The sequence below is a fragment of the Macrotis lagotis genome, chromosome 5 (genome assembly GCF_037893015.1).
Source record: "Macrotis lagotis isolate mMagLag1 chromosome 5, bilby.v1.9.chrom.fasta, whole genome shotgun sequence".
Taxonomy (NCBI): Eukaryota; Metazoa; Chordata; class Mammalia; order Peramelemorphia; family Peramelidae; genus Macrotis; species Macrotis lagotis.
In genome coordinates, this window is record NC_133662.1 from 227889178 (window position 1) to 228030238 (window position 141061).

The 141061-nt window shown below is 40.5% G+C and overlaps 15 protein-coding genes, 2 long non-coding RNA genes and 10 other non-coding genes across 30 annotated transcripts; 11 read left to right on the plus strand and 16 right to left on the minus strand.

The window, feature by feature from the left end:
* Positions 1-3648: 3648 nt before the first annotated feature.
* Positions 3649-14898, minus strand: LOC141488532 (uncharacterized). Of its 3 annotated transcripts, none has more exons than XR_012468721.1 (3): positions 14767-14898; positions 13233-13331; positions 3649-8812 (listed from the first exon to the last, which is right to left on the minus strand). It is a non-coding gene; the product is annotated as an uncharacterized LOC141488532 (long non-coding RNA). The 3 variants fall into 3 exon arrangements; XR_012468722.1 differs by having other exon boundaries at positions 3649-11065; XR_012468723.1 differs by having other exon boundaries at positions 10899-13331.
* A 342-nt stretch (positions 14899-15240) lies between these two features.
* Positions 15241-15312, plus strand: TRNAQ-UUG (transfer RNA glutamine (anticodon UUG)). The gene has a single exon. It is a non-coding gene; the product is annotated as a tRNA-Gln (tRNA).
* A 182-nt stretch (positions 15313-15494) lies between these two features.
* On the plus strand, positions 15495-15576 carry TRNAS-GCU (transfer RNA serine (anticodon GCU)). Its single transcript has one exon. It is a non-coding gene; the product is annotated as a tRNA-Ser (tRNA).
* Positions 15577-16318: 742 nt separating this feature from the next.
* Positions 16319-16400, minus strand: TRNAS-UGA (transfer RNA serine (anticodon UGA)). The gene has a single exon. It is a non-coding gene; the product is annotated as a tRNA-Ser (tRNA).
* Positions 16401-17612: 1212 nt separating this feature from the next.
* On the minus strand, positions 17613-17684 carry TRNAM-CAU (transfer RNA methionine (anticodon CAU)). Its single transcript has one exon. It is a non-coding gene; the product is annotated as a tRNA-Met (tRNA).
* Positions 17685-18245: 561 nt separating this feature from the next.
* On the plus strand, positions 18246-18646 carry LOC141488535 (histone H4). The gene has a single exon (XM_074188656.1). The coding sequence runs from the start codon at positions 18287-18289 to the stop codon at positions 18596-18598; it is 312 nt and encodes a 103-aa protein (XP_074044757.1). The 5' UTR covers positions 18246-18286; the 3' UTR covers positions 18599-18646.
* Positions 18647-23778: 5132 nt separating this feature from the next.
* Positions 23779-24190, plus strand: LOC141488534 (histone H4). The gene has a single exon (XM_074188655.1). The coding sequence runs from the start codon at positions 23824-23826 to the stop codon at positions 24133-24135; it is 312 nt and encodes a 103-aa protein (XP_074044756.1). The 5' UTR covers positions 23779-23823; the 3' UTR covers positions 24136-24190.
* An 18139-nt stretch (positions 24191-42329) lies between these two features.
* Positions 42330-42411, minus strand: TRNAS-AGA (transfer RNA serine (anticodon AGA)). The gene has a single exon. It is a non-coding gene; the product is annotated as a tRNA-Ser (tRNA).
* Positions 42412-44708: 2297 nt separating this feature from the next.
* On the minus strand, positions 44709-44780 carry TRNAQ-UUG (transfer RNA glutamine (anticodon UUG)). The gene has a single exon. It is a non-coding gene; the product is annotated as a tRNA-Gln (tRNA).
* Positions 44781-50373: 5593 nt separating this feature from the next.
* On the minus strand, positions 50374-50445 carry TRNAQ-CUG (transfer RNA glutamine (anticodon CUG)). Its single transcript has one exon. It is a non-coding gene; the product is annotated as a tRNA-Gln (tRNA).
* Positions 50446-53675: 3230 nt separating this feature from the next.
* Positions 53676-53747, minus strand: TRNAQ-CUG (transfer RNA glutamine (anticodon CUG)). Its single transcript has one exon. It is a non-coding gene; the product is annotated as a tRNA-Gln (tRNA).
* Positions 53748-61021: 7274 nt separating this feature from the next.
* Positions 61022-61093, minus strand: TRNAG-UCC (transfer RNA glycine (anticodon UCC)). Its single transcript has one exon. It is a non-coding gene; the product is annotated as a tRNA-Gly (tRNA).
* A 5400-nt stretch (positions 61094-66493) lies between these two features.
* Positions 66494-66575, minus strand: TRNAS-AGA (transfer RNA serine (anticodon AGA)). The gene has a single exon. It is a non-coding gene; the product is annotated as a tRNA-Ser (tRNA).
* Positions 66576-77066: 10491 nt separating this feature from the next.
* Positions 77067-83036, plus strand: LOC141490094 (histone H4-like). The gene is made up of 2 exons (XM_074190355.1): positions 77067-77099; positions 81797-83036. The coding sequence occupies exons 1-2, from the start codon at positions 77082-77084 to the stop codon at positions 82253-82255; spliced, it is 477 nt and encodes a 158-aa protein (XP_074046456.1). The 5' UTR covers positions 77067-77081; the 3' UTR covers positions 82256-83036.
* A 14476-nt stretch (positions 83037-97512) lies between these two features.
* LOC141488536 (histone H1.5-like) lies at positions 97513-98299 on the plus strand. Its single transcript, XM_074188657.1, has one exon. It carries the CDS (start codon positions 97550-97552, stop codon positions 98210-98212), a length of 663 nt encoding a protein of 220 aa, XP_074044758.1. The 5' UTR covers positions 97513-97549; the 3' UTR covers positions 98213-98299.
* An 857-nt stretch (positions 98300-99156) lies between these two features.
* On the minus strand, positions 99157-99712 carry LOC141488537 (histone H3). The gene has a single exon (XM_074188658.1). It carries the CDS (start codon positions 99658-99660, stop codon positions 99250-99252), a length of 411 nt encoding a protein of 136 aa, XP_074044759.1. The 5' UTR covers positions 99661-99712; the 3' UTR covers positions 99157-99249.
* Positions 99713-100379: 667 nt separating this feature from the next.
* Positions 100380-101094, minus strand: LOC141488538 (histone H2A type 2-A). The gene has a single exon (XM_074188659.1). It carries the CDS (start codon positions 101009-101011, stop codon positions 100619-100621), a length of 393 nt encoding a protein of 130 aa, XP_074044760.1. The 5' UTR covers positions 101012-101094; the 3' UTR covers positions 100380-100618.
* LOC141488539 (histone H2B type 2-E) lies at positions 101070-101844 on the plus strand. Its single transcript, XM_074188660.1, has one exon. It carries the CDS (start codon positions 101365-101367, stop codon positions 101743-101745), a length of 381 nt encoding a protein of 126 aa, XP_074044761.1. The 5' UTR covers positions 101070-101364; the 3' UTR covers positions 101746-101844.
* A 15356-nt stretch (positions 101845-117200) lies between these two features.
* LOC141488541 (histone H2B type 2-E) lies at positions 117201-118638 on the minus strand. The gene is made up of 2 exons (XM_074188662.1): positions 118020-118638; positions 117201-117320 (listed from the first exon to the last, which is right to left on the minus strand). Exons 1-2 carry the CDS (start codon positions 118394-118396, stop codon positions 117317-117319), a joined length of 381 nt encoding a protein of 126 aa, XP_074044763.1. The 5' UTR covers positions 118397-118638; the 3' UTR covers positions 117201-117316.
* LOC141488540 (histone H2A type 2-A-like) lies at positions 118624-119280 on the plus strand. The gene has a single exon (XM_074188661.1). It carries the CDS (start codon positions 118639-118641, stop codon positions 119140-119142), a length of 504 nt encoding a protein of 167 aa, XP_074044762.1. The 5' UTR covers positions 118624-118638; the 3' UTR covers positions 119143-119280.
* A 728-nt stretch (positions 119281-120008) lies between these two features.
* On the plus strand, positions 120009-120559 carry LOC141488543 (histone H3). Its single transcript, XM_074188664.1, has one exon. It carries the CDS (start codon positions 120059-120061, stop codon positions 120467-120469), a length of 411 nt encoding a protein of 136 aa, XP_074044765.1. The 5' UTR covers positions 120009-120058; the 3' UTR covers positions 120470-120559.
* Positions 120560-121417: 858 nt separating this feature from the next.
* Positions 121418-122201, minus strand: LOC141488542 (histone H1.5-like). The gene has a single exon (XM_074188663.1). The coding sequence runs from the start codon at positions 122164-122166 to the stop codon at positions 121504-121506; it is 663 nt and encodes a 220-aa protein (XP_074044764.1). The 5' UTR covers positions 122167-122201; the 3' UTR covers positions 121418-121503.
* A 7090-nt stretch (positions 122202-129291) lies between these two features.
* LOC141488549 (uncharacterized) lies at positions 129292-135798 on the minus strand. 2 transcript variants are annotated; one of them, XR_012468725.1, is made up of 4 exons: positions 135694-135798; positions 132263-132379; positions 131456-131600; positions 129292-130672 (listed from the first exon to the last, which is right to left on the minus strand). It is a non-coding gene; the product is annotated as an uncharacterized LOC141488549 (long non-coding RNA). The 2 variants fall into 2 exon arrangements; XR_012468726.1 differs by lacking the exon at positions 135694-135798 and adding an exon at positions 132596-132653.
* Positions 135799-137001: 1203 nt separating this feature from the next.
* Positions 137002-137502, minus strand: LOC141488547 (histone H2B type 2-E). Its single transcript, XM_074188667.1, has one exon. The coding sequence runs from the start codon at positions 137431-137433 to the stop codon at positions 137053-137055; it is 381 nt and encodes a 126-aa protein (XP_074044768.1). The 5' UTR covers positions 137434-137502; the 3' UTR covers positions 137002-137052.
* A 222-nt stretch (positions 137503-137724) lies between these two features.
* On the plus strand, positions 137725-138473 carry LOC141488546 (histone H2A type 1-F-like). Its single transcript, XM_074188666.1, has one exon. It carries the CDS (start codon positions 137752-137754, stop codon positions 138139-138141), a length of 390 nt encoding a protein of 129 aa, XP_074044767.1. The 5' UTR covers positions 137725-137751; the 3' UTR covers positions 138142-138473.
* On the minus strand, positions 138294-138803 carry LOC141488545 (histone H2A type 2-B). Its single transcript, XM_074188665.1, has one exon. It carries the CDS (start codon positions 138755-138757, stop codon positions 138365-138367), a length of 393 nt encoding a protein of 130 aa, XP_074044766.1. The 5' UTR covers positions 138758-138803; the 3' UTR covers positions 138294-138364.
* Positions 138804-139034: 231 nt separating this feature from the next.
* On the plus strand, positions 139035-139536 carry LOC141488548 (histone H2B type 1-F/J/L). The gene has a single exon (XM_074188668.1). It carries the CDS (start codon positions 139097-139099, stop codon positions 139475-139477), a length of 381 nt encoding a protein of 126 aa, XP_074044769.1. The 5' UTR covers positions 139035-139096; the 3' UTR covers positions 139478-139536.
* Positions 139537-141061: the final 1525 nt, after the last annotated feature.

The following is a 141061-nucleotide window of genomic DNA, read 5'->3' on the forward strand; positions in this document are numbered from 1 at the left end:
ACACTCTGACTATGAGGGCAGGGAAGACAAGGTCAGACCTTTGTTTTAGGAAAATCACCTTGGGAGCTCTATAGAGAATAGATTACAACAGGAAGAAATAAATCACAAAAGACCCATAAGGAGATCATGGCAATAATCTAGGAAAGAAAAATGAAAATGGTCTAGTGAAAAAAGGTCTTTGTGAGGTATTCTCAATTCTGGCTAAGCAACTAATTGAAAAAGGCTTGTCCTAATGACATGCTCAGCAGTAACAGACTAGGCATGTTCCAAAGCCATTCCAAAGCACTCTAATTATACATTCTCTCATTCTCCATTTCCTCTCTCTCTGAGAAGAAAATAGACCATTGCTTCAATTAGAGTTACATTGTCTAGAGCTTTTATAGCGTGTTATGTATTTTAAATGTTGTATTAATAGTCTTTTATTTTTATGTTGGTCATTTCGAAGGACACAGTTACTTACCCCACCCTTGATCCCTAAATCCCATCTAGACAAAATAATTAGGCTTTTCCAATGAAAGGAGGAAGGTGAATTTCTCATCTCTTGCTGGGGGTCAAAACAGGACATTATAATTATACAATATACTTTATTTTAGCTCTTTTCACTGACATTATTGTAATTAGCTCATAAGATGTTTTCCCGAGTTTACTCACTTCATTATGTATTATAATCATAGATTCAAGATCATAAATATGTCTCCAAATTCCTATGGATTTCTCAAACAGGATATAGCTTAATATATACCACATATATAGCTTAATATAAGCTTAATATAAGCCATCACATTCATAGCTCAGTTTGTTCAGTCTTTCTTTAGCAGCTTAGAAACAATTTTACTTTTAGCACTTTGTTGACACAAAGAATACTGAAGGAAATATTTTAGCATATATGATATCTGCATGGGATTTATTGTTCAAAGTAACAATCTCTAATCCCCATTAAGGGTTACTAAGTGTGCCGACATTCTGGAGAGGTAAGATTCACATTTCTGGAGGTCTTTACCTAACTGATAAGACATAGATCCTGGGTCTGAGAGGGGCCATAGATATCCAACTCCATCCTAAATTGAAGGTTGCTTGCTTCCTAGACAGAGAAGTAGCTTTTCAGATCCCACCTTCTGTTAGTGGGATGTATAAGGACCCAGTTCTGAGCTGTATCTTTGGTGATCTGGCTCTCTATCCAGACCCCTGTCTCCAGCATATGCCACATAATCATCAAACTTAGAGAAATAATAATAAATGTGTATTACCCTAATTCTGTTTTGGTCTTTCTTGACACCAAATTTATCCCTCACTAGGACAAACTCTGAAGGTTAACACTTTTCTAATTATTTTTGAGGACAATCTCATGGAGATTCTCAAAAGTAACTCATCAGTTTAGTTTAGTTTAGTTGGGTTTTTTTTTTTGCACAATTCCAAACAAATAATCAGATTCATGTAATAAAGTAAAAGAAATAGAACAGCATCCCTCTGGGAGAAGACTGACCAGATCTATTCCAGATTACTTTTATTTGGAAAATATAATAAGCTGAGACAAATCTAAATACAGATGAGTCTTTCCTTTAAGGAAATAAAATCATATTAAAATAGTACCTTTTCCTATTTGTACAAAAATATTTATAGCAGTTCTTTTTTTAAAGAAAGATTTTATTTCTTTTGAGTTTTGTAATTTTTCCCCTATTCTTGCTCCACCCTCCCCCCCCCAACAGAAGGCATTCTGTTAGTCTTTACATTGTTTCCATGGTAAACATTGATCTCAGTTGAATGTGATGAGAGAGAAATCATGTATAAGGAAGAAAAAGAAAGTATAAGAGATAGCAAAATTACATAATAAGATAACGGGGTTCTCCCCTAAATTGTTCAGGTATAGTCTTTGTTCAAACTCCACAATTCTTTCTCTGGATACAGATCGTATTTTCCATCACAGATAGATAGCTCAAAATTGTCCCTGACTGTAGCTTCCCTGAATTCCATCCCTCCTGGTTTCTAATAGAACAATAGTGTCCCATGACATACATATACCACAGTTTGTTAAGTCATTCCCCAAATGAAGGACATTCATTTAATTTCCAATTCTTCATCACCACAAACAAGGCTCTAACAGCTCTTTTTGTGGTGGCTAAGAACTGGAAATTTAAGGATGCCCATCAACTGGGTAATGGCTAAACAAGCTGTGGTAGATGATTGTAATGAAATATTATTGTGCTATAAGAAATGTCAAGCAGGATAATTTCAGAAAAACCTGAAGAGACTTTCATAAACTGATGCATAGTAAAGTGAACAGAACCAGGAGAACATGGTACCCAGTAATAGCAATATTGTTTAATGAAAAATTATGAATGACTTAGTCATTCTCACCAATATAATGATCCAAGACAATCCCAAAAGGACTAATGAATCATATTATCTGCCTCCAGAGAAAGAATTGATATTGTTTGAATATAGTTTGAAACACTTTTCACTCTCATTTTTTCCTTTTGTCTTCTCATATAAAATTACTAATATGGAAATATTTTACAAAATTGCACATATATAACCTATATCTGATTGCTTACCATTTTAGGGAGGAGCAAGAGGGAGGTAAGAAGGAATAAAATTTGGAACTTAAAACTTTAGATAAAAATGTTTTTTAAAAAAATTTAAATAAAAAAAAGAAATAGCATCTTTCATCCTTCCTGGGTCTTTAGGGTTTTCTTCTTTATGATCCTTAAAGGCAAAGAAAAATAAAGTTTAGGCTAAACATAAGACATTAAGAAGTGTTAAATATCAAGAAGATTGAAGACTTCTGGAACTATATAAACATGAGATATTGTTGAGAGAATCAAATGTAAAAGCAAGTAAGACGTGATATTTTGGTTCCCTAACTCTTCCTTTCCTGTTTCTTCCTTCCTCCCCTAGGCTATTTGAGCTCTCCTTTAGATTATCCTTGTCTAAATTCTTAAGTTTCATAACTCCAAGGATGCTTTAAAAACTGTCAGAAGAGTAGGTGGGGAAAAAGAAATACTTATTCCAAGACCTGCTTGTTCTTGGAAGATGGTGAATCTTGGCAATAGGAAGACATACATTGTTCTTTATGAGTTTCTTGCAGTTGGAAAATAACAAAACCTTAAATAAAATTGTACTGACAGAATTAAATTGGGTCTCATATAGACACAGGGGAAGAATCCTACCACCAATTTGCCAATTCAGACCATCCACTGATTTTGATCTAGAATCCTTTAGACACCAAGGTTTCTATCATTTGCTTATATTCAACGTTCTCCTCATCATGCTCTTCAAAATGAATATGAAGAGAAGGGGAAGATGTCAAGTATAGATGGAATTATTCTCGCTGCTCTCATTTTTTTTGCTTGTTCTCACAATATTTATTAGTCTCAACTTTCTCCTGTAGGCAACTTTACATACCATAGATCTGCATGATTGGAATGTCCCTTGGGGATCCTAGGAAGCAGTTTGTGGATTCCAAGTCAATCATTTCTCACAAACATCCACTTCTTCCATACAATAGGAGTCAGGGAAATAGAGAGCCAGTCTTGAAGCCAGGAAAACCTGAGCTCAGGTCTCACTTAACAAATTCTAGTCATGTGATCCTGGGCAAATTACTTAATCTCTCAGTGCCTCAAGCAATTCTCATAAGGTTCACACCTGTAGAAATAAATTACATTGCAGAAAAAGATTCACACTTGTATTGGTAGAAGGAAATAACTCAATCAGGGAATCTTTATTCCAATGAATCACAAGTCAAGACCTGATCCCCTATATAGAAATCCTATTCAGATGTCCATTTTAAAGAAGCTATGGAATGCATTACTGTCTTTTTAAGATTGTGGAAGCCAGATGGAATTTGAGTTTTTGTACTGGCAGATTTGAAAATGACAGATGACAAGACTATGAAGTACTTCTTCCTAGGAGGAAAATGTGGGTTTATCCGTGGTCTGGGAATCACAATGAAGAATCCGCAAGCAATGGAGAAGCTGGTAGTAGCCTTGGACACATGGTCCCTATATGTGTACTTTGGTTATATTGTTCTCTACATTTGGGCTCTCTTTTCCTGTTGTCACACATTTGTATAAAAATACACCTAGGTTTTTGGAGAAAAATGTTTTGTGGCAACTTTTTTGATATGCAAATGAAAAATTTTTTAAAAATGTAAAATTAGCTTACTTTGCTAAGAGATATTTGTGTCTGCTGACTACAAGGTAAGCACCTCAGTAAGGGGCTCATGAGATACAGTTTTGAAAAGGTGGTCTCACTAGGTGTATCCTGGATCTATAGGATAGTGGTTTCTTTTTTGAGGAGATATCCCAAAGGAGTATGAAGAACAATATTTTCAAGGACATGAATAATTTCATTGCTAATCTGTTGCTGTTGGGAGCTAGGGTCTCTAAGCTGTTTGACACAGTCGCAGCAAGAACACTCAAGGCAGTCACACTGCCTGATGGAACATTTCCTTCTTCAATATATACAGGGATTTCATGCATACCAATATTTATAGGTTTATTATTGATTGCAATATTTACTCACCCTAATAGTGGAATGACTATAAAGGATTTCAGAAAAATTCCTTGAATAAAGCATATTGTAAACTCTGTCCAAATTTAACAGGACTGCCTCTCCCTGAGGCCACAAAAGGCTTCAACATTATGAAATCTCTGGAAAACTCAACACTGGGAATTCCAAGGAGATGTCAGAATATATAAAGGGAAAACAGATACAAGATGGGTCAGATAGAATTCCAAGGAAATTAATAGTTTTGCCCCCCCACCTTACCACATGGAGGAATATATGAAAAAGTTGGTGAGAAAATAGTATAGGTGACCCATATGTGAACTCCAGCAGTCTTAGTTTCAAGGGAAAGAATAAAAAAAGTCACAGAAACTATGGTTTCTACCAACAAGGCCTGAAAGAAAAATTGGTTATTGTAAGAGTTAATGGATGGGTGGACAAGCATAAAGACCTTCACTATAGATTGTTAAGGAAGTGTATTGAAAAACAAAAAAATATAAAAAACTTTCCATTAAAAGAATTGAGTAATAACTTTAAATGAATTAACAATTATACAATGTAGTAATAAATAAGGTAACAGATAAGTTGAGGTCATCATGGTCTGAGTAGGGATAAGAAATCAATTAACTACATGATTATTAATTAAACTTGTAATCACATGATTAAAACTTGTAACCATATGGACTATATGATTGATGATGAAAATTGTACACTTTTGTAACCAAGGAAATGATCTTAGCTTGTTTGAAACATATGATTCTGAGACTATAAAAAATAAATCCAAGCAGCTGACAGTCAGTCAACCTGCTCCTGCCTTTACCCCCTTGTTGACTCATCTCATTTCACTGATTCTATCCCTCCTGTCAGGTTCCAAGGACCCCATGGAGGCTGGACCCCTGCATGTTGCCTTATGGTCCCAGAAGCTTTTGGTAACTTATTTTTTTTTCCCCATTCATCTCCTTCACTTTAATTCACTTGCTCTTTAAAATGCTTGTCTTTCATCATTTCCCTAATTCAAAGACCCCCAAATAACTATTTTTACCTTATCCTTATTTTTAAGAATGCTTTGTTTTCATATCACTTATATTTCTCCCTACATCCCTCAAACCTTTCTGTCCCAGAGAGTCATCTCTATAAAAAGAATATTATTGAAAGAAATAAAAGAAAACGTGATTAATTGAAAACATTTGACAATATATGTAATCTTCCATACCTGAGGACGCTCTCCTTCCAAAAAGGAGACATTCTTCTTTGGAGACATACTTGTTCTTTGTAGTTTTGTAATATTATTATTGTTTTGTGGTTACTTTGTTGCAATAATTGTGTTTAGTTTTGCCTCTGATTCCTTCCATGAATTCATTATAGAAATCTTTCAACATTTCTCAGTAGTCATCATATTTCCCTTTCTTATAGACAGTAATATTCAACTACATTCGAGTTCCACAATTTGTATAGCCATTCTCAAGTCCATAGCAACTACTTTGTTTCCAGTTTTTGGTAGCACAAAAAATTCTGCCATAAATATTTCAGTATATAAGGACTTTGATGACTTCCTTAGGTTTTATACCTAGTAGTAGAATCTCTGGGTCAAAGGTATGCACATTTTGTGACTTTATATAATTCCAAATTGTTTGCCAAAAGTCTTTACTATCTAAGCTGCATAAACAATACACGTGCCCCTATCTTCCCTTGGCTTCTCCAACATTCCCAACTATAGACATTATTCATTTGCTTGCTGTGAGGTGAAACTTCAAAAGTATTTTGATTTTCAATTCTTTCATTAATTGTGATCTGGAACATTTTTCACATGTTATTAATAGTTTATGATACATTTGAAAGGAAATGTATATTTTTAGATAGTTTGCATTATTCTGATTCATTGCCTTGACAACATTGGAGGGAAAAAACTTTCTGTACTGATTGGTTCTTGTCCTTTCTTATCAAGGAGATGAAATGACATCACTATATGATAGACCAGTTATGGTGTGGTCGATCAGACTGATATTAGCTTGGAATGCTCTACCACAGGTCAGGTTCAAACTTGGACATCTCACACTTCCTGTGAGCAGCCTCAGTTCCCTCACCTCCTTCTCCTCCTCCACCACCTCCCCCACCGCCAATCAAGTTTTCCTTTGAAGTCAGTGGAGTTTTTATTTGTTTTTCTTAGTTACTAAAACTATGCACTGATCCTCCCAACATAAGCAAGATCCCGGATTCAAGTCTCTCACAGAAGAGATTTCACATATTAGGAGCGAATCTTTACTTTCAAAGCATATTGATTTCCCAGTTTCAGAAAAAATTGAGGTACTAAGAGCAGAAAAGCACTGATTAGTCACATAATTAGTATATTTTCCTTAGGGTAAAAACTATCAGTCACCTTGGTAAACATTTAGAACACTGTTAGATTCCAAAGAAGAAAAGGGAAGAAAGAACTCTTAAAATCAGGAGACTAGGGATTGGGGTTCTCAACTCTGCCAACTCTGATCCAATGCATGAACCTTGATCAAAGTCTTTTCCTCCTTAGACTTTTGTCCTCTAACACCTCCTTGTGGCAAAATCTGAAAACAGTTTGCTGATAAACTATTAACATTAAATATAAAATCAATTAAATGTCAACTATTGAGGCTATTAATTTTTATAACTTAAAAATTACATATTCCCACCTTCTCCTTCAATTGCCTTTGTCCACATACCACTCAATTGTGCACCTATTACCTTTGTTTATATTCATAATCAGTGTACAGGGAGAAGGGAATATTGAGTTTGAGAGGCAAAAAGGCTAGGGATCAAACATTGCCTCTGCCATATACTAGGTGCTTGATCTTAAACAAGTCATGTAAGTTCTCAACGCTCTGGGAAATACTCTAAACCACAGGGGTTCTAATTTTTTTTTTAATCTTGGACCCCACTGAAAATTGGAGAAACTATATGGCCCTTTTTCAGAACAAGGTCTTAAATGTACAAAAGAAAATATATAGGATTGCAAAGAAAATGAATTGAATTGAAATAGTTATCAAAATATTTTAAAAAGAACTACAAGTTCACAGATCCCATCTCTGTACAATTAAGCAGAAGGAGCTTCTGGGCTTTTTAAATTTATCATTATTTTATTTTATGGCAATCTTTTAATACCAGTGTATTCTGCACAGATCTAGTTTTAAATTGTATTTTAGGATTAGATTATATCTGCATAACAACCATTCTCCACCTGTTGGGGCATTTTCTTTTTTGACAATGCTTTTAAGGCATGTTTCTTATAATAGGGATTATTAGATCAAAAATATTTAATGTTAACTCAGAGTGATGCAGAGAATTATGAATGTAGAAAAAATTAGAAGCAGAAACAAGTTCTGTAATCTTTTAATGCTGTTAAAACCTGGGAATCTTGATAAGGGTGTGGAAGGATCTTTTGTGATCTATTGTTTCGTTGTTTCAGGTAAAATTTGTATCCTTTCTCCTCATTGCCAAGCCCCAGTCTTCAAGCCTCTATCTTGTTCCAGTCAGGCAAAGTAGGAGGGATTTCCCCTTTTGCCCTCAGATAAGGGGCAAAGCTGGACCTTGGGCTGGACCCCCACTGGGCCAGTCCACTCTCTGTTTTTATCCTTACCTCTCCTTATCTCCCTCTCTCTGACTTAGTCTCTAACAAGCAACTGTGTCTAAGTGCCTGTTGACCCTTTGGGAGGAAAAGGTTTTTTTAACCAGTTTAGTTTGCTATAGTTTATAATAAAATCATGAGCAATGTTAAAATTCCAGAGAGCACATGAATTCTTTTGTCTTTCTGTGGCCCCCAAATACTATCTTTAATTGGTGATCCCAAAAATCCCAGTGGCAACAATAGCCTGTGAACAATTTATACAGGGAACACCAATTTTCAATTTCAACAGTAATCTATGAGTATGCCTATTTCTGCACACCTTCACTAGTATCACATTTTGTTGGCTTTGTTTATTTTTGTCACCATGCTCTAGGGAAATTAGAATTTAGATTTAGACATAATTTGTTTTAGTTGTCCAAACTTTTTTTTATCATATTTACTTAAACTTCTAGTAAAAGTAAATGTGTTCTCCAGGGGCTCAACTCCATACCATATAAACAAAAAATAAGGGCACAGCAACTGAGGTAATGCTTTGGGTGTTAAAATCATCACCTCACTGATTGCCTCTGTCTGTACTGATGTTCCCCACCCAGCTTCAGTGTGGAATTCTCAATCATTGCTGGGTTCACTCTGTCACCACTAGGATGATCTTCTGTGGTGCTCAGTTAAAGTCCAGGGTAAGTCTCTAGTCAGAAACATCCTTTTCTTGTGTTTCTAGAAAGAAAGATAAAGTTCAGTGAGATATCCTTCACTAGGTCTTACTTATTCTTTGAAGTTTGGATAGACTTGTGGCAGTCAACAAGTAAGGCTTTACTACATTCTAGGCACTGGACTTCTTTTATATAAAGATGCAAGGGAAACTATGCACCTGACTTCAAAAAGATCACATTTAAATGAGAAAGACCAGTAAATTGCCACGTACCTGGGAGAGTAAAACAGAATAGACAGAAAGTAGTCTCTGAAGAAGGGACACTGTAGGGAATGGGAGGGGATCATGGTGTTCAGCAACTTTTTATGGAAAGTAGGATTTGTGTTGTGTCTTAAAGCTAGGAAATTTAAGTGAAGGTTTGAGTTGGGGGAGGGCAGTCTGGATGGAGAGGAGACACAGAAGAGATGTATATTTGGCAATGGAAAGGATATATGGGGTAAGAATAAGGAATAGACGGTAACCCTGAGGTTTAGAGCTTGGATGATTGGGAGAATAATGATGATTTCCATAGTCAAGGTAAAAATTGAGATTTTAGTGGAAAAAATAAGTTGTTTTGAACATGCAGAATGTGAGATGCCTATGGACATCCAGTTAGAGACATCCAAAAAACTAATGGTCATGTGGTGTACAGATGACTGGAGACAAAAAAGAAGCATCTGCATAGGGGTGGCAATTGAACCCATGGGAGTGGATAGGATCACAAAATGAAATAATATAGAGGGAGGGAAGAAGGCCTTCAGTTATCAGGGAAGGATTCTTTACACAGGTAAAGTTTGAAGACCCGAGATTGTGGGGATGATGGCACTAGGAATCTGCTTTGGGGGCTAGGAAGTATAGACGAGGAAGATATTGATATAGGCAACAAAAAGGCCCACCTCTTCATTAGAGATAGGAGTGAAGGAGATGGTAAAGAAATAAGTAAGATGGGAAGTGAGGAAGAGTAAGCTCTTGGTGGATAACCTGGGTTTTCTGGAAGTATGAGTCACAAGATCCTTACTACAGAGAGTAGAGCCAGGATTTAATGGAGAAATCTGAGAAGGCATGAAGTTTTGGAGTAGTCATTGTGATGATAGGAATAGCAAATTAATCACTGGTAGGTAGGTGAAGGTGGATTGTGTTTCTGCAATGAAGGCCCAGCTGAGATCACATTAAAAATTAATTTGTAGGGTTACATGCAGTGAGGTCTTGTGATTTTCTCCAGCAAAGAATGCAGGTTTGACAAATTCATCCCTGGATCTGGGGAAGCAGTTATTTTCTTTCCAAGTATATATTCTATTAATGATTTTTTCATATCCTATAACCATGCCAAAATATTAATAAAAAGTTGGAAGACTACACCAAAGCTTGGATCTCTTGGCTTCTGTTCATACTCTGAATCACTTTTTCTACGTTCTATAACCCACGCTCCTTGAAGGGGTTGGTTAACTTCTCTTCCAATATATCCAAGATAGTGTAACTAGTCACTTTTGTCTCATGTACTTTGGGCCAGGAAATGTCCAAAGCAGGGGGTCCCCAAAGTATATTCTGATCAGCAGACACATGTCATTGCTAGATCACCAAGGCAGATTGGGAGAGAACTGCGACTCCTAGTATACACTCCAATGTCCATGTGATTTTACTACCATATAGTTTTTCTAATTCAGAACTTCTTAACATCTAGGTTCATTTTTTTAAACATTCTTTTACCTTTCTTTCTAGCATTTCTGACCCAACTATTCTACCATTAACCTATTGTCCAAAGGGAATAAATTCTTGGAGTGAATCCTGAGTCAGATTACCAAAGTTAAGGAATGGACCATGAGTCTGATCTTTGAACCTCTGTACTGTCCAAGGAATTGTGTTTCCAAATGTAAGACTAGCTATTTGAAAATATTGTACTAGTGGCTTTGATATATTTGAGTGACAAATCAGTTAAGGTGGTAGGAAATGAAAATACCATACTGTTTGAATCTGTACTCTTTATAGCCTTCACATGGAGGAGGCTGAGCCTCAAAACCTTATTGAGTTCCCCATGTTCATTCACCATTTTTTTGTTCCCTCCCCAGTCCTGTCCCCATGCTCAAGTCCTCAGATGATGAAACAACCTCTTACCTTGGAACAAATTAATAATTGACTTTTAAGTCAGCTGTGAGTTCCGATCATTTGCATGAGAAATAACCTCTCTCACAAGGATAAAGGAAGACAACCCAGGACTTTGAGATGAATTTGAAGGGGTAAGGATGTACACAGCCAGTCTCATCATCCCATTTGATATGTTGCTGAATTAAAGATTTAGAATATGTGTGTTACTTTATTTTCATTCTAAGGAGAAGAAAGCATAGAAAGAATACCTGGTGTGGCTATTAAGGTTGTCTTCATCACTTAGTGCTACAGTCCAAGTTCCCCTTGACTCAGTCAAGAGTCAAAAGAAATACTGAGGTCTAAAATATGAATTCTGTAAAAATATTGTAGGTAGATTGTGAAGTCATTTTACATACAAATCTTCATAAAATTGATCAAATTTCCTCCTTCACCTCAACCTAGAGAACTTTAAGAAAAATCTGAACAGCTTGTACTATGTTTCCTTTTACAATTCTTACCTCCTTCCCAACTTAATTCTTAAAGTAAACTTATGGCATGAACTTAGAATTCAAAAGAATTGTCCCTAAGTAGTTAGGGACCCAGTGTCTACATCTCAAGCAACGAATATGTCTTATCTGAAAATAGGTCACATACTGATCAATCACTTATTGTTTCCATGTTCTTTTGATGTGAGGGGAGTTTCTACTTCAGCTCAAAACCTTACTTTTGGAAAGTAATAGCCCTCAGACCCTTGGCAGAGGGAAAGCTTTCATTGATTCTCTTCATTCTTCCTCTAGTCCCCCAGGCAGCCTGTATTGAAATTCCAGGTGTCTCAAAAGTCTTGTTGAAGTTTTAAGCTATTAGTGTTTTAGACTGAACTAATGTGTTGTTGTTTTTGCAGGGTGGGGGTGGAGGGAACACCTTTTCTAAAGCTTATTATACTAATTGCTTTCAAAAGAATAATCCCTCTCTGGTTTTCTGAAGTTGAATCCATAGAAGGCAGGGAGGTCAGTGCCTACGTCAGGGCCCTGCTTCACAACTTTTCCTGTGTGCTTTCTAACAACTCATTAGAGTCCATTCGGCAATGACAGAGATCACTGAGTGTGGTAATGACATGCAATATTGAGCAGTGAATCTCAAGATAAGTATCTTCACTCATTTTATAAGGAACATCTATGTATCTCTCTGATCTAAAAAAGGGCTGTTCACATTTGAATTTTTATGATGCAGTTTTAGTAGATTATACTGAGTTCTGCTGTCTTTTCTAAAGGAGAAGAGTCCTCTGTGTGTATAGCTTTTAGTAGTTTAGAGACCTCTGCCCAGTCCTCTGTGTGTATAGCTTTTAGTAGTTTCCAGACCAGCTTCTCTCCAGAAGCAGCAAAGAATGGGGTGAGGGGTCACAATTTCAGTGAGCATGCATAGAAGGGAGGGGCAGCAGCACAACCATGCAGAACAGCACCAAGTATTGATCTTTTTTCTCCTGTACTTATGATATTGGGTTCAAATTATGTCTCAGTGTTTATAACTCAAGTCATATTCTAAATCATTCTCTTTGATCTTTATATTTCTGCTTCTTTGGTGCTTTAAAATAAGCAGGGAGAGAAAGGTTGCCTTCAAAGCTGGAACTGGAATTGCTTATTATTCTGGTCACTTTAGTCCCAATTGAGCACTTGATGTGTCCCCAGCATTTGGAAATGCTTTGTCTTACTGGGCCAGATGCATCTAATATACATAAGTATATTTAAATGCACACATCATACATGGTATATAGACCTATCTCATACTTCATAGTTACACAAATATAGATTTTATGCATGTAAATATATACACATAGCAATATGCATATAAATAGCAATATAGCATATGTAGAGATATAAATTTATATATATTATGCAATACACAAATTTCATATGTATACACACATATAAACAAGTCACACAGATACATATCTATATGTGAACATACATATGCACAAGTATGCATATCTATAAGTACACACATATATTTACAGGTGAGGAAAGTTTCAAGAAAATATTTACTAGGTCTTCCTAAAGAGAGAAAAGCAAGAAAAAAATGGTAGCTAGCTCTGTTCCTGATTACCAGATTCCATAAATTCACACCATATAAAGTTCAAAAAAAGGAATAAAGAAGCAAGGCCAGTCATGCACATAGACAGTTTCTTTATAAGGCACATGGGTTGACTTGAAATACCTATCAAGATTTTCTTTACATACCTGTGCAGTAATATCTACAGGGGTAGTAGGATTGTCAAGATCAAGAGTAAACCCTCAGGTTAACAGATCCAGAAGCCTACAGAAGGACACCTGAGATTAGGATTTCCCAAACTGAAACTGGAGGTTTTACCTTCTTGCTGTCAGAAAGTCATCTTCTGTGGCTTCTGGATCTGGCTTCTGTGGCATTGAACTTACTTTCCCTTCCCTTGATTGTCCTTGTTTGCTCCATCTAGAGAGAGCAAATAGATTTACATATTGTATTTACAAATAGATCATTTCATGTATGTTCCTCATGTGATGCATATAAAATATATATCCTGTCTACAAATATGCATATATGTATGATTATAATACTCCATCAGGATATCCATGTATTACATCCTATTATTGTTGTTTGTTCAGTTGTGTTTGACTCTTTGTAATCCCCTAGTGGAATATTCTTGGCAAATACTGAAGTGTTTTGCTATTTCCTTCTCCAATGTATTCCCATTTTTACAGATGAGTTCTAAGGTAAATGGGGGTGAAGTGACTTGCCCAAGGTCATATAGCTAGTCAGTGTTTGAACCTATGTTTTCCTAACTCCAGGCCCAGTGCTCTATCCTCTACAACATCTAGCTATCTCTATATAGTATATACAAAATGTAAGACAAAATTAAAAAACCTATAAGATATCAAATTATATATGTACATAGATGAATACCTAGATAATTGTTTATAATTTGTATTCCAGTATAACTAAATATATCTACTATTGATATTTTAAATATGAAAATAAAACCTATGTATTAATTTATATATCTATATAGAAAATGTATGTATTACTTACATAATACATAAATATCAAGAGGTATCTAGATTATCTTGATATGTTTATATATATGTAAATATATCTACTGAAATATATCTATGTACAAACGTACTTATACAATCCAGATATAACTACATGTATATGCCTGCATATATATATTTATATTTTTATATCTATATAGAAATAAACATATTTATATACACTGACATAATCAGATGTCATGATTTATGAGATCCTATTTACAATTAATACAATTTTCAGTCAGGATCCTTTGTTTCTGCACTTAACTCAGAAATTTAATTGGTTTGTGATAAGTTTAGAAATCCAGTTCTCCTGTTAACCTCTCCTATTCTTGTGTTACCTTGCAGGATGCAGGTGGACACCGGGGAGTCTGGGCTAGCATCCGGACACCACCGAGAAGTCTTTCTTCCTGGGTCTGCTGTCCCTGTCCTTGCAACAACTAACACTACTCAGCCCCGGGAGGAAAGGAGGGGGTGGTCGCTAGGTCTCACCCTCAATTTCCAAACAGCTGTATTTTTTTCTATCCATGACTCCAGCTTTCCCATTCTCTGTACACGCTAAAACTATGAAGAGTATAAACAGAGTGATTAACTTCCTACGAATGTTGAGATTCTTAATCTCTCGTAATCGGGGTCCTGCCCCTGTCGACCTTGTCTTTTTAGCGGTTACAACGCTGCAGATTTGTCTATCTTTATATTTTTATATATACTGCAGATTTATACGTGTGTGCACGTGTATAGTGTCTGGGGAGAAGCGACAACCCAAGACACCGCGGGCAGTGGGGAGCACCCCAGAAGCCGGGGCAGGATGGGGTTATGGGATAGCGTGGTCTCACCCCACCCGAGAAAGCCGGCCACATCGCCCCCATCCCGGGGCGCGCGTGATGGTGGTCGCCGGGCCCTCCATGGAACTTCTTGCGGAAGAGACAGCGGCGCCGCCTTCCAAAGAGAAGGCCGCACCAGCCCCTACTTCCTCGTTCCGGGAAATCGATCCGAGCCAATGACAGCCCGAGGCAGACGCACGCGCAGTGCCCGCAGCCTCGCCCCTCCCCCACCCTGTGCGGAGCTTCCTGGTCATCTGAGCCTCCGGGCCTCCCAGCCGCCGTGTAACCCGGATGCTTCGCGGGTGACTTTTTCCAGAGCGTTCCTCTGAGCCGGCTGGGCTTCCGGCCCCCCCGCCCCCCCCCCCCCCCCGCAGCCGGGGCCGAAGTTCAGTAATTGATCAGATAGACGGGAAACAGCAGCGCGGGAAGAAACACGAGCGACCACGTCAGACAAGAAGCAATTTTGCGAAGTCACTTCCGCGCAGAGGCCCCATGGTGTAATGGTTAGCACTCTGGACTTTGAATCCAGCGATCTGAGTTCGAATCTCGGTGGGACCTACCCGTTGCTTTTTTTTTTTTTTGCTGGCTCATTTTTGACAGGGTTAGAGCGTTCATAGGATACATTTTGCAGAATGGGTCTGATGGAAGAAGGGGATAGAGGGGAATTCCTCTAATTCCGGTTCTATGTTAGGGGGAAACAGCAACCACTATAGAAACTAATCCGAGAAACCGGGTAAACAGACGAGGTGGCCGAGTGGTTAAGGCGATGGACTGCTAATCCATTGTGCTCTGCACGCGTGGGTTCGAATCCCATCCTCGTCGGATTCTCTTGCTCACTAAAACTGTGGCTTTTAATCCTTTATCCCTAAGGGGCACTGCAAAAACCCCCTGAGGCCGCTTGCTTTCTAAAAAGAAACCCAAACACTCATTTCAGGTTAACGATTTCCTAATAACTCGTTAAGAATAAAAAAACATTCCCCACTCACTTACCCTTACCTTTCCCTCTCCATCCCGGAATTTTGTATAACAACAATATTTTTTTATCCGAGTGACAAATTCTTCGATCTGTGAAACAACCAATTTTTATTAAGCACTTGCTGTGCCAAGAGCCGGAGGAGATAAAACGTGAATGAGTCGAACCTGAACCCTGCTCTCATGAAACCACCGCTGACTGCATCCCTTTCTCCCGCAAGTTTCCCAGAATTTGCCCCGGGGTTCGCTCCCAACTCTGAGATGGTTTCTGGATAAAGCCCGTGCCCGTCCTCTGTTCAGAAGCCACTGCGGCACCCCGTCCTCTCCAGCACCCCTTCTTCCTTATTTGCGGACATCTTGTAACAAACCTGAGGGAGCTCTAAAGCTGGGAGGTAATTTAGAAACAGATTCTTCCTTTCAGAAAAAAAATATAAATTAAATCACAGGGAGGATCCCGGAAAAACTGGCTAGTCCTACCTCGTTCTTTGCGGGAGACAGGAAGCAAGCTATTTAGATTAAGTAAAGAAGCAGCATCGCGGTGGGAGGAAATAAAGCTCACTTTTTTTTAAATACTATGCCCAAAATAATGAGCCGTAGTCGGCAGGATTCGAACCTGCGCGGGGAAACCCCAATGGATTTCAAGTCCATCGCCTTAACCACTCGGCCACGACTACTGCGCGGTCCAAACTATCTCATGAATCTTTCATTTCTTCATTTCCTTTCAGGTTCTGGTTCCGTATTTTGTTCCTAGGTGGACTAAGTGTAGCATCGTGCGCGTCTGGTTTTTTAACAAAAAAATACAGCGAATTAACAACTGAATGTTTGATTTGATTATTCTAAAATTATAATAGGAGCAGGTAGTGTGGCTGAATGGTTAAGGTGAAGAATTCCCAAAGCCTGTGTGTTTCAGTTCTGCCAACTGCCAAGGCTCTTTTCTGAATGAATATACACCCCCCACACACACACACCTATATACATATTAATGCACCCACCTCGGTTTATTTTATACATATCTTTAAATAAATTTATATTATATATACATATAAATATATTTATATATTCACACATGTGTATGTCTAGCTCATATATTTGTGTAAAGTTTTGCGGGGAAAAGTGTGATTTTTTGAGTCCTGAAAAGTTAGATGACAAACTATAACCCACTCAAGATTATCTTGAAAAACTGATTTCTACAAAAATACAGAAAGATAATTCGGGACCCAAAGTCTTGAGTTAGGAGATCCATTACCACCAGAGAAAGATAAAGATAAAGATAGAATCATCTCTAATCTAGCCTAAAAGGATTTCTTGCTTTCTCCAGGGGTCATCCTTTTTTCTGGAACTTTACACTCCCAACTTTTCTTTACCTATTTTTCTCTTTCTCACTCATCATTTTAAACATATAGGCTTATTCACCTCACTGACAAAATGAGAATTATGATCACTGAGAACATATCGGGAATCAGTGATGATAACTGACATTTTAAGGGTCATATTTCAATGATAAAATAGCTGATGATTTTCTTTTTAAAAATTCAGCAAAATTTTATTTCAAGGTCAGAATTCTCTGACTGGAATTCAACTTCTCATCCACTGGAAAAAGAAGAAAAGCAGAACTTGTAACAGAGATATTAACCGAGTCAAAAAAATACAGAAAAGGAAGAAACGAAAGCTTCGATTCAATCTGCATCTGAATCTATCACTTCTCTATCTGGAAGGTAGTAGAATGTTTAATTGATGACACATTTCAGGAGGAAAACCTGTAGAGATCGAAAAGTTCACACTCGTTTGTTAGTTTATCTGTTATATTTCCTTTAAATCGCTTCCTTTTTCGCTGGAGTGTGGAAAATATGAAAAATAATTTTATTAGAGAAAAGTTGAGTCCAGTCTAGCAGAGGATGGTTTCGATCCATCGACCTCTGGGTTATGGGCCCAGCACGCTTCCGCTGCGCCACTCTGCTGACGACGAGCGTGGGCCTTTTTTCCCCCTACAAATGTCTGTGTCATCTCCACGAGGGTGGTGCTGGCTCTCCCGGAGAATTCTTTTCAAACGGAAAGGGGACCCGCCCGCCGCGGCCCTCCTGCTCCCGCAGCTACGCTGAAAGCCAAGTCTGGCCCCGAGGGTGAATCCGCTTAATGGAAAGAAGCCGAGTAACAAGTTAAATGGAGTCCTGGAGCTCCCGCGCCCGGTGCACTGGTGGGAGGCCGGGCGAAGTAAACGTTCAAAGCATTTCTATTTGTTTCTAGCGTGTTTTCTGTCCGCTGCACCCCAAGGAGGAGCCCTGGGGCTTTGGGGGCTCCCGCCCCAAGCTCCGCGGGCAAAACAAGGAAGCACAGAGCCAGGCCCTTTTCCCTGAACACGAGCTCGGAGAAAGCCAAAGGACAACCGGGGCCGGGGAGCCCCGAGGCTCGGCGCCGGGCAAGGGGCGGGCAGAGCCCGGGGAGCGCCAAGTCTGGTTCCCGCCCGCGCGCTTTCAGTTCCCAACCAGGTCGGCTCCGGGTCTATATAAGGCGGCGCAGCTCGCATCGGAGCACTGTCTGCAGCTGTTAGCTCCTAGTCACCATGTCTGGTCGCGGCAAGGGAGGCAAGGGTCTGGGCAAAGGGGGCGCCAAGCGGCACCGCAAGGTGCTGCGCGACAACATCCAGGGCATCACCAAGCCCGCCATCCGCCGCCTGGCCCGGCGCGGCGGCGTCAAGCGCATCTCGGGGCTCATCTACGAGGAGACCCGCGGCGTGCTGAAGGTGTTCCTGGAGAACGTGATCCGGGACGCCGTGACCTACACGGAGCACGCCAAGAGGAAGACGGTCACGGCCATGGACGTGGTGTACGCGCTCAAGCGCCAGGGCCGCACCCTCTACGGCTTCGGCGGCTGAGCCCGCGCCCGCGCCGCCCCCCACAACCAAAGGCCCTTTTCAGGGCCCCTCACCTCCTCCGGCAAAGGAGCGGTAATGTGGCATTCTGACAAACTGCAAACCTTTTTTGTTTGGGGCGGGCTCCCAGCAAAACAATGCTTTTTCTTACGGCTAGTATTCCAAAAGTGCAGTTTCTGCAGATTTCAGCAAAACAATGCTTTTTCTTATGGCTAGTATTCCAAAAGTGCAGTTTTTGAGCAGCAACGGGTGAGCCGATTATAACTTCATATGCTATAACATTTTTTTTCTAGTCCTCAACTCTTCCCCTCTTTTGCATAGCTATTCTACCTAAACACAGACTTAGACAAGTGAACAATTAATTAGAGGGAATATACTGAAACACGAGGGTAAATTCGACTTATGTAAATTGCTATCAACAATTTAAAAGTTCCTGTTTCTCCACCTCTATAAATGTGGTTCTTTGTGGGTTTTTATTATACAGATCAGCACTAGATAACGTTGAAGTCATTAATATTACTCAATTGTGGGCAGTTTTTCAGGAATATGGTTGCCTCTGAAAATATTACTCTTCTATTAAAAGGATTTTTTTTTAAGGACACATTCCTCCCCTTGCCTGCTTTAGAATTTGTATTCAGAAAGAAGCAAGCTATATTGTCTATAGATCTCAATATTGCGCACACAACGTACAGCAGAGAAAAGTCATATATGTATCACAGTATATGAAATACTATTGACTTGAAAACGATGGTTCCTTAAGATTTGTAATTTCAGAATTAGTCCTGGATTTCTTCACCATTTGGTGAACTGTGGGAATTTAACAACTGAATTCAATTCAGTAAGAATTCCTTTACTTTGTTCCAGTCTCTTCAAGGACTGGATTAAGATTTTCCAATTTTCTTAAGAAAATCATATGATCGTAGATTTAAAGCAGGAAGGAATCTTAAGTGGTTATCCACTTCAAACTTCTCGGTTTAGAGATGAGGAAAGTGAGGGCCAAAATGTTCAAAAAGGTAGAAAGTTGGGAGATCAGGTTTTTAATGAAAGTTTTCTAATTCCAAAGCCAGTAGATTCTATTCCATAAGTTAGTGTCTCTTGCAAGATACTGTTCCCTCATCCCCCAAATAAAAAAGAATACAGGATAGATACAAAATAAAGGCAAAGTGAAAAAGCCTAGGCACCACTAATTTAAAAGTTCTTTTGAAGGAGATTTATCTTCTGAAGAAAATTCCAAGTCTCAAGAGGTGAAGGTGAGGAGGGGAAGTTTTAACGGATATATAGAACAGTCAACTGAAATGGAAAAAATCAGCCTAGTATAGAAGATAAAAAGTGTCAGTTTGCTGAGTTTTTTTTTTTAATAAATATCTCATTTAATCTGACTGAAATTAGAGTTTGAAGTGGGGAATAATTTCTAGAAAACTTGGAAAGAATGTCTGGATCTATTCTAGACTGTGAAAATCTTTAAATCCCATATAATAAGGGTGACTAGGTGGTGTAGTTGATAAAATCTTGGGACCTGAAGTCTGGAGGACCAGAGTTCAAATTCAGTTTTCTTTGCTGTGTATGATTCTGGAGAAGTCACTTAATTCCCAAATGTTTAAAAAAATATTCCATACAGCCCACTTTGTATTTCAGTACCAATAGGTAGCCAAATTTCTCAAACATAGGAAAGGCATGAATAGAGTCCCAATGAAAGGAATCTAGGAATTGTTATTGGTTCAGATTATTTGATTCCTGAAATCTCCATTACACAAATTGGATGAAACCCTTTTTATCTGATTTTTTTCCCCCTGCTTTAATTTCTCTTCTCAGCATGGTGGGAGGAGAGGCCTAGTCCTCCTTCTGAACTTCTAGCTCAGGGCTTTAAAAAAAAGAGACAAAGCAGTGTTTAGTACCCTCTGCCTTATAGTGATCTCTCTCAAGGCCAACTGGTGACCAAATTATCAAGAATGTCTAGCTTCTCTTGCTACTTCTGAGTTTAGAGTTTCTATAGTCATACCACTTGTGTCTCTGTCTCTCCCTCTCCAGTCATATTTATGGCTTGCTTCCTATTCTCATGGCCTTTTGATCCTTCTGTACTTGCCTTATGAGCCATTTTTCTGATCCAAGATATCCTAATATGTGAAGTTAAATAAAAGCAATGAATGAAGGTTAACCTCAGTATTGTGCCCATATAGAGAATATGCTTTAGCATTTGGAGGCTGGCTTGAGAGAGTTAAGTTTCAAACAGTGGACAAACTTAAGGACATCTCAGTTCCTTTCTTTGTTGCTATTTCAGTACACTCAGCTCTGGGACTATACAGATAAGAAATGGCAAAAAATTCTATCTCTTTGCAATGAATAATAATGTTTCAAGGTCAGTCATGGAATAAGTCACACTCCCTTCTTTTAGTTTCCTCTTCTTTCTCTCCTCAATCAGTTGGAATACTCAAAGACCCTTTTTTTAAAAAAAAAATAGATTTGGGAATATACTCCTCCTGAACATTGTCTTAGAATCCCTCTGAAGTCAGGAAAAATCAACAACACTTGGAAGCTAGGACTCTTTCTACATACAAGTGGATGACTGTTATCATCCAATCAACTGAATGTAGCTGTTATTCTTCATGGGCCTAGGATCACTAGTTAGTCTAGGACTTGGGAACTCAAACATTCAGAAAATACATTTAAGCAAACACTAAGTCATTCAGTCAAGTGCCAAAGGCAGATACTTATTCTAAACGCTGATGGAGCAAAAAAAAAAAAAAGCAAAAGTTTCTGTCCTCTAGGAACTGCTGTTCTGCTGGAACAGATAACATACAAGTGTGTGGAATGAGTTTACCCACTTAAATAAAACTTGGAGATTTCTCAAGGTATGAAGAGAAAATTTTTATTCACTTCTCAAGAATTGAACCCCTTGCTTAGCCTTAAACATGGAGAGAGAAAAAGGGGTACAAGAGCAAGAAATCCAAGATCTATGTATCCTAAAGCAACCCCCACCCCCCCACTGACCCATCCTTGTTAGTGAGCAATGTGGTCTTCACAATCTAGACTACTCTAAAGAAAAAGCCTATAATTCAAACAGAGACAAGTTCTCCCCGTCCAGGACAAGGAATATAGAACCATCTGGACTTTAGTCCAGATAAGACAAGGTCAGTTTACTTTTTACAATCTGGTCAAGGTAACATTAAATTGCTTGTCTCAGGAGGAGGGGCAGAAGGGATATAACACACAGCTTAACTTTCTAATCTATAATATTCTACTGAAGAAATCTCAGACTTTATCCCATTCATAAAAACAAACAAACAAAACCACTATGCACAAAGTTCTATGTGCCTCCGTGTGTTGTCTGTGTGTGTGTGTGTGTGTGTGTGTGTGTGTGTGTGTGTGTGTGTGTGTTTGTAAATGGGAAGTAATGTTAGAGAAAGGCACTAATATTGGAGGGGTTGGTGGAAGGATGGAAAAGGATGGAAAGGAAGGGGTTGGTGGACGGATGGAAAAAGCCTCTTGCAGGAGAAAGGATTTGAGTATTTAAGAAATCCATGAGGACCATGAGCTAGAAATAAGAGAGGACAATATCCCAAACATGGATTACAACTGATGAAAAAGATGAGTCAGGAGATAGAGGTTATTTTCCAAGAAACCCCCCAAAAAGCCAGGCCAGTACCATTGTATCAAGTATACAGGAAAGGTAATAAATTGTAGGAAGAATGGAAAGTAAGGAAATGACCAGACTCTGAAGTACTTTAAAAATCAGAGAATGTATATATGATTCTGGAGGTAAAAGGAAGTCACTGCAGTTTACAGATTAGGGAGATGATTTATTTTGGGAAACTGAATGGAGAATGGACAAGTGTGAGGAGAGATTAGGTAGAGCAAGCAAAAACCTGGTTGATAAAACAAGCTGGAAGGAAATATTGTGAAGGTAGAAATCACAAGAACCAAATATTAGTTTCACCATCTATGGCCCTGTTGGTTGTAACCCCAGACAACCTTCAATAAATTTGTCTCTAGATGCACAAATTATGTGCAAGGACCTTTTTATTTCTCATATATGGTAGATGATTTATCATCACCCACACCCATACACAAAATCATCTGATTTAGAAAAGTTGCTGCTAAATGATCAAGATAATATAATTTTCCTGACTTCTGTGAACTTGTAAGAAAAATTATTTATCTCTTATAAACTACATATGCCTATGATTTTAGTCTTTCCCCCTCTCAGAAGCCTTGCCAACCAGTGAGAAAGATACACAAATATACAGGGCCTTTTAATCAATTATTTTCATCTAACATCCCCCAAATTCTATCCTCAATATATAAAGCCCAGTCCTCAAATTTGCCCTCATTTAGGTAGACCATATTAAATGTTACTCTACATCTACTTTCCCTTGAAACAAATTCACTGTGTTAGTTTCACTTTTGTTGACTTGAAATTTTACTTTCTGTTCACTGAAAAAAAATAGAAATATTTGAAAATGTTAAAATAGATATAGTTGTTAGACTTGAAAATATCCAATAATCTTTCCATTACTTTACATCCTCCCTAATCAGATCTTGTTTTATAGTGAGGAAACTCAGTCTTAAACTTTTTTGAAATGAAGAATAATGCTTTTGTAATATTGTTTTTATACAAGAGAAATCCAGTTGAATTTAGGTTAATCTAAGTCAACTAGATTCCCCCAAAGCCAACTTCAACAACACAGCTTCTTGGGTAGGAAACTAGACCTCAGTATTTAAGAAGCTATCTATTTACTTCTATATTCATAGGCAGCAGAGTCATACCGTTATCAAGAAATTTATGGTTTTTATATTGATCAATCTGTGTAACGATCCTTTTCACAGGCGGACAAAGAAGAGAACAAAGTAATTGGAGCGATTTTTCAGTGTCCGAAGTTTACGACAAATAAAGCTACCCTTAGTGTCTCCATTTTGCCCTGAACTCCTCAGGCAGGGTATGGAAGACAGTTTTAAATAAAGAATGTTTCTGGGAATTTTACTTGAAAAGATTTAAATTTACCTTTTATAAACGGAAATCAAATATCAGAAAAGGTTGGTTTGTCTTTTTTCCAATTCGAAAGGAATCTATTCTAAGTTAGATATTTTAAAATGACGTATTGAATAAATTGAGCGGGAAACCATCGCTCCGCCCACGCGCCTTCAGTTCCCAACCAGGTCGGCTCCGGGACTATATAAGGCGGCGCAGCCCGCATCGGAGCACTGTCTGCAGCTGTTAGCTCCTAGTCACCATGTCTGGTCGCGGCAAGGGAGGCAAGGGTCTGGGCAAAGGGGGCGCCAAGCGGCACCGCAAGGTGCTGCGCGACAACATCCAGGGCATCACCAAGCCCGCCATCCGCCGCCTGGCCCGGCGCGGCGGCGTCAAGCGCATCTCGGGGCTCATCTACGAGGAGACCCGCGGCGTGCTGAAGGTGTTCCTGGAGAACGTGATCCGGGACGCCGTGACCTACACGGAGCACGCCAAGAGGAAGACGGTCACGGCCATGGACGTGGTGTACGCGCTCAAGCGCCAGGGCCGCACCCTCTACGGCTTCGGCGGCTGAGCCAGCCATTGCTAGCCCGCCCAAGAAAACCAAAGGCCCTTTTCAGGGCCCCCCATTGTCTCAGCGAAGGAGCTGGTTGCGCTAAGTGCTTACGAAGTCTATCCGCGAGCACCAAAGCTGGAGGCAGGATGCTTGCCCCGAGTTGGCTCCGTCCTGCGCGGTCTGAGGTGCTACGAAAGACCAGGGTTTCTCCTAATAGGTCGAAAGCCTCCCAAAATGGGGCTCCCGCCATGCTGTTCCTCTACGACCTGGCGGGCGGGAGCGTCAGCTATCGCGAGAACAGCTCGGGAAGCCAATGGTAAGCGTCCTTGAATGCCGGAGCCGCTTGTCCAATCAAAAAGCGAGCTTCTAATCCGGCTTGCTCGGACATGCGGGAGTCTTCCAAGTTCTGCCTTCCTTTTCTTGGGAGCTGCATCGGCTCCTAGCGATTGAGCTATTGTGCTCCTCAAAAACCTGCCCCTTTTGATGTCCACATTTCTGTCAACTGTACCTCAATTATGATTTAGCTTTAATTCCCTAACAATTCCATTTTCTCCTATTGATTCTGCCTCTATGATCTCTTCTTTCTAATCTTGACTTCTTACTCTTATATTTTTGTACCCATCCAGCAGATCACAACCAAAATTCTAATAGTTTCCCCTTTTCACATTCATTTTCTGTCTAATCCATCTTTTTCAATAATTGTAGAATATTCCTTACAGACATGTCTGATCTGGTGATTTCTTTGCTCAAAACTTTTCAGTTTATCTCTTGCTAACAAATAAGATTGAGCTCTTTAGCCTGGAATTCAGGTTGAGCACTACTTTGCACTTGCACTTGTTTCTCAAAACATCCTCTTTACATTCTAACTCAACTGCACTGCTCACAATTTCATTGACATCATATTTTATAGCCTCCCTTGTATGTCTATACCTACTGTTTACCTGCAAAAATTATACGCATTCTTAAAGACCCAGATCAATTGCCATTTCTAAGAAATCTTACCTATGATCCTTAAGCTCAAATAATCTTTCCCTAGTGCTACTAACCCCTTAGTCTTTTGTTTACATTCCATTCTTACCTGAAATCCTGCAGATCTTTTCCCCCAAGAAGATAGTTTAAAAAAAAAAAGAACTTCTAATCTTCAAAGTGTAACTAACAGAACCATATACACCCCAAAGACCACATGAACTAATAGGGCATTTTATTTTTAATAATCTGTTAGTGCTCCAAATACTTGCTATTTACTTTTCTCCTTCTGATTAGTGACCAACCCAGTCTAGAAATTAACCCCATATTTCCCACTTTGTTTCCTTGCGGCCATTGAGGTTCTTGTATTTTTTTATAGTTCTCTAACAGAAGATTCTTTGCCACTTTGGTACTGCACTGAACAAGTAAAATGATTTAGGTATAGTCTTATTTTTTGTAATGTTGAAGTCAATTTATCCAAAAGCAATGATTCTTTCCTCAATTATTAAGATCTTTATTGTTTCTACAATTGTATTCATATAGATCCTGCATGTATTTTATAAATATACTCTCAAATATTTTGTAGTTTCTATATTGATTTTGGATAGCTTTCTCTTTTTAGCTCTTCCTACTTGTTTTTGTTGGTAATATGTTGGAATGCTGATGATTTGCATGATTTCATTTTATCCTGCAATTTTGCTGAATTGTTTCAATGATTTTTTATTTGATTCTTTAGCATTTTTTGAGGAAATCATTATGTCCCCTGCAAAAAAGCCATAATATTGTATCTTCTTTGCCTTTGCTTAGTCCTGTTACTTCTCTTTCTTATTGCTTGCATTGAGTATTTTTAGGACTACATCAAAAAGTAGCATTATAATAAAATCTTTCTTTTGCCCATATCCTATTGAAAAGTCCTCTAACTTTCTCCATTTTATATATAGAATGTTTGTTTTAGGTATTTGCATTGCCTTCATCAAGAATTGAACAGATTGGGGTGGGGAGATACCTATCATTGTCCCAGTCATGATGAGTAAGGAAAGTGAAACCCTGGCCTTCATGTTCCATATAGAATATGATTCTGGATTGGTGGAGAGAATGCAAACTTGACCAAGGAAGGATGGAGTTAGTTGGCATCCTTCATTCTCAAACAGGACCAGAATGACATCACTGTGTTGGACTCAAGTACAGTGTGTTTGACTATGACTGGCCAGACCAATATGAGCTCAATCACTGGTCAGATGTGAATTGTCCATATGGTAGGTTCTCTAAAATTGTACATCTTGTGTTTCTTTTTCAACTACTACAATTCTGCTTTGGTCATAGAGCACAGTTATCCTGTGCCGGTGTCTTCCATGTTGCACAATCAATTCAAAATTTTTTAGAGAGCTTTTGAATCTTTGTATTGCTTTTTCTGACCACCATGTGAACACTTTCCCTCTTTGAGTTCTTCATAAAATTAGCTTTTTGAAAAGTATATGTTTGACATTCAAACAACATGGACAACCCATTAGAGTTGTTCTCTCTATGGTAAAGTTTGAATCCCCAGCAAGTTAGTTTGAGAAAGAACCTTGGTGTACAGGACCCTATCCTGCCAGGGGATCTTCAGAATCTTCCTTAGACAATTCAAATGGAAGTGATTCAGCTTCCTAGCTAGTTTTCTGTCCAGGTTTCACAGGTATATAACAATAAGGTAAGCACAACTGTTCTGTACACCTTCAGTGTGAGAGTTAATCTAATAAGCTTTTCTACCAAACTTTCCTTTAAGAGCCTCCCAAACATTGAGCTAGCTTTGGCAATGTGTGTGTCAGCCTCATCATCAATGTGTAATCTCTGGAAAATATGCAGTCAAGGTATAACATTAATGGTTTTCAAAACTTTTCCATTTCCTATAACAGATAGCTCCATGTATAGATGGCCTGGAAATGGTTGGTGAAGCACTTGTGTTTTTTGTTGTTAATTGTTAGGCCAGAACTCAGACAAGCATCAAATAATTGATCCATACTTTGTTGCATCTCAGCTTCAGAGATTGCATTGAGTGCACAATCATCTTTGAACAAAAAAAAATAATACCAATTCTCTCTCCACTTTAGTCTTTGCTTGCATCCCTTTCAAACTAAATAATTTGTCACCAGATGGGAGTTGGTACAAGAACTTTGGAGAGGAGAGATATTCTTCATTCCTTTTTGAAGAGAGGTCATCCGTAATTCCAGATTCTTTTGGTGACACGTGGAAAGAGAGAAATAAATTATGGAAGATCTACAGGAATTCTTCAAAAGGTCCCTGATTTCCAGCTTGCCTCACTATTGATAGAAGGTATATCCCCTGGGTTAGTAGGGGGGCTTCTCCATTGATTGTGCTAAGACACAACTCAGTCCTATTTAAAAAGTTAATTCTCTTTTACAGATTTCCTGGTATATTTTACTCTGTATAACTTTTTAGATTTCTGTTTGCTATTTATTTGATTAAATTGATTTTTTCCATTTATGATGGCCTTTTGTATAAGTAGAATTGGTGAAAAGTGGATATAAGTTGAGGTACGCTACTCATTAAAAAATTTTTTTAATTTATTCTTTGCTTTTTAAATATAGAGATGCAAATTCCCTCCATCCTGTCTCCTCCCTCTTTTTTTTTTTTTTTAAAAAACAAGGCAGTAGACTTAACTGACTTGCCTAAGGTCACAGAGCCAGGTATCCAAGACTAGATTTGAACTTAGGTCACACAGCCAGGTATCCGAGACTAGATTTGAACTTAGGTTCACCTGACTCCAGGGCCAGTGCTCTATCCACTGCACCACTTAGTTGCCCCTATCGCTATCCTTTCTGAGAGAAGCAATAGGTAAGTAATAGGTTCTATATTGATTTCTAATAGTTTTCCCTTCTAACATTCATTTTCTGTCTAATCCATCTTTCAATTTCCACTAGACCTCTTTTTGTGGAGGTGGATAGTATTTTTTTTCAATGTGAATCCTTTGGAATTGTCTTAGATCTCTGAACGGATCAGAAAAGTCAAGTCTTTCACAGTGGATCATCACAACATTGCTGTTACTGTGTACAGTGATCTCCTAGTTCTTTTCATTTCACTTTACCTCAGTTCAATTTTAGGAAATTGTTCCCTTCATCATTTCCCACAGCACAATAGTACTCCAGCATAATCCCTATGCTACAACTTGTTCAGCCATTCCTATTTGATGAGCATCCCCTCAATTTCCAAATCTTTGTCATTTTTCTTTTTCTTTGATTTCTTTAGGATATAGATATAGTAGGGGTATTGCTGGATCAACAGGTATGCAGTTTTATAACCCTTTGGATCTGATTCCAAATTTTCTCCAGAGTGGTTGGACCAGTTCAGTATTCCACCAACAATTCATTAATACAGCTATTTTTCTGTCATCCCCTCCAGCATTTGACATTTCTGATGGGTGTGAGGTGGTAACTCAGAATTGTTTTAATTTGCTTGTTTCTAAGTAGTTTAGAGTATTTTTTTCATGATAGCTTTCACTTCTTATATTTTGAGTGAGGTTCAAGCATTGTCCACTACCCTATTTTATACTCCAATATAAAAAAGCTCTTTTATGTCAGAAAAATTTCTCCTTCTCTCTCTTTTCTCCCACTTCCCCAACCCTTCATTTTTGTTTGGGGGGGGGGTGAGATCACTCCAACATAATCAACTCAAATCCTTGCTCTCTATATAAACTTCCTTAGTTAAAAGGAATTAGCCCTTTAGAGCTATGAAGGCAGTTAGCCCTAATAATGATAAAAGTCTTAAAAATTACATGTATCATCTTCACATATGACAGTGTAATTAGTTTACTTGATGTTTTTTCTTTCATGGTGATCTTTTAATACTACTCTTGAGGTTTGTGTTAGAATGTCATATTCTCTATTCAACTCTATCTAATCTTTTCATCAGAAATGCTTGAAAATCCTTTATTTCATTAATATATATTTTTCCCTCCTGAAGAATTATAGTCAGTTTTTTTAAAGTAGGTTATTCTTTGTTGTACTACTTTGCCTTCTGGAATATCATATTCCAAGTCCTCCATTCCTTTAATTTGAAACCACTGTGGTGGTGATCCTGACTGTGGCTACAATTTGTCTATAATATTCCTGGGTGTTTTCATTTTGGCATCTCTTTCAGGAGGGATCAGTGAATTCTTTAAATTTATATTTTACCTTCTGTATCTAATATATTGGTAGTTTTTCTGTACCAATATTTTTTTGAAATATGACATATAGGCATTTTTAAAAATCATGACTTTCAGGTAATTCCAATAATTCTCAAATTTTCTCACCTTGATTAATTTTATGACCATACTGTTCTTTCTGTGAGAGATTTCACATTTTCTTCTGTTTTCCATTCTTTTAATCTTGTTTAATTGTATCTTGATGCCTAATGAGGTCATTAGCTTCTATTTGTCCAAAGCTATTTTTAAAGAATTATTTTCTTCATTGAAGCTTTTTCCATTTAGACTTTTTTGATTTTTAAGGAGTTCTTTTCTTTAGTGAATTTTTGTGTCTTTTCCCCCATTAGATCAATTCTGGATTTCTTCCATGTTTTTCTGAATTTCTTTTACCAAGTTCATAATTTTCTGGAATCACTCATTTCTTTTCCCTATTTTTTTCTCTTTTTCTCTTTTTCTCTTTTTACTCTACTACCCATCTCTTTCTTCAACTCCTCCAGGAATTTTTGTTGGGTTTAGGTCCAACTAACATTTTTCTTTGAGGATTTGTTTGTAACTATTGTTTTCTTTGGAGTTTATATCTTGGTCTTTCCTGGTCTTATGGTAGTTTTTTTTTTTTAGTCTGATTCTTTTTTTAGGGTCTTTTTTGCTCATTTTTCCAACCTATTTCTTGACTTGGAACTTTAAGTTAAAAGCTGGATTCTTCTGACTATGGGGATGGACTGTTCCAAACTTCAGACCTTTTGTGGTGCTGTTTTCAAGTTAGTTCTGGGTCAAGTTTTTGGTTCTCCTTTGTGCATTTTAAGGAGGTGGCTGTTCTTGCTCATTAGTGTAATGAGCAGGACAGGAAAAACATATGGGGAGGAATGTTAAAATTAGATTTATGACCCCAGCCAATGATTGGTACTAAGGTGTAGGAACAAAGCCTTTCAAAGTACATATAAAATCTAATATTTCTGGGATTTGGTGCCCCTCTCCCCTTGAGAAACATTTTAATCACTCTGGACTAAGTATTCATGAACCATTTATAACAATTTGGGGGCTCATTCAGGATATAATGTAAATCTCTTCAATATTTTTCCAGAAGAACCCAAGAAAATAGTGCACATCAGCTTGATTTCAAGTACACTTTCTTGGTGCTCTCTGCAGTGGAAATATCTCAGAGATTCATGTGAAGACTGACCTGGGTGATTAAAATATCTGGGGCTAAGAACTGAGGTAAGGGGTGATCTCCCAGGTGGTGAGGTGGTGGCCAGACCTGCCCTGGCTAGCTGAGAAGTCCTCCAGGTGAGCAATCTATCCCAAAATAGAGGCCAGAGGATAATAAAGTGCCCCAAAGGAGAGAGGGGGATTTAGGGTTCCCTCTCCAGGAATTTCCCCAAAATCTAAAAGTCCACCATGAGGAAGGGTGCTGGCAGACTTGGGAGGTCAGTAGCTAGAAGGAAGCCTATTGGATCAGTATGATGGTGTATTAGTTGGGTGTGCTCAGTATGGTTGAGTTTGAATGTTCCCATGGAGGTGTGTGTGTGTGTGTGTGTGTGTGTGTGTGTGTGTGTGTGTGTGTGTGTGTGTGTTTGTTCTGTATTATGCAAATGGTCCAGGTTAATTAGTTCTAGGTCTGGGGACTCAGCTTAAATTTTAAACTGTGAGGGAGATGGGAGTTGGGAGTTGGGCTGAGGAGTTTCAGAAGGTAGTGAGGAGGAGGTAATAGGTCTGCAGCATCCCATCTGTGGTGCTCAGCCCCTACCTAGCTGTGCCAGCACAGCACTGGTGTGTGGGGTTAGAGAGAGAAGGGGGGTGGTCTCCTAAAAGAAAAAGTTGTGATTTGGGGAGAGTTGAAGAGAGAAAAAAACTTTTAAGGGAAAGATTGAGAAGTTATAGGAGGGAAGATTTATTATTCTTATGACTATCTGCAAAAGATTCCATGTTTTCTCCCTGGGTTGGGGGAAAGGGGTGGTGGGTTGGACATGCAGTAGTCTTGATCCCATGCACCATCTTGTTAAGACTTGAACTCTCAGGGACAGCTAGGTAGCATAGTGGATAGAGCACCAGCCCTGGAGTCAGGAGGACCTGAGTTCAAATGTGACCTCAGACACTTAATAATTACCTAGCTGTGTGACCTTGAGCAAGCCACTTGACCCCATTACCTTATAATAAAAAGTAAAAGAAAGAAAAAAGACTTGAACTCTAAACTGAGTTCAGCTGAGCAGTGCCCTGCCTGTGGGGGGCAGGGGGGGAAGGGGAGGAGGGAAGAGACACTTCAAGTTCCTAAGCCTTAAAAGGAAAGACCCAGTTACAGGTAGGGTAGTATCTGGTTGAGAAAGGAAGAAAATATAAGAACCAGGGGTTGGGAGACACCTTTATCGAAAGGAAATCAAGTTTAATGAATGTCTCTGCTCTGCTCATATGGACTATGAGTCTCACTCTATTTTTCAGGTTGACTCATTTTTTGAACTAGAATTTTGGGAATCACTCTGAGGCTTTAAAAAGTGGGGAATTAGTGTTGTTACATTCTGACAAACTTTGTACAGTATGGGAGGAATTAAAGAATTTATATTGTTTGGGATTTTAAACTCTATTGTAATACTTTTGAGTTAAAGGAAAGTGGTATCATGTTACCAAGAAGAAAAATGCATAATTCCGTTATCAGAGATATTTACTGATTCCTTTTTTTTTTTTTTTTTTTTTTTAGGTTTTTTGCAAGGCAAATGGGGTTAAGTGGCTTACCTGAGGTCACACAGCTAGGTAATTATTAAGTGTCTGAGACCAGATTTGAACCCAGGTATTCCTGATTCCAGGGCTGGTGCTTTATCCACTGTGCCACCTAGCCACCCCACATTTACTGATTTCTTATGGGAAAAACTCTAATTCCTTTTAATGTTAAGCCAAATAATGATAACAATTGTATGTTTATTTTGGATGGAGTTTTTGGAATGTGAAAGCTACATTCTCTGTAAATGTATTTTGTGTGTGTGTGTGTGTGTGTGTGTGTGTGTGTGTGTATACACATGAGTTTGATTCTTGAAGGATCTGGGTTTAACTGATGTGAGGGACTCTGATGGATGGTTCTACTGTAAAGGTAACATATTGATGAGTAAGATGTCATTATCAGTTATGTGATATTCTTTTGTAACTGCAGAGAAATTGTATTATCTCTTGTGAACATACAAGCTATTTGAATACTATAATATTAAAGCCTGGAATAAACATGTAATTGCTTTGAAGAAGTAATAAAGGAAATATCAAAAATTATGACCCCTTCTGGGATAGATTTGTGGGATCATGCATCATGTAATAATGGAAAGATTGTTTTGTACTATCTAGTAATTCATGTGGTATTCTTACTGCTGTTTTGTTATATTAGAACTAATAGCACATGTTGGGAAATCTAAAGTCACCTTATTCTAATGATTCAAAAGAACTTTGAAAATAACAATTTGTATGTTAAGGATGGCTAGTAGTTAAACATTTATATATAGAAATATTCCAGTTATATATGTAAATTAAATATATATATAAAGAAAGATAAACACAGGAAAGATAAATTGAGATTTTTTTCTGTAACAATATTTAATTGATTGTTATATGAGAATTTAGGAGATGATAGACAATCTCCTAGCTAAAGGAGATTTTATTTGTTGTAAAACAGAACAGGCTAGGAGGGTTTTCTCTCCAAGAGGAATCTGTTACACCATCTTTATATAGAGATGAAGTAGATATGATTTCAGACAAAGGGATGTAGCTCTGGAGATCTGAGGTCTCTAGTAATAAATAGGAGATGAGGCATGGAGGGCCAGCCATAGTTAGAACTCCTGATTTTAGCAAGGACCCAGGAAGGACACTTAGAGATTTTGGTAGGGGATTCATTAATTGGGACCCCAATAAGACTATAATTGGAATTTAGTGAACTGGACTCACTTGAAGTTCTAATAAGGTAAAATTACTATGTTAGATCATGGGACTTTTCATCAATTTTCCCTTTTTTTGTCTGATAGCAGGAGGTCAGCAAAAGGGAAATGTTAATAAACTAATGTGTACTTGGAGCCAAGGAAGCCAATGAGCTGAAGATTTCAGGTGAAGGGGTAGCTTTTTAGTGAGGTCTGAGGTTGCACCCTTTTGACTTGATTTCCCCAAAAGTGATAATGTTTCTCCTTGTAGAATAAATCTGGTGTAAGACATTTGAATACCCATTTGATCTCTGCCCAAAACTGTCATTCAAAAATTATATCTATAAGGGAATTTTCCTTTGATGAGCTGGATCTTTATAGTAACTAAGCAAACCAGATAAAGAAATTTAGGTCAATTGGATTTCATAACTAGATAGGTTAGATATACAGCTCTGATAACTGCTGTCAGCTATATGTTTACATAGGAATTAAGATTCCTTAATTTTTATGTTAGAGGGGATATTTAGGTAAGAAGAATGGGAATTTTTAAGATAATTACAATTTCCAGGTCTAATTTAAGGAAAGGAAACCTGAGTTAGATAAGTACATCAGAAAAAGGAAAATCAATGGCATATCTAGGAATGTTTTGGAAAAAACATCATTTAGTTAAGGATGTTTGAGTCATTATTGTAATAAGAGAAAAAGGTTAGGAAATGTATATGTTACAATTTTAAGTTAATGTCATAATTCTCAGAGAAGTTTACTCATGTAGTGAAGCAGTTATGGAAGTTTATTGTGTTAAAATGAAGTATGTATGCCAATATGACAGTGAGTAAGGAAAATGTAAATTGTAATAAGCTCTAGAATCTTATTGTCTTGTGAAGAAAACATGTGTTTTGGTCTGAGTAAAATATTAAACAGTTTCTTCACCAGAAGAGAAGGTCTCAACAAGTCATCTGAGCTGGAGAGAACTTTTTGAAACAGATTCAGAAGATGCAGAAGGACATTGGATGTCTCCAGGAGAGAAAGAGAGAAACACTGGACCAATTCATCTCCACCATCTCTTGCCTATGAGTACATTGATTAGTCAGGGGATCTGCCCTTTTGATACTTATAACTTCCCCTTGATTCTCCTTATAGATAATGAAGGTTTTGATGAAAGGGAGAAGAGGCAGGGTGAAGATGTTCTCCATTGAGAGAAAAGGAGGTCGAGTTTATTGGGTGGCACAATTATATCCTACATGAGTCTGTTTATCCTATCTAGGGAGAGTCCTATCCCTGACTTTGTAAAAGTGGGAGGAAAATCTAGCTGACTGAAGTTATTGCCCAGTCTTATGGTGTGACTAACTGTTGGTGTTGCAGTCATGCACAGCAGTTTGAGAACTAGCCTTGGGTACCAGTACCCCTGAGTCTGGCCTAGATTCTCATTTACTGGTCAGGGGTATACTGTGGCACAGGATTCTGGTCCAGAGGAGAAAAACACTAGTGGCATATGACTGCGTCAGTTCAGGGTAACTATTGTTTATACCAGTCTGGACAGGACATTTTCCTGAGAAGTAGCAAATGGTTGTGTCCAGAAGCAGTATTCACATATTCTGGACTGTACAACTTACAGAGCTAGGTGGACTGAGACTCATGTGAGATGTAATGATGGGACTTGGATCCCTTGACAGGGTGCATTAAGGCAAAGAAAATTGTGATAACCACTGCCTATACCCATCTGCCAAGGATTAGTCAGAGTTGTTATCATGACTTATGGCCCTGCTACCCTGACAAAAGATGGGAGTTAGGGCTATGGAACCCCAATTTATACCCAGATTAGTGGAAACAATTACCAATTAGATAGCTAAGGCCCTGGACTTGCTGACTGACCAGGCCTCAACCTGATCAAAAACTGAGATTAGAGCAGGTCTGCTCCCCCTCCCCCAGTTATGAATTAACCTATGATCTATGCATCCTTCTCCTTTGTGCATGCTCAAGGGCAGGGAAAAGTATGGGGATGAATGTATCAATTGATTTATGACCCCAGCCAATGACTGGTACTAAGGTGTAGGAACAAAGCCTTTCAAAAATGCATATAAAATCTAACATTTTGGGGATTTGATGCTCCTTTCCCCTTGAGAGAGGTGTACCATTTATTAAGATATCTTAATTAAAAAACCACTTTAGTCACTCTAGACTAAGTATTCATGAGCCATTTATAATAATTATGTATGGTAAATATAAACACGCATTTCTCATTTCTACCATAGCCAATTCCAGATGGCTAGAGTGACTACTGTTAAATTTTCAGTGTAAGCACTTTTACCTCGAAAATCTGCAAATGCTGAAGATACACACACACACAGAGATGTATGTATCAGAAGTCTATATTAACAACCTTCATTGATTTGGGGCCTAATAAAGAATTAAACTACATGTGTTAACCTCCATAGTTTGCACTAATAAGAAACAAATGGAATTAGGCCAACCTGTGTTTGCCTTCAGAGTTTGGTGATAAGAACAATTGAATTAGGGTAACATACATGTTTATTTGTTCTCTAAGTTACTCAGCCTAATGCATGGGGATATGACTCTAAAGTGAGATTTTGAGACATTTATAGGAAATAGACAAAGGACCTTAAAATTATTGATGACAGCTAAAGAAATTACAGATTCTTTCATAAAGATGTCAAAGCATATATTTTTCCTTTTCTGATTCAGGATGTCTTCTTCATGTTAGGACTGTAGGGAATCCCATTAAGTGGGGAAGAATGTCTTATTAGCTATGTTTCAAACTTCCACAAAATATGGAATGCCTTCTCTCCTTCCAGGATATATGTGTCATTCTATGATTATTGATACAATAGGGGGATTTTTAATTGTTTTTAGATAACCAGACAAGCTTCTCACAAACCAAGGACAAAGTCGACATTTTCATATATAGGGTTGAAGTCTCTACATTCAAATTTATAATTGCTATTAGAGGGAAAGAAACAAAGTACAAAAATTTGTACTTCATTAACATGTATATTTACTTCTATTCTTGAATACTTACCTCTCTTATCTTAGAAGAGAACAGAGCAGCCAACCTTATAACTCCCTCTTGTTCCCCACAAGCCAGCAATCAGTCTTTGTACTGGGATGGGAAGGTGATAAATAGATAGATAGATAGATAGATAGATAGATAGATAGATAGATAGATGATAGATAGATGGATAGATGGATGTTCATTTTTGTATATACCAAGGAAAAGAGACAGATAGAGAGAGATCTATCCATGGCACTCCTTCCTTGTGCTATATTTAGAGAACCTATACGGCATGTGGAGTAGCACTTTTTAAATCTTATGCTACAAATATAATAGTATGAGGAACATTAAATATGAATCTCAGAATCACAGTATTTGAGAATTGGAAGTGACCTAGGTAGCCATATCTTTCAACTCATACCTAAAAGGAATATATACTATAAGAAAGGAAGGAAACAAGCCGGGACTGTTTCAAGAACTGGGGATATAAATACAAAGAGTTAGTCCTAGGCCTCAAATAGCTTACATTCTAAAGAAGAAAACAACACACTAGGGGGGGTGGGGGAAGGCTTCTGGTGCAGGTACATTATTTGGAAATTCAAAGGTCAGGAGCAAGACCAGAGGAGAATAAAGGCAGGTTGATCTGAGGTTCTCCACAAAATTTAAAAGATGCTCTCCACAAAATGGAGTCTCCAGAAGCAATTGCCTAGTGGAAGAATGGGAGAAGGTCTTATGGAGAGATAGTTTATGATGAACAGGTCTCCCCAGCTGGAAGGGCAATTCAAAGTGAGGAAGCCTCAGCTGCTAAGAGAAATTCTAGGATGAGACAGGAGTATAGGCATAACTTTGAAGTTCAGAAAGTCAGGAAAAGAATTAGAACATTTTAATATAGTTACTAAGTGGTCATTTAATTTCTGGTTTAAGAATTCAAAGAGGAGCAGGTAGGTGGCACAATGGATGGAGCACTGTTCCTGGAGTAAGGAGGAACTGAGTTCAAATGTGACCTCAAACACTACTTATTAACGGTGTGAATCCCTCCTTAGGAGTAGACTGGAGCCAGAGCCAATTTGTTGGAAAGACCTGGGTTAGTCATTTAAAACCATTGCCTTGCAAAAAAAAAAAAAAAAGACTTCAAAGAAGGGAGATTTTACAGGAAACACATTCTAATTTGAGATCCCCAAATTGTCAAATTTTCTTTATTCACCCATAAATTTATCTCTGCACTGCTTCCAGCAATTGCTCTTGAATCTGCCTCCTGAAGTCAAATAGAACAAATCTAATCCCTCCTTAGGGGTTTCCACCCCAGACCAGATTGTTTAATTTTCAATATGAGCATTTATACTTCAGAAATATGCAAATACTACAAATCAGGACTTGATTTAATATTTAAATACTAATAATAAAGATTTAGCTGAAAAAGTATGTTGTGTAACCAGTTATTAAATATTTGTTAGTACACATCTCTCCCTCCTCAATATGAAACCAATTGAAATGAGGTTAGTCTGGCATGATTTGTTCTTAAAGCAATGCTGGTTCTTTGTAATTACAACTTCTTTTTCTAGCAGTAATGAATTTCTTGGAGACAAATCATCTCTTTAAGGATCCATTGTGGAATTCCTAATAATTAAAGTAATTTTCAAATCTTATTCTTCACACACACACACACACACACACACACACACACACACACACACACACACATAGTTTTTTAATTAGCATATTTGACATTCTTCCGTTTTATGACATCACTTCCATTTTCCATGATATTTCATATATTACTGACAGTGGCTTAGCAACCAAGTCTTCCAGTTTTTTCAACATCTGAGGTGATTATCTAGCTCTTCTTCCTTCTCTTGTTCAGTCATGTTCCATTCTTTGGGATTCTATTTTGAGGTTCTCTTGGTCAACACTGTTTTAACTATTATTTCCCTTTGGCTAAAGCAAAACAACAAAGTTAGTTTTATAAATGCAGTTTAATTTTCTAGGATATTGCCTAAAACCCATGGGTGGATGGCATCTTACAAGGCCACCAACCAACCAATTGAATAATCCATTTTTTTTTTTAGAATTTGGACAAAGAAACATAAAATTTTGGTGGCAAAATCAGTTAACACATTTGAACATAAAGGTGTCATTGACTACTTAATAATTCTGTAACCCATCCATGAGGCTTATCCCATGTCAGAACTGATAAAGATCCAATTAGCCCCAGGACTACCATCTCCTCTTCTGACATGATATTTTACATTGTTATTAGATATGATAGAGACATAAAACACTGGAGTTCCATCCTTTCCAAAAAGTCATAAGTAAAAGAATTTATTCAGGTTCTCATTTAGATAACCAAAGCAGATCCTTGCCTTCTCAGGATGGTCTTTAACTGATTGTTTACACAGCTTCTGCAGTAAAATTTGCAGATGCAATTAGAGGGGCATTGGCTGTTTTACACAGAAAGAGTCCCCCTTCAGATTTATAACTAGAGACAGAGAACTTGTGGGAGGGCAGAAGGTGAACATTCCAAACTTACAGACCTCAATTAGAGGCTGATAGAACAGCTTTTGATCAGAGATATAGATCAGAAATATTTTATTTCCAATTTAGAAGATATCAGCTTCTACTACACACAAAGGGTTTGAGATACTGGAATGATTTGCCATTTCCTCCTCCAGTTCACTTATAGATGAGGAAACTGAAGCAAACAGAGTTAAAGGACTTTCCCAAAGTCATACAAGTCTGAGGCAGGATTTAAACTCAGATCTTTTTACCTTCAGGCCAAGCTTTGCCACCTAGCTTCCCTAAGCACTTACTTGGGGTTTTGATTATCTTGACATCCCACTCCTCAAGGAAAGAATGGTAAGCCCTGGAGAACAAGGATCCCTTTTTTAAAATTTTGTGTCCCCTAGAATTCCGGAACCATATTTGGTTTCATATATGCTTATTAATTGATTGATTAGTCTTGGGTATTAATTCCCCCTTAGACAATTTGGTTCTGTCATTTTTAGTCAAAGTCCTTTTCCTTGACAGAGAAAATGATCTTAAGATAAAGATTAATCAGGTTTACCTTCTTTCTACTGGCAGTTTATATTATCACCCAGTCCACACAAAACAGCTCATCTTCATCCTCCTTTTTCTCCCAATATAACAAAAAACAAAGCAAGATCAAATAAAATGAAACAACAAAAAGAGCTATTTTTGTTTAGTTGTCTTTTCCAGTCTCAGCTCATTCTAAGCTTTTCTACTCCTGATAATATTTGTCATCTTCTTTTTTCTTTGACTGGACTGCATCTTCTGCATTATTGTTTGTGTACTAAGAAATTGATGAGTTCCTTCTCTCTTTCACAATGAGGCACCTCAGATAAATTCTATTTTGCCTCCACATTGCAGTAAAGGCTCATTGATTTAGAACCAGAAGGAACCTCAGAGGTCATCTAGTCTGACTTTCCCATTTTACACATGAGGAATTTCAGGACCAGAGTGGATAAGAGTCTATAGAGGTAGTAAGTGGCAGAACTTTACTGGGATTGCAATCCCTGCCTTCTGATTCCAAATCCAGACTTCTTTCCACTGTCCTCTTTTCCTATTATGATTTCAAAATATTTTTCTTGAGCATCTTCCAACTCTCTAAGGCTGACTTCCTGGGGTGACTTCCCTTTTAATCTATGGAATCCTACCTAATTTTTTTAAATTCCTTCAAATCTATTCTTCAAAAATCTGTAGTATATATCACATCTATAGTATATATCCTCTCCTCTTTTATAAATTGTAGGAGGTATTGGTTAGTTCTCCACAAATTTGCCTCAATTTCCACTTCAGCAGCTACTTTCTTATTAATGAGAATCAAAGTTAAAATGGGTTTTGAGTTGTTGATTGTTCCATATTGTATAGAATGAAATTGTCCTTAATGAACATTAGCTTACTTTTAGAAAAGAAGCACCAGCTGAAATAATTTAAATCCCCCATCACTACTATATCATGCCCTTTTTCTGGGCTAATAATCTGTTTCCCAAACTATTCAATTATTCCCTTCTTCTAATAAAGTGAATAGAATGCTGGTCTTGGATTCAGGAGGAAGGAAGTTCAAAATCGGCCTCAGACATTTGCCATTTACTAGCTGTGTGACCTTGGACAAACCACTCAATCCCAATTTATATCTGACTATTGGACCCAAATGGCTCTGGAGGAGAAAGTGAGGCTGGTGATTTAGCACTCAAATCCAAATCATGTACTTATCATAGAATCACCCCCCTCCATGTTGTGGTCTTCTTTGAAAATGAAGGTCAAACATTTATAGTATAATGACAAAATTTAAAATAAAATGGCAAAATTCATTTATGTTTCCTCCCTTCATTGTCTTCTCCATCCCCCCCATTTTGTTCCTGCCTTTCTTTTCATGAATATACCTTCTTAATACACACAGACACACAAAATTTCTTTTGAATAATGTATTCTCATCTTGAACCAAAATACAGTCATGATTTTCCTACCAATGTTCAAAGTAATAATAATTTCCATTCCCCCACTGCCTGGTGGCCAAGTATGTTACACTTTATCCCTTCCCAGGGTTCTCCAGTACCAAAAAGGGACTTGAGGATACCTATTCTCTGCCATTGGCCCAAGCCTCTATTAGTGATGTTCTTTGAATTCCAGGGGGCCCTTTAGACCCTAGTTGTGTTTATCCACTAGCAGTTAAGAGTAGCTTTTTGAAAAGAATATTTACTTTAAAAGTATAGCAAAAACAGTAATATAAATATTGCCCCCCCTCAAATCTGGAAGGGGCATAATCTGCCCTCTTAAATCCCCCTAATCTTTGAGAAGAGAAGGGATATTCAGTTCTCAGCTTAACTCAGTTCCTATATAGCAAGTTCCAAGGCCAAATCTTCCTATGTTTGAGTACAAGCATCCTGGGTTCTCAGGGCTTTCCTGATTGACTTGTAGCAACATCTATCTTAGACAAAGGTCTCCATGACTCCAGTTCCTGGGTCCAGGGGATCTACTGCCTGTCCCAAGAATTGAAAGAATAAACAACAGAAACCCAAACCCTAAACCTGATACTTGAGCCCACAGGAACTAGAAGGGAGAGAACCCTCCTGTTACCCCTAGGTGTACGGTGCTCAAGTTTGGAATGAACAGGACCTTTTACCTTTAAACAATGTTGGAAAGAAAGAGAAACTCCCAGATTGTTCCTTTAAAAGATGGAGACTGTTCTAACTACATTTCCACTGGAAAAAACTGCTCCTGATCATGTAGAGAAATGCAGAATATCCTCTCTCAGAAACATGTTCCTGGAATCTTCCATATGAGTGTCTCCTTTACATCAATGATATCCTTAAAGTTTAATATGTCTCTTATTATTAGTTCTTCTTGCTGGTTGCCTAAATTTTTCTGAATACACATTTGAGACCAGGAGTTATTCTGTTTTTCTTGGATTTTTTCTACTCTGAATGTTTGAGTGCTTCAAATGGTATTCTTCATTTACATTAGTCACTTTTCATAGTATCTATCATGGTGGATACCCACAAGCCCTCTTCTCTTTCTGATTAGATCTGAAAACCCATAAAATACACTCTTATCTGTATTTGTTTGATATATTCCATTTTTAGGCAGGAATATGAGATACTCCTATTTTAAATCCTGTTCCAGATGTCTGAACCCCATTCTAAGACATCCTCTTCTCACCAAAATAAGTTCACTTCCTAAATATTTTTCCTCTTCTTCCCTTGACTTCTATAAGCAATAGTGAGGAAGATAAGACTACTATCTCTTATAGTCTCAATTCCTTGCTCAAGACTTTGGCAGTGCATTGTTTTTAGGTTCCTTCTGATGGTGGTGATAACATTATTATGAGAGCTTTATAAATATTATTGTATTTGATCTCACAACCCTGGGAGATTGATTCTACTAATATCTTCATTTTTTTAAATTAAAGAAAATAAAGCAGAGAGGTAAAGTAAGGTAATGGAAGTGAATATTTGAAGAAGAAACAAATAGGAAGAGTTGAGTTCTTTCTTATTCACTCAGACACTTTCCTGTTGTTAGAAGAAACTCGTAATTGAATAAAGGGACTCGAGGGAAAGGAGAGGCGTGGTTACACCTCCTTCACCCAGTCTCAATGAATTGTAATTCTCCTTTTATTCCAATATTTAAAACGATTTTTTTTAAACTACTGCATCGTAGTCGGCAGGATTCGAACCTGCGCGGGGAAACCCCAATGGATTTCTAGTCCATCGCCTTAACCACTCGGCCACGACTACCTAGTCGTTCTGGAAGTTGATGATTCTTCAAATGAAGGAGATAGGTGATTCAAGTATTTCTTTTTGTTTTTGAAGACCAAAGAGAAATAAAGGAGTTCATCACTTTATGACCTCAACAAAGCAATCACCTTCTGAGGAATACAATTTAATTAAACTTACAAAAAAGGGTTGAATTCCATACTCTCTAGTCCCCCCCCCCTTCTAACTCTAAAATCTGCCAATATTGACATGTATGAGGTCATGGAAATTTGAGGAAAAGAGAATAATGAGTATTGAAACACTGAGGAAAGACCAATTAAATCAGACTGGACTTGGATAAGATGATGACCAGGGAATAGACAAATTGTAGATTAAAAAGAAAAAAAAATCAGAGTTGCCAAACACGTTTTGGAGGAGATTACTTGATCTCAGATTTCAGGGGACAGAGAAGAGAAACTGGTTCAGATGAAGAGAAGCCTCAGGAGAAAGACTTGAGGAGATAGCCCATAAAAGTTTAAGGTTAACGAACGAAAGGATGCAAAACCTAGCATATGTTTGCTGTAGGTGAGGATTAGGGTAGGGTTAGATTGTAGAGGAGTTCCAAGTTGAAGATTTGAAAGTCAGAGAAAGGTTTGTCAGTGGGAAATTGAGAGCCACTTAGAGGTCCCTGGGTAGGGGAAAGAGGTTAACTGCATTTTAACTGCATTTCTTTCTAAACCAGAAATATTTTGTAACAATGCACAGAGAAATAGTATTGTAGTCCATTAAGCATTTCATCATTAGGAGATTATGTTTAAACCACCATAGTAGTGTTGAGTACTTCATTAACTCTAACAAAATTGCAAGTCTTTGTATTTCTTCTTCTGGAAAGGAGTTTAAAGACAATGATTTTTGCCCTGTAGGATTTTATACCAGTCTCTGGCATTGCAATGTCAGATAAGAGAATGGAAAGGATGAAATCATCAAATCTTCAATTTAGGAAAGCAACTTGCTGTCTTTGAGAGTGAGGTAGTAATGGTAACTAATATCTTTAGAGGTTTACAAAGCCATTTTTTCAAATATTATTTCATTTATGCTCACAACTGTGACAGAGGGAGGTACTGTATTATTATCTCCATTTTACAGATGAGGAAACTAAGCCCAGAGTAAAACAAGAATCCTGGTGCTTCATGCTTTAAGCAAGTAGTCTTCCAGATCTAGAACTCAACCCTAGGTCCCTCAGAGGTGGTCCCTCAGAAAGAAGCAGAAGATCCTACAGGCCAGTAGAAGGAAAAGGGAAGGGGAATCCTTTAAAAGAGAAACAAATTAACAAGTATTTATTAAAGTACTTTTAAAAGGGCTGGGATCTATTTAGGAGGAAAAGAAATATAAATATTCATTCACACATTTTGCAACCATTTATTAAGAGTCTATCATAGTGTGTGTGTGGGGGGGGGGCAGCTAGGTGGTCCAGTGGATAGAGCTCTGGGTCCTGGAGTCAGGAGGACTTGAGTTCAAATTCAACCTCAGACACAATAATTAACTAGCTGTGTGACCTTGAGCAAGTCACTTAACCCCATTTCCTTGCCAAAAAAAATCTACCATGGGACACCTGGAAATGAGCAATATATAAAACAGTGAATAAGGTAAAAAATGACCCAATAGGAACATATGAAACAATTATAGAAATTCAGTGAAGGAAGAGGATGGAGGAGAAAAAGCCTTTGGTAGGGTGAACAAAGGCATGTTGGAAAGAATTTTCAATGTATAGGGTCTGTTCTTTGACGTTTCTTGATTGGAAAGGGGGGGGGGAGAGGAAGGAAATGGAAATTCTGAATCTTAGGAAATAAATTTCCAGGACTTTTTAAGCAAGTTGTATATAGTGTCTCCTACTTCTCTCCTTTACCTTTACATCAAAAGGGACCCAGAACTGAGTTCTACGCTAAAGTCAGGAAGATTTGTGTTTAAAGCATGAAGCCCTCCCTGGATGCTTGTTTTACTCTGATCTTAGTTTCCCCATGTGAAAAATGGAGATAATAATGTGGGACCTGCATCTGTCACAGTTGCGTAAGTAAAAATGAGATCGTAGCTTTTTTTTAACTTCTTTTTTCACTCTTCTCGAGCCTTGAGTTTCATCTTCTGTAGAAAAAGCTAGAACCTCTAAGGAAAACTTTTTAGTAACAACCTCTTCTGGACTTTAACTTGTGCTATACATGGAGAGAGAGGGTGAAGAAAACCGTGCGGTGGTTGATTCTCCATTTCAGAAAGGGGTATGAATGTAAGTGTTTGGGGATGGAGAGAAAGTGGAAGTTTCATTGTGAATGTGAGTCAAAAACTGTAGGTCCCACCGAGATTCGAACTCAGATCGCTGGATTCAAAGTCCAGAGTGCTAACCATTACACCATGGGGCCGGACAATCACAAAAGCTAGAGTGCTTTATTTAACTGCTATTGTTCAATCTTCTCAGTTTTGTAGATAGTAAATTTGAGTTTGGTCTGTGTACAAATATCTCTATATATAAAACATTGAGATTCCTATTATTGTAGCTTAATACGATTCAATCGAATCCCATGAATAAATAAGAGGACCCTATTTCTCGATTAGGAAAATAGTAAGCAGTTTTTCGTCCAGTCGGACGAGAAAAAAAGCCTGTCAGAGTCAGACTGTGTCTGTCTGTCTCTCATCTCCCCCCTCCTTATCACCTCCACTTGTATTCTATCCACTACACTATTTCACAGCAAAGTTAGTTTTCCAGGGCAGGCATAGATGGAGACTCGAGGTCATAAAGTTATCAGATAACCTGAAACAGCAATAGTGCAGTTCAGAAATGGAGTCTAAGGCTGTATATATCCTAGTGCTGAATAGAGAGTCCAGTGCTTTACAGAAGGGGAGTTTTCCAGGAAGAGTAGGTGTGGAGTGAGAGCAAAAATCACTAAAATTATCTTGTTCATAAGAATTATTCTGAAGAGATGATGATGGAAGAAATGATGTTTCTGTTTCACTTAGAAGAGAAAGACTTTTCAGAATGAATCCAAAGGTGATCAGTGTGTATGCATGTATGTATCTATTATGTATGGATATGTATTTGTATGTATGGCTTACAAGGCAACTTAAATCTCTAGTACTTCAAGATCTTTCTTTTTCAGAGAAGTCATCAAGAAGCTTCTTCCTAGGCACAATATCTTTGCTAAACAAAAGACATTCAGTATTTTCCAAAGTGTTCCCTCACAACTGGATTGCCAGGGTTCATTCCTCCTTGGTGTCTAAGTAGTTCTCTTCTCTGCTGTCAGTGATCAACAATCCCTGAACCTGCTTTTGGTCTCCAGCAACTGACTCTCTGTATCTATGTCTCTTTCCAAAGGATGTATTTCTGTTTCTTCATAGGTTCCTATAATTTTCTCAAATTGACTTTTCAGTTGTGTATGGAGGTATCTCCTTCTGGACAAGTGATTCCACTGCTATTGTTACTGCCATAGCCAATGTGAGAGGATGAAGAGAGTGAAGGAAAAATTCTCTCTTTATCCCTTTCCTGGTTTAAGATCCAAAACACTCTAGGTCTCCAGGTCTGGGCTAAATAAAGCTAGATAACTGCCCATATGATTCCAGGGCTCAGCTATTAAAAGTCTTCTAGGAATTTTAACAACTTTGCTCTTTCAGGGGCCATACTTTTTTTTAATTCTGTCCGAGAAAATTACCTATGCATTGTTGGTGGAGTTGTGAATTAATCCAACCATTCTGGAGAGCAATTTGGAACTATACCCAAAGGTCAGTAAAACAGTCCATCCCCTTTGATCCAGCAATGCCAGGTCTGAATCCCAAAGAAATTATTAAAAAAAGAGGAAAGACTCACATGTACAAATATATTTATAGAGTTTTTTTGTAGTGATAAAGATTAGAAATTGGAGTGATATCATCAACTAAGTAATGCTTTAAAAAATTATAGTATATGAATGTGAAGAAATACTGTTGTTTTACAAGAAATCATGAGCAGTCTGACTAGAAAAGTCTGGAAAGACTTGTATGAACTGATGCTAAGTGAAGTGAGCAGAATCAGGAAAACATTGTACACATTAACAGCAACATTGAGAAGTGATCAACTATGATGAACTTAGCTGCTTTGGGCAGTTCAGTGATCAAAGACAATCTCAAAAGACTTGTGATGGAAAAGGTCATCCACAACCAGAGCAAAAGCTATGGAGACTGAATTCGGAGCAAAGCAAACTATGTTCATTTTTTTTATTTCTTTTTTTTCTTCCTAATGTATTTTTTTCCTCTTTAATTCTAATTGTTTTTTTCACAACTAATATGGAAATATTTTAAAAGATTGTACTTGTACAACTTATATTAGATTATTCATTGCCATGGGGAGGAATGAGGGAAAAGAGAGTGGTAGAAAAATGGAACTCAAAAGCTTACAAGAAGATAAATGCTAAAAACTATCTTTGCATGTAATTGGAAAAAAGAAAATAAAATAATTTTTGTATGTAATTGGAAAAAACAAAATAAAATAATTTTTTAAAAAGAATCAAAAGATATTGACAACTTATTAACATGTGAATATGCTCTTATTTTTTTATTTTATCAACTGAAAAGCAATTCTTAAATTAATTTTTAAATTTTCTTAAATCCCTTTCTCTTACCTAAAGTAATTTGAAGTTCAAGCAAATACTAGCTCTTAATTGTTCAAAATCACATTCAGAATAGACATTTTCACATTTTCTAATAATGTTTTAATGATTATTAGGAAGAAAAAGAGTGGAAAATCTCTTGAAATGAAATCTCTTTCATTACTGGAATCCCAGAGCTAGTTTTAAGAGTTTTTTTTTTCCTTGAACTCCATGCCTGTTTTCTCACTCTATCCAGGTAGTTCACTGTCACTGTAGCAAACATGTTCTGGGCATAGTATTCTAGACCCAGGCTTCGATATCTAACAATCAGGACTTTGGGAGTAACCCTGAAGTTTGAGGAATCTCTTCTCTAATGACATTGGTTCAAGTGTCTGTTCTCTATATATTGTCTCCCCTCTTTTAGCCATCAATGGCTAAGACTCCCATTCCATTTAATTAACTAACCTCAGCTGACTTTACAAAAGACTGTTCATCTATATCCAGAGGAAGAAAAACAAAACAAAAACCAAAAATTCCTATGGAATCTGAACAAACACTACATTCACTTTTTAAAATTTTTTTTCTTATGTTTTTCTATCCTAACTCATGTTTTTTTTCCTTTTCCCTTAGTCCTAATTCCTCATGCAGAAAATGACTAATCTTGCAAACATGTTAAGCACAAATATATGTGTGTGCATAAATATATATATATATTTATAAAACACACACACACACACATACACACACACACACACACACACACACACACACACACACACACACACACATACAATATTGAAATATTGACCAGACTATTAGTAGTTGAAGGGAGGGGAGTGGGAAGGGAGGGTGGAAGGAAATGATGTAACTTATAAATTTGTATATACATGTCGATAAATGTTGAAAAACTTTCATAACATGTAATTTGAAAAATAAAATATCAGTTGTGGGGAAAGGACTATTCAAAGTTATAGAAAGAAAAATGAATATAAGTATTACCTCTTTCCACCAACTACCATTTCAGTCTGAAATTGGGGATTGAGGAGATTCATAAATTTCTAAAACAGGTTATTCCTACCAACTCCCTATTCAAACGTGGCTACCATATGACTGAATCCTGAAAGATCCTGCCTGGGAACTTAACATGTATTTTACTCCTGGATGCTAGACACCCCTGTACTTTGGAAGCTTTCAAGATCAGGGCCTTCAGATTCTTTCACCTAAAATGAAAAAGCAAATCCCTAATCTGGCCAAGGAACAAGGCCTGTCCTCTCAAAGCATTCTCTTTCACTAGAAGCCATCGGCAAAGGAATCAAACCAATAACAGAGTGCCAACCAAAAGAGAAACAATTTCCTCCAGTTTTGATTGTGTAACTGTAGCCTGTCAAACAGGCTGCTGCTACCATGTGGCTAGCATACTTGAACCAGTAATAGAATGTCTACAAATGTGCCAAAATCTTTCCAAGGCACTTTCATTAGGCATCATCACTACTCTCCTGGAAGCAGCATCCTAAGCCTCTTCCACCAGTGACACTCGATGAATGGCTTTTTGTTTCATTGAGGTAAAGGGGTTAAGTGACTTGCTCAAGGTCACACAGCTAGTGTCAAGGATCTGAGGTTGGATTAGAACTCAGGTACTCCTGACTCCTCCCTTCTGGCTACAGGATCTCCTTATCTGAGAGGGGCCAAACAGGAAAAGTCTTCTGAATTCTTCTTCCAAATGATAACTCTTTAGATTTTTAAGATGGTTATAATTATTCTGTTCTCTGAAATCAGTCATTCATTCAATCAATCAATAAATCACCAAGCATTTATTTAAGCTCTTATGTTTCAGAACCTATGCTAAATACATAGGATACAGATACAAAGAATGAAATAAGTTCTACTCTTGAGGATTTTATGTTCTAATTGGAGAGACAATAAGTACATATTTAAAGATAGAAACAATAAGTATATTGAAAATAAATATTAACCAAATCAAAACAGCTAAATACAAGAGAGTTTGGGAAGGAAGGCACTTCTTTCCAAAATAGTTGGGGAAAATTAAAACAGAGACAGGAGGATATTCATAGAAAGAAGATAACATATGTATGCTTAGCCAGCAAAGGAGACTGAGAAGAAATAGGTTGAAGGAGAACCAGGAGGAAAAATACCTCCAAAATCCAGAAAGGAGATAGTCCTAAGTGAAAGGATCAAGAAGAGGATGGTTAATATTAAATTTAACAGATAGGTCAAGAAAGATGAGAATTAAGAAAGATACCATTAGATTTACACTTTGAGACTATTAGTAGTATTGGATAAGGCAATTTTAGTTAAATGTTGAGGTAACAAGTTAGACTACAAAGTGAGTGAGTGAATAAATGATGTTTGTAGGATTTTATTTTCCCCCCAATAATTTGAGAAAAAGAAGATATCTATTTTTCTATTTTTCTATCTATCTATCTATCTATCTATCTATCTATCTATCTATCTATATCTATCTATGATAGCTTGAAGACTTATTAAGGCCTAGTTGAGGTCCTTTTTGTTTGTTGTGTTTTGTTTTGTTTTTAAGGTTGGGGATGGTACTGTCAATTTGAAGTCAGTAGGAAAGAAACTAGTATATATGGGAGAATTTGAAGATTAGGAAGTGAGGAATGGAAAATGATTGAGGCTACAGTTTGTTAGAGAAGAAAGTAAATGATGGTATCAAGAGAATATGTAAAGTGGTTGAGTTTGGAGAGGAAAATGGTAACTGGAAATCTGTGAGAAAGGAGGAAAAAGTGGGGGTATGATGTCAAAGGATTTTGAGGTGAAGATTAGGAGAGAAGAGGGAGCTACCTTGGAATGAACTTTTTAAAAACTAAAAAAACTAGCTCCTAAGCAGGACAGAGGAGTGGGAGGTAGGGAAGGTTTGAGGAGAGGATTGTTGGCATGGAAATGGGAATCCATATATATAAATTGAAAATAAATGCAAAATATTGTGGGGAGAAGAATCAAGAAAGATAAGAAATCAGGAAGATTGGGAATTCTCATTAAAGTGGTATTACTTGAGGCATGCTTAGTAGAGAATTTGGGATTCCAGCTTTGGAGGGGTAACACAGTATTTGGAATGACTTTTACAGGAGAGTAGTCATACACTTTGGCTAAAAGTTAAGTTTATGATAAGAAGTACAGATTCATAATCTTAGAAAGATAAACTGGGAATGGCTTAAGAAGGCCTTTGAATACCAAGCATTGGAGCTTCTTTCCACACGGTAGCAGTGAGTCCAAAGAGGGTCTGGGGAAGGGTAATGGCACTGTGGTATTTATCATTTCAGAATACTAAACTGGAGGCTAGGTGAGCCAGGATTTTAAAAAATGTTAAAATTAAGAATTTAAGTCAGTCGTTCCGGGAAGGGGACAAAAAGAAAACCGAAGGTTCCACCGAGACTTGAACTCGGATCGCTGGATTCAGAGTCCAGAGTGCTAACCATTACACCATGGAACCAGATGAACGACTCGTCCTTGGGAATTTTATCTGACGCAAATGCGATGTGTTGCATTTTAGCTAAAGCCTTTTTTTGTTGTTTTTAGTTCTAGTTTTGTTTAACGATCTAACATTTCCTCTTTTTTCTTCTTTACCCCAGAGCCAATCCCTTTCACTTTCTCCACTGAAAAGGCAGAATGCCAGAAATCCCTCTTGTGCCTCATCTGGCAGCCAGATGGGGCTGCACAAAAGGCATCGCTTTGTTTCGAAAAAGACGAAATACGAGAAAGGCTGGGATTTCGAGAAATATGGGGAAGAGGAAGGAAGTATGGGAAGAGGGAAGGAGACACAAGGGAAATTTTTCTTCAAAAGGTAGGAAAGTTATTCCCTTCTGAATCACGTCTCCTACTTTTTACAGACTTCATTGTGATCTCTCTCTCTCCTTTCTTTCTGTCTTCCCTTTCTTTCTGTTCTTTCTTTCTTTCTTTCTTTCTTTCTTTCTTTCTTTCTTTCTTTCTTTCTTTCTTTCTTTCTTTCTTTCTTTCTTTCTTTCTTTCTTTCTTTCTTTCTTTCTCTTCCTTCACTTGTCAGTGCTGATTTTCAATTCACTTGTGTGGATGGTAAGAGAAGTCAAAATACAGAGCCCGAAGAGCTTTGGACAAGTATTGGGAGAAACTAATCCTAATGACTAAATGTGAACAGTAACCTTAAACAAGCCCATGTTTCTAAATTAATAGTTACACACACTGTACAACAGGAGGTTTACTCACATCACAATATCATAAAACCATTGAAAACATTGCTATTTTTATCCAGATCAATTGATTCTCTCTCTCTCTCTCTCTCTCCCTCCCTCCCCCTCCCCTTTACATCTCTCTGTCACTTTGTCTTTCTGTCTCTGTCTCTCTGACTTTGGCTCTTTGTCTCTGTCTCTCAAGATATTTTTGTGTATATATATATATATATATATATATATATATATATATATATACACATATACACACACACACACACACACACTCACATCTGTGGAAATATTTCTGAATTATTTCTTTAACCTCAAGGAAGCCCTTTCTGAACCCTCCCCCAGAGAATATCATGTAATGTTCTGTCACCTGATCATACAATTTGGACCCCATTTGGAGTTGTGGGAAGGTGAGGGGAGATGGCCTCTAGTGAGAAAGACTTTGCCTGTTCTTTTGGTTTCTTAAGTGATCCCATCAGAATTTCCTTTATAAATTAAGTTATAGCTAACTCCTGAGTTTTCCCCGAAAAGAAAAAAAATTAGTGTATAATGTAAATTATAGATGGAATAGGTAATTTATTAATACACATGAAAAGAATACTAAGCATAAAAGACTCACAAGTATGCATTTGATTAAAAACATTCAACTGGATTTAGTAATGACTTCTAAGTAATTTTACAGTCTTCCAGGAAGATCATACTTAAACCTCATGAGAACATAAAGTTGTCTGAAATAATTAATAATTTACCATTTCACCCAGGTCCACTTTCCAAGAAGCTTCTGGTAAAACTGAAAGGTTTCAGTCAATCTTTTTCTTAAAGGATGATTTCTCCAAGAGCCCTTAACACTCTTCAGCTGATACTGAAAAAAAACTAAGATCTCTCAAACTCTTATGTAATATCATCCCCAAACCTCCACAAAACCATATCCAGATAGGTATTCTTTTATATAATATCAGGAAAGAAGCAACACAAAAGAGGCAGACAAAGCCCATGCTTAATAAGCTTTCTAACAAAGGACATGTGCTTTAGATATCCTGTGCTCATAATCAAATGGAGAGGCCAGGAAGGAGGCAAGCCAAGCCTTATTTCTCCACAACTAGGCTTGGAGAAGCAGCTCAAACAGCATTCAAGATCAGAAAGGAAGAGAGAATCAGAGAACCCGGATGCTCAAATTATGCTGCCTGTATAGTAAATTGCCAGGAAGATCCAAGTTCAAGTTCTGCTTGGAACACATATAGACTGTGTGACCAGGGACAAGTCACTTAATTATTTAATGCTCTAGACAAATAAGAATAAAGGTTAAAGTTAATGATCCAGATGATTTCATGGGAGAGAAAAAGAAAATCAATCTGTCAGACACCTACTTTTCTGTGATGGAAGGCAAAAAAAAAGCAATAAAAAAAATCCTTGGGGGCGGCTAGGTGGCACAGTGTATAAAGCACCGACCCTGGAGTCAGGAGTACCTGGGTTCAAATCCAGTCTCAGACACGTCATAACTACCTAGCTTTGTGGCCTTGGGCAAGCCACTAAACCCCATTTGCCTTGCAAAAACCTAAAAAAAAAAATCCTTGGAGTCCCTTTAAGAGGTAAGACCTTTATAGTTACCTTGGGCCTAAAGGAGATGTCTGTTTCCTAAGTACTGATATAAAGTGTGTATATGCAGATCTGAAGTTTTAAATTTCCCTGTAAAGGCAACACTAGAGATAATATACATATTTTATAAACGAGGAAACAGAGCCCTAGCTAGATTGACTCAGAATGAATGGACCTTCATATCCTACCAAACTGCTCGGTTTGGTTTGGATTCTGAGAACAATATGTTTCCCCAGGATAAATTCATCCCCAAAAACATCATCATAAGAACTTTGGTATTCAATACCACCTCAGTACCCTCAAATGCTGATCCCCTCTGATTGGAGGACTTGAGGTTTATCATACCTTTTGCAACCACCACTCCCCTCCCCCAAGCTTCCTTTTCTGTATGTCTTCCCTGCCTCTCCCGCTATTAGATTGTAAACTCCTTGAGGGCAGGACTGTATCTATATCTATCCATCATCTAGGTTTTTATTTAGCACTTAATACTTATTGACTGACTCAGAAATTTCAGATACTCCAAATATTATTTTGTAAAAACTTAGGAAGCAAGTGAAGCAGGTTACCGGAGTTGGCTCAAGTCATAATCCTAGCTTCAAAAATTATTAAGTTCGAGTCTGGATCCTCTGACTCTAGGACTACAGCTTATTCCACTACACTGCTTCAAGGTTCCGGTGAGATGAAAATAGAAAACAGAAAGATATTTATGAAGTGTAAAATATGGGTCCTCCACTTGCCTCAACAAACACCTCCACTTCTTTCTCTGAATTCACCTAACATTCGGTGAGCCTGCTAGGCAGAGTAGGAAATCAATAAATCTAACAAATGCTGCTGCCTTCAGTAGCAGAAGAATGTTGGTGATTTGTCATTAAAAACACTTTTATGGAACAATGCGGAAGTAACAAAGAATAGGTCCCACCGAGATTTGAACTCGGATCGCTGGATTCAGAGTCCAGAGTGCTAACCATTACACCATGGAACCACTGCATAGGAAAAAACTTTTCCTGTTTTCCTCTAATACTTTAACATGTACATCTTTTTCCCCTTTATTTTTCTTTAAGTTTGAGGGTTTTTTTTTTACTTTTTAATTCCCGAGATAGGCAGAAATCCAGAAGCAATTGGAAAGAATATTTCTAATTATCTCTCAGGGTCTAATGTGATCCTACGATTTTTCTTCTTCCTTTCCTAATCTGTCCTCATAGCCTTAGAGTCTTCCATTCTCTATTAAAAAATCAAGGAGAAATTCCTTCTGTTTGCCCCTCTGTCTCTGTCTCTCTCTTTCTCTCCCCCCCCCCCCCCCTTTTTTCCTGAAGGGGAAGACCGGAATAGGAACAAAGTGTTCCCGTGGAGCCCAGTACGCGTTTTGTGGTGATTGGAGTGAATTAAGAATCTAAGATCGACAGTACCTCTCTCAGACCCAAGCAAGAGACAGGGCCCTTCCTTTCCCCCTTTCTTCCCTTCCCCCATTCCCCCCCCCCCCCCCCCCAGCCTTCTCTCCCTATCTCCTTCCTCTCCTTCCTAGCTTTTTTGCAGGCGTGTGAAGACATCGCCCCCTCCCTGGTCAGAGGAATGGGTGGATGAGTACAATTTGTTCCAACGCCACGGAATCAGCTGAAGTTGGCATTGTGAGTGCTTAGAGTTGATCAGATATCAAGGATACCAAGTGATCTTCTCTGTCCTGGACCATCACTAGATGGTCCTGACTCTTGCCCTGTCCCAGGACATCAGTGACTGGAAGCGAGAATGAGGGTGACTACTTTGTGTAACTCTACCTCACTTAAATCAGGTTCAAGTGAAGATAGTAGTCTGTGAAGTTATTAGACCTTTTTGAAATTGAAGGACAATGTGAATGGATCCAACCTTTCTGGAGAACAATATGAAACTATGCCTAAAAGAGCAATAAAACTGATCAGACCCTTTGACCCAGTAATACGAATACTTAATACCTATATCCTGAAGAAATGTTTTTATATTCTATTTTAATTTTTATTTTGTTAAATATTTCCCAAAGTCTTTTTTCTTCTTTTTAAGAAAGATTTTATTAATTTTGAATTTCACAATTTTCCCCTAATCTTGCTTCCCTCCCCCACCCCCCACAGAAGGCAGTCTGTTAATTTTTACATTGTTCCCATGGTATACATTGATCTAAGTCGAATGTGATGAGAGAGAAATCAGGTCCTTAAGGAAGAACAAATAAGTATAAGAGATAGCAAAATTATATTAAGATAATGGTTTTTTTCCCCTAAATTAAAGGTAATAATCTTTTTGTCTTTGTTCAAACTCCACAATTCTTTCTCTGGATACAGATAGCCAAAAATTGTCCCTGATTGTTGCACTGATGGAATGAATAAGTACATTATGGTTGACCATCACCCCCATATTTCTGTTAGGATGTACAACGTTCTTTATTCAGAAGAAATGTTTTTAAATGGGATAAATCTCACATGTTCCAAAATATTTATAGTAACTTTTTTTTTGTAGTAGCAAAAAATTGGAAATTGAGGGGATGCCCACCAATTGGGGAATGGCTAATCAAGTTATGGTATATGAATGTTCTGGTTGTAAGCAACCATAAATGGTGGAACTCTAGAGAACCAGGGAATGACTAATGGGATCTGATGCTGAGCTAAGGGAGTAGAACCAAGAAAACAACAGACACTTAACATTGTGAGATGAACAACCTTGATCAAAGCCGCTCCTCTCAGCAGTTCAAAGAACTAGGACAACTGTATTAGACCGCCTATGAACAATGTTATACCCATCCAGAGGAAGAAAAACAAAACAAAACAAAACAAACATACACACACACACACACAAAACAACCATTAAGAATCTGATGGAACACTTTATAAGAATGGTCTTTTGTGTATCTCTTTTAATCTTAATTCCTCACAATGAAAACAACTATTCTGTAATCATGTTTATCAAAAATATGTATGAACAATGGTAACCTGACTGTTCTTTGATGAGGGGAGTGGGGTGGGCAAGGAGGGTGGAAGGAAATTTTGTAACTTAAAATTGTACATGTGCATAAGGATAAAATTAATTAATAAAAAATATTGAAGGACAAACAACAAATGGCTAAAGAATATGAACTGAAAGTTTTCAGAAGAAGAAATCAAAGTTATCAATAATCATATGAAAAAGTGCTCTAAATAACTATTGATTAAAGAAATGCAAATTAAAATAACTTTGAGATACCTCCTCATATCTATCAGATTGGCTAATATGACAGAAAAGAAAAATGACAAGTGTTTCAGAGAATGGGAGAAAATTGGGACACTAATGCACCATTGATAGAGTTGTGAACTGATCCAACCATTCTGAAGAGCAATTTGGAACTATGCCCATAGAACAATAGAACTGAACATACTAGGTGTATGTGTGTGTATCTCAAAAAGTTCAGGAAAAACCTACATGTATAAAAATATTTATATCAGCTCTTTTTGTAGTGACAAAAATTGTAAATTGAGGAAATGCTCATCAATGGGGAATGGTTGAACAAGCTGCCATATAATTGTGATAGAATACTACTGTATTATAAAAAATGATGAGCAAGATGACTTCAGAAAAATCTGTAAAGTCTTCCATGAACTAATGCAAAGTGAAGTGAGCAAGACCAGGAGAACACTGTACATAGCAACAGCAATGTTGTATGATGATCATTTGTAAATAACTTAGCTAGTCTCAGCATTACAATGATTTAAGACAATTCTAAAGGATTTATGATGAAAAATGCTCTACATCTCTAGTGAAAGAACTGATGGAGTCTGAATGCAGATCAAAGTATGCTTTTAAAAACCTTTCTTAAAACAATTAGGAAACACTTCTCACACAAATAAAATTAGATTTAAATAACTGGGCAAACATCAATTGCTCATGGATAGGTCGAGCTAATATAATAAAAATGACAATTCTACCAAAACTAAGCTACCTGTTTCAGTGCCCTACCAATCAAAATTACAAAAAATTAGTGAGTTAGAAAAAGTTGTAAGTGAATCCATATAGATAAATACAAAGTCAAGAATTTCCAGGGATTCAATGAAAAAAAGTGCAAAAGAAGGTGGCTTAGCCTTACCAAATCTAAAATCATATTATAAAACATCAGTCATCAAAACTGTCTGGTATTGGCTAAGAAATAGAGTGGTGGATCAGTGGAATAGGCTAGGTGCAATAGCAGGAAATGATTATAGTAATCTGCTATTTGATAAACCCAAAGAATCCAACTATTGGAATAAAAATTCTCTCTTCAGTAAAAACTGTTGCGAAAATTGGAAGTTGGTATGGAAGAAACTTAGATTAGACTTCACACCCTATAGCAGGATAAGATCAAAATGGATACAGAATTTAGACATAAAAAACATAACAAACAATATTATAAGCAAACTAGAAGATCAAGGAGTAGTTTACCTGTCAGAGCTATGGAAAGGGGAGCAATTTATGAGTAAGGAAGAGATAGAGAAAAGCATAAAAAACAAACTGGATAATTTTGATTACATTAAATTGAAATGCTTTTGCACAAACAAAATTGCTGTAACCAAGATCAAAAGAAATGTATTAAATTGACAAACAATTTTTACAACTTGTGTTTCTGACAAAGGCCCTGTTTCTAAAATATATAGAGAGGACTGAGTCAAATTTATAAAAAAATCAAACTTTGACAATTAATAAACAGTCAAAGGATATGCAAAGGCAATTTACAGATGAGAAAATCAAAGCGATCCATAGTCCTATGAAAAATTGCTCTAAATCATTACTTATTAGAGAAATGCAAATTAAAGCATCTCTGAGGTACCACCTCACACCTCTCAGACTGGCCAATATGACCAGAAAGGACAATGATCAATACTGGAAGGGATGTGGGAAATCTGGGACATTAATACATTGTTGGTGAAGCTGTGAACTTAGCCAGCCTTTCTGGAGAGAATTAGAATTATGCCCAAAGGGCAACAAAAATGTGCATACTCTTTGATCCAACAATACCACTACTGGGTCTGATTATGAAGAGATTATGAAAAAGGGTAAAAACATCACCTGTACAAAAATATTCATAGCAGCCCTGTTTGTGGTGACAAAGAATTGGAAATTAAGTGAATGTCCTTCAATTGGGGAATGGCTTAACAAACTTCAGTATATGTATTCCATGGAACACTATTGTTCTATGAGAAACCAGGAGGGATGGGAATTCAGGGAAGCCTGGAAGGATTTGCATGAACTGATGCTGAGCAAGATGAACGGAACCAGAAGAACATTGTACACCCAAATAGTAACGTGGGGGTGATGATCAACCTTGATGGACTCATTCATTCCATGAGTGCAACAATCAGGGACAATTTTGGGCTATCTATGATGGAGATACCATTTGTATCCAGAGAAAGAATTGTGGCGTTTGAACAAAGACTATTACCTTTAATTTAAAAAAAAAGTTATCTTATTATGTAATTTTGCTATCTCTTATACTTTGTTTCTCCCTTAAGGATATGATTTCTCTCTCATCACATCTAACTGAGATCAATGTATACCATGGAAACAATGTAAAGACTAACACACTGCCTTCTGTGGGGAGTGGGGTGGGGGGAGGGAAGCAAGAATAGGGGGGAAAATTGTAAAACTCAAAATAAATAAAATCTTTCTTTAAAAAAACTTTCTTGTTTTTTCATGTTTCCTTTCAGAACATGATTAATATGGAAATATATTTTGCATGACTTCACATGTATAACCTGTATCAAATTATCTTCTCAATGGGGGAAGGAGAGAGAGGGTGTGAATTTGGAATTCAAATATTTTTTAAATGTTAAAATTTTTTTTACAAGTAATTGGAAAAAATAGAATATTTTAAAAGATATGACATGAGATATTTATTTTAAAGATATAGAAAATTCAAATGCACAGATATTTTCCCCCAATAACTTAGGCAGGCTTATTGTACAAATATATTAAAATATACCCCCAAAAATACCCCCAGAAAATCTCCCTCTGATTTCAGAATCCATAAAGCAAAGTTTCCAAATTTATGTCCAAATGTAGCCTGTTGAAGCAGTCCTCATCTCAGATTTTGCTGATCTGGGTCCAGAAGGTCGCTGTTATGGTCAATCCTTGCCTCTTTGGGCATCAAATAGTTGAACAATCATAGGACAGGGGTGTGCTTTCTTGAGATCAGAAACTTCACTCCTTTCAATTAGACAGAAAGAAAAATGCAGAGAGCAAGGACCAAGTCCAATTTATTGGAATCACTTGACCTGGACATAGAGAAGGCTATCAAGGCCTTTCAGCAGTATCCCCCTCACCAGACGAGGAGGAAAAAGACCAATGAGATATCTCAGGAGAACAGTTAAGGAAAAGAGAAAAAGTCAGCAAAGGGACAAGAATCAACAAGAATCTAAGTGACTTCTATGACTTTTGCATTGTGTTAAGTCTTAGCTGGAAATACAAAGAAAGGCAAAAAATTGTCCTTACTTTCAAAGAGTTCACACTCTATTGGAGAAAACAACATGAAGACAACAATACACAAACAAGATTTATATAGAATAAATGGAAGATGATTTGCAGGGAATTGGGACATTAGGGAAGTTTTTTTGGTAGAAGGTGGGATTTTAGCTAGACCTTGAAGGAAGTCAGGGAAGTTAGGAGGCAGAGAGAAGAGAGAATTCCAGACATGGTGGACAGCATATGAAAAAGACCAGAGATGGGAATGGAATATTTTTTTCTAAGGAACATCAAGGAAAGCCTGATGGGCATGGAGTCAGGAATGTATATGAGTTGAAATTCTGCCTCAGACATTTGCTAGCTGTGTGACCCTGGGCAAGTCACCAAGTTTCTTCATGTATAAAAAGAAAATACCAATTGTATCTATCTTCTGGGTTTATTGTGAGGACCAGATGAGATTGTAAAATTGTAACATAACAATTGTAAAACACAGCATAGAATCGGCCAAATAGTATAAATTATATAAATGTTAATTGTTATGATGATGATCGTGTAACTAGATTCCAGAGCATGTGCAGAGGTGTAAGATATAAGAAGGTAAGATCTTGAAGGGCAAATAGAGGATTTTATATTGATCTTGGAAGTGACAGAGAGCCACTGGAGTTTGTTGTATTTACATCTATAATTCAAAATCTCAGCAGGCAGAGAGTCACATGGTCAGACCTGTGCTTTAGAAAAGATCACTTTGATCTCAAAGGCTGGAATGAAGTGAGATCTGAAGCCTGCATCATGGTGATGACACCATGAATGTGAATATTTGAGATGGCCTCATAGATTGTAAACCTGAGTGATTGAAGGAATGATAGTAAACATAAGAGTAACAGGAAAATAAGGAAGAAGGGAGGATGGGGAAGTGGAATAAGGAGTTCCAGTTTTGAATATGTTGAGTTTAAGATATCCATTGAACATCCAACAGGAAGTTGAAGACACAGAACTGGAAGGTCAGGTCTGAATAAGTAGGTTTGGATAGAGACGATCATAGAATAAAAGGCCGTCATTTGTAATATTAGACCAATGGGGTGGGTGCTCCTTGATTCCAGGTTATGTCCCATCCCTGGTTCCCAGAAACCAAATCGTTCTGTTTCTGCCTACTTTTCCCCATGTAGGGAATCCTGGTTCCTTTAGCCTTGAATTTGGAAGAAACGATGACTTGAGAATGAGAAAGCACTGTTCCTGAGCAGTTTTCAATGAAAGACTCCAGGGTTCTCTATCTTAAATTGTTCTCAATTCTGATTAAAAGGCAAAGATATTTCATTCTTTAGGCATATTTTCCCCTCTTTATAGTCTCAGAATATTTACGGAGGTTTCTGTTTGTGTGAACTAAAGAGCTTTTGTAGCGAGAGCGGGCAAATTTGGAACCACTGACCAGCCAAACTCCCGGTGTGGGCCATGAAGATTCATTCCAGCCTAATTCTAGACTCGAACAGCTGCATCCCCTAGGGAAAAAAATAAGTGAGGAATAAATGCCTCAGAGAAGTTCTTGAAAAGAAATTATACTGGATTTTGCTGTTCTCCCTCCAAAATCTGCTACGTCCCCCATATTGACGCCCCCCCCCTTTCCTCTATGGCATTAATGTAATCAACTATAGCCCAAGACCCCGATTTCCCAGAATTCTATCTCCAGGTCCTCTGCCTCTAAACCGAGAGCCGATGGGAGATGGACCCCAACAAATGTTTGGGGATTCGTCCGAAGAGCTGGTGTAGTCTTCCCTTTAATTGCAGGATGTTTTGAATGGCCGATCAAAAAAATAGCGTAAAAATAAAAACGAATGCGTTGGCCGGGAATCGAACCCGGGTCAACTGCTTGGAAGGCAGCTATGCTCACCACTATACCACCAACGCTTCACGGAGAAAGAGCTCTTCAGGATTTCTTTCGAGATGTTCGTTTTCAGAATTGTCTCCTCCCTCCCTCCCTCCCTCCCTCCCTCCCTTCCGGAAATTTGAATGAGTTTTTTATTTTATTTTTTCAAGAAAGACTGTGATGAGAGAGAGCAATAATTCCAACCTGCTCGCCCAGCTTAAAATGCTCATCATTACTTGCCTACTCCACCCCATTACCAGTCATGTCATTATTCAAATGATCACAGTTACACGTTTCTTTCCATCAGAATTTCTTCCTCATGAGACATTCATATTTTTTGGTGCATATTTGTACATATGACATCCACCCTACTTAGATTATTAGTCACATCGATGTTTTCTTACAGGGCTTGTACCAACTTTACACATAATAGTTTCAGAATAAATATTTGTAGAAGTGACAGGGGTCCATATAACTGAGTATATATTGCAGAATAATTTGGTTTTTATTTTTTTTACTTCGTGGGGACAAGACTGACCCTTGTTGGGATTTTAGAAGCTAGCCAAAGTGTTCAGTTAGACCTGGGAAAGTCTAAAACTATGTGCACTGGGGGCTGACTGGGATGGTTTCTGGAGGTGTCCTTACATATGGAGAGTGTTTGGCAAGATCTGTAATCTCCTTATTCCAGACTCAGTGACTCGCTGAGACAAACCTTAGGACAACAGTTGTTGCCCAGTCTGTTGTTTCTGACCCTACAAATACCCATCCTGAATTCTTGTACTGGTGAGAATGTTTTCAGCACTTCCCTCAAACTAGAAGTAAGGCAAGAGTCATTCCAGGAATAACTAGTCTTCAGGCCCAGTAATAAATTGGTTGAGATGCTGAATAACCCCTAGGAAGAACTATGCAACTTTTTCTTGGCATGTGTGACTGGAGAAATGCCATAAATTTGACCATCTGAGAAAATAAAAAAAGATAGGGAATTTTCAGTTTCAATTTTCAGTTGTCAAGTACAGGTAAGCTAACTCAGTCCTTTATTTCCTGACAAAAATTTCAGTAGAGTACTCCTAGATCCTAGATGGTGGACATAGACATTTAGGGGGAAAAAGTGTAGGAAGAAATATTCAAACTTCCTTACAGTTAACAAGCATTTATTAAATACTTATTAAAAACTAGCATGGCGCTAGATTCTAAGGCTATAAAGAAAGGAAAGGATACTGCTTCTGAATTTAGGGAACTTTTAATCAAATCTGTAATTATTGTTAACCACAATTTTCTTAGGTTAAAAATTAAATCACAAAAAGTTAGTTTTATCCATGAAATTTTATTCTCTATGATCTTACCAAACCCATGGGTGGATGGTATCTTTAAAGATACCAACCAAGAGCTAAATGAAAAATATTTATAGAAATCTCACAAAGGATCATACAATTTTGGTGGCCAACCAATCAGGTTACACTTTTGCACATAAAGGTGTCATAGATTACTTTATGATAAGGTCACCAGGACTTCTGTCTCCTCTTCTGACTTGATATTTTATATTACTATTAGATATGATTATAGCCATATAAAACATTGAGATTTCTCTCTTTCCACAATGTCATAAGTAGAAGAATTTATTCATAGAGATAACCAGACCAGCTTGCTGCCTTCTCTGGACAGTCTTTACTCTGTTGATGCAACTGTGAAAGTCCAAACTTGCAGATGCAATTACAGGGGGACTAGGATGTTTACACAGACAGAGCCTGCCTTCAGATTTATAAGTGGATAGACAAAGACCTTGTGGAGGATGGAAGCTAACATTCAGATTTACAAATCTCAGTCAGAGGTTGATAAAACAATTTTTAATCAAAAATAATAGAATTTAATAGTACCATCTAGACATTATTTACATGCAAGATAGATTCAATGTGGATGGAAAACAATCTAAGAAAAGATATTGGGGATTCTTAACTAATGAAGATGGGCCAGTGAGGGTGGGGAATTTGCTTTAGAATAAATGTGACCCTTGGGTCCTTTTCCTTTTGCCTCAGTCTCTGTAATTCATTGGGGCCTATTCCTCAAGAAATGAATAAAACTTTTTCTTCATACCTTGAGAGATCTCTGAAATTTATTTAAGTGGCATCCTTTCCACATAGTTTTATCCATGAAGTTTTATTCTCTAGGTTTTTACCAAGAACTCATGTGTGAATGGTAGCCTTTTGATACCAACCCAGAATGAAATGAATAATCAATATTTGTAGAATGTTAACAAAGGAACATAACAATTTGGGCAACCAACCAATCAGGTTATACATTTGCACATAAAGGGTCTTTGATTACTTTATGATTCTCTAACCCATCCATAAGATCTGTTCTATATCAGAACTGACAAAGATCCAATTAGCACCAGGATTATTGTCTCCTCTACTGACTTGATATTTTATGTCATTATCATATTGTTGTACCCAAAGAGTGAGACAGAGACCAGAATTTGATAAGGTTGGAGATCTTTATTCCTGGGAACTGTCTGGGGATGAAGAATACCCAAATCAGACAACACCTGAGTGTTCAGGGGATAGGGTTTTTAATAGTGTTTTGAGGGGGAGGTACTGAGAGCAAGGAAGATACAGAAGTAAAGGCAGCAGTTAGATAAGGTCAGGGTCTTTGTGTTGTCTGAACTTGTTTCATGAGACAGAGGGAGTCACATATTCATGGGCTTCCCACAAGTTGGAGGGAGTGAACTTTACTGTCTTATGGTTCCAGCTGTATCTGGGGAAGGGGAGGCAGTCCTGGGAGGAAGCAGGAATCTTGCAGATAAAGCAAGACAATTATTCTAACAAGGGTGCTTTGCAAATCTTTAGACAATTTTATGGTATATCCACAACCCCTTGGGTCCTATCAGACTATTTTCAGACCCAAAGGTGCCCAGCCAAAGTTTTATTTCTAAGAAATTTCTCAGGGCCCAGAAGGATGTCAGGGACCCCTTTCTATACAGGAATTTCACAAACATTAATATTGTACTTCAATATATGATATAGACTTATAAAACATCGGGATTTCTCCCTTTCCAAAATGTCATAAGAATTTATTCAGGGTCTTATCTAGATCACAAGAGCAGTTTCCTATAGATGGCAATTAGAGGGACACTAGGCCGCTTCACAATGACAGAGCCTGCCTTCAAATTTATAACTAAAGAAATGTGGAGGGACTTACAAACCTCAATTAGAGACCAATAGAACAATTTTTTATCAGAAATATTTAATTCTATATTAAAGAGTATCAGACTTAGACAATGTCCTCTGTGAGGAATGGCCAGATCACTTTAGTTGGGTCATAGATTTCATAGTTGGGAGTTGTTATAAATGGCTTGTGAATATTTAGTCCAGAGTGATTGAAATGGTTTTTATTAAGATATCTCAACAAAATGGCACACCTCTCTCATGGTGGGAGAGAGAGTGTGGGGGAAATCCCAAAATGGAAGGTCTTTCATACAGTTTGAAAGGCTTTGTTCCTGCCCCCTCACGCCAATCATAGGCTGGGGTCACAATCTTATTGATATATTGGCTCTCATTTCCCCCACCTTGCTCATTATGAGCAAGAAAAAGGTCCAGACTAGGTTAATTTGAAAACAGGTGGGGCAATCTCATCAAATTTTTGATCTGATTGAGGCCACCAGCCCATAAGGCAACAATATAGGCAGAATCTAGTTTTAGCTTTTTTTTTTTTTAATTTAATGAGGTTAAGTGACTTGCCTACCGGTCACACCTGTATCTGAGGTCCCATTTGAACTCAGGTACTCCTGACTCCAGGGCGGGTGCTCTATTCACTAAGTCTCCTACCTACCCTGAACTTGGGCTTTGCAATGTAAACTAACAATCTTCCCTTCACATTCTTATGGAACCAAAACACCCATCAGATTCCTCACAGGAGTGATATGTAAAAAGACTGGAAAAGTAGAAAGAAAAAAAAAACTTTTCATCCTAAAAAACAGCAAGTATTGAAGAAGATCTTATGGCCAGAAAAGATTATGTGTTTGAAGAAATATGGAGTTAGGAATGTTCTTGGTCATTTCTCTACAATTCACTCACTCACCAAGATGTCTTTAACTACCAATTCTATTCAGATGATCCAAACATCTCTCTAAGAAGGGTGAGAACAGGCAGGTAGAGGGCCTTATGAGGCTTGAGTAATCATTTGGTCTGACCCATGGGGAGGGGGGATGGTGAAATTCAATAAATCTAGGAGTTTTTTAAGGGGGTAAATTAATTAAATGTTTGACCAAATATAGCAGGTAAATTTTAGGTTGATCATTTTATATGGCCATCAAATGATATTATAAATATCCAAATGGCCCTTGACAGGGAAAAAAAGATTCCCCACTTCTGCAAGGCTCCAGATCTGCATTTCCATCTGCCAACAGAATAATAACCCATAAAAAAACACCAAATTAACAGTCCACCAAATTCAGAATCTTAGTCTAAAAACTGCTTCTTCTCTTGATGTCTCTATTTATGGCAGCACCTTTCACACAGTTTTTCTTTGAAGAAGGAAAAGCAGGAGGAGGAGGGGAGAAAAGGAAAAGAATTTAAAACTTTGTGGTTTGGTATATCCCTCTTCTATAATGTTTGACTATATCTGATGGATTCCACCTCAACAAAATCTTATATAAATTCTCCATTCTTTATATTTTTACTCACAGTTACAATGCATTAACCCCCTCGTTAACAATTTCATGTATTATTTCATTAGTCCTAACAAGTCTTGCTACCTGCAGTTGCTTCATCTTCCAATCTACCCTTCCCAACAACTCTTTTATATATTAGATCTCAATATGTCACTTCTCTGCTCAAACATCCATTGATTACAAATGAAGACCAAACTCATTTGCCAATGTTCAAGACACTCCATAAAGCTAGAAGTTTTTTAAGAAACATCTACTTTGTTACAAACTCCAGGGATAAAGAGGGAAAATGAAACGTATGCTTTCTAGAAATTTGCATTCTATCAGGAGAAAAACAAAACCATGTAAACCTTAGGTAGATACAAAATAGGTACTCAGTGGGTGAATTTAAGGTTTGAGAGTAGGCTCAAACAACAAGGGAGATAGTCTCGTGTGGGACGTGATCGCTGAACTTTGATGGGAACTAGGGATTGTAAAAGAGGTGGAAGTACCATTTCACCCATTTGGTAGAAAACCAAAATGTTTATTTAGGGATCTATCTTCAGATTCACATGATTTCTAAGAATCTGGAATCTAGGTTTCAATAACTAAGATAGTATTCTTTCCACTGACCCATCATGTCTTTCACAGTGCTATCTGTTTCAATTAATGATTATAGTAAGAAGAAGCGATGGTCATGAACGGGAGAAAAATTCTTTGAAGTTCAATTTTCTTAAAGAACAGTAAACGGGAATTCGTCTGTCAGAATTCGAACTCGGAGAAAAAAAATGGAACTACTCGTAGTCGGCAGGATTCGAACCTGCGCGGGGAGACCCCAATGGATTTCTAGTCCATCGCCTTAACCACTCGGCCACGACTACTCCCTAAGCTGCTCTCCCCCGTTTTCATATATCGTCATAGACAGATTACAAAATGAGGCTTTTCTGCAGCCATTGTTTAATCCTATTGTGAAATTGGCCGTTGCATCACAAGGGCCGCGGCTGACGGGGGCAAAATGAATCGTCCGTCCGAGGGGGGGCCCAGACAATTCAAGCCCGAGAGTGGTCCGGTCTGACATTTACCGCCTTCTGTCAAAGCCTGCAGCCCGCTCGGGCGAGACAAATGTGAAGCAAAAGAAAAGCAGAAAACCGATTCGCTTCTGACCCTGGGACACTCGCTTCAGCTAAGATAGAAACATCCAACCAGTGAAGATGGAACTCCGACCCCCCCTCTTCCCCTCCCCCCACACGATCCTCAACCTCCCCTCTCCCCTTCCCCACCCCCTCCCCAATCTGCTAGGAACGTTCGGCACCAACAGCTGCGGCAGCTCCGCCGAGACGAAGCCGCGCGTCCTACGACTCCCTCTGGCCGTGGAGGCCGGGGCCAAGGCCGGCGCCAAAGCCGGGGCCAAGGCCGGCGCCAAGGCCGGGGCCAAAGCCGGGGCCAAGGCCGGCGCCAAGGCCGGGGCCAAGGCCGGCGCCAAGGCCGGGGCCAAAGCCGGGGCCAAGGCCGGCGCCAAGGCAGGACTAGAAACTCTCCGGGCCTGGCGCATGTCCTCCAAGGAATCTGCTCGAAATGTTCTCGAATAAAATTCTTATATTGAGCCAATAAAACGTAAACTCTTTGAAGCATGGGTCTGCTTCCCTTTTGTCCTTCCCAGTACCAGCCAGGGTCCGGCCAATTCACAGAAGCTTCGGGAGCTCTCTCCCCTTACGGCGTCTCGATGGCCAAGACTAGGCTACTGTAGCCGATTGGTCGTTACACGTTATTTCTGTACTTGAAGTTAGATCGCTTTCTCATTTCTCCAACAGTCATCCCTTCTAAAAAAAATCGCAAAACGAACCAACCAGGTTCCACAAGAAGCGTGGGTGAGTCCTATAACAGAAAGGGGAGGAACCTTCTATTCCCTATGAAAGAGTTAAAGGTGTATAGAGAAAGGCCACTGGACTTGGGGTCCCTAAGCCAGCTACCATTAACTGAGCAGTATTTGCCAGAAGAAAGGGGGGGGGGAGAGAGAGAGAGAAGGAGGGTTGGAAGGAGAAAGATAGAAATAAGTCCGCAAAGACTCTCTATGCTAAAGAAATTCAGGAGAAACACTATGTAAATCACTTGGGATATAGAAGCTACATACAGGGTGGATAGACAGCAGCTGAGAAGTTGGAAGGAAGAGAAAGGTCTTTTTTAATATCCCAGCATCTGGCCCATGTTTAGTACCTAATTGACTTTGTATGATATCATATTATGGAGGAAGAGGAGGTCGAACACCACCACAAGGGAGCCCGGGGAGAGGATTTGGCAACAGCTGTCAGGACTAGGAAAGGCTTCATGAAGAAGGTAATCCTTGAAATAGATCAACTTGAAGAAAGTCAGGAATGCTGGAGCCATCATAATGTACCATATTTCCTATAAGACATCTTAATTTGGGGGCCCAAAATTTAAAAAAATAGATTACATAAAGTTATTGAATTCAAGTTTTATTATGAAATTCAAGGACCTTTTGCTCATAGCTTTCAGGCATCTTTTGGGCAAGTTCAGTGCATGGATACATGCTTAATCCATCTGCTTCATGTACCTGAAGCATCAATTGTGTCCTCCTTTGAAATCAGTAACTTCTTTTTCATCAGCAATTCTTCTGGCCTCATGCTAAACCAGAATGTTTATGGATACAGGAATTCCAATGGCCCTTTGCTCTTCAATCCATAGCTTCAATTCCCTCTATAAATCAGGCCATTTTGCTAACCTGCCTCTCATGGTCTTCTTCTGCCCTGGTGTGTTCAGTAGGGTTTCTTCTTCCCATAGCCAGTCTTGGATTGTGTTCTCAGTAGTAGGAAGACCCAACTTACATTCAGCAGCACAATTTTCTTTCACTTTTGCAAACTGGATCACTTTTAACTTGAATTCAGGACTATACAAAAATCTTTTCTGAGCCATTTCTGGGCAAAATGTGGCAAAACATAGCATAACCTAATACGCTGGTAACAAATGCAAAATAATGCAAAGAAAACAAGCTCAATAAAGTGGGAAATTCAAGTAAAAATAATCTACAGCCATTGTATAAGAGCTCCCAATTTCTAGAACCCAAATTTTCCAAGAAAAGGTATATCCTATACATGGGGAAATATGGCATATTGAAGATAGAAACTGTTGTGGGGAGAGCAAATAGGGCAATGTAGCTTAATCACAGAGTTTAAGTGGGAAATAAAGTGTGAGAATATTGGAAAGATAGGAAAGGATGTGTAAGATTTCAGTACACTGAAGTTTGTTGCGTGGTGTGATAGATTAATTTCCTTTAAAGAATGCTAGGCTTGGGGCAGTAGGAGGCCCAGAGTTCAAAGCCTGGCCTCAGACACTTAATAATTACTTAGCTGTGTGACCTTGGGCAAATCACTTAACCTCATTGCCTTGCAAAAATAAATGCTAGGTTTGTGTTAGATATAACTCACATTTATACTTAGTCCAGAATGATTCATTTTTTTTTATTAATTACATAACTTTTCTGCAGAAAAGGACCAATTTCCCTAGCAGAAAAAGGTCTCAAATTGCGATGTCTAGTCTTATATTCATTTTGAAAGGCTTGCTCCTCCCCTTTGTTGCCATTCATTGATCAGAGTTATAATCTAGTCAATACACTCACCCCCATTATCACCAATAATGTTTTCCCCATCCTGGTCATTATACTAATGAGCACAGGGGAGTGTATAATAATAAATATGAACTTTATTGAGCAGGCACATTTTCAAAGGACAGGGATCCTAGGCCAACCACCTCAGGACCAGACGGAACAGGCCTATACATATTTATACATATATTTTTTGAACTAACAATCTCCTTTTATATTCTGTGGAAGCCAAACATCCTACATTCCTTGTATCAGATCACTTTTGTCTCAGTATTAATAACAAATCTAGGAGAACAATGCTCAGGATATAAGGAGATCATCATCCCAGCTGGAGACTAGAAAAGAAGAGATACAGAGAAGATAATCTTTGTAGCCCAATTTCAGTTAGAAATATTGTGCAAATTCCTATGTACAGACCACTAAGGAGGTTAATTATTTCCCTTTTCTGAAGTGGTATATAGTTTGCTTTTTTGCCCAGTTTCTTTGTGATCTTCATGGAATGGTCTCATTTATAGGTTTTGTTTGGAAATCCCAGAGAATAAAATTTCATGCCTAATTTATGTTTTTTTGTTATATTTGCTTTAACCTGTTTTTGAGGTTCTTATAATTTTAGTGTTCACAGCAGCAAAGGTGACAGACCTTAGTTTTAGGAAAATCACTTTGGCAATGGAAATGCCACATGCAAGATACACTAATGTAGAAGGATTCCTGAGTATGGGAGAGCAAATCAAAGGCTATTGTAATAAATCAGGTAAGAGGTGATAATTGTCTGAATTAGAATGGTGGTTATGTGAATGGAGAGAAAATATACTCAAAAACTGATGTGGGGTTTGAAACAGCAAGATTTGGTAATGGGTAGGGTGTGTGTGGTAAGACTGAGGAGCTGAAGGTAACATCAAGAATGAAAGGGTGTGCTATGTGTGACCTGTTATATGTATGAAAGTGTGACATGTTACATTGTGACTGTGTCACGTGTGATATATGTCACAGTGTGATATATGATATGTGTGACAATTAACAATTATGTGATAGATGCTTCAGTCCCTTTTACCCAGAGGCAGTCTGAAGCAGAGAGCTCATGGTGAGTACAATAGAGTAATGGTCAACAAGTCCAATGTATATAAACACATGTAGATTTCTCAGCTGATGCATTTACCATATGGATTTTGGATATGCATAGACATTCTATAACTGATTTTAGTCTGAATTGTCTGGTGAATAAGAATTGACTTGAACTAGCTAGAACTAGGGGTGCATTGCAAAAGATATTAGTCAATTCTATCCTTTTTCTCTTGATTTGACTTCTTCCATTCTGATGCGAAATAATCCTTTAAGAGAAATTTTGAGTCCTCATCTGTGGTTGACATGTGACCCATGGATATGGACCTCAGTACTTCCTCTCATGTTTTCATTTTGGCTAGAGATTATAAGTTATGACCCTGTAAATATTGAAAAATCAGAAGAATATGTCACTAGCTAAAGTTCTAGAGTAGAGTCAGCATTTGAGGCAACCAGGATTTGAGGCCTGAGTGATAAGGACCACCACCTTTTGGGACCCAGCCCCACTGGTGGTGGAGACAAAAGGCTTATCCAGTAGTGATTCTTCCTTTGGACAACTACATTCCATGTGAACTTTGCATGAATGTGTCATTCCAAAACTACATTAAGCTTCAGCCATACTTCATAGGGATTGAGGTGGTACAGATAAAAGTGTGTCCTCCAGGTTTTTGGAGGGAGAATATTGATACTATTGTTATTGCTAAATCATCAAAGTGAATATAACTTTGGTTAATTTTCATTGGTGTTATAAATGGCTCATAATCATAAATACTTAGATCAAAATGATTAAAATAGTTTTTATTAATAAACTTCTCTGCAAAGGAGCATTTAAACCTTAGAAATGAATACATCATTCATATAAAGTCTTGGTGTATTTGATTAATTTTCTAAAGTTAAAGCCATGGAAAAAGTAGTAGTAATATAGATTAAACATGTTTATCATAGATACCTTTCTTCCTTTGTTGTTTAAAATTTATCAGCATGTACCTGTGTATAACCTGATATTCTTTAAGAGGGAATTAATAATTCTTGAGCAATATATTTCTGATCAGAAGTTTGTCTCTTAATCTTTAACCAAGGATTATAAAATACAGTCTGCTATGTCAGGTCTGTCTTCATGCTGACTACACCTGTGTCAATACTATCTTGTTATCACAATGTTAGTACCTTCATCAACAAACTTTAAGATAAGAGACATCCTGGTTGAGCAGAGAAAATCCTATTGTTACCTATTTACTCTTCGGCATAAGTGGAATTCTTGTCAATAGCAATTTTCAGTAAATATAAGTTTTGAGAGAATTGTATTTGTAAAACCATGTAATCTATGTGAAATCTCTTTGGTTGGCCACCTAAAGTTTTACAGCTCTTTGTCTAAATTGTATAAAAATTCCCTGAAATGTTGGGTCAATGCTGACATTTGTAAGGATGCCATTCATCCATGGGTTCTGGTAAGATCCTAGAGAATTAAACTTCATTTATAAAACTAACATTGTTATTTTGTTTTAGCCAAAAGGAGAAAATGTTTAATATCTGCTAATGAGAGAAGATAATGAATTACTTTCTGGACATATAGATATAAGGATCTGAGAATCATCTGCATAGAGATGGTCATTGAACCCATGGTAGTCAATAAGTTACAAGAAAAGAGATTATAGAGAAGGAAGAAATGAAGGCCCAGGACAGAGTCTTAGGAATTCTTGGAGTCAGTGAGCATGACATGAGTGAAAAATCAATTGTAAAAGAGAAATCAGACTGAATATAAGAAAAAGCAAGGGAGAGCAGTATCCCAAAAACCCAAAAAGAAAAGAATATCCCAGATGTGAGGGTTATCAATATCGTTAATGTCAGTAGAAAGGTTAAGAAAGAAAAAGACTAAGAAAAGCCCATTTGATTTGCCAATTAGGACATTATTGATAATTTTGGAGTTTCAGTTAAATGACTAGATCAAAAGCCAAAATTCAGAATTAATTATCAAAGAGAATTAATTAACAAAGTTGACAAAATAACTACAGAAAATTTTTTAAAGGAATTTGTATGAGAAAGGGTGGAAAGATATAGAACAGTACTAAATAGATGTTATGATTCAGTGAGAATTTTTTGTTTTGCTATTGTCATTTAACATATGGGAAACTTGGAAATGTTTGTAGATACCAGGGAAGAAACCAGTTCAAAATAAGAGATTAAAGATTAGTGACAGAAAAGGGATTATAGAGGGACCAATCTGATAAAGTACACATTAAGGACTAAAGGGATGGCTTTGATTTAATGAGGACTCTATTAAATTAGATTATGTAAATGTGTAGTGATCTAATCAAATAGATACAGGACTTTTCTAATTCTGTAGGAGGAGGTGGAGTAGGAGCAAAGGAGAGAGATGATGAGAGTACTCAAACAGGACTCAAGGGTCAGATTGTCAGTAATAACAATGACAGAAAAAAGTTGATCTGATTCATTAAATACGTCAAACTGAAAAATGAGGAATGAGGGATGATGATCTGGCAAAATAATGAAAGGTCTTCAAGTCTATTGTTTATCCCCCGTTGTGAGTAGGGGCAACTAGGTGGTGTGGTGGATAGAGTATTCTTCCCTGAAGTCAGGAGGACCTGAGTTCAAATCCTACCCCAGATACTTAATAATTACCTAGCTGTGTGACCTTGGGCAAGCTACTTAACTCCATTGCCTTGCAGAAACCCCCAAAAAAACTACTTCATTATATAATTGTTTCTGTTTCTTATCCAAAATAGTGGCAGTGTTTTCTAGTAATGGAGATAATGTGAATTAACATTTAAAAGTTGTTTAGTGATTATCTTAAATTCTGAATAATGAGTTAGCTGATGCATTGTACAATTCAAATTGGTTTTCATTTAACTCACATTTATTTGATTCCGCCTAAACTATGTAAATGTCCATCAATGTAAATTTAAACCTCATTCTTTAAAAAAGACTATATCATTCTTGTGAATTTTTGTTTACCTAAACTACCATTCATAGTTCTATTTCTTGAAGTTCAGAGAGAATTTTTCTTAGGGTGGGAAAAGGGAATGGGTGGAGATCATACCCTATCATACATAAGTGGATTAACTCTTTTGTCAATTCATTCTTAGAGTATTGACTCTACTGTATACATTCTATGGTTTTCTCAGTTTATCATCATACATAACCATGCCAATATGTGACCTAACCACTATTATGTTATCTTCCAGATCACCTCCCCAATACTTGTTTTTGCCCTCCTCCATGATGTGCAATTATTTGTCTTTCACTTTTTTTGAAAGGGATCAGTGACATCATGAGTAATATCTCTACTAATACATGAATTGGATTTTACAGAGATAGAGTTGCCCAAAGTCATCAGTCTCACTCTCTCTTCCAGAGTCATCAGCTTTCAGTGGTAAGACATAAGTCAGGATGATTGGTGTGGTCCCAGATGCAGTGGATAACCTTGACATCTCTGAAGCCCAATCAAGCTCTAAGCAGTCTTCAGTGCCTGCTTCATTCAATCCTTAATAGCTACTACAAGAAATTGTTCTTGTCCATTGATTCATCCAGGGAAGGTCTCTATCTGCTTGGGGTAGCTATCTCCCTAACTTACTGGTGAGTTTGAGGCCTGAGGCCTATGGGTCACCCTCAACCTGTCAGTTATCCTCCCTGACTTGTAAACCTCTCTAGCAAAGCAGGGTTGCCAATGGCTACTTGAACTCTCCAGCAAGTTTAAACCTTGGATCTAGGACAGTTCAAAACAGAAAGTGGTCTTCACATACCTCTATCAAGTAGAATTATAATAATCTCCAATTTACTGTTGAGGAAACTGAAGCAACAAAGGAAAAATGACTTACCAAGGGTCATATAGCTAATAAGTATCTAAGAGCAGTTTTGAATCCTTCTCCAGTGGATCACTTTTGTCAGAACTCTCTTCTATGATTTTTCTAGGATAACTGCACAGTAACATAGCTTATAGTGTCATTGAAATATTCAAGCTCCTCAGCCATGACAGGACAATGATCCAGAAGGACTTTTATAATATAGTATATATAATAGTATGTATAATAATACATACCCTGAAATTGTTTCACGGATCAACCTCTGTTTCTTTCCCAGCACCACATTGTTTTAATGATTATAGTTTTGTAATATAGTTTGATATCAGTAACTGTTAATTCCCCCTTCTTCTCACTTATTTCCGCTATCAAATTCCTTGATATTCTCAAACAAATGTATTTAGATGAATTTGGCTATTTTCTAGTTCCTTGAAGTAATTCTTTTTCTTTTTTTTTACTCTGGTTTGTATAGTGCTAAATAAGATATTTTAGTTGGTAACGTGGTTTTTATTGTATTGGTTCTACCTTCAACTGAGCAACAATTTTCCAATTATTTCAATCTACATTTGTGAATTTTGTCATTGTTTATATTAGGCCACAGGTATATAATTTGGAGGTCAATATTGCCACCTGGTGGTTATGGCAGCAAATAGACTGTTTACCCTATCATCGATAAACATCAATCTATGTTCCTTTTGTCTCTCTTCCCTTCCTAGAAACTGTATTTGGGTGGATAATCAGTGCTAGGGTTCCCTAGATAATGGAGCAAAATAAATCCATAAAAAAAAAATGAAAGGACAAAAAAAAGCTTAACCTGGAGTTCAATTTTCATGCAGTTTGAAATTTACAAAGCACTTTCTTCTCAACGACCCTGTAAGTTAAGCAATATAAGTATTATCTCTGTTTTATAGATAAGCCTCAGAAAAAGGATAATTGGTCTGCCCAAGATCTCATTGGTGATAAATTTAGTGTTGTCAGTTTTCTTTTAAAAATATTTATATTTCCATGCATTTGTAACATGTCTTATTCCTCTTTTATACTGTTGCCCTTTCCCCACTTCCCACTAAAGAACAACATTAAAAGAAACAAAGAAAAAGAAAACCTTCATCATAAACACACAAAGTCTACAAGAACAAACCCTCATATTGGTCATACCTGAAAAGATATGATCTCTCTGCAACTCAAGTCCATCGCTTCTCTAGCAGTAGCTAATGGTATATGTTTCATTTTTAATCTTCTGAATTTGTGGCTTATCATTGAATTGATCAGAGTTCCAAAGTATTTCAGTTATTTTTCTCATTAATGTTTCCCTTATATAAATTGTTCCCCTAGTACTTTTCTCTTAACTATCCAGTTCATAGAGGTCTTCTCAGTTTCCTGTAAAACCCTCCATATAATCATTTCTTATGACATATATATATATATGTATGTATGTATGTATGTATCTTAATGATACATTCCAAGTAGGTGACAGATAATCTTTGAGGGACTAAACAATAGTAGCTGAGTAGCTGGAGCACATCTTTTGGGAAAGCATCCTACAGAATATGATACTTTAGATGAATTTTGAAAGAAGCTAGAAATTCTAAGAGATAGAGGTGAGGAGGGAATGAATTCCAGACATGGGAATGGTAGACAGAGTCTTAGATGATACCAACAATAAGAAATGTCAGAGATGAAGATTATAAAAAAGGAAAATTTTTGAAAAGTGAAAGGAAAGCCAGGAAAAGAAGTAAAGGAGAGTAGTAGCATAAAAATTCAGTAATGAAAGCATATCCAGGAGGAGTAGATAACCAATACTATAAAATGTTCAAATTATAATCCTTACATCTGAACAATAAAGATGAGATTTTTAAATAAAATGGAAGGCAAAAAAAACCATTGAACTGATAAATAGAATTAGAAACTTTTTAAATTAATGAACTAGGGAAATTCTTAGCTAATCTAAATATCATAAAGGTAAGAGGAAAACCAAAGTTTACATAAAAATGCAAAGGAACTCACCACAATTGAGGAAGAAAATCAGTTACCAGAAACAATTTTATGCAAATAAAACTGAGAAATCAAAGAAATAGCTATGGCTATGGAGCATGCTACTATTTCATCCAATCATAGGTGAGAGTTGGGTGTCAAATGGACCACAAAGCTGAATTCGCAGCCCTGACCCCATCTATTTCACCACTCAACATTTATCCTAAGCTACTACTGGCATTCAGTCCACATGGTTTCCTTCTCTTCAGGGCCATACAATTTTCTTTTCTTTAACTGCCACTTCTGTGTCAGAAAGATTTTTATTTTATTTTTCCACTTACATGCAAAGGTAGTTTTCAACATTTATCCATTTTAAAGTTTATGAGTTTCACATTTTTCTACCATTAGTTCTCATCTCTAACTCACTTTCTTGTTATCAATTCTCCCCAGAGCAGAGACAATAGTAGAAATCACAGTCTAATAAAGTGTTCATTATTTCATTAATTATCCAATTAGTGATTAGACCGCCAAAAGATCTCTCTTCCTCAGATGAAAGTACTGTCTTAAAATCACTGTAGCTGCTACTTGTTAGCTGTGAGACCTTAACCAATTGCTTCTCTCTGGGAGAGTTTTCTCATCTATATAATGAGTTAGACTAGATAAGTTAAAAGGTTGCTTCCAACTCTGACATTCTAGGATTCAATGAGAGACAGGAAAACACTCTAATAAAAGAAATAAAGAATCATATTTTGTGGCAGGGAACAGCTGCAGGATTGCAGAATGGTAACCATAGCAACCTGAGGCCCTTGAGGCCACCTATTGTTTGCTCAGTCAGAAGCCCAGTTAAGAGCCAGCAGGAGTAGGAAGTGGGCAGACTTCCTAAAGATTCAGTCAATCAATCAATGTGTACTCTAGAAACAATGAAGTTCCACTTACAGGTAATGAAAATAGCTCACATCTATAGTCCTTAAAAAAATAGCTTTTCTCAAAGTATGTATTATCATTCCTATTTTATAGGATGATAAAATAGAGACTTCAGTTCAGTGGCCCATCCAATTAGGAAAATGTCTATCAAGGATTTCAAACCAAGTCTGCTGATCCCAAGCCCTGTCTCACATCATTTGTGACTATACTCAATGTTTTCTACTAGATATTTCTATCTCTAACTAGAGAGCATCTTGGTAAGTCAATTAGGTTCATTTTTTCTTCATCGGTACAATGAAAGGATTGGTTGTATATGAGGTGACTTCCAAGGGTCTTTCCAGTTACAAATCTCTGGGCCTGTTATCAAGCATTTACCTTACTCTCATATACCTAGTTATTTATCATCTTATTTAACCTCCATAGCAAAACTATGAAGCATGCAATACATAATTCCAATTTTTCTATTAAAGAAACAAATAATAAAAATCATGGGATCCTTTTCTATTGATCTTAAAATCTCAGAGAGAGGAAGAAAACACGCAGCAAATTCTTCTAATAAGTTCCTCGAGCATACATTCTTTTTTCCTTTCTCTCTCAGGCTTCTTGAAACAGACTTTTCCTTTCATTTAACAGATGGACAAAGTTAGACACTACTTTCATTTATGGAAGGAGGTCCAGTTATCCTCTATCACCCATGGATATGGCTAGGCAGGGGAGCTAATCTAACAAGGTAATTTCAAGTAATGGAATGATAGTATCAAAGAACTAGAAACAATCTTAGGGGTCATCTAACCCTCATTTTACAAAAAAGGCAAATGAGACCTATCAATCCTTCTTGAACTTTCTACATCCTTTGAAAAGCATCCTCTTCTCCTTGTTACTGTCTTCTCTCTGAGTTTTCAGGCTACAACTCTGTCCTGGTTCTCCTTTTATTTATCTGACTTACTACTCATTCTTCTTTGTGGGACCTTCTTCAAGGTAACAATGGTTAACCTAACCTTTGACATTCCACAAGGCTTTGCTCTGGGCCCTCTTTACTTCTATATTATTTCACTTGGTGATTTCATCTTTTCCCATGCTATGGATTCAATCATCTTCATCTAAATATACCTTGTTATATTTCACATCACTTTATTGTCCTCAGATTTTTTTTTTAAATAAACAAACCGAAGGTCTTGCTTCAGGAAAATATATTGATTCCATTTTCCCAACAGCATATTCCCACATCATGTCTGTGTGTCACATTTTGGTAATTCTCAAAATATTTCACTTTTTCATTATTATTCTTTAGTTATGGTGATCTGTGATCAGTGATCTTTGATATTATTATACTTATTTTGAGACACTAGCAACTTCCCCATATAAGATGCATATAAAATATGTGTATTCTGACTGCTCCACTAGTGATTCTGTCTTTCTCCCTCACCTTGGGCATCTCTAATTCCCTGATACAACAAAATTGAAATTAGGTCATTTAATAACTTCCAATGACCTCTAAGTGTTCAAATGAAAGAAAAATTGAATCCATTATCAAACTTCATTGTTGTCTTATTTTTAAGAAATTGCCATAGCCACCCCAACTTTCAGCATTGGCTACCCTGATCAGTCAGCAGTCATCAACATGAAGACTCTACACGAGCAAAAAGATTACAACTTGCTAAAGGCTAAAATAATGATTAGCATTTTTTTTTAGCAATAAAGTATTTTTTGATAAAGATATGTGTGCTATTGCACACTTAATAAACTATAGTGTGAACATAAGTTTTATATTCACTGGGAAACCAGAAATTAGTGTGACTCACTTTATTATAATATTCACTTTATTGTCATGATCTGGAACTGAAACCACACTATTTCTGAGGTATGCCTGTCCTAATGATTATGGAATCTCTTTTTCCAGTCCTGACCTTCAGCCTCACATTTTCAACTAACCATAGATATCCCTTCCACGTAGTAACTTTTCCCATCTCAGATTTAAAAATATTTTGGATCTGCATAAGAATAAGTGGAAATATGGGGGGGGGGAGTTTTTTGCAAAAGCTGCAGATGATCCAAGACCACAGAACCTAGACCAAACACAACCCAAATTTTACAATAAGGTGCTAAAATCACTCAACAAAGGGAAAAGAAAAATCCAGACTTCTCTGGAACCAGGTGAGGCCAAAAAATTTTCTTCAGATTTTCCATTTCAAAGACTCCTCCCTAACCCTCATGGTGAGGAATGGATAACAGTATTAGATATGCTTGAATCAGATGTTCTTTAATCATCTTAAACTCAACATGACCAATCCTGATCTCATCCTCTTTCCCCTAATCTCTCCCCTCTTCCAATGATTCCCTGTTATTATTATTATCAACCTCTCAGACACCCACGAGATACTTCCCCAAGGTCACACACGATTAATAAATAGCAAGTTTCTAAAGGCAAATTTGAACTCAGGTCCTCCTGACTCCAGGGCTGATACACAAGTGCCTGTTTTGGTTGATTTATGTCCTTCCTTATTGAAGTTCAAAACAATAATCACTCAGAATGCTAGATCTACCACTGGTTGGGCACAAATTGTCCATGTGAATACCTGGGGTGATTACTCTAAACTTAAGTATCTCATGGTTCCTTTGAATTGCTTCAATTCTGCCTTGCTCATAGAGCTCAGCATCCTTTTTGAGGGAGTCAGTCTTGCTGGGCTGCAGGGGTCCAGTCCCTGTAGGGTCCTTGGAACCTGACAGGAGGGATAGAGTTGGCAAAATGAGTTCAGTCAACACAGAGGTAAAGGCAGGAGCAGGTTGACTGACTGTTAGCTGCTTGGATTTATTTTTATAGTTTCAGAATCATATCAAACAAGCAAACTAAAATCATTTCCTTGGTTACAAAAGTATACAATTTTCATCATTAATCTTATAGTTCATGTGGTTACAAGTTTGATCATGTAGTGGCTACAAATGTGATTCTCAATCATGTAGTTAATTTTCTTGTCCCTGCTCAGACCATGATGACCTCAACCTGTCTGTTGCCTAGTTTGTTGCTGCACAGTAAAGTTATTAATTAAGCAGAACTTTCCTGATAATAATCTTTGATATAATTTGTTTAATGGAATGCTTTTATGTTTTTGTGCCACATATGTAATGTTTTTCGATATGCTCCCTTGACAACCTATAGTGAGGATAGTTATGTTTATCCACCTGTCCATTGACTCCTTCAATAACCAATTTTCCTTTCAGCCTTTGTTGGTAGATGCTACAGTTTTTAAGACTTTTTATTCTTTCCCAGCAAACTAAGGTTGTTAGAGTTCACATATCGGTCACCTATACTAACTATTCTCTTACCATCTTTATCATATTTTCCTGTGAATGATAAAGGGGGGGGGACTGTTAATTTCCCTGGAATTCTATCTGACCCATCTTGTATCTGTTTTTCCTGTATATATTCTGACATTTCCCTGGAATTCCCAGTGCTGTATTTTCCAAAGATTTCAGAATATTGAAGCCTTTTGTATATCTCAGGGAGAGGCAGTCCTGTTAAATTTGGACAGAGTTTACAATTTGTTTTATTCAAGGAATTTCTCTGAAATCCTTCCTTTATAGTCATTCCACTATTAGGATGAGTAAGTTTTGCAATCAATAATAGATCTATAAATATGGGTATACATGGAATCCGTATATATATTGAAGAAGGAAATGTTGTGCCATCGGGCGGTGTGTCTGCCTTGAGTCTTCTTGCCATGCTGTGTCAAACAGCTTAGAGACCCTGGCTCCCAACACTGGGCAGTCCTGTGCAATGTGTTCCTTGCTGTACAATCAATGCTAAAGTTCTTAAGTACCTACAATGTGGCAGACATTAAGTGTTAGAAATACAGAGATTAGCAAAAGACAGTCACTACCCTTCAGAAGTTCCCAACTATTCTCCCACATCCAATCTATTGCCAAGACCCACTAATTTCACCTTTGCACAAGGGTCAGATACACCACCTTCTCTCCTCTTAGACCGCCACCACTTTGGTGCTGATTGGTCTGTCTGCCTACTCAATCCACTTTGGTGAGTGCACCTCTAAGATTGACTTTAAAATTTCCATATCATTCAGAGCCTTTCATAAGCTAGCTTTCCCTCCTCCCTATACTCTTTCAGTGACACTGGCTTTCTTTGCACTTTAAATGAACAAGATACTTGGCTGTCCCAAGGCCAAAATGTTCTCTTTTCTCCATTCTACCACTGATTTTCCGGGTTTCCTTCACGTTCCAATTAAAAAAAATCCCACCTTCTGCAGGAAGCCTTTCTGAAGGCTCTTAATTGTTTTATTTCCTATTTTTCTGTACAGAGTTGTTTGCATGCTGCCTCCCTCAAATGATTGTGAAAGGCAGGGACTGTCTTTTTAACCTTCCTTTTCACCCCCACACAAGGCACCCGCTTATCGACTGAACAAATACCTAGTTCAACGTTATTTTACGGACGATGAGAGTAAAGAAAGTAAAGGTTTAGGAATATGCAATGAGAATCAATCTGGGAACTCTATGTTCCTTCTAGCAAACCGAATTCTTAATTCCAACGAGTAAAAAATGACTAAGAATCCCAAAGGGAAGGATTCATAATAGAAACATTCAAAAATTTGGAGTTGAGACTTCAATCTTTATAAACCCTCTGCCTAAAGAAAGAAAAGGAAAGTGGGGGGGAGAAAGAAGACAAAAGAAATGTTCATGTAACGCCTCTTTCTTCTAGGGGGTTGGAGGAGCACGAGCCGCCAATCAGCTCCCGCGCGCCAAGACTGCCTGGTCTCAATTCGGTCCGACTACACTGTATATAAAGGCAAACTTTCCCCTCAGCCAGCCATCACTTCCTTTGAGCAGCTTAGGACAGTATCTCACCATGTCTGGTCGCGGCAAGGGAGGCAAGGGTCTGGGCAAAGGGGGTGCCAAGCGGCACCGTAAGGTGCTGCGCGACAACATCCAGGGCATCACCAAGCCCGCCATCCGCCGCCTGGCCCGGCGCGGCGGCGTCAAGCGCATCTCGGGGCTCATCTACGAGGAGACCCGCGGCGTGCTGAAGGTGTTCCTGGAGAACGTGATCCGGGACGCCGTGACCTACACGGAGCACGCCAAGAGGAAGACGGTCACGGCCATGGACGTGGTGTACGCGCTCAAGCGCCAGGGCCGCACCCTCTACGGCTTCGGCGGCTGAGTCCGCTCCACCGCGCCGCTCCCCAGAAAACCAAAGGCCCTTTTCAGGGCCATCCACACCGTCCCAAAAAGGCTGAATGCTGGTTTTGTTTGTTTAACGCACTGCTTAAAGGCGAATTAGCTTAAAACGTCTTTGGTTTACTCACTGAAAGCTACTTTATTCACCCGGGAAGCTGAAAGCGTCCAGGAGCGGCGTAACTTAGTTCGGGCTGGCTGCGGGCGCTCAACCGGTCTTGGATGGCTACTATCAGGGATATGCAAATGAGGAGATGGTATTGGTCCCTTCCTATTGGCTGTTGACACAAAGGCGGCTGCGGGCCAGGGAACGGCTGGAATGCGCCCACGCCGAGAGACCTTGCTTCACAGCTTTTGAAAAAGTAGGCGCGAGACAAGTAAATAAAACTATCCTTAACAGAAGGGGGCGAGGAGGAAGGCCTCAGCTGGCCCAGGCCCTCTGGTACAAAGTGGTCCTAAGCTGGGCTCGGCAAAGCCCACGTGTAAGGGGCGGAGCATGGGAGGTGTGCGGGACTGCCTGGGGGGAAATGTAGAATTTTGTGAATGAGGGGCCGCGAGTGTCATTGGCTGACTGGGTAATTTGATAGAATATTGGCAAAATACAGGGAGCCAGATTAGAGAGAGCCTTAAGTGCCAGACTGATCTTTTTTATTCTAGAAGCAACAAGAAGCCAAAGGAGATTTAGAAAGAGGAATTAACATTGATCAGATGTATTTTAGGCATATCAATTTGGGATTGGAAAAGGGAAAGAATAAAAAAATGTACAAAACATAGACTATTTTGTCTTCCACTATATCATCGGGTTTTCCTTTTTTTTTTTTTTTTTTTTTGCTATTCCTATTGAGCTATGGAAGCAATCATGGTTTTGCATCAGCAGGATCTTTAAACTCCCAGGAAGGTCCTTTGCTAACTCAAACATTGTTTCTAAATGAAGTCTTGCCTTCTGGTCCTTGTTATATATGTTCCCCATGGAAAGGAGACCCATACCTTTTTATATTCATCTCTAGGGTTACAAATAAGACTCTTTAATGTATATATATATATATATATATATATATATATGTAAAATTATTCCTTTTTTAAAAAATCCTGGAATCATAAAAATATTAACTAGCATTTATATAGTTCTTTATAATTAGTTATCTTTGATCTTCCTGACAACCCTGAAAGGCAGTTGCTATTATCAAACCGATTTTCCAATTGAGGAAACTGAGGCAAAGATTTTTTAGGGTTTTGCAAGGCAAATGGGGTTAAGTGGCTTGCCCAAGGCCACACAAACTGGATCTGAACCCAGGTACTCCTGACTCCAGGGCCGGTGCTTTATCCACTGCACCACCTAGCCGCCCCTGAGGCAAAGTTTTAAGTAATCTGACTAGGATGACACACCTAGTAAAGCATCTGCTGCAGGATCTGAACTCAGTTCTTCACTCTAGCCCCTCAGCACTTTGTCCGCTGTGCCACCTAGCTGCCCCATGATTATAACAAGTCGCCTTAAAGAACTACTAAAATAGGCAGTAGCCCTACAGGGCTATGTAGAAAAGTGAGAAAGATACTGTAGCCACAGGTTACTTGAGTTCCTTTCTGCATCATGAGAAATCATTATTCAGGCTCGGGAAAGCAAGGGTAGAAATAAAAATGTATTGAAAAGATTACAAGTAGGAAGGGTGAGAGAGAAAGAGAGAGAGAGAGAGAGAGAGAGTAGAGAGAGAGAGAGAGAAACAGCCAAGCAGTGTTGACTGGGCCATGGTCAGAGAACACTGGCTCTGAGCTAGGTCCAACCCCAGTTTTTATGTCTTGCCTCTCAACCAGATGGCAAAAGGGGAGCACTTACCCTATACTGGACCCAGAATTAGGTAAAGGGTGAAGCCTAAGGAGATCAGGATTACATCAAGAATGGGAAGGATTTCCACCCAAGCAGCTTTTAAGATTACAGTTGTTTCTGTTACAATCATAAATTCTCTACTTCAAGTCAATTTACATCTCTACCCAAATTTTTTCTGTTACATTCGCAATTCTCTTCATCTTTCCCCTGCATTAATACAGAACTTACTTTCATGTCCTTAGGGTCTTCTGACCTGGTTATGAGTATACAGATGACCCAGATCTTATTAGCTGGAAGCCTAAGTCCCATGGCAACTCTGAGAAGCCTCTGTTGAGACAATATTGAGTCAACATTTATTGAGGGCATACCATGTGCCATACACTGTGTTAAATACTGGAGATACAAAGACAACCCAGACACAAGGAACTCAAAGTCTAATGGGAGAGACATTGTAAACATGGTGGGGATGAATAATGTGTAAGACTGGAAATATAGGAGGTGGTCATGTGATGAGCTTTGAACATCAAACAGAATTTTATATTTGATCCTGAAGGTGATAGCAACTAGAGTATATCAGGGAAAGAGGAAGGGGGGATTGACAAGGTAATCCTTAATCAAAATTAATTTGATTGCAGAATGAAGGATAAATTAGAATAATGAGAAACTTGAGGTTGGGAGACCAATCAAAACGTAATGGTGGTAGACATGGTGCAGAAGTAGGGTGCAGGGCCTAGAGTCAGGAAGACCTCAGTTTGAATCTGGCCTCAGACACTTAGTAGCTGTGTGATTCAGCTTAACCCGGTTTGCCTCAGTTTTCTCATTGGTAAAATGAACTGGAAATGGCAAACTACTCCAATATCTTTATCAAGAAAACCCCAGGGCAGCTAGGTGGCACAGTGGATAGAGCACCTGCCCTGGAGTCAGGAGTACCTGAGTTCAAATTCGACCTCAGACACTTAATAATTACCTAGCTATGTGGCCTTGGGCAAGCCACTTAACCCCAGTGCCTTGCAAAACCTAAAAACAAAACAACAAAAAAAATGGGGTCACAAAGAGTTGAACAGGATGGAATGACTATAATGGCAGGATCAGAGAAGAAAAGGGGACCCATAGTTGAGATGCTAAAAGTGTAACAACAGAATCTGGCAACAGATTGGATATGTGCAGTGATTTGGAGTGAGGAGTGAGCTTGGGTAATGAGGAGGAGGAGGGTGGTACCTTTACAATATCAAAATTAGGAAGCAGGGAGGATTTCTGGGAAAAGATGAGTTCAAAAAACTTTACAGTATTTTGTAAATACTGAATTTAAGATGTCTACAAGCCATCCAGTTCCAAATGGGAGATGCAAATCTGGAGGAGTGAGAGGAAAGGATGTGGAAGTATCTATCGTTGGACAATCTTTTTAAAGTTTACCCACAGAAGGAAGATCACATGAGGGGATTTTGAGGAGGGGAAAAACACAGGCACACTTGAAGGCAACATGAAACTAATCAGTAGGCAGGAAAGATTGAAGGTCAGAGAGTAAGGGTGAAAGATTGGACAATCTACTGGAGCATGTGAAATAGAATGGGATTCTGTATGCAGGTAAACAGATTTGCCTTTGTAAGGTAAAGAATTACTTCATGTGAGACAAGTGAAGGAAAAGATGGCTGGGGAAGCTGTCTTCAGATTGGGAGATGAGGAGGGGTGGAGAAGAGGGAGATCTTAGCAAATGGAAAGTCTGAAAAGGGATGAAAAATTTGGGGAAATCTGTTAAGGTAAGTGGTATTTAGTCAATTTTGGAAAATGATTGGTCTGCTACAATGAGGATGCAGTATGGAAGTGAAAGATGAAATGACTGAGGAAACAAAGGTTCAAACTTCTAAGCAAATCTACTAAGCAATACATATTGATTACATAACAATTTGAGACCAGTTCTCTTCAGTGTGGGCACTGGAGACAGATTTTTATACATTTAAAAACAAGACCAATTAATTAAAAGAAAACAAACTTAACCTGGACACAAAATTAGGAATCTGGTTTCTAACTGGAGGAAAGGTTAGGGACTTTCTAAATTGGGAGTGGAGAAGCAAACTAGTGCCCCTCTCAGAAATCAGAAAATGGTGTCTCACTCCCCCCAAGTGGCTATATTCAAGAGGTTACATGGAAACAAGATCTGATTGATTAGTAAAGAGCCAGCTTTCAGATAAGACTTATCAGGTGATTGAGATGTGTAATGTGAGAAACTTCTTGCATCAATCTTTGGATCTAACCAGATTTCTGGTCAGCATGACCAAGATCTTTAGTTAAGCAACAGGCAGAAGTGGTCCAGCTTCCCAGCCATGCAGGTCTAGGTTCAAATTATGCAATAATTTTCTCACAATTCCCATAATAAAGTTTTTCCCCAAGGCAAAAATTAAGACTATAATCATATTTGAATAGAAAGAGAATTGTGTGTTAGCTCCAGAATTGAATCATGAGATGGAGTCAGTGTGATTCACTTAAATTCCACTGTTAAAAGCTGTTTTATTTTCTTCAATTCCCCTTCTGATTTTTACAGGAGGGAACAGATTACACATCTATAAGGTTTTTGTGTGTATATATATATATATTCATAATCAGAATTATGTAAGCCAGGTTATAGATCAATCTATATAGAGGTCTCACAATGGACTAATTTTAAGAAAGGAGATTTACATGTCACCAAGGTAACCAAGAAAATTCAGCAACCATAAGTACCATGAAACAAAAGGCCAAAACAATACAATGATTATTTTAAATAATATCAAGTATCCTTGAATCCTAGTAAAACATTTAATCACATTTTGTCTTGACACTCTCACTAGTTATAAATAAGCTGGGGCAGCTAGGTGACACATTGGATAGAACACCGGCCCTAAAGTCAGGAGGACCTGAATTCAAATTCAGCCTCAGACAATAATTACCTAGCTGTATGACTTTGGGCAAGTCATTTAACCCCATTAACTTACAAAAACAAAATAATAAATAAATTAATAAACCACCATGAAGGCATGTTGCTTCAAAAAGAAAGGAGAATCCTGTCCTTAATTTTCTTCTCAGATACTCACACTGCTGGTGAGAGGAGAGATACATAAAAGCAAGAGTCAAAACCAAAGCTCCCAGGAATGCATCTCTAACTTCACTGCAATAATAATAACAATAACAGCAACAAACCAAAAAAAACCTCAGTCTAAAAATTAATCCTGCCTTTACCCTAGATTTGTCAGGGGTCTGTGTTTTATTGATGTGGGAATGTTCTTCATAGTCATATCATAACTAATCTCTAACTTCTTTTGTTCAGTCATTTTTAAACCATGTCCAACTTTTTATGACCCCATTTGAGATTTTCTTGGCAGAGATATTGGAGTAGTTACTCCTTTCCTTCTCTAATTTGTTTCACTAAAGCAAACAGGGTTAAATGACTTGCCCAGGGTCATACTATACTAAGTCCCTGAGGCTGAATTTGAACTCAGAAGAATGAATCTTCCTGACTCCAGGTCTGGCACTATGGAGGTTCAGAATGGTTTAGTGACTTATATATAGTCACATGGAAAATACAAGTCAATAGCAAGATTTAGAACCTAAATCTTCCTGATAGCAAATTTGATGTTCAGTTCACTAGATTACAATATTTTGTTGCCCTGCTTAGGGCTCCATTTAAGATATCCCTTTGAACAGAGTCAGCCTCCAAGTAGGTGAATACAACTATTTTTCTGTGCAATATGATTTACTTTATGAGACTAGATCATGTTGAAATTCACTTTTTTAAATCAATCTATCTACAAGCATTCATCGAGGACATACTAAGAATTCTAAGAGGCAGAGGTGAAGAGGGAAAGTATTCCAGGTATGGGAGACAGTCAATACAAAGGTGAGGAGATGGGAAATGGAGTGTTACATGTAACCCTTCAAGTTGACCATTGTGACAGAAAAGAAATATTGTTCAATAAGGCTGGAAAGTTAGGCAGGAGCCATGATAAAGAATTTTAAATGGAAAAAAATCACCTACCTCCCAGGTTGTTATAAAGATTAAATGGGATTCTTTACTACATAAATAATAGTCATTGCTGTCATTGCTATCATATTAAAAAAGAGAGTATCTTTGATCCTGGAGATAATAGGAACTACTAGAGTTTAATAGTGGAATAATACATGATCAATATTGTGCTTAAGAAAAACAATTTGAGCAAGGTAGGTTGGAGCACAAAGTAATCAACACAGATTCTGTGACCATGCTTCTTGAAAGACTATGCAAGAAGATCTTCCCAATTAGAATCTTATATTTTTTATTCTCTCTGAATAAAATGTAAATTTAGGAAAGGACCCAACTTTATTTACTATGCCTTGAATAATGGGTCTTGAAATCTTTGGTTTTGTTTTGTCTTTCAACTTAAGAAATGAAACAAACAATTCCATAACATAGTAGAATAATAGATGATTAACATGAAAGATAAATCTATCATGTACAATTTGCTATTTCTTTTGATTGGTTGGTTCTCATCCTTTGTTATAGAAGAGGCTCAAAATGACATCACTATTTTAGAGACAAGTTGCCATGTGTCCAACTGTGGCTGATTAGACCAATAAGCTTGGAATGCTCTACTACAGGTCTGGCACAAATAGTCCATATGACAATCTAGGATGGGTTTTTATTTCTTTTAAAGTTATCTTGTAATTTTTTTTTCCTTCCCTCCTTCCACCTCCATCCTGGAGATGGTGACTTTTAGACACAAAAATGTGCATATATGTATATTTGTACATATATATATATATGTTAAATTATTCTATATATCTATCAGTTGTTATGGAAGCAGATAGCAGCTTTTTTCATATGTCCCTTTTAGTAATTTGGGTAATTATAATAGTCAAAATGACTTAGTGGCTCAAAGTTGTTCTTAAGAATATTCTTAAGAATAAAGAGCAATTTTATTGCTATTATTATATACTACGTTTTCTTGGTTCTGCTCATTTTGCTCATCAAGTTGATCATTGTTCATAGAACAATCATTCCCCAACTGATCAGCATCCCTACAACTTCCAATTCTTTGTCAGCACAAGGAGGTCTGTTATGAATATTTTAGAACATTTAAATAAGTTCCCTAATCATCTTGGGAAACAAACCTAGTAGTGACATTGGCTGGGTCAGAGAGTATCAGGAGCTTAACCTTAACCTTCTCAGTTCTACCAACAATAAGTTAAGTGTCTCAATTTTTCCACATCTCCTCCAACATTTGTCACTTTCTCTTCTATTATTTTAACCTGTTTCATCGGCTAGATGATAAAATGATACCTCAAGGTTGTTTTAATGTGTATTCTTCTAATTGATAATGATTTAGAACACTTTCATATGATTACAAATTGTTTTGATTTCAGCATTGCAAAACTGCTAGTTCATATCCATTTATCAATTGAATAACTTGAAGTTCTTATAGATTTGACAAAGTTCTATATATATATATATATTTGAGATGAGACCTTTATTTGAGAAACTGTCCATAAAACTGTACAATTTTCTGTTTCCTTTCTGATCTTGATTACTTTGGTTTTATTTGTACAAACCTTTTTAATTTAATGTAACAAAATTATCCAACATAAAGCTCACGACCTCAATAGAATTATTTTAGAAAAATAAATTGAACAGGACATATATGAGCTTCCTAAGGAAAAAGGCATCAGAATCAAAGTTTTACAAGTGAATTTAAAATAATTATTCATAAGAATTCTATTACATACCTATATATATATATATATATGTATGTGTGTGTGTGTGTGTGTGTGTGTGTATGTGGATGAATGTTGAAATGTTTCATAACATGTAATTGGAAAAATAAAATTAAAAATTAAAAAAAGAAATGACAAAATAGAATTATTTTGCATAGTTTTAGAGCTGGGATTGCATCTTACTTTGCATCTTATTTTTTTGGTCTGTTTGTCTTATTCCTCCTGTGGTAAGCTCCTAGAGGACTAGGCTGGTGACATTTTTGTGTTTTTATCTCCAACTTAAAGCATAGTGCTTTGAATATAGTCAAAAGGCTGAAAATCTCCCCTCTCAGGAGGATGGATATTCCTTAAGGACAGGAACAGTTTTCCATTTTTGTCTGTAGTTAGAACCTTGCATAAGTGGATGCTTAATAAATCTTCACTCATGAAGTCATAGATATAGGTATAGAGCTATAAGTGGAACAAATTTGGGTTAGATTGAATTGGACTGAATAACTGAATGAGGCAAGGTACCAGTCATCAGGGACTTAAAATGCAATAAAGAATATAGTCACAAATAGAGTCCTTTATGGTTTCATCTTTATCCTGTGCCATCTCTTTCAGTCAACTGTGTAAAGTGTTTCTTATCCTAACATTGTTCCCTTAAAACTTCTAGGAATGATACTTCCTCCATCTTCCACTTGAATATTCTCTGGTTAGTTCAGCACATATGTAACCAAACTGTCCAGCCTCTCTACAGTTTTTCAATAGAATAAGATATTTTTTAAGCTGTGCTTTGCACAGAACAGAAACATTTAAAATCTACTTAGGCACTGAAAATAAAATTAAAAGCTAACAAAATACCTAGTGTCAAGGAGCCTATCTCTATTACATTGATTTTATTCCTGTGTTCTCTCAGCCTTTGTCTCTCTCTACCTTGGAATCCCGCTATCCAGCCATAGGATCATATCATAGATTTATAGCTATGAAGGATCTTAGAGGCTCTCCTGTCCAACCTCCTAATTTATTAGATGTTCCTAACAGAGCAGTTAAGTAATTTGGACAAGGACAAAGTAGCAAAGCTGGAACTTGCCCCTCTCCACCCCCAGACTGCAAATCTAATATTTTTCCTTTTTTCCATTCTCATTCCCCTCTTCAACACAAGAGAGAGGAAGAGAGCAGAGACAGAGACTGAGAGAAAGAGATAAGAGACACAGAAGCAGAGGCAGAAAGCATTAGTTGCAGTGTCTTTTCTCATGAGACAATTATGCCTTAACCTAAATGATTTCAGTTACTCTTTTCGGGTCTGCCATAGAACAGGGATATATGGTAGAGCAAAGAGCAACAGAATTTAGTAGAGTGATTTGGATTTGGATTTGGAGAAGGCAATGCTTTTCACTTTATGTTCAGTTCAGTTTTTCATGTTCAGTTCAGTTTTTCAGTTTTCAGGATGATGTGTAATACTTTTGGCTAATTGGTAAGAATAGCACATTAGACCAATGTTCCCAGGCAATAGTTTGCAAAGATTTTCAGCCAGGCATGGCATTACTCAGCAGGGGTTGCTACCTGTGCATAGAGATTACATATCTGGAGAAGTGCTCCAATAACGTTTCACCTGTTCCTGGGGAGCAGAAATTCTCTAACAGAATCAAAGCTTTTCAGTTGCGTCATAAGAATACAGTCACAGAGAGGGACGTCTTCCTTGTATTGGTGTAGCAGAAGTTGCTGGGGCCTGAGGTCATGATGTGACATAGGATTCACTGGGTGGTATAAGGGGAATGATCTCTGGAGAATGCTCAGCCAATGACTTCATAGAATTTTGGAGTTGTAGAAATCAGCAGAGGGCATCAGCAGAATTTTCAAGTACAAAAATATCCCTGAGTATTTATTCTTCCAAGTCTCAGCTTCCACATCTGTAAAGTGGTCTACCTACTTCACAGTTTTAAAGAAAGATAGCACTTAACTTAGAAAGTTATGAAAGATATGAAAGATAGAGTTAAGTGCTATCTTTTTTTAAACTTTAAACTTCTTCTAAGTTATGAAACATGAGCAATTCTAGAAGGAAGCCCAGAAAGGGAATGTTGAGATGTTGAGAGTGATAAATCAATCCCTCTCTTATTGTCTGTGTGTGTGTGTGTTTTATCTAAATAAAATGGATGGTCATGATTACAGGATTTAAAGTTGGAATCTTTTTAAAGGTCATTTTATTTATTTCATCCAAATAAAAAGTAGCAGAACAGAGGGTTAAGTGTAAGACTCACCCACATATCCCCAACCTGGAACTGGATACCACAAACTGTCTAGGAGTCCTCAAATGCTTTCCAGAACACTTTAAAAATTAGAAACCAAACCATCTGAGTTCTAACTGAGTTCTAACATGAGGTAGCTTTGATGTATATAAATGGATCAAAAATTGGTAGATCTAGATCTGAGTCCTAACTCTGCCCTCTGAATTTGAACAAGTCACCAAAAATATGCTACATTGTCACATAGGGTCTCTTCTGGTTTTGAAGGTTAATAGAAGGTTAATAATGTGTTTTCTCTAAACCCTGGATGATTTGCAATATAATCCTCCATATCAAGTCTTATGAGACATGCCAGGGATTGCATAAGAGAAATGTTTAGGTGGGAGCTAAATAAACTACAGTAAATTTTCTGGAAGTCCTATGTTTAAAAAAAAAAGGTTTTGACTAACTTTCAAGTACATAGTCAGCTATATGACTTCTCAGTGCATTGGAAAGCTAACTAAAAGAAAATTGGAGTCTTCTGATTGGGGTCAGGGTACTCCCTGTTCTGCTTACAGAAGGCTTTAGACAAATTCTCTGGACTTCAGTCTAATCATCTGTAAAATGAGGAATTTGGAGTAGATAGCTTCTAGTATTATAGTCAGTTTTCAATTTTCTAGAGGTTTTCTAGAGGCTGACAATCAACCTGGTGATTCATACCTTTTGAGCAACTGTTGAAGGAATAGGCTTGTTTAACATTGCCTGAGAGCTTGTAGCAGTGGGTAGAAAGAAGTTGCAAGGAGGAAATTTAGGGTTGGTGACAGGAAATTGCTTCCAAAAATGCGAACTAGAGCAATCAATCAGAAAAATGACTTTAAGGTATAAACCTTTTCCTATATGCAGCCCAAATTATGCAGCCCAAATGGTGGTTAACTTAGAAGCAACAAAAATAGCAATAAAGATTGCTGAAAAGAGAAATTCCACTCTTTACTAAGTCTTATAAATGAAAGTGTAGCCACCGGCTACTTGAGTTCAGTTTTGCCTATAAAGAATCATTCAGACTCAGGAAAACAAGGGTGGAAATAAAATAAAATTTATTAAAGAAGTTGAAACACACCTCATCCAGAGGTCAAAATGTGAACTGCCTTCCCCTCACTGGACCCGGAATTAGGGTTCCAAACAAAATCACCCAATTTAACAAGATTCAACATCTTTAAGATTACAGATTACAAAATTTGTTTCTGTTACATTCAGAACTCTACATCTTGTCAATTTATATCACAAGAGTTCAACAATCTTTAAGATTAAAATTTTTTTGTTACAGTCATAGGTGCTGCAGTTGTTTTCAACAGATTATCATGGACCAACTGTGAATGATGAATTATCAAAATATAATTCATCATTCACAGTTGGTCCTTATCAAAATATAATTCATCATTCACAGTTGGTCCATGATAATCTGTTGAAAACAACTGTAGCACCTAAAATAATTTAGAGATTTTGTGTTATGCTAGTAAATATGCTAAAGGAGGATGCATGAGAAAAGTAGCTAAGATAACTGTAGACCATATTTGAAGTGTAAAAATGTCTAGATTCTTGAATTTGTTAAAAAAAAAGAGGAATGAACCTATAACTAGATCTGAAATATTGTTTGAGATCTCAAACAATATTTCAAAGTAGCAATCATCTCTATCATTTGATTTTGGAGAAAAAAATATCACTCCAAATATTGATAAACCACAAAAATAAAAAAAAAGCAGGAGGAAAGCCTCCCTATTAGAAGAGTAGAAGGAAAACTTTTCTGCAAAAATTGAGTTTGGATCGGCAACTCAAAACATATACCGTCATGCAACACACTGTGTGACTCCTGCAACACACTTCGATGTTTGACTCCTATATGAAAAGTCATTTGATTAAAAAAAAATACAAGAGAAAGTGGGGATTTCATTTGCATCATGATGAGTGGGAATGGGAAAATCATGACAAGACAAGGTAGAGAGGAGATGTCAAAGATAAAATAGATTATATGAATTACATAAAGGTTCCAAACAAAATCAAATCCACTAGAACAAGAAGGGAAATTATTAGGGAGAGGAAAAAAATCTGCTCCATATATCCTGAACAAAAGGGTGATATCCAGGATACTCAGGTACCAGACACAAATCTCTAGGACCAGGGCAGCCATTCCTGACTAGATAAGTGATCAGAGGAAATGCAGAAACAGTTTTGTAAAGAAGAATGACAAGTCTCAAAGACGATGAAAGGAGTCACTGTCAGAGGAGAGATGGTCAGATTGGTATAATTGGTATAATTCCATAATGATGTTGGTGGATCGCTGCATTGGCCAATTTTGGAGAACATTATGAAATGATGGAAGAAAAAGATCTAAATCTTTTATGCTTATTTTATGCTTATTGACCTGATCCTTCCTGGGCAGATGTGGGGGGGAGAAAGACTGAAAGAGATGCCCCCTCCAACAATATGCTCAAATATGCACATTGTGGTGGGGAAATAAATGGGGTATGTAAATGGGGTATGCAACCAGCCATAAATTGCAACAGAATGTGCTTTTATTAATTTTTTTATAAGAAATGGCTATGAGAAACTGGAAGACATGGAGGAAATGATGTGGAAGGAAGAAGTATAAGCAGCAAGATGACAATTTCATACATAAAAAGACCTTACAATGACCTTTCATTCCTACTCCTCTCCAGTAAGTGGAGACAACTCAGCTATCAATGTAGAATGTGACGTGTTGTGGTGGATGCAGTGTTGTATTGGTATTCCTAAAATTTTTGTATTTGTTCCAGCTTTGGGGGGTGGTATCTAAGAGGGGGAAAATCAATAAAATATTAAAGTGTTATCCAAAAGACAGAATGAACTTCTCTCTATAATCTTTTTTTCTCCTATTATCTTAACCCCAAGGATTCATCAGTTTGTTAGTTTCTAGTTTTTTTATAAGTAAAAAAATGAAAACAAAGGCATCATGCAGAAAATGGAAAGGCTGGGGAATAAAGGAACAAGGAATACATGCTAGACATTCTGCTTTATATATCCAATGCTTATCAATTAACCAAAAAAATGCCTTAATGACCTAATTTTAGAGGAAATATAAGTGAGCCAGCAGGTGACTGAGGCTGGATTCAAACTCAGATTGTGCTGACAGTGCTGGCCCAAGACTCTATCCACTGAGTCATCTAGAGAGCTGTAAAGTCCCCAAATAGACATTACCTATAGAAGAGGCTTGACTGAAACTGAACCCCATTCTCCCTGACCCCTAGCCCCCAACTCCAATCTCTCAAAATGTAAAGAAGTTAAGATCAGTTACACTGGTCATCAGTCAGGCAGGACAAAGCTTCTCTTTCTCAGTGGGCCTTTATCTTGCCCTGGGATTTATGCAGTCTTCCCTGCAAGGGGGAAAACACTGGACTCTTTAGAGAATTGACCCCTGAATACTCAGGGCAAGTGTCTCCTTGTGGTTCTGAGCCTTGCTACTCTCCTCTTGCAGATCCTCCTCCAGCTTCCACCTGGTCCCCTTGTGCTCAATGCTGGTTCCCAGAAGGCTGTGAGAATTTGTGGGCCTCTTTCCAGAGCTCACAAGTCAAATTGAGATGAATTTTTTCATTCTCTCAGTGTGGTAACAAGGGGCAAAGGAGAGCTTAAGCGCTGGAGGAGACCCCAGAAACCATTGAGTGCAAGCCCTTCATTTTAAAGGGAAGGAAAAGAGGTCAAGAGATTTGACCAGAATCACATAGCTAGCTAGTAAATGACTGAATTCCCCTAGCTCCCCCACATACCACACTGGTCTGGCTCTTATTAGACACTAGTCAAGGGAGAGACAAAGAGCATATGGATTGTTTTCACAGTCACAAGATTTAAAAGAATAAAAGGATGGTTTGCCTAGGGAAAAAAAAAGGTTAATATAAGATCATAACCAAAATTAATATGGAGTTTGCTCACCTAAAAGCCAATGTGAGTTTGGAGGTGACATTGATTACTCTTGGCTCCTAATACTCATCTCTGGACAGTGCCTTAGGCAAAGCTTTGAAGATGCTTGCAGGGCAACAATTGTCGGTTTGTTGACCCAGCTTTGTTTGAGTTTAGAAGTTACTGACTTTCCAACCCCTCCAGGGCTCCATTTACAAGACTCCCGAGGAGATGAAGTGCTTCTGCCCCCCCCCCCCCCATCTGGCCTTTCTAACCTTTGCCTGTGGGGGGGAGGGGAGGGCCGGGACAGGAAGGTGAGGGATCTTGGGAAGAGGTCATTCAGCTAGTTTGCCCAATTTTTTTCTCAGAACTATTTGTAGGTAGGCCTGAGTGAGTGAGTGAGTGAGGTAGGGGCTCTGGGAGGTGGGGAGGATGAAGAGTAACCCCAGGGGGCAGGGTAGCTGGAGGGCCCGACGGAAGGTCTGTGAGACCGGAGGGGCCCGAGTCAGTCTTCTGGCTTTCCCATGCGTTTCAAGTCTTTCTCAGCACCTGGCGGGCAGGACTGGAGGGGCTTGGCTGAGGAGAATACCGCCTCTCACATCATCTCGGTGCAGCCCATCGCTCCAGGCAGGTGGCCGGGTACCCCTAGATCCCTCTGTCCCTCGAATGTCCATTCTTGCCCCCAAGAGACCTAATTATTGTGATGCGTCCTTTTTTCTCCCTTTCCCCTTCGGAACTTTTAATACACGAAAACACAGCGTTTGGCGCGTTTTTTCTGTTTAAAGACACGACATAGATGGACAAGGTGTGTTTTCTTACTGAAGGAAGGAAGGAAGGAAGGAAGGAAGGAAGGAAGGGAGGAAGGAAGGAAGGGAGGAAGGAAGGAAGGGAGGAAGGAAGGGAGGAAAAGCTACGCTCCAGGTGGGCCAGCCGGGTTCTGCCATCTGCTCGGGTGGGTGGAAGTCTGGGAGGCCAAGGCTCATGTGGGACTCGCGGGGATCCGGGGCATCCGAGTGCCCGGGACGAGGCGTGCTGGCACAGCGGCCCACGGGGCTCGGGCTTTTGTCAACAAAGCAGCGAAGCAGTCCGCGGCACGTGTCCTGGGCCCCCAGCATGCAAGCGCGCGCAGACACCTCCCCGCCCGCCCACGGTCACGGCCGACACGTATGTGCGGAAGTGGGGTTCGCGATTGTCCCCGGACGCGGCAGCCCCCCGGGGGGTCCCGAGGCAGAGGGCAGGGCAGGGCAGGGGGCTGCGCGCGCGGCCGCGCGGGGGGGGCGGGAATGTGCGAGGCCGCCCGCGCCCGCGCCCGGCCCCTCCCCGGCCCCGAGGCTCGTGCCCGCGGCCCCGCCCCCGCCCCCGCGGCCCCGCCCCGGGCGGGGCTGCGCTCGGCCCCGCCCCGCCCGCTCCGGCCGCTCCCGGGCGCGGGGCCGCGGGCCGCGCACCGTCTCCCTCCCGCGGGCGCGGGCTGCGGCGCGCACCAATCAGGGGCCGGCGCTCGGCTCTATATAAGCGGGCCGGGCGGGCGCTCGCTCACTCGCGAGTCCGCGGCGTCCTCTAGTGACTCGTCGCCGTCGCCGTCGCTGCCGCCCCGCCCGCCGCTGCCATGTCCGAGACGGCCCCCGCCGCGCCCGCCGCCCCGGCCCCCGCCGAGAAGGCGCCGGCCAAGAAGAAGGGCAAGCGGGCCTCGTCGGCCGGGGGCGCCCGGCGCAAGGCCGCGGGCCCGCCGGTGTCGGAGCTGATCACCAAGGCCGTGGGCGCCTCCAAGGAGCGCAACGGCGTGTCGCTGGCCGCGCTCAAGAAGGCGCTGGCGGCCGCGGGCTACGACGTGGACAAGAACAACAGCCGCATCAAGCTGGGGCTCAAGAGCCTGGTGAGCAAGGGCACGCTGGTGCAGACCAAGGGCACGGGCGCCTCGGGCTCGTTCAAGCTCAACAAGAAGGCCCCGACGGCCGACGCCAAGGCCAAGGGCAAGAAGCCGCCCGCGGCCAAGACCAAGAAGCCGGCGGCGGGCGGCGCCAAGAAGGCCAAGAAGGCGGCGGGGGCGGCGGGCGCCAAGAAGAGCGCCAAGAAGAGCCCGAAGAAGGCCAAGCGGCCGGCGGCGGCCAAGAAGGCGAGCAAGAGCCCCAAGAAGCCCAAGGCGGCCAAGGCCAAGAAGGTGGCCAAGAGCCCGGCCAAGCCCAAGGCCGCCAAGGCCAAGAAGGTGGCCAAGCCCAAGGCCGCGAAGCCCAAGGCCGCCAAGAGCAAGAAGGCGGCGGCCAAGAAGTAGAGCGCAGAGCTAGCCTCGACGCTGGACACACCCAAAGGCTCTTTTCAGAGCCACCCACCGCCTCGGCAAGAGAGCTGGCGCGCCTTCCCCCCGCGTGCGTGTCCGTGTGTCCGTGTGTGTGTGTCCGTGCGTCCGTGCGCGCGGCCAGGAGAGCCGCTGCCCTGCCCCCGGGGGGTCACGTCGGGCCCCGGGGCCGCGCTGCGGCCGGACGCGGAAGTGAGTGTCCGGGGCCCCTGGTGCCCGTGCGGCGGCTCCGGCGCCCCCTGGCGGCGCCCCGCGGCCTCGTGTCCGTGCGCAGTCAGTCCAGTCCGCGCTCCCCGCCCCCACCGCCGCGGCCGCGCTCCGAGGCCTCAGTCAGCCCGCCCGGCCCCCCGACTCGCTTCCCTGGGGGAGGGGAAGAGCCGTGTGTGGCCCGCGGGGGGAGGCACAGAAACTTGGCATCGACTCCTTGTTTGTGTTTATATGTACAAAATCCATGCACACCCTTGAATCTGTTCGGAATAAGATCCATGCACACACATAATTATCTCTGTTCGGAATAACAGGAGGCGCCGGGAGCGGTGCAGCCCCACGGGGAGGCCCGGGGACGCGGGGGCACACACACAAGCACGCCCGACACGCCGGCCCGGACTCGCGCTTCGGGGGAAAGAGCATAAGAGGGAGGCGCACTCGTGCGTGGAGAGGCGCAGAAGCGCTCCTTGGCACCGACTACCTTGTTTTATTTGTTTACTTAACATGCACATAATGTATAAAAACATCTTAAATAAGATCCGAGTACAAAACCGGGCTACACTTTTATCTGTGCTGGGAACAAGACAGCTCAGGCCCAAGGGCCGCCGCTCCCACGGGAGGCGCCGGGAGCCGCACGGGCAGAGCCGGGCCGAGTCGGACAACAGCACGCCGGCCGCCCGCACACAGGCGCGCGCACACACACACGTAACACGGCACACGCGGAGTCTCACAGCCTCTCTAGGAGCGGGTGGTGGCTCTGAAAAGAGCCTTTGGGGTGTGGACTTTCCACCGGGGAAAGCGGCGCCTTACGCCCTCTCTCCGCGGATGCGGCGGGCCAGCTGGATGTCCTTGGGCATGATGGTCACCCGCTTGGCGTGGATGGCGCACAGGTTCGTGTCCTCGAACAGCCCCACCAGGTAGGCCTCGCTGGCCTCCTGCAGCGCCATCACGGCCGAGCTCTGGAAGCGCAGGTCCGTCTTGAAGTCCTGGGCGATCTCGCGCACCAGCCGCTGGAAGGGCAGCTTGCGGATCAGCAGCTCCGTGGACTTCTGGTAGCGCCGGATCTCCCGCAGCGCCACGGTGCCGGGCCGGTAGCGGTGCGGCTTCTTCACGCCGCCGGTGGCCGGGGCGCTCTTGCGGGCCGCCTTGGTGGCCAGCTGCTTGCGGGGCGCCTTGCCGCCGGTGGACTTACGAGCGGTCTGCTTGGTGCGGGCCATGGTCGGGAGGCGAGAGCGGAGCTGGTCCTGGGCAGGAACGCGACTGAGGAGGCGCCGCGCGCCGCAGCCCTTTATAGCCGCCAGAGCGCCCTGATTGGGCTGAGGGAATTCGAAACTCCCGCGCTGAGCCCCGATTGGCCCAGGCCCCGGACCCACAGGGCCGCCTTGCCATTGGTCGTGCCGCTCGCCTTCCGGTTCGCCGCCGCTCCGCCCCTCTCGGCTTCCCCCCTCCGAGCCCCGCCCCTTGCCGGCCCCCGGCCCCGCCCCCGTCAGTCCCTCGTCTCCTCACGCCCCGCCCCGCCCCTCCGCCCCCCCACCCGGGACGCGGGGGAGGAGCCTCCTGGGCCGCGCCTCCCCCGCCCGCTTCCGGGACTGCGAGGGGGGGCAGGGGCTGTGCCCGGGCCCTGCAGCCCCAGCCCCAGCCCCGCGTCCGACCGCCGCCCTGGCCGCCCCCGAGGCCCCCGGCCCTCCCACCTCCCCCACGTGACACGCTTCCGGCGCCCCCCCGCCCCGCGGGGCCCCATCGGGCGGGTTCCGGCCGAGCCGGGTCCGAAAAGCGCGCCTGAGCGCGGATTGGCCGGAGCGCGCCCCGCCCCCCGCCGCCCCCCGCCCTCTGGGCGCGTGTCCGGGCCCCGCCCCGCCCCGCCCCCCGCCCTCTGGGCGCGTGCCCGGGCCCCGCCCCGCCCCGCCCCGGGGACGCGCCACCCACTCCGACAGCCTCCAGGGGCCCTGCGCGCGGTGCAACTTTCGGGGCGCCGGGGCTCTGGCCCGTCAGCACCCGGGGGGACCACAGCGGGGGGGGGGCGTCGGTGCGGGGCGGTATAACGAGTCGGGGGCCGGGGGGCGCGGTCGGGTTCGGGGGCGGGTCGGCAACAGCCCTCTCTTGACGGGGTGGTGGCTCTGAAAAGAGCCGTTGGTGTCGGGGTGAGCCGGGCGGCCCCGGGCGCGCGCGGGCCGCCTACTTGCCCTTGGCCTTGTGGTGGCTCTCGGTCTTCTTGGGCAGCAGCACGGCCTGGATGTTGGGCAGCACGCCGCCCTGCGCGATCGTCACCTTGCCCAGCAGCTTGTTGAGCTCCTCGTCGTTGCGGATGGCCAGCTGCAGGTGGCGCGGGATGATGCGCGTCTTCTTGTTGTCCCGGGCGGCGTTGCCCGCCAGCTCCAGGATCTCGGCCGTCAGGTACTCCAGCACGGCCGCCATGTACACGGGCGCGCCGGCGCCCACCCGCTCGGCGTAGTTGCCCTTGCGCAGCAGCCGGTGCACGCGGCCCACGGGGAACTGCAGCCCGGCCCGCGACGAGCGCGACTTGGCCTTGGCGCGAGCCTTGCCTCCCTGCTTCCCGCGGCCGGACATGACGGATGCAGCTGCGTCGGCCACCGACTGCGCGACTCCACTGGTGCCCGGCCGCGCCGCGCCGCCGCCTTTTATAGCTTGCGCGGGGACCGCGCGGCCGCCGCCTCCCATTGGCCGGCGCGCCGGCTTTGTGCGGCCGGCCACTGGGGAAGCTCGCCTGCCATCCCGCCATTTACATGGCCGTCCTCCCGCCTGTGACGCCACCCCCGGCCGCCCGCCAATCGCGGCCCGGCGCCGCCCGAGCCCTCATTTGCATAGCGGCGCTATAAGGAGCGGGGGCCGGCGGCGCCACGCTCGTCGCCCGATCCGCGCGCTCCTCCTCTCTCGACTCGTAGCCCGCGCCCGCCCTCGCCATGCCCGAGCCGGCCAAGTCCGCCCCTGCCCCGAAGAAGGGCTCCAAGAAGGCCGTGACCAAGGCCCAGAAGAAGGACGGCAAGAAGCGGAAGCGCAGCCGCAAGGAGAGCTACTCCATCTACGTGTACAAGGTGCTCAAGCAGGTCCACCCCGACACCGGCATCTCCTCCAAGGCCATGGGCATCATGAACTCCTTCGTCAACGACATCTTCGAGCGCATCGCCGGCGAGGCGTCCCGCCTGGCGCACTACAACAAGCGCTCCACCATCACCTCCCGGGAGATCCAGACGGCCGTGCGCCTGCTGCTGCCCGGGGAGCTGGCCAAGCACGCCGTGTCCGAGGGCACCAAGGCCGTCACCAAGTACACCAGCTCCAAGTAAGCGCGGCCGCCCCGGAGCCGCTCGCGCCGCCGCCTCCCCGCCCCGAAACAAAGGCTCTTTTCAGAGCCACCACCTCGGCAGGCGAAGGAGCTGTCTCGCGCCACGGACCACCCGCCCCCGGCCCCTGCCCCCGCCCCCGCGCCCCGCTGCCCGGCTCCGCCGCTCGCCCCCTCCCCTCCCCTCCCCGCAACTTCCGCCCGCTAACTTTGTGCTCTCGGGAGTCCCCCCTCCCCTCCCTCCCTCCCTCCCTCCCCGGTCCCAGCGCGCAGGCGCCGCGCGCCTCTGGTTACGAAACCTCCCCCGGCAAAGCCCACTCCTGGCGCTTTCCCCACGCCCTGCCCTGGCTCCCGCTCGCTCCGGCCTCGTGACTCCGGCGCTCCCTCGAGTCTTCTAATCCCCCTGAGGCCCGAGCGAGACTTGGGGCAAGAGCAACGCGTCCCGCGGCCGCTCTCAGCTGCGAGCGTCCTCAAGGGAAACGAACCTTGAGTCCTTTTTGCCTCCGAAGAGCCTGGATTGAGCCTCTGGGCAAGTGGCGAAGGTAGGAAATGGAGAGCAAAGGCGGCCTTTCCTTTCCGTTTCTGACCCTGCAATTGTTCATGCTTTCACCAAAAATGGTGAATTTGGCAACTTACCGAAGTTGGTAGTTTAACTCCCATTTTTATTGGCTGTTAACAAACATGTCAAGTTCCCGATGAATAAAATTGTTCCATTTCAAAGTTACATACAAAGTAACTTCAGAAAAGGTAGTTGAAGAATCCTTGACAACTGCAACTGCTCAGGTTGAACTCCCCAGGCGGGGAGAGCGGCCGGCCTCTATGGACCCGAAGGACTCCAGTGTTCATTAGATTTTTAAAACTCTTAAAAATGACTCCATTATTTTATCCACCTTTTTACAAGGCAGACAAGATTCTACCAATTTTTTTTAAGAATATCAACCAATGCGGTCTGCAAGTTCTAAGCACGAAGACTGAAAAGAACCAAAGGCCACGATGGAGGAGGAAATTTCTTAAAAATAAAAATATCGGGCAATACATCAATATTTTGATCATTTTAAAGAGTATATTTGAAACTCAAGTTGAACTCGAATTTGAACTGTAGGTTTGATTCAGTATTAGAACATATTAAGATCTACAACCTAAATTATTTTTATAGCCATCACATTACAAGAAAATTTCTTAATAAAACAATTTCTAAACATCAGATTAGACTTTTCCTTTAATATACGTAGTGATATTATCTATTATAGATTATAGAATATCCTATAGTGATTTATGTGGAATGTAGTTTCTATAATATAAATGGCAAGATCCTATGTAATGAGGATGAATTAGATTCAGTAAGATAGAAGTAAAACAAGCATATCCATAATATTATTATAATTAAAATAACTCCAAATTACTACTTGTGAAGAGTCCTAAATAACGAAATATTATAGGTAGCTGAGATAATGTAAAATTGACAATAGAAGATAAAATAATTTGCTCTTTGCCTTATCAATTAAATTAACCCAATAATTACTTCATAGAGCTAGAAGCAAAAGAATGCAATTCATTAAGAAAATCAAAATTAAAAATCTGCATTATAAACATTAAAGAAACAAAGATTTTAACTTTAGATTTATGCATCAGAGAAGAGTCCCTTGATCAAGCAAAGAGTATGGAGGATCACACATGACAAGGTGGGTAATTAAACAGAATTAAAACATTTTGCAATACAAAACCATCATGACTAATAGAATAAAAAGGAAAAGAATTAACTGGGAAACTAAATCTTTTCTTCAGTTTTTCTGATGATCTCATTTCAAATATATATTAAACATTGACTCAATTTTATACATTCTCCAATTAATGGTCAAAGGACATGAACAGTGTTTTTCATTAAAAATTTTTAAAATAAGTATTTCTTAAAGTAATCTGTCCTCACTATTTTTTTTTGACCATACACATTCCATATTGAGCATATTTTTAAAGGGAAAAAAAACTTTTGATATAGGAGGAATCACAACAAATTCTTACAAGAAGGCATGTTTAAAAAATGTCTGCTACACTTAAGTTTCCCTTCTCTGACTAGAATGCTGGCATGTTTCATTTCATTCTTTTGGAATTATGATTGTATTCCTGAGTTCTAAAATCTTTCAAAGATGTTTTCCCTCATGTTTTAAATAACAAAATTTTCTTCTGTTGTGTCATATTTTCCCAACTTCCTCTGAAATTGTCCATTTTATTATTTTTTCATGGTCCATCAATATTCTATTATATTCACAATCCACAATTTGTTTAGCCATTTCCTAACATGGGGACACTGTCTAAGTTTCCAGTTTTGGGCTACTTCAGGAACAAAAAAGGCTGTAATAAATATGTACACTTGGATTTTTTCTTTGTTTTTTTGGACATATAGATTTAGGAATGGTATACTTTGTCCATTTTTGAAGAGATGTAATGATATTTAGGGGTGATAACTTGATTGTGAATTGGAAGAGTTTCACAAAGTCTTCAGCATGACATACTGTCTTCCAAAGTCATCAAAATCCAGCAGCAAGACAAAAGTCAAGTCTGATAATGGTTTAGGATGAAGTGAATGACCCTCCTCTGTGTCTCTGAGGCCTGACCAAGCATCTATTTCAGATACCTTCATGTCATTATTCTCATCTGCTCATTCAGCAGGTAGAAGACTCCTAATGCTTGGAGTAGACAATCCGATAACTGGCCAATGGGTTTGAGGCCTATTGGTTACCCTTTACCTGCTTTAGCTAAGACAATTATACCTGGTCTGATCACTGAGCATGCATCAAAGGTGGATCAACAGTCCTGAAAAGGGCTCCACAAACCCTCACAGCAGAGGTGCTAGTCCTCTCTGAATACCTATACAGTCCTAGTGGTAGTTTCACTGGGTACAGATGTATGGGTAGTTTAAAGGTTATTTTCTAGGCCTAATTCCAAATTTGTTTCCAGAATGCCTGGACCAACTCAATAGTTCCTCCAACAATGTGCAAGTGTACCTCTTTTTTCCACAACCACCCTAACACTTAGCATGGCCCACATTTGTTATCTTTGCTGAACTGATCGGTATGAACTATAACTTCAAATTTGCTTTAATATCTCAGTGATTTAGAATATTTTTAATCTGATTGCCAATAGATTGAATTTCTTCTTTGGAAAATTTTTTAAAATGTCTGACTTTGTTTACTGAGGGATGACTTAGTTTTACACTATAGATATTTGAATCTATTTCTTCTATATTTTGGAAATGAGACCTTTAGAGAAGATATTTTCCTACTGAAGATATTTTCCCATTTACTCATTCCTTCTATTTTTTATGGGAATAGATTTATTGAAAAATTTAAATGTTATGTAATCAAAACTTTATCTTGTGTGATCCTTCCTATGGCTCATTTAGTCATCAACTCCTCCCCTATATATAGATCCAAAAGTCTATTTCTTCCTTGCTCCTCTAATTTAAGATGTAACCTGTTATGTACAGGTCATGATCCATTTACAGCTTCTCTTGATATAATGCTATGAGGTGGTGTTCTAACCCTAATTTCTGTCAGAATACTGTCCGGTTTCCTAGAACTATTTGCCAAATAAGCAAACTTCCCCTCAGCGACTGGGGGGCTTTGGGTTGATCAACTTCTTGCTTATTCCCTTCTTTATTGTCTCCCAATCTATTCCACTGATTCTGATCAACTGCTGTCTCCTTTTAAAGCAGTACCAAATCATGTTCATGATTATTGCTTTTAAGCACAGTTTGAAATATGGTAATGATAGACTCCCTTATTTCCGACTTTTTTTCCTTCCTACCCTTGCAGGTTCTGGATCTTTTGTTCCTTTCTATGAATTTTGTTTTGTTTTTTTTCCTTCCGTGTTTACAAAATAAAATTTTGAGAGTTTGGTACAGCATCAAATAAATAAATTTAGGAAATATTTTAATTTTTATTATATTGGGAGCACTTAATATTTTCCCAAATATTTGTCATTTCTTTTAATGTTAATATAATGTTTGTTTTTATTTCTTCACAGAGTTTTTTTGGATTAAATATTTTTTAAACTTTTGTTGTTACTTTACCAGGTCATCAAGGATTTCCTAACAACCCACAGGTAGTCTACATGACTTCAACCCCATTATCATCATCTCCCCTTGCCAACTTTAACCTCTCCTCAAAAAACTTACTACCAGAAAACTTATCATGGTGATTGCTTCAAATTAGGTACTTACAGGACTTCAGTACCCTCAGTTGCCTCTGATCCTCTGATGGGAAGGCAAAAAACCTACCCATATCCCAGCCCATTCAAACATCCCTTTAAAGAATGCTCAAAATTACAGCCAACTCTTCCTTTTCCTCCAGCTGCTTTTTTCGGTTTGTACTCCACCAAAATCAATGTCCCCATCCAGATACCTTCTGACTGCTCCTATCTGTGTCTGGCACATAGTTCTTTAATAAAGGTTTCCTATACTGTTTTGTAAGTACTGTGTTCTGAATCTGCAAAAAAAAAAGTTTAAAAAATTGTCATTGTTCTCAAGGAGACAACATATAAGCAACTATGTGTGAATAAGACACACACACACAAACACATGCACAAACTCTGAGATAATCGCAGAGTTTGAGGAGTATCCCAGAATGTTTCTTGCAGAAGGTAGAATTTTTTCTGAAACTTGAAGAAGGTCTGAAGGTGGAAATAAGAAGGATTACTGTTCTCTGAGAGAAGAATTCTCTGTAGAATCAAGAAACAAAGTGGAGTGGTGGAGGAGGGGAGAGCACAAAAAGACCAGAAGTATAGCAACAAGGATGGTTAGGAAGGATTTGAAAAGTCAAACAGATGGTTTTATATTTGATCTATACAAGTAGTCCCTGAATAGAGGATAAGAGTATAGAATAAATATTTAAGCCCTTACTCTGGGTTAGGCACTCTTATTAGCATCTCTTTGGATTTTGATAACAACCCTGGCAGCTAGGTACTATTACAATTCCCATTTTATATTTGATGAAATTGAAGGAGAATTTGCCTAGCTTCAACTAGCTAATAAATTGTCAGAGGACAAACTTGAATTCATCTAACTCTAGACCCAGCACTCTAGCCTCTGCACTATCCACATTCCTTGTCAGTAATGCAATTTTTTAGGAATGACACTTTAGGAAGATCAGTTTGACAATCGAATCAATGACGGACTGTATTAGGGAGGATCTGCGACAGGGAGACCAATCGACAGGCTCTTGTAGTCTTGAAATAAGACAGTTTGTACCAGGGGGATTCAAAGTAGGAGAGAAGATAACATATCAAGGAGATATAACTAATATAGAATCAACAGGACTTGGCAACTAATTGAATATAGGGTTAGGACGGGAGTTAAGAGTGTGGAATTGAACAAGATTCATAGTTTGCCAACCTGGCAAACTATACATAAAAAAATAGAAGGAATGAGTAAATGGGAAAATATCTTCAACAGGAAAATATCTTCTCTAACGGTCCAAAATATATAGAAGAAACAGATTCAAATATCCATAGTGTAGAACTAAGTCATTCCTCAATAAACAAAGTCAGACATTTTAAAAATTTTTCTGAAGAAGAAATTCAATCTTTTGGCAATAGATTAGGTAACTGGGTAACTGGGAAGATGGTGATGACCTCAGCATTAATAGGGATATTTTGAAGAGAGAAGGAATTGTGAGGTAAAGAAGGTAGGTTTTGTTTCAGATATGTAAAGTTTAAGATGACTACAGGATATCCAATTTAAGATATATATAAAAGGAATTTAAGAGATGTGAGGCCGGGGATCAGGATAGAAGTTAGGGCTGAACAAATAGATGAGAATCAATATTGAATCCAGGGGAGCTAATATGATCAAGTGAAATATGGAGAGAAAATCGAAAGGGCTGCAAGGCAGAGTCTTGTGGGGACAGTGATAATCAGCAGGTCAGATCTGGGTAAAGTAAAGTAGATTGAGAAGGAATAATCAGACTAGTAGGTGGAAATACAGGACAGAAAGAAGTGCAAAGAAATCTAAAGAAAATATGGTATCAAGAAGAGGGTGATTTCTAGTCCCAAAGACTTTGAGAAAAAAAAATTAGATTAGGCAACCAATGATTAATTCATTATTTTAAATAACTTCCTTTTTCAAGTCATCTTGTTGGATTTTGTTGGTTAAATACAGGTTTGTTGATGATTTGCATTAATTCATCTTATATTCTGCAATTTTGCTAATAATACTAATTATTTCAACTAATTATTATTTAATTTTCTCTATATAAAATGATTTCCATTGAAAAAAAGCTATAATTGTATTTCCTCCTTTTACTTATTCCTAGCATTGTGAGTCTTCTAATAGAAGTGATATACATTCTTGCTTTATTCCTAATTTTATTGGGAAAGATTCTCATTTTTCTCCATTACATATAATATTGGCTTTTTGCAAATGATACATACAATATTGGGGAAATATCTATTTATTCCCATAGATTCTAGAGTTTAGACTTTATTAAAAATCTTTCCAGTATCTGTTGGCATAATCTAGTGGCTTTAATTATTTAAATGGTTAACATAGTTTATTTTAATTATAGTTTTTCCTGATATTGAATTAGCCCTTCACTTTCAGAATAAAACTACCTGATTTTATTATATGATCTAAAATATTGCCATAGAACACTTATTAATATTTTTAACATGTTTAAATCTAAATTGAGTAGGAATAGTGTTCTTTCTCTTCTTTATTTTTCTATGCTTTAGGTAGTAATACCATATTTATATAACAGAAAACTAGTGGAAGGGTTTCCCTTTTTGTTATTGAAAACATTTTTTTTGTAGAATTGGAATTGTTCTTTGAATGTTTGACAAAACTTATTTGTGAATTCATCTGTGTTGGATCTTTTTCAATTGCAAATTACTTTATGGCTTGTTCTACTTTTTCTAGTATTAAATTTCTAAGTCTATTCATTCTTTCATTGACAAGGGCATTATTTTTTTTAAGTATTCATTTTTCCTCTATCAATTATTTTAAAATAAAATTTTTTAAGTGCTTAACTATGTGCAAGTAATAGAAGATACAATTGTCCCTGATGTCATGGTATTCACATTCTAATGAAGGTGACAACACATATAGAAGCTTAAAGTCAAAAAGGCTTGCCTGGCTTTGGTTTTACATCTAGCTACCTCAGTGATAAGAGAGGAAGAAAAAAAACAAAGGGAAGAGACAGGTTAGAATATCTTGGATTGTCACTTTCTGTTGCCAGATGTCACATGCAGGTACTTGCCAGATGTTGAAGGTGGGCCATGGTACTTCACTGATAAGGGAGGAAGAGAAATTCAAAGTCAAGATAGTGCTGAAGCAGCCAAACCATCACCAATAGTCCTGTTTCCTATCAATCATGCCATGGGGTAGAGAAGTAGTTCTGCTAAAGGCAAGTGAGAAGGATACCTTGCACAGCATAGCCCTCATTATAATAAACATAACTGTGCAAATCCCACCACCACTCACTTGGTTGACTGGTGTGGTCCTCTTCCAAAATACAGAATGGTTAGATGAAGGTGCTATAGTTCTAAGGGTGCAGGAGCAAAGCAGGTGGTAATGATGTCATTCTTTAATATAATTTTTCTCTAGTAAAATTGTAACTATTTCTTTAATTTCAAAGATGTACAAATTACCTCCATTTCCTGAAAAGTCTTTTGCAACAAAATAAAACAAAATTAATGATACTCATCTGAAAATGCATACATACAGTATTCCATATTTGCAGCTTTCCTTCCCATACCTTCTCCCAATTAATAAAAATTACAGAAATTATTTTCTTTCCTTCCTACCTGATTGGGGGGAAAAGGAAAAGAATAAATTATAAGAAATATGCAGTCAAGTAAAACATATTTCCTCAACAATTGTATGTAAGAAAATGTCTCATTCTACATTCATTTCAACCATTCATCACCTCTGTCATGAATAACATTTTATATCATCAGTCCTCTGGATTCCTGAATTGTTATTGCACTGATGATAGTTAGAACTTTCAAGTTTGCTTATTTTTTAATAATATAGTTTACACATATATAATTTTGCTTTTGTTATAATATATTCAATAAATATACATTTATATGGTAGTCAGTCACTAATATATAATATTTTCTATGTCCCAGATTCTGGACTGGGCACTTTTCCAATTTTTCTCATTTGATCCTCACAACAATCCTGAGAGAGAGGTGCTAATATTATCCCCATTTTACAGAGGAAACTGAGGCAGACAGTGGTTAAAGGATTTGTCACAGGTCACACAGCTAATGTCTTAGGAATTGAACTTAGTTCTTCTTGACACTGATTCCAGCAATCTAACCAGTGCAAAAGCTAGTTGAAGAAATAAGCAGCAGCCAACCTATCAACTACATCGGTTATCCTCACAATTGTAGAGGAAGTAAGCTAGAGATCCCCCACACCAGGTGGGTATTTGGAAGCTGACCCCTAGGACCACCGGGGCAGGATGTATATCAGATGGACAGATCCTCTTGACTCCATATTCAGCATTTTTTCTGTTGCATAACATAGGCTCTGGATGAACTTTCTTTGATTTTTATATAATTTCCCTGGTTCTGCTTATTTTGCCCTGCTCAGTTATTTTTCCTGTGTTTTTCTAAATTTTTCCAATTGGTCATTTTTTACTATGGATTATTTTATTCTATTCCATACTTGTTTGTGCAGTCATTCCCCCAGATTCTCTTCTTGAAGAGAGAAATCACAATATGGAGCTATGAGGTTAGTGTGTAATTAGCCTTTTGGTCTCTTTCCTTTCTTAATCCTGAACCAGTATCTTTATATAGTTCTTTTCTGCCCTCTTCCTGATCTTTACCTTCTCATAGAAATCCCGTTATATAAGGATGCTGACCTTCCTAGTTATCTATCTTTTCCTGTTCCTCCTCCTCTTCCACACTGATAGTGGAATAAGCCCACAAGGAATTGATGAGCTTAGGGATTTGGGTCTTTGAGTAGCCCACAGATATAACTGTTGTTTACATATAGCCTGTGAATTATTCTACTTAACTGTGCCCTCTTTGTGTCACTTGGTTTTATTTATAGTAGAACAGGAAGGGTATTTAGGGCCAGCTGGTCCAACCCTCTTCTTGAGGTTGGGAAAACAAGAGGCCTCTCCAAAAGAGGCTACATGACTTATGCAAGTAAATGTCAGACATGGAAGTTGAACTCCCGACCTCGAGTTTTAAAGCCATCATTCTTTCCACTATCCTATGCCGATTCTTAGCACATTCTTCTCTTATTGAAGATGAGAAAGATAGGTTTTACAGCATCATTAAAATCCATTCACCAAATGATTAATTTTGGTAAAGGAGTTACTCCATACTTTCATGACTTGTATTGGTCTTTAGACAGTGGATATAGTCATTAATAGGGCTTATAATCATATTAATCCAGAAGGATGTGGAGGATGGAGAGTTAGGTTTAAAACGATACAGATCTGAATTCAAATCCCACCTCTGACACCTGACCCTGGACAAGTCATTTAACCGAAGTGCTTCCAGGCAACCCTCTGTCACTTTAGTTGAACTGCATTAGTCGTTTTCTCTTCTGAGAGTTCTAAGATAAATGTTTAAGAGACTTTCCAGAAAAAATTATTCATGACACACTTTTAAGAATAGTCTTCATTATTAATATTTGTACATAACTTTAAGTCATTTAAGAAAACAATAAAGCAAGCCCTGAATAGTGTCTTTTGCTGATTTTTGCAGTATAAATGTTCATGCTGAAAATTTAACAGTTGACTCTTCATTTGCCTCCAGCACACCCTTGGAGAGTTCCATATCTTGATGAAATCACATATCCAGACCCTAACCCTGTACACCTAAGCTTTCTGGAGCAGTAGAACCTGTTTGGATTTAAACTCTGCTGCACTTGCTATTGTTCTGGAATAAATTATTCTCTTGGTACTAGTCCTTTTATTTATCAATTTTTAAACATCTTCAAAATTGTTCATTTTTACATTTATAATTAAATTTTCCCTCTAATTCTTTTTACTTCAGTGTATCAGTTCCCATAAGTCTTAAGATATTTTTCTGAAATAATTTCCTCATTTCTTACTGCATAATAGCATTATATCACATATAGCATATGCCACAACTTATTCAGCTATTATTCAATTGATGGTCATACCCTTAGTTTTCACTTTTTTCACCACTATAAAAATTATATATACATACACACACACACACACACACACACGCACGCACGCACGCACGCAAGAAATTCACAGAAAGATACACACTCAGTGACATATAAAATGCATTTTTCCTTTCCTTGATCTGTTTTTGGTATAGTCCTAGCCACAGTATCTCTCAGTCAAAGCACATGCCCTATTTAATAAAGTTGTGTGTACAATCAGATTGCTTTCCAGAATGGAATATGGTTGTAGCCTTTCACAAGTCTATGAACAGTATGTCATCATGCATTTTTTCCCACAAGTCCTCCAATAATTTTCCTTTTTAGCCTTGCAACTCTCCTGGAAGTCAGGCAGAATCTTAAAATGATTTTAATTTGCATTTCTCTAGTGACTTAGAGCATGTTTTCATATGGCTATAGATAGTCTGGGTTTCTTCCTTTGAGAACTGTCAACTAATATCCTTCAACCATTTATCAACTGGAAGAATTGTTCTAATTCTATTTCTTCTTATATCTTGGGAATGCTATTTTTAACAGAGAAATTTGCTGCAGAGATTTCCATTTCCTTATTTCCCCTTTAGTCTTAGCACTATTGAATCAGTATAAGAACTTAAATTAGCCATTTTGTTTTCTATTTCCTACTTTATCCCTTGTTTGGTCATGACCTTTTCTTCTATTCACAATTCTAAGAAGTAATTTTTTCCATGTTTCTCTAATTTATGATCTGGTCTTTTATATTTAGGATCTTATATCCATTTGTAACTTATCTAATAAGTATGAAGTATGAGGTTTACTTTCTTTCATATTCCTTTTCCAAATTTCCCAATTGTTTTGGTCAAACAATGGTTGCTTGTCCCCCACCAAATAGTAGGGAACTGGGTGCATTTTTTCTGGACATTATGAACCTTTATGTTCTACCAATTGATCCCTGAATTTTTTACCAGAATTATATTGTTTCAGTATTTACTGCTATGTTTTATTGTTTGAGAACTGATACATCTACTCCCCTTTCATTCCCATTTCTTTTCATTATTTCTCTTGAGATTCTTTATTTTTTTCCACCTACCTAAGAATTTTCTTATTTCTAGTTCTATAATCTATTGGTTGAGTAATTAGAATTTTTTTGAAGTAGTATTTAGTATTTTTTAAATTTTAATTTTATTGTCATTTGTATTATATTGGCTTCTGCAACAAGTATCCACTCTTGATCAATGAATAATGACATTTAAAATGTCATTCTATTACCTTGCCCTACTCATGAGCAATGACTTTTTTCCTATTTAAATATGTATTTTTGCAAACATTTTTAGTTATATAGCAGTTTTGTGTATCTTGCAAGACTTGAAAATATTTTATAAATTCTATAATAATCTTTTTTTTTTTAAGATTTTTGAAGGCAGTGGGGTTAAGTAGCTTGGCCAAGGCCACACAGCTAGGTAATTATTAAGTGTCTGAGGTCAGATTTGAACTCAGGTACTCCTGACTCCAGGGCCGGTGCTCTATCCACTGTGCCACCTAGCCACCCCCTATAATAATCTTAAATGAAAATTTCTCTTTCCATCTCTTTCTGCAGTTTTATTGAAAATGTGAAATGCTTAAGATTTTAATTGGTCTATTTTATATGCTTTCAGTTTGCTAAATTTATTTTTAAAATTATTTGTTGATTCCTTATGGTTTTTAAAGAACACTATTAGCTATGTGGCCTTGGGCAATCCACTTAACCCCATTGCCTTGCAAAAACCTAAAAAATAACCACTATTATATCATCTACAAAAAGTGTTGATTTTGTTTCTAAGTTATCTTTGGCTATTCCGTTTCTTTTTCTTGTCATTGCTATAGCCAGTATTTCTAGTGCTATTAAATCAAAGTACTGACAATGGACAGACATCCTTGTTTCCCCCTTGAATTTATCAGAAAAGATTCTAGATTCTCATGTAACGATGGATCTTGGTTTTATCAGTTTTTTAGCATGTAACTGAGAAAACTAGTTTTTGACAATTTTTTATTTCCACTTTTGTTATTTTAACTTTAATTTTTAAACTATAATTTTGTCTTCACTTTAAATTAAATTAGTTGCCTATATTATTAACCTCCCTCTCCAAAAACAAACTTTGGTTTTTAATATATTTTTTAAAATTTAAGGCAATGGGCTTTTGCCCAAAATCACACAGGCAGTTTTTAGGGGTCTAAGGCCAGATTTGGGCCAGTGTCCATCCATTGAATCACCTAGCTGCCCCGTTAATGGGCGTTTTTGTTTCAATTCTATTAATCTTTTTTCAATTTTTCATAATTTCTACTTTATTTTGGAGGACTTGATTTCAAGTTGTCTTAATTATACACCCATCCATTGGTTTGTTCTCCCCCCTCCATTTTTTAATGAAAGAACTTAGATACATGTATGTATTTTTCCCTCAGAACTGCTTAGTGTATGCTAGGATTTTGTGTGTTATCTCTTTTTAGTAATTTCTTTGATGACGTTTCTATTGTTTTTACAATTTGTTCTTTGACTCACTATATCATTAGATTTCTGCTATTCATCTCCAATTGCATTTTCATTAAGAGTCCTAATTAAATATAATTTTTAATGCATTATGTTCAAGAAATGATCAATGTGGGGGCAATTAGGTGGCACAGATCCGGCCTCAGACACTTAACCCCATTGCCTTGCAGAAACAAAACAAACAAAAAAAGAAATGATCTATGTGAATTTGTAGTTTTCAAAGAGAAATCAAACATATATTTGATTTTTTAAAATGCTCTAAGGAATCGAAATTAAGGCAACTCTGCCCTTAATTTTGTTGACAGGATGAGAAAATGCCAAATATTGGAAGAGCTGCAAGAAAAATAGCACAATACTGTGTTGTAATTGGCTCTGTGAATTGGTCCATGTGTGCGGAAAGCTATTTATTTGAAAACTCTTGTCTTAAAATACTAAGACCCAACAATACCAATTCAAATTCCAAAAGAGAGATGAAAGAATGAGGGAAAGGACCCATATTTACAAAGATATTTATGGCAGCAATTTTTATTTTTGTAAATGACTGAAATTGAAGGGGTACAGATTAACTGAAGAATTACTAAACAGACTATGAGGATATATTATTTAATGTAATAGAATGTAATATAACAATATGCCATGCATAGGAAATGAAAGACTTGTATGTTTTGCAAAGTTAATTGAACAAAACCAGAAGGGTTTATATAATAGCAACAGCAATAGAAGACAACTTGGAAAAACTTTATGAAACTACAATCAAGCCAAAGATCTTTCCAAAGTATAGATGATGAAGCAAGTTCCCCAGCTCCTACCAGAGTTGAAGGACTCAGGATGCAAAAGATATGCAGATTTTTTTACTTGACTAGGAATATTTATTGAGGATATTTTTTACTTTTGAAGCTGATGATGGTTGTGAGAGGAACAGAAATAAATGTTGGTTAATTTTTAAAATAGAGCAATTAAAAAAGAAATATTAAGGGTTTTGATTTAATGATGATTTCCAGGAATTATTAAATGCTTAAAATTCTCTATTCATATTTCAGGTCAGTTCCTTTTTAGCTGATTTAAAAAATAAGATTCTACATAAAATTGGATATCTCCCTTCTGAACCACGTGTCTATGTGTCAAATTCTCTTAAAAATTCTCATTTCTTACTTCAAAATAATTTCATTACATTAGTAAAACAATTGTTTTAGCTGTTACCAATTTTTCTAAGAAACCTTAAGGCACACCATTAGAATCTAGATCTTTGATTATCTTTTGACCTCCCCCTTTGATCTCTCCATCTGGATCAGGAAGTTTATACTTGTGACTATTCCCTTCCAAATGTTTCTGCATATAATCCACCTTCTGTCTTCCCTATTGTACCTCGTTTCTATGTTGACTCTAATTTATTGCTTTTCTTTTCTTTTTTTTTATTTAGGATTTTGCAAAGTAATGGGCCACAAGTGTCAGAGGCTGAATTTGAACTCAGGTACTCCTGACTCCAGGGCTGGTGCTCTATCCACTTTGCCACCTAGCTGCCCTGACTGTATTCTAAACAAATTCCTGGGTGTTCAATTATCTTAGTTCTTTTCATATAAGAATGAAGGTTCTTATGAAGCCCCAAACCCCTACCCTATCCTCTCTTTGAAACTCTTCTTACACATAATCCCAAACATTAAGAAAAAGCAATTTTCTAGTATCTCTGCCTCCTTTCTACATTTATATAAACCAGAGTAGCATAGAAAGTTGTGTTTATTTGTATATGATTCCCTTTACCCTACCTTCTATCTTCCCTTTTCGGACCTTCAAATCAGAGCTAATCAGAACTAACTAGGGCTTCTGGTGTGTTTTTATTTTGTAAATCTCATCAGTTACTTTTGAAGACGGTAAGGTTTTGAAGGGATACTTCTATCCCCTCTCCCACTTCAAATGTTAGCACTCCCTAACTTTATAGACCCTTTATAATCAATAGAATTCACCTTTCCTGGTTTTTCTTTACTCTTGCTTTTGTATTTCAAAGTTCTTAGCGCTTCACTTAGTTCTCAGTACTTGGCTCTGATCTCTTCAGGAGTTGCTAGACAATTCTCTGATTCATTCAAGATCCATTTTCCCCTTACAGTATATGACACTCAGCTTTGCAGTTTTTTGATTGGAAGACACTATTTTGTCTTGTGGAATATTGTATTCCAAGACCTCTTTTATTAAAAGTTGAGAAGTCGGTACCATGCTAACTCCTAAGTACTTAAACAGTTTTTCTAGATGATTCCTAGATGATAGATAGATATTCTAGATGAATTCTAAGATTTTTTTTCCCTTTAGTTTTGAAATTCCTGGAACTTTTTTTTTCTGGGAAATCCTTTTAGCAGATAGTTGCTTTAACCTTTACCTTCCTGATCTAGCAAATTTGATTAAATTTCATTTATAAAATAGTGTACAGGCCTGAAGCAGTGTTTTCCTTAATTAGGATTTTTCAGGGAGTCCAATGACTCGAATTGCTTTTCTTTTTGGATCTTTTTATTTTGTCCCATTATTTCTTCACGTGTCAAGAATCTTTGATTTCTATGCATTTTAGGTAGTTATCAAAGGAATTTTACCTGGTGCTGCTTTACCACATTCTCTTCTATTTATTCTCCTTCCAGTTCCATCCTTCTTGCTCCTCTTTACTAAGCTACCACCAAATCTTTGCTACCTCGTACCTCTTCCCTCCCCTACCCCACACCCTCATCTGGCTTAACACTCCTCACCTAAGGTGAGAAACACCGAGAAGTCATGAAGAAATGCCAACGGGATTCGTCATAAATTGAGGCAGTCTAGCCATTAGTGGACAAAAAATGGTGCAGGTAATACTTTTATTCTTCCTGACTTGATATTCTATTACATTCTCTGCAGAAGTTATTCCAAACATTCTCCTGGCTTCAAATTTCCTCTTCACCCTTTCAGCAAACATCATCTAATATAAGGAAAAAAAAAAGAGGTGGGTGGGGTAGGTGGAGGACTTTCTTCCTTTTCCTCACTACGGGAAGCCCCCACGGCCCTCCCCCAGCCAAGTGCCCTGGTTCATTATTGCCTACACACGCTGACTGCTGGTCACAGAAGGGCAATGGGAAGCCGTTAAAAACTCGGCTGAAGTAACAGTAGCGTTAGCATGTAGCAAGCTTTAAAAAGGCCCTTAAAATAAAATTTAAACATCTACATTTTCGGACTGAGTTTTGACAATGCTAAAAGTTGCCAATGAATATAAACAGGTCAGGCCCAAGAGGAGGAAGGAGGCAAGAGCAGAGTTGAACAAGCAAACAACGTAGCTAAAAACAGAGTTGGCTTTGCCCCGGGGAGGTTTCGTAACCAGAGGCGCGCGGCGCCTGCGCGCTGGGACCGGGGGGGAGGAGGGAGGGAGGGAGGGGGGACTCCCGAGAGCACAAAGTTAGCGGGCGGAAGTTGCGGGGAGGGGAGGGGAGGGGAGGGGGCGAGCGGCGGAGCCGGGCAGCGGAGGGCGGGCCGCGGGCCGCGGGGCGCGGGGGCAGGGGCCGGGGGCGGGTGGTCCGTGGCGCGAGACAGCTCCTTCGCCTGCCGAGGTGGTGGCTCTGAAAAGAGCCTTTGTTTCGGGGCGGGGAGGCGGCGGCGCGAGCGGCTCCGGGGCGGCCGCGCTTACTTGGAGCTGGTGTACTTGGTGACGGCCTTGGTGCCCTCGGACACGGCGTGCTTGGCCAGCTCCCCGGGCAGCAGCAGGCGCACGGCCGTCTGGATCTCCCGGGAGGTGATGGTGGAGCGCTTGTTGTAGTGCGCCAGGCGGGACGCCTCGCCGGCGATGCGCTCGAAGATGTCGTTGACGAAGGAGTTCATGATGCCCATGGCCTTGGAGGAGATGCCGGTGTCGGGGTGGACCTGCTTGAGCACCTTGTACACGTAGATGGAGTAGCTCTCCTTGCGGCTGCGCTTGCGCTTCTTGCCGTCCTTCTTCTGGGCCTTGGTCACGGCCTTCTTGGAACCCTTCTTCGGGGCAGGGGCGGACTTGGCCGGCTCGGGCATGGCGAGGGCGGGCGCGGGCTACGAGTCGAGAGAGGAGGAGCGCGCGGATCGGGCGACGAGCGTGGCGCCGCCGGCCCCCGCTCCTTATAGCGCCGCTATGCAAATGAGGGCTCGGGCGGCGCCGGGCCGCGATTGGCGGGCGGCCGGGGGTGGCGTCACAGGCGGGAGGACGGCCATGTAAATGGCGGGATGGCAGGCGAGCTTCCCCAGTGGCCGGCCGCACAAAGCCGGCGCGCCGGCCAATGGGAGGCGGCGGCCGCGCGGTCCCCGCGCAAGCTATAAAAGGCGGCGGCGCGGCGCGGCCGGGCACCAGTGGAGTCGCGCAGTCGGTGGCCGACGCAGCTGCATCCGTCATGTCCGGCCGCGGGAAGCAGGGAGGCAAGGCTCGCGCCAAGGCCAAGTCGCGCTCGTCCCGGGCCGGGCTGCAGTTCCCCGTGGGCCGCGTGCACCGGCTGCTGCGCAAGGGCAACTACGCCGAGCGGGTGGGCGCCGGCGCGCCCGTGTACATGGCGGCCGTGCTGGAGTACCTGACGGCCGAGATCCTGGAGCTGGCGGGCAACGCCGCCCGGGACAACAAGAAGACGCGCATCATCCCGCGCCACCTGCAGCTGGCCATCCGCAACGACGAGGAGCTCAACAAGCTGCTGGGCAAGGTGACGATCGCGCAGGGCGGCGTGCTGCCCAACATCCAGGCCGTGCTGCTGCCCAAGAAGACCGAGAGCCACCACAAGGCCAAGGGCAAGTAGGCGGCCCGCGCGCGCCCGGGGCCGCCCGGCTCACCCCGACACCAACGGCTCTTTTCAGAGCCACCACCCCGTCAAGAGAGGGCTGTTGCCGACCCGCCCCCGAACCCGACCGCGCCCCCCGGCCCCCGACTCGTTATACCGCCCCGCACCGACGCCTACCCCCCCCCCCCCCGCTGTGGTCCCCCCGGGTGCTGACGGGCCAGAGCCCCGGCGCCCCGAAAGTTGCACCGCGCGCAGGGCCCCTGGAGGCTGTCGGAGTGGGTGGCGCGTCCCCGGGGCGGGGCGGGGCCCGGACACGCGCCCAGAGGGCGGGGGGCGGCGGGGGGCGGGGCGCGCTCCGGCCAATCCGCGCTCAGGCGCGCTTTTCGGACCCGGCTCGGCCGGAACCCGCCCGATGGGGCCCCGCGGGGCGGGGGGGCGCCGGAAGCGTGTCACGTGGGGGAGGTGGGAGGGCCGGGGGCCTCGGGGGCGGCCAGGGCGGCGGTCGGACGCGGGGCTGGGGCTGGGGCTGCAGGGCCCGGGCACAGCCCCTGCCCCCCCTCGCAGTCCCGGAAGCGGGCGGGGGAGGCGCGGCCCAGGAGGCTCCTCCCCCGCGTCCCGGGGGGGGGCGGAGGGGCGGGGCGGGGCGTGAGGAGACGAGGGACTGACGGGGGCGGGGCCGGGGGCCGGCAAGGGGCGGGGCTCGGAGGGGGGAAGCCGAGAGGGGCGGAGCGGCGGCGAACCGGAAGGCGAGCGGCACGACCAATGGCAAGGCGGCCCTGTGGGTCCGGGGCCTGGGCCAATCGGGGCTCAGCGCGGGACTTTCGAATTCCCTCAGCCCAATCAGGGCGCTCTGGCGGCTATAAAGGGCTGCGGCGCGCGGCGCCTCCTCAGTCGCGTTCCTGCCCAGGACCAGCTCCGCTCTCGCCTCCCGACCATGGCCCGCACCAAGCAGACCGCTCGTAAGTCCACCGGCGGCAAGGCGCCCCGCAAGCAGCTGGCCACCAAGGCGGCCCGCAAGAGCGCCCCGGCCACCGGCGGCGTGAAGAAGCCGCACCGCTACCGGCCCGGCACCGTGGCGCTGCGGGAGATCCGGCGCTACCAGAAGTCCACGGAGCTGCTGATCCGCAAGCTGCCCTTCCAGCGGCTGGTGCGCGAGATCGCCCAGGACTTCAAGACGGACCTGCGCTTCCAGAGCTCGGCCGTGATGGCGCTGCAGGAGGCCAGCGAGGCCTACCTGGTGGGGCTGTTCGAGGACACGAACCTGTGCGCCATCCACGCCAAGCGGGTGACCATCATGCCCAAGGACATCCAGCTGGCCCGCCGCATCCGCGGAGAGAGGGCGTAAGGCGCCGCTTTCCCCGGTGGAAAGTCCACACCCCAAAGGCTCTTTTCAGAGCCACCACCCGCTCCTAGAGAGGCTGTGAGACTCCGCGTGTGCCGTGTTACGTGTGTGTGTGCACCTGTGTGCGGACGGCCGGCGTGCTGTTGTTCGACTCGGCCCGGCTCTGCCCGTGCGGCTCCCGGCGCCTCCCGTGGGAGCGGCGGCCCTTGGGCCTGAGCTGTCTTGTTCCCAGCACAGATAAAAGTGTAGCCCGGTTTTGTACTCGGATCTTATTTAAGATGTTTTTATACATTATGTGCATGTTAAGTAAACAAATAAAACAAGGGTAGTCGGTGCCAAGGAGCGCTTCTGTGCCTCTCCACGCACGAGTGCGCCTCCCTCTTATGCTCTTTCCCCCGAAGCGCGAGTCCGGGCCGGCGTGTCGGGCGTGCTTGTGTGTGTGCCCCCGCGTCCCCGGGCCTCCCCGTGGGGCTGCACCGCTCCCGGCGCCTCCTGTTATTCCGAACAGAGATAATTATGTGTGTGCATGGATCTTATTCCGAACAGATTCAAGGGTGTGCATGGATTTTGTACATATAAACACAAACAAGGAGTCGATGCCAAGTTTCTGTGCCTCCTCCCGCGGGCCACACACGGCTCTTCCCCTCCCCCAGGGAAGCGAGTCGGGGGGCCGGGCGGGCTGACTGAGGCCTCGGAGCGCGGCCGCGGCGGTGGGGGCGGGGAGCGCGGACTGGACTGACTGCGCACGGACACGAGGCCGCGGGGCGCCGCCAGGGGGCGCCGGAGCCGCCGCACGGGCACCAGGGGCCCCGGACACTCACTTCCGCGTCCGGCCGCAGCGCGGCCCCGGGGCCCGACGTGACCCCCCGGGGGCAGGGCAGCGGCTCTCCTGGCCGCGCGCACGGACGCACGGACACACACACACGGACACACGGACACGCACGCGGGGGGAAGGCGCGCCAGCTCTCTTGCCGAGGCGGTGGGTGGCTCTGAAAAGAGCCTTTGGGTGTGTCCAGCGTCGAGGCTAGCTCTGCGCTCTACTTCTTGGCCGCCGCCTTCTTGCTCTTGGCGGCCTTGGGCTTCGCGGCCTTGGGCTTGGCCACCTTCTTGGCCTTGGCGGCCTTGGGCTTGGCCGGGCTCTTGGCCACCTTCTTGGCCTTGGCCGCCTTGGGCTTCTTGGGGCTCTTGCTCGCCTTCTTGGCCGCCGCCGGCCGCTTGGCCTTCTTCGGGCTCTTCTTGGCGCTCTTCTTGGCGCCCGCCGCCCCCGCCGCCTTCTTGGCCTTCTTGGCGCCGCCCGCCGCCGGCTTCTTGGTCTTGGCCGCGGGCGGCTTCTTGCCCTTGGCCTTGGCGTCGGCCGTCGGGGCCTTCTTGTTGAGCTTGAACGAGCCCGAGGCGCCCGTGCCCTTGGTCTGCACCAGCGTGCCCTTGCTCACCAGGCTCTTGAGCCCCAGCTTGATGCGGCTGTTGTTCTTGTCCACGTCGTAGCCCGCGGCCGCCAGCGCCTTCTTGAGCGCGGCCAGCGACACGCCGTTGCGCTCCTTGGAGGCGCCCACGGCCTTGGTGATCAGCTCCGACACCGGCGGGCCCGCGGCCTTGCGCCGGGCGCCCCCGGCCGACGAGGCCCGCTTGCCCTTCTTCTTGGCCGGCGCCTTCTCGGCGGGGGCCGGGGCGGCGGGCGCGGCGGGGGCCGTCTCGGACATGGCAGCGGCGGGCGGGGCGGCAGCGACGGCGACGGCGACGAGTCACTAGAGGACGCCGCGGACTCGCGAGTGAGCGAGCGCCCGCCCGGCCCGCTTATATAGAGCCGAGCGCCGGCCCCTGATTGGTGCGCGCCGCAGCCCGCGCCCGCGGGAGGGAGACGGTGCGCGGCCCGCGGCCCCGCGCCCGGGAGCGGCCGGAGCGGGCGGGGCGGGGCCGAGCGCAGCCCCGCCCGGGGCGGGGCCGCGGGGGCGGGGGCGGGGCCGCGGGCACGAGCCTCGGGGCCGGGGAGGGGCCGGGCGCGGGCGCGGGCGGCCTCGCACATTCCCGCCCCCCCCGCGCGGCCGCGCGCGCAGCCCCCTGCCCTGCCCTGCCCTCTGCCTCGGGACCCCCCGGGGGGCTGCCGCGTCCGGGGACAATCGCGAACCCCACTTCCGCACATACGTGTCGGCCGTGACCGTGGGCGGGCGGGCGGGGAGGTGTCTGCGCGCGCTTGCATGATGGGGGCCCAGGACACGTGCCGCGGACTGCTTCGCTGCTTTGTTGACAACAGCCCGAGCCCCGTGGGCCGCTGTGCCAGCACGCCTCGTCCCGGGCACTCGGATGCCCCGGATCCCCGCGAGTCCCACATGAGCCTTGGCCTCCCAGACTTCCACCCGCCCGAGCAGATGGCAGAACCCGGCTGGCCCACCTGGAGCGTAGCTTTTCCTCCCTTCCTTCCTCCCTCCCTTCCTTCCTTCCTCCCTTCCTTCAGTAAGAAAACACACCTTGTCCATCTATGTCGTGTCTTTCTTTAAACAGAAAAAACGCGCCAAACGCTTTGTTTTCGTGTATTAAAAGTTCCGAAGGGGAAAGGGAGAAAAAAGGACGCATCACAATAATTAGGTCTCTTGGGGGCAAGAATGGACATTCGAGGGACAGAGGGATCGAGGGGTACCCGGCCACCTGCCTGGAGCGATGGGCTGCACCGAGATGAGGTGAGAGGCGGTATTCTCCTCAGCCAAGCCCCTCCAGTCCTGCCCGCCAGGTGCTGACAAAGACTTGAAACGCATGGGAAAGCCAGAAGACTGACTCGGGCCCCTCCGGTCTCACAGACCTTCCGTCGGGCCCTCCAGCTACCCTGCCCCCTGGGGTTACTCTTCATCCTCCCCACCTCCCAGAGCCCCTACCTCGCTCACTCACTCACTCAGGCCTACCTACAAATAGTTCTGAGAAAAAAGTTGGGCAAACTAGCTGAATGACCTCTTCCCAAGATCCCTCACCTTCCTGTCCCTGCCCCTCACCCCAGCTGCCAGACTGCTGACCCCCACAGGCAAAGGTTAGAAAGGCCAAACTGAGGGTCAGACAGCCTGCATCTCCTGGGGTCTTCAATAGGAAACCCCGAAGCAGTTGGAAAAACACTTAATTCCTATACTCTGGCAAAGCTGGTCCACAAGCATCTTCAAAGCTTTGCTTTCTAACAAGCTAAGGTACCATATAGAGGTTACAGAATTAGTCACCTCCAAACGCACCTTTGCTTTTCCATGAACAAACTGCAAACATGTTTTCTATGATGACCTTGTAAGTAACGTGTGTGTTTCCTAGACCAGGGCAAACTATCATCTTAGATCTTTAAATCATGTCTATGAATCACAATCCTTTTAGACTGTGTGTGGAGGGGAAGTGGCGGGGGGTGGAATGGAAGGGACAGCTAGGTTGCACAGCTGATAAAGCACAGACCCTGGAGTCAGGATTACCTAAGTTCGAATTCTGTCTGAGACAATATAATCACCTAGGCATGCGGTCTTGGGCAAGCCACTTAACCCCATTTGCCTTGCAAAAACCTAAAAAAAAAAAAAAAAAAAGGAATTGAAGCATATTGCCTAGGTGCAAGGAATTCAGGCTCCATTGTGTGGCAGGAGAACAAGACAAGCCTCTCCAACCTCTCTGGAATTCTCAAAGATTTGCCCTCCCTCACCCTTTTCTCTGAGGGTCAAACCTTAGTAAGGTATCTCCCCTTCACTTGAATACCCATTGCCCCACTAAGACTCCTTTGTCTCTGCCTTTAACAGGTTTGGCTTACCAAGAACCAACCTAGTGTGTTAGTTCCAGTGCTGCTATGTGACCGTGGTCAAATCTCTTGACCACTTTTCCTTCCTCTAAAATGGAGAGCTTTCATTCAATGATTTCTGAGATCTGCTCCAGCTCTAAAGTTCTCCTTTGTCCTTTCTTGTTCCATACTAATAGTGAAAGATTCATCTCAACTGGAGGACTATACACGTAGAACACAAGGCCCATCTCCAGATAAGTCCATGGACTTGATGCTCTGGAAAGAGGCCTACAAATTCCCACAGCCCTTTGAGGAACCAGCACTGAGGGCAAGAGGATGAGGGAGAAGCTGGAGGAAGATCCAGAAGAAGAGAGCAGCAAGACTCAGAGCCACAAGGAGACATTTCCCTTGAGAGCCAAGGAGTGGTCATCTCTCTAGGGAGCCCAGTGTTTTCCCCCTTTGCACAAGTTCCATAGCAAGGTAGACACCCATTGGTGAAAAAAGAGGCTTTTGCCCTGATTGTGATGACAAGTGATCTGAACTGCTTTACACTGAGATAGACTGGGGGCTGGGGCACACGGGGCTGAGGTTCCGTTTCATTTAAACCTCTTCATTATTCATGTTTGCTTAGGCCTTTCATAGGCAGATAGGTGACTTCGTGGAAAGAACCTTGGGCCAACACTGTCAGCAAGACCTCAGTTCAAATCCAGCCTCAGATATCTACTGACTCTCTGACCCATGGCAGATCTCTTACACATCACAATAAAATAAAGTGGATAGAACACTTGGAGTCAGGAGTACCTGGGTTCAAATCTGGCCTTGGGCCAGGCACTGAACCTAAATAAATAAATAAACAAACAAACAAAATGAATGAATGAATGAATAAAGTCATTAAAGCATCTTGGTGTTTTGGTAAGCATTTAACTGTATAAAACAGTGTCTGGTACTTAGTAGGTCCTAAATCAATCCTTATTCCCTTATTCCCCAACCTTTCCCTATTCTACAGGATCACTTTGCTTCCATATTTTTTTTCCTTATGGGAAAAACTGGAAAGTTCTTATGTTCCCAGAAGGTAAAGTCATGGGAGCACCTTCCATCTTTGGACAACACTATTTAATATTTTGTTGATGCTTTTTGTTTGGATCTAAGGGGGAAAAGACTCTTTGGTGCCACCCCCTCCAAAACTTAACCCTCTCTTGGGACAAATATAAAGATTTAAGCAAACTAAGAAGACACTGAACCCATAGAAAGCATATGCCACCTTCTACATCTATAACTGACAGCTCTCCACTGACTGGAGTGTGGTAGAAATGAAGGTTCATTATTTCTTCAGACAAAGCTCATTATAATTACTATTACATGACCTTTTCTTCTCTTTTTGGGTTGACAATATTGCATCTATTCTGTACATGAGTTTTCATTTTGTTTTTTATACTTCTTCTGGATCACTTGCTACAAGTCTTCAGGGCTTCTCATAGTTTCTTTATATATATATTACTTTGCACTGACAGCTGCATACCCAGTGTATTCTTCCCCCCTTTTTTTGCTACCACAAAATACATCTGTGTTTATTTTGGCATATATTGGAAAGGCGGAGGGGGCTCTCTCTCCTCTTTAATGTATATACCCAGGAATGGGAGTATCAAGTCAAAAGGCATAAAATGTTTAGAGCTTTTTCTTCCATCATTCCAAAATGTTGTCCAGAGTTGGTCAATGCAGTGATCCACCATCTTGTAGCTATCAATCTATCCATCTCTCCTCTGAAAGTTATTCCTTTCATCCTCTTTGAGATTTCTCATAGAATACAAAGTGACTGAGTTCTTTAACCTATATAATGTCTTTTATATGTGACTTACAGCCATCTTTCCTATCTTTTTGGATAACTTGTTATTCTTCCTCACAAAACTATTTCCTTCATTCCTACTGATCACTTATCTATTCAAGAATGACCTCTGGTCTTATAGATTTATGTCAGTTCCCTGTGTCTCCTGGATATTAAGCTCTTGTTCAGGTTTTTTTCTTTTCATCCACTCCCTTTTTTGTCATAGTTTCATTGATTTTTTTATACTAGTCTTTTAATTTTATGTAATCCAAATTGTTTTGTCTTTTTTAAGCTTCTCTCTACCTTGTCTAATCTATGACTTTTCCACTCCCAGCCATGATGGTGCAAAGTACCTGCCCACTTCCTCCTTTATCATTTAAAATTGAAGTGACTGTTCATATAGATGTCAAAAATCCATTGGGCACAGCTAGGTTTTCCAGGTCCAAGTTACTATCTACTGTAACACCTAACTTGTTTAGGTGGTTTCTCTATCTTCATGCAAAGACTAAATATTTTAGGTATATTAAATTATCCTTTTTTCATAATAAATGAACAAATTTACCTATTTCTTACACTCTCTGATTTAATAATTTAGTGTTGAGGCTTCTGGAAATTTTGATTTACTTACAGGCTAGTAAAGTATTCTATACCTATAATCTTAAAACCCAAAATTCTTTCCACCGTATAACATGTTGTCTCCCTAACCACTGTGCTTATCACTTTGGAAGATAGAAACATGTACAAAACACCATCCCTGCAATCCAACAGCTGTCTAGATAGATACATACTGTTTGCAAAAATCAAAATAATCATGCTAGTAGTTTCAGTTTGTCTCTGACTCGGTGACCCTATTTGGGGTTTTCTTGGCAAAAATACTGGAGTGGTTTACCATTTTCTCCTTATACTCATTTTTTAAATAAGAAATCTGAGGCAAAAAAAAAAAGGTGAAGTGGCTTACCGAGGGTCACACAAGTTACCAAATGCCTTGGTCCAGATTTGAAATCAGGAAGAAGAGTCTTTCTGACTCCAATCCAGTGGTCTGTCCTCTTCATCATTCAGTTGACACATTGCACACCTTTAATATAGGATTTTAAAGTTTTCAAGGAGCTTTACAGGGGTTATCTACAATTATATCCTCACTAATAATCCTTTGAAGTAACAGACTGGGATATTTTCGATATCCAATTTACATCATAAATGGAGGACAGGGAGATTTGGAGAAGATAGGTTATTTGCCCATGACCACACAACTAGTGTTGAGAGATAATTCACATCTTTGGGGTCTCAAGTCTAGCATTCATTTTACTACTTACCAAAGTCAAACAGCAAATTAAGTGCTAATTTTTTTAATTTATTGATAAAAAACATTCCATTAATTTAGTGGGAGAATAACCATCGTAGGATTTGATCATCATGAAAAGTGTTACAGAGCAAACTACTTTTTCCCCTCTTTCTCCTCAGTTGCTCCTACCCGAAACCTAAAGCAACTTTTTGATAGCACAAAACTTCTTAGGACAGCATTCAAAGCCTTCTATGATCTTGCCACTATCTACATTTCTCAACTTATTTCCCTCTACTAATCTTCTCAAATTCTATCTCTGAGATGAGCTTTTGTTCAAGTTCATTTTGCCCAAAATCTTCCTTCCCCAAACCTGTCATTGAAATTATACCCATTTTACAGTTGGGGGCAGCTAGATGATACAGTGCATAGTACAATGCCAGCCCTGAAGTCAGGAGGACCTGAGTTCAAATCTGAACTCAGATCTTTGCTAATTATGTGACAAGTCACTTAACCCTGATTGCCTTGCATCCAGGATGATCTTCAGTCATCCTGGCCACTGAACTCAGATGGCCCCAGAGGAGACCCTCACACAAATCCAAATCACATGCAGGTCATGAATGCCATCACTTCCCTGGTGTCTCGGGTCTTGTTCAAGAAAGGACAAACATCATCATGATCACCTATTCTTCAAGACTCAAGTCACACCTCATCTTGTAGGATAATCAGATCCTAAATTTAGAAACATGACTTGATTTAGAGAGGAATCTGAATTTAGAAGTCAACTAATCCATTCCCTTAATTTAACAAATGAGGGAAATGATGTACCAACCAAGTGATCTGACTTGCCCTAGGTCACATAGTGATTGAGTCAGTATTAGAACTCTGGTCCCCTCCAGACGCAGCTTTCCTTCCAGAGCATTACAATGTCCCCTCCATAGCTTTAAGGAAGCCTATTCTTGGAATTCTTTAGCACTTTGTACTCTCTATACTTTTTTGTCCAGTGACCCTAGCTTCCCAACTATTCTATGAACTAGACCTTTCTCTCACCTCCAGTTATTTTCCCTGATTCCCTTGCCTGGGCTGCTCTCCCTCCCCCACTCTGACTGAAAAATTCCCTGGCTTCCTTTATCCCAATTAAAATTCTACTTTCTACTGGAAGGCTTAATGCCAGTGCCTTCCTCCTATTAATTATTTCCTAGTTATCTGGTATATGGCTGGTTCTGACTGTGAATGTTTTCTCCTCAAAAGAATTATAAACTCCTGAATGGTTGGAGCAGGCTTTTCCCTTTTTGTACTTAGTAGTGTGAAGAACATAAATGTTCATTGAGTGATCATTCCATTCACCTAGAACACTGCAATTATTTATAAGCATATCATTTACCACCTCCTTTAACATAAAAGCATTGAGTTCAAGAGAATATTGCCCTTTAATATACTTCATTATATACTGTATAACCTCCAGTATATAATATTGTTTCTTATTAAGAACTCAAAAAATGTTTATTGAATAAATAAACTAGCATTTGTAATAGGCCTTAAAGGAAGGATCAGATTTGGATTCAGTGAAACAGGTGTTAGAGCATTTCAGACTAAAGTAATCTCCTTGAAATCATGTACTACCTTGTTGTCTCACGGTCTAGCACAGGGCCTGTCTCATTGTTAGTAATTAATAAATGTTTAGCGATTGGAGAAAAAAAAACATGCAGGCAGAAAAGTATAAATAGGGGCGGCTAGATGGCGCAGTGGATAAAGCACCGGCCCTGGAGTCAGGTGTACCTGGGTTCAGATCCAATCTCAAACACTTAATAATTACCTAGCTATGTGGCCTTGGGCAAGCCACTTAACCCCATTTTCCTTGCAAAAACCAAAAAAAAAAAAAATATTTTATATATATATATATATATATATATATATATGTATATATATATATATACATATATATATATATATATATATATAATATTTCAGAGTTAATGAGGAAAACAGTTGAGCTTCTGGGTTATAGAACATGAGACAAAACCAGACAAGTAGTTTACACCAGATTGTAGCTGATCTTGAGAATATGTAGTTAAGATTTAATTCTGTAGGGCAAGGAGAGTCATTGATTTTTGTTTTTAAACCATTGGACAAACATTTTATTTTTAGATCATTTGATCTGAAATGATCAAAAAGGTCAAAGAATTTAAGATTATAAGAAACTTATGAGCTGGATTCCTATCTCACTTGATCCTTATAACACCCTAGCAAGTAGCTATAATCATTCTCATATTACAGGGGAGGAAAATGAGACAGAGATTAAGTGAATTACTTGACTAGCAAGTATCTGAGGTTATATTTGAATTCAGGTTCTCTTGACTCCAGTGCCAACAGTCTATCTACTGCACCATATCTCCGAAATAAAATGTAAAATCTTCTGTCTTTTAAATTCCTTAATAATCAGATCCCTTTTTATACTTCACTATCTTCCATGTACACTGGTCTCCTTATTCTTTTTCTCACACCCTAAACTCCATCTCTGAACTGTTATGCTTATGCACTGGCTATGATCCTAAGCCTGGCATTCACTCTTTCCTCATTTTTGCCTTGTGACTTTTCTGACTTCATTCAAATGAAAATCCTCTTTTTCAAAAAAATTTTTATAGAATTTCATTTTCCCTAATTACATGTTAAAACAATATTTAACAAAGTTTAGAGTTTCAAATTCTATCCTTCCTTTCTCCCTTCCCCTTTCCACTAACAAAGACAGTAAACAATATGAAAGAGTTTATACATGTGCAATTATGTAAAACACTTTCATATTAGTCATTTTGTATAGGAAGAATCAAAAAAAAGAATAAAAATGTGCTTCAGTCTGTATTCAAACAATATCAGGGTTTTTTTTCCCCTCTGCAGGTGAATAGTATGCTTCAGTATTGATCCTTTGAAATTGTTTTGGATTATTGTATTGCTGAGAATGGCTAAGTCATTCACAGTCCTTCATCTCTTGATACTGTTTTTACAATGTACAACATTTCTCCTGGTTCTGCTCACTTCACTTTGCATCAGTTCATCTAAGTCTTTTCAGGTTTTTCTGATATCATCCTGCTTGTCATTTCTTAGGCACAATAGCATTCAATCATCATCATAACCAACAGCTTCTTTAGCCACTTCTCAACTGATAGGTATCCCTTCTATTTCCAATTCTTTACCACAACAAAATGAGCTGCAATAAATATAAAATCCCATCTTTATCAAGATCCCTAATTCTAGTACTTTTCCATTGTTGATTATCTTTAATTTATTTTAATATGACATAATTGTTTGTATGTTGCCTTTCATGTGTGTCCAGATCTTGGTCCATTATAGCCCTCAAGGCACATTCATTCAGCCAGCTTCCTAAAAACCAGAAAACGAAGGAACTGGTGATTACATGCACACACAAACATTGCAGTATCACAGACCAACTTAACCCTTAACTAACAGGTCCCACAGATGGACAGTACTTTTGCTTTTGGTTTTATTTTTTGCAAAAAAACATGCATACAGAAATTAGGCCATTTTAAAACATTATATGACATCATAATTTCAACAGATAATTTTATTGTATGCAGCATTCATTACAATTTGTCACAGGGCTTTGAGAATAGATTTCAAGATTTTAAACACCAACTGCATTTCAGTATATTTGCTACTCCATTCTCAGTTGACATCAACATATTACCTGAAAATTTGCAAAAAAAAAAAAAATGTATAGACCAGCAATAAGATATACAACTTAATGAAAAATTTATTCAAATGTCTCTATTGGATTTAGTTGTGCTTGCCTAGAGAAAAATATCCATTATTCCACAAACATGACCTGTCCCTGACATCTCCTTTGGGGAGTATGTATATTTGCTAGCAATTTTTCCCCCTATATGAAGTATACAAAAAAATAAAAATGGAACAAAAATTTCAGATGAGCAACTTGAAAATATTTTTCAAATTGCTATAACTTCCATCAATCAAGATACAGAGGCACTAGTATTGAAAAAGCATTTGTGTTAAAAACAGCATGTTCTTCTTTCCTAGTTAAAAAGTAAACGTTTAAGGGCAGCTAGGTGGCGCAGTGGATAGAGCACCATCCCTGGAGTCAGGAAGACCTGAGTTCAAATCCAACCTCAGACACTTAATAATTACCTAGCTGTGAACTCGGTTTAGCTGTTGAATTTGCCTCTTCCAGACCAGTGCGGAGCCCCTTACCAGAGCAATCCACCTTCACTCCTCCAGCCCAATCCAATCGCTCACCAGACAGAAGGAAAAATTAGTGAAATCCCCAGATCTCCTGCAGGTTAAATAACCCAAATGAACACAAATAACTCATGGGAACAATGTTCTAAAATGTCATCTAACCTAACCTCCAAATGGCAACTAAGTCAACCCTAGCTGAGCTCATCTCCAAAGAGCTCCATCCCCAGCAGAGGATAACAGTATTGTGGTTATCTTAGACTAGCTGGCACACTGAATAGAGGTAAATCACATCAGAATATACTCCACACTTGTAGCCATTGAGTTACATTTTAATTGTGATGTAATGCATGCTGCTTAATATAAATGGGCACTGACTTTAAAGCCTTTTTAAAGAGATTTTGATTTTTATTGCAGTTTGATTATTGAGCCTTTAATAACTGCCTCCTGGAAAATCTAGTCCAGTCTTCCCCAAACAGATCAAAAGAATCTACTTGGAATTTATTGACTTGAGATTTTCTCTCCAATAAACTCCCTCAATATAATTATTGCTCCTCCGCTATATGGTGATTCTCAAACAAAGGAGGGAATTTTTATTAGCAAGCTTATAAATAAGAACTCCAGAACTGTTAGGTCAGCTTGGATAATATCACTTCTAAGTGTACCAGAGCCAGGATCATGAAAAAGGGATGTTTGCTCTGACCACAGGATTATAATCAACAAGGACCAGGAATGAAGTTTGTCTTTATTATCACTCACTTTGAAGGGTGCCTCAGCCACAGCTTTGGTGAATGTACAGATGAAGTCTGCCAGCTCCTTCTAGCTCTTTAGGATTCTAATCTGGGCTTCTGTGTGAAGCTGCAACTCTACCAAAGCCTAGAAAGCATAATAGCAATGATAAAAATTTGGGACACAAATACAAACCCAGTGTAGGTCAGCCTAATCTCACTGTCACTTACAGATCCCTATTACTTAACCTTCAAAGCTCTAGATCCTCAACTAAGTAAATTTCAGTGGCAAAAGCTGTCAAAATGTCACATATCCTTACCAATGAAAATAAATGCAATTAAATGTGAAAAAAAAATTAATTACCTAGCTGTATGGCCTTGGGCAAGCCACTTAACCCCATTTGCCTTGCAAAAATCCTAAAAAAAGTAAAAATGTAATTATTATACTCATTTTTGTTATTATGCTTTATTGCATTTTATTATACCTTATTACATTATTATACTCATTGGTAATATGGGTTACATTGTGATCATAAATAAATATTAAATTCTATGCTAAATAAATAAATATCAAATTGCTGGGCAATGAACTCCAGGACTAAAAGGTTGGACACCCCTGCTTTAGACTGTGAGCTTTGGCCTTTCTTTGTAGTCCCAATGCTTAGCACATAGTGAATGTTTAATAAATCTTTATTGACTAGGCTTCCAGGAATTCACTGAAAGACCTCCCTCAACCTTCATTCTTAGCAGCTGACACAATAAATAATCCTTAATAAATAATTGTTGCCATGTCAACTCTAAACTCTTCCCTTATTTATTTGGTGTCACACAAGCACAAGGCTTGACACAATAATAAACCTTAAGTTTCCCCCCAACCAAATCATTCATCCTTTCACCATTTTCCTTCTCTATTAACACCTTGATTTCGCCTTATAAAAACTCCTATTGATATTGGACTGCTCCACTCCTGAAAAACTTAACAATCACTAAGCAATTCCCCCAGATTTATATTGTAACTAGACTAATGTTCAACTCAAATTCAAAGTATAACATATGCTTTATTTTCTACCTGATCAAAGGGTTTTCTTGATCAGATTGACAGCCTGCTCAGCCTCCATTATTCCAGGATTTGAACCCATTTCCTAGTTAGTGATTAACCCAATTGCTAAAATACCTAAAAGGAATTCCTGTTGCAATTATTTTCTGAGAATAGAGAACTTTCACCTTCTCACAGCACTTTCCTTTCTCTGTACATATGATGAAGTAATTCCAGAAGCAACAGTCTATAGGTAAGAGTTCTCTTTCCTCCAACTATCTTAAGAGATCTATTCTTCAAACTGACCCTAAAATCCAGAGACCCCCTCCAGAACTGAATTTTCTTTTTAAGAATCCTTTATTCTATAACTAACTTAATCTTAGTTTATATGTATTATAGTACCTTTTCCATTACTTTGCAAAGTTGAGCCCATAGATCATTTTAATATCTCAACCATTTCTTTGTCTTTTTAAATTTTTTATTTAAGGCATTGGGGTTAAGAGCGACTTGCCCAAGGTCACACAATTTTAAACCATTTCCTAAGGAAAAAGGAGAGAATTGACAAGAGCAGTGGTCTCCAAACTTTTTTGATTGCATTTGTCTCTATGTAAAAAAAAAAAATTTTGATCACACTCACTCCATGAATATGTATTGTTAACACATTACATACAAGTTCTATTAATTATCTTATAAAGCCTACACAAAAATACAAAAAGTATGAAATAAAGATTAAATAATATTTATCCTATGATCAATAAGGAATGACTGGAGTGTACTAAATGCAATTAGATCTGTGAATTGTGAAAATTATTTTGGTAGCTATATGGAGGATGAATTGGAGACTGGAGAAGTAAGGAGAATAGGGAAGTATAGAAATATTCCAAGAGAGAATTAGTGAGGCCCAGAACTAGGGTATGAAAGTAAGAAATTATTAAGATCTGGCAATTGATTGGACATATGTAATAAAAGAGAGTGATGAGTGAAGGAAAATACCAGGTGACTGAAAAGATGGTGATTCGTTCAATAAAAATAGGGGCATTCAGAAGAGGGACAGGATTGGGATGAAAGGTAATATCATGCCAACATACACACACATTCCTGCCTGCTCATTTTATGCTAGAAACTTTTCAATTGAGGCTGACTCACCCACTTTACTGGGCCAGTGGCAGGCTGTGGGTAAGCTTCTTTGGATTGCTGGGTAGTATAAATTTATAACCTCTCTACCCAAGTCACTACCCCTTTATAAAACTAAATTCAGCCCCTCAGGGTAATTAAAATCTAACCACCACCAGGGTGCCTTCACCAATACTCTCTTCTCCAGGTGACCTGTGCCTATGACAGAAGGTGAGTTCTGCCCTTCAGAGTAATGACTAACAGAGTCACCTTCCCTCTATTGGGTTTAAGTGAGACAGAGAGGCTTGGGATCAACAGGAATGGTTGAGTTAGGAGTTTCAATGCAGATCTCATTACATTCTCTTTCTCCTTACTCCTCTTTTAACCTTTTCTATTACAGTCAAGAACACCACCATTCTCCTAGTCACCCAAAGATTCACAATCTTGGTATGATCTTTGACTCCTTGTTCCCCTTTTCTACAATTATCAAATCATGTTATTTCTCCTTCCACTATAACTCCTGCATTCATCTATTCTCTCCTACTTAGTCACTATCTCATCTCAGGCCCTGCTCACCTCAAGGCAATTAGGTGCCACAGTGGGTAGTGCACTAGACCTGGAGTTCAGCATTCAGTAGTTTTGTGACCCTGGGCAAGTCACTTCACCCTGTTTGTCTCCCTGTCCTCATCTGTCAAACAAAATGAAGAAGGAAATAATAAACCAATATCTTTGTCAAAAAAATCCCAAATGGCCTCAAATTGGTCCTCCTGACTTGAGTCGCTTCCCTCACCAATCCGGTTTCCAAAATGATTTTCTTAATGATCTGAGCCAGTCACTCTCTTACTCAATAGACACCAGCACCCTGTATTGATTCCTGTATTGATTCTAAGATCAAATATCATTTCATCTTTATCTCATTTCTTTCAGTTCCTTGTTTGATATGTTTTATAATGCTTATAATCATTAGTACTGTAGCATATTATATGATTCATAAGCTAATGCACCTACAGAAGGGTCATACTGTTTTACTCAGGGTTATATGGAATCAAATAAGTGTGGAGATGACTAGTCTAGAGAATTGCTATTTGGAAGACAACCTTCACTTCATTAAATTATCCCCCCCGAAATTCTAATTCCTCCTTTATAAAATAAAGTAGTTGGCTTAGATGAATGATCTTTTCTAAATTTCTAAGACCGCTAAGATTTCTAGTGGCCCTTTCCTAAGAATTTGAGAGACTTCTAAGAAAAGGGAAATAACACCTAGAACCTTGGAATGTAGGATTCACTAGAGGAATATTTTAGGAATAACGTACCAGAAATAGATCCAGTGACGTAATCCCAAATAAATCTGATTGTTCTTGAGCTTTATTGAAGACGATCTAGATAAAAGAAAATACAACTAAAGCTCAGGAACATTTCTAACCCTAAATAGAATCCCCGCCCCCTCCCTATCCAAGGACAGATTACATTTTAATCTTGGGGAAAGCACTGGCTTGGCCAACCCATATTCAAGTCCTGCCTATACCAGTTTTGGCAAATTCATTAACTTCCTTTTGTTTGATATCCCATTCCTGTCAGTAATTTTCTTTTCCCGAGTTCTAGGAATAGGCATCTTCTTCTGAACAGACAAGCTTGACTGATGTTGTGCCTGTTTATTATGCAACCCTAGACCTGAGTTCACCCAGACCAGCCACTCTCTTTGACTTTAACTCTAAAGTTTGTAAAGCTAAATGGTTTATGTGTCTGTTGTGATTGGCTAATAATCTAACTTTAGCTCAGCCCAAATGGAAACAGTGGGAGACGGAAGTAGGGGAAAAGTTCTCCAGAGTAGGATATTCTTTAGAACTTAAAATTTATCTGAAAAAGAAACTGGTTTATCCTTGGATGAGGGGCGATGGTAAAACAACTTGACTAGGTCCGATTCCTATTTTATTTAGCAGACTGCCTGTCTGTGTAGATGTTTATAAATATAGGTTTTACAAGGGGAAAGTTGAATAGCTCGGTGCTAAATGCACCTCTTACATATTGCTAAACATTTGGAAATTAAATCTTTAAAAAATTCTTCATGAATTCATATCAGATTGATCGATGGAAAGGTGCTAATTAGACTTGGGAATAAAAAGTTTATATACAATTAAATACAGAAGCATATTAGATGCAATACTGTAATAGCCCGGAAATTTTCATTGATGAGGCTCGAAAGTCCACCAATGAAGGCAAAGGAATAGTATTCGTTAGCCAATTAGCAAACAGCGAGGGAGTTTCGAGTTTTGATATTACCCAATGGGAAAGGAGACTAGTGAAGTGGGCGGGAATGGTAGCCAAGTTAAAAGTTATGCTTTCTGTCCCCTAAGCAATGGAGTGTTTTTACTTTCTACACATTGTGTTCTCAGTTACAAATACTTTTTTTAAAAAACTGTTCAAACGTGTACCTGACAATTAGCAGGATATACCTGAATCCGCCAAGACTGGAGCTGCCAAGTTACTCAATTTCTTACTAGGCAGGATTACTCACGTGTGCTTGGCATGCAGTTCTGTCCAATCTCTCAGAGAGCAAGCCCTGGAGTGATCGTGCTTCCGAGACTTGTTAGAGCCCTTTTCGAGATCAGCTAAGTGGCTCTGAAAAGAGCCTTTTGGGTGAGGGAAGCCTGACTGCCTTTCTGCACAGCCGCTCACTTGGAGCTGGTGTACTTGGTGACAGCCTTGGTGCCCTCAGACACGGCGTGCTTGGCCAGCTCCCCGGGCAGCAGCAGGCGCACGGCCGTCTGGATCTCCCGGGAGGTGATGGTGGAGCGCTTGTTGTAGTGCGCCAGGCGGGACGCCTCGCCGGCGATGCGCTCGAAGATGTCGTTGACGAAGGAGTTCATGATGCCCATGGCCTTGGAGGAGATGCCGGTGTCGGGGTGGACCTGCTTGAGCACCTTGTACACGTAGATGGAGTAGCTCTCCTTGCGGCTGCGCTTGCGCTTCTTGCCGTCCTTCTTCTGGGCCTTGGTCACGGCCTTCTTGGAGCCCTTCTTCGGGGCAGGGGCGGACTTGGCCGGCTCGGGCATGGCGAGCAAAGTTCCTAAATTTCAGAGAAAGAAAGAAGCAGCTGGAGAGTGAGGAGAATAAGGGAAGCAGCGACTCGGCATTCTTTTATAACGGTAGTATGCAAATGAGGGTTTACCGTGCTCCTCATTCCAATTGGTCAGAGCGCTGTAATTGCGTTACAGCTCCTGTCATCCTATTGGTTTCTTCCGGAGCCTGTTCCCAGCCAATGAAAGTTGATCTTTTCTAACCCCGCCCCTATCGAAGTCTACAAAAGATACCTTATTCATCTCCCCCAGCTATTTTCTCCAAGCTTTTATTTTCCCAGTTTCCTTTTCATCATGTCTGGGCGAGGGAAACAAGGCGGCAAGGCTCGCGCCAAGGCCAAGACGCGCTCGTCCCGGGCCGGGCTGCAGTTCCCCGTGGGCCGCGTGCACCGGCTGCTGCGCAAGGGCAACTACGCCGAGCGGGTCGGGGCCGGCGCGCCGGTCTACCTGGCGGCCGTGCTGGAGTACCTGACGGCCGAGATCCTGGAGCTGGCGGGCAACGCCGCCCGGGACAATAAGAAAACGCGCATCATTCCCCGCCATTTGCAGCTGGCCATCCGCAACGACGAGGAGCTCAACAAGCTGCTGGGCCGAGTGACCATCGCGCAGGGCGGCGTGCTGCCCAACATCCAGGCCGTGCTGCTGCCCAAGAAAACGGAAAGCCACAAACCCAAGGGGAAGTGAAAATAAGACTCGCACGTGACAACGCCAAAGACAAAAGGCTCTTTTTAGAGCCACCATCCCCTCAAGGAAGAGCTGGTACTACTCGATGTAACATTTAATTCGTTGATATAATAATGGTGCAACCAGAGACAGATCAGTGTAGCCCCTTAAGCTGACCGAGGAGGGTGGCTCTTAAAAGAGCCGTTTTGGGGGGTGGAGGGACCAGTGGAGTCCCCCTTAGCGCTTATTTGCTTTTGCCAGGCTTATGGCTCTCGGTTTTCTTGGGCAGCAGCACGGCCTGGATGTTGGGCAAGACACCGCCTTGAGCGATGGTGACTCCCCCGAGGAGTTTGTTGAGCTCCTCGTCGTTGCGCACTGCGAGCTGCAAATGGCGGGGGATGATACGGGTTTTCTTGTTGTCCCGGGCCGCGTTTCCCGCCAGCTCCAGGATCTCGGCCGTCAGGTACTCCAGCACGGCCGCCATGTACACCGGAGCTCCGGCGCCCACCCGCTCGGCGTAGTTGCCCTTGCGCAGCAGCCGGTGCACGCGGCCCACGGGGAACTGCAGCCCGGCCCGGGACGAGCGCGACTTGGCCTTGGCGCGAGCCTTGCCTCCCTGCTTTCCGCGGCCAGACATGGCGAGAAAAGGAACCAGGCCCTCCCTTAGAGAAAGAAAGACAGAAAACCTTCTCGCATCAATTTGAACTAATTTATAAGACCTACCGGCAGGCAAAAACGGAGTCGTTTTATTGGCTAGTCAGGCCGTTTGCTTAGAACAACCAATAGGAAAAGAGAATTTTCATCTCATCATTTGCATCGTAGACTACCAGGAAATGACGAAAAATCAGCGACCAATCATTAGTGAGTATCCCAAAGCCTTTATTTGCATGCCGGATCTATAAGTAAAGGGCCTGTCGCCATTCTGCGCTTTGTACTTCAGTCGCGACTTGAGTGGCTTTTGTGCTTTTTGCTAACCATGCCAGAACCAGGGAAATCGGCTCCTGCCCCGAAGAAGGGCTCCAAAAAGGCCGTGACCAAGGCCCAGAAGAAAGATGGCAAGAAGCGCAAGCGCAGCCGCAAGGAGAGCTACTCCGTCTACGTGTACAAGGTGCTCAAGCAGGTCCACCCCGACACCGGCATCTCCTCCAAGGCCATGGGCATCATGAACTCCTTCGTCAACGACATCTTCGAGCGCATCGCCAGCGAGGCGTCCCGCCTGGCGCACTACAACAAGCGCTCCACCATCACCTCCCGGGAGATCCAGACGGCCGTGCGCCTGCTGCTGCCCGGGGAGCTGGCCAAGCACGCCGTGTCCGAGGGCACCAAGGCCGTCACCAAGTACACCAGCTCCAAGTAAGCGGCTGCTCCAGGAGTCACCCGACTTCCCATGAAACAAAGGCTCTTTTCAGAGCCACCCACCTGATCAGAAAAGATGCTATTCACTTGTTAAAAAAACAACACAAACGGGTTCCCTGAATACCCTTAACAGCCTTGTCAGTTTAATGCGATGAACTGCGATCTGAATTTTCAGTTAAAAATGGAGAATTGGCCAAACAGGTCGATCCGTAATGTAACAATAAAATTGGGAGAGTCGGTTCGGTCTAGGCTAGAGAATACATCTGCAGCTTTAATGAAAAATGACTGGATTTTTGAATTGAGACTAGGCAAAGGCATCTAATCTCCGTTTTTCCCAGGAGTGCTAAGTCACTTCGGAAGGGAACGAGGTGATGGAAAAATCGAACCTCTCATCTGTGGCTCTACGCCACGCTGCCTCGGGCTCCCTTAATCTATTTTGTTTTCAATAAAGGTCTGTATTCTGCCCCAGCCTGTGATCATCCTCGCGAGATTAGATAGCGAGAGGGGTCCCCCGGACCCGGCCCTGGCCCCGGCCCAGGTACCTGTCCCAATTCTGGGAGCACTTGCGGCCGGGCTGCCGACCTGCGTTGGGGGGCGCCTTCCTGACTGGCACAAGGGGCTCGCCTGTGCCAGGGAGCTCAGACCCGTTCCCCATCCCATCCCCGAAATACCCAGCGCATTCTGGGAACTGGCGGGAAAGGCGGCTTCCCTTGAACGCTCCCTTTGCCCTCTTTGTGTTTCCCCTGCTTTTCCCTCTAACGAGGAAAAAGTCGAGAAAGCTCGCTTCTGACAGCCTTTCCTCCACGCTTGCGGGGGTGACGAGGATGGCTGTGGGAGCCCCGGAGGGGCAGAACAGACGCCCTTTTCCCTTTCCCTCCTAGTCTGCCCTTTATTCCATTGGCTCGTTCGGTGAGACAAAGGGGCAAAGGCACTGAGTGGGAAGGCGCCTTGGGAGTTCGGGGGGCCGAATCCCTCAGAACGCTCCGAGTGGAACTCTTGGGGCGCCCTCCCCTTCCCCCAACACTCCGGGACCTAGGAGCCCTGCAGCTGGGACCGAAACTGGCCCCTGAGGCTCTGGACTGTCGAGGAATCAGAGGGAACCCTCTAGTCTGGAGAACCGGTAATGAAGAGATGGAGACAATGGGGGGTGCCACCCCCCAGAACCCAGCCGGCTTGTCAGATTTTAAACAAACCAAGGAATCCTTTTCCCTTCCCTATTTCCTAAGTGCCCCACGATGGGAGGTAGCTTAGTTTAAACAGAAAAATGCACTAGCCTGGGAATTATTCAAAGGACAACCTTCTGCTGCTGTGGCTGAGTGACCTTGGCCTAATCAATTTCCCTTGACCTTGTCTTTTGCTCTGCAATATAAGGAGCTTGGAAACATAGTTAACTTTGCTTTGGTTTCAGAAATACTTCCATCTGCCAAGTTCTAGTATGACTATGTTCATTGCGTGCTTTCAAGCAGATTCCCTAAGACTTTTTATCCAAGGCCTCTGGGGGAGAAAAATTACAAGGCCAGCCAGAGTATTTTTTTTGTTCTCACCATCAGTAGAAACTACAAGAAGCTATCTCTGGAGGTAGACC

What these genes read in the sequence shown, in the direction of transcription:
- LOC141488535 (XM_074188656.1), top strand. Translation starts at nt 18,287, where the DNA reads ATGTCTGGTCGCGGCAAGGGAGGCAAGGGTCTGGGCAAAGGGGGCGCC.
- LOC141488534 (XM_074188655.1), top strand. Translation starts at nt 23,824, where the DNA reads ATGTCTGGTCGCGGCAAGGGAGGCAAGGGTCTGGGCAAAGGGGGCGCC.
- LOC141488536 (XM_074188657.1), top strand. Translation starts at nt 97,550, where the DNA reads ATGTCCGAGACGGCCCCCGCCGCGCCCGCCGCCCCGGCCCCCGCCGAG.
- LOC141488537 (XM_074188658.1), bottom strand. Translation starts at nt 99,660, where the DNA reads ATGGCCCGCACCAAGCAGACCGCTCGTAAGTCCACCGGCGGCAAGGCG.
- LOC141488538 (XM_074188659.1), bottom strand. Translation starts at nt 101,011, where the DNA reads ATGTCCGGCCGCGGGAAGCAGGGAGGCAAGGCTCGCGCCAAGGCCAAG.
- LOC141488539 (XM_074188660.1), top strand. Translation starts at nt 101,365, where the DNA reads ATGCCCGAGCCGGCCAAGTCCGCCCCTGCCCCGAAGAAGGGCTCCAAG.
- LOC141488541 (XM_074188662.1), bottom strand. Translation starts at nt 118,396, where the DNA reads ATGCCCGAGCCGGCCAAGTCCGCCCCTGCCCCGAAGAAGGGTTCCAAG.
- LOC141488540 (XM_074188661.1), top strand. Translation starts at nt 118,639, where the DNA reads ATGGGAGGCGGCGGCCGCGCGGTCCCCGCGCAAGCTATAAAAGGCGGC.
- LOC141488543 (XM_074188664.1), top strand. Translation starts at nt 120,059, where the DNA reads ATGGCCCGCACCAAGCAGACCGCTCGTAAGTCCACCGGCGGCAAGGCG.
- LOC141488542 (XM_074188663.1), bottom strand. Translation starts at nt 122,166, where the DNA reads ATGTCCGAGACGGCCCCCGCCGCGCCCGCCGCCCCGGCCCCCGCCGAG.
- LOC141488547 (XM_074188667.1), bottom strand. Translation starts at nt 137,433, where the DNA reads ATGCCCGAGCCGGCCAAGTCCGCCCCTGCCCCGAAGAAGGGCTCCAAG.
- LOC141488546 (XM_074188666.1), top strand. Translation starts at nt 137,752, where the DNA reads ATGTCTGGGCGAGGGAAACAAGGCGGCAAGGCTCGCGCCAAGGCCAAG.
- LOC141488545 (XM_074188665.1), bottom strand. Translation starts at nt 138,757, where the DNA reads ATGTCTGGCCGCGGAAAGCAGGGAGGCAAGGCTCGCGCCAAGGCCAAG.
- LOC141488548 (XM_074188668.1), top strand. Translation starts at nt 139,097, where the DNA reads ATGCCAGAACCAGGGAAATCGGCTCCTGCCCCGAAGAAGGGCTCCAAA.